General features: G+C 42.0%; 2 protein-coding genes across 3 annotated transcripts in view; one reads left to right on the forward strand and one right to left on the reverse strand.

The window, feature by feature from the left end:
* Positions 1-11,951: 11,951 nt before the first annotated feature.
* Positions 11,952-107,699, forward strand: PRKG2 (protein kinase cGMP-dependent 2). Of its 2 annotated transcripts, none has more exons than XM_032881874.1 (19): positions 11,952-12,067; positions 21,496-21,969; positions 43,487-43,653; positions 47,976-48,089; positions 49,502-49,607; positions 52,852-52,915; positions 60,121-60,198; positions 61,921-62,015; positions 65,049-65,117; positions 69,059-69,157; positions 70,517-70,670; positions 72,546-72,682; positions 74,770-74,859; positions 76,871-77,012; positions 90,883-91,046; positions 94,511-94,633; positions 95,553-95,615; positions 103,336-103,402; positions 105,725-107,699. In XM_032881874.1, exons 2-19 carry the CDS (start codon positions 21,509-21,511, stop codon positions 105,818-105,820), a joined length of 2,289 nt encoding a protein of 762 aa, XP_032737765.1. In that variant the 5' UTR covers positions 11,952-12,067; positions 21,496-21,508; the 3' UTR covers positions 105,821-107,699. The 2 variants fall into 2 exon arrangements, with proteins under 2 accessions (XP_032737765.1, XP_032737856.1); XM_032881965.1 differs by having other exon boundaries at positions 70,517-70,583.
* Positions 107,700-136,586: 28,887 nt separating this feature from the next.
* The window catches only part of BMP3 (bone morphogenetic protein 3), a 24,335-nt gene continuing 16,742 nt past the window's right edge, over positions 136,587-144,179 (reverse strand). The window contains exon 3 of the mRNA XM_032882078.1: positions 136,587-137,690. Coding sequence (XP_032737969.1) covers positions 137,499-137,690 — 192 coding nt within the window. The 3' untranslated portion in view covers positions 136,587-137,498. The remainder of the gene's footprint in view (positions 137,691-144,179) is intronic.

Consider the following 144,179-nt stretch of genomic DNA (forward strand, 5'->3'; position numbering starts at 1 on the left):
AAACAGTTATTATGACAATACTGAAACCTTATTTGCCTTTTTGTTCTCATTCAGTGGACTTCCCCCGACATTATGTGATATGTAACACAATAGCAGATAGAATGCAAAGGTCTATATGCAAATCCAGCTACCTTCAATGAAGCCAAACATTAAAAAGGTTAGCGAAAACATAAAATAATGCTTCTCTTCTACATCTTGGGGGAAAGAGTTATTTTTCATAAAGATGATATCTTTTGTGTTAAAATCTAATGGTTTTATAATAGTTATTTTCAAATAAATAAATACTTATAAAATTTCTCAGTTTTAATTTTGAATATGATACTGATAGATATAACCCACATAAACAAAAGTATGTTGGGGTCCTCAAGAATTTTAAGACTGTAAAAGTCTTCTGAGACAAAAAAAAAAGTGAGAACCACTAAATTAGCCAAACATGGGCTAACAAGCAGTTTCAAAACCCACGGCCCTCTCAGTTGGTGTGTAAGTTGGGTGTAGAGGGAGGAAGTGCATCCCTTACATGGTTTGGGACCTCCCCCCTCCTCCTTACCTTATTCCTGTGAACACACACCTTCCACCAGGCCAACTCTAGTCTGCTTCTCTCGGAATCTGCAATTGGAACTGGATATTTCTGGCCTGAGCCCAAACTCTGGTGTCCATTCTTCCTACTGCAAAGCTCTCAAAACATTCTTCTCCCAACACTGTGAAGCCTCAACTCCTACATAAAATCTGTTAAGGAAAACTAATTACAATCAGCTACTGGAGAGTGTGTTAATTATGTAGTTACTGAAATGTTCTCTCAATACAGAAGTCATTCACTGACGGGGAAAAATACAATAACTCAATTACTGTTGCAGAACCTCTAATATATTTTTATTAAATTTTATATTTTTATCAATAAAAAATTAGTCCTCATACATTTCCACTTTAATGAAATTTTCAGAAACAGTGTGATGTTCACCTCTTCTTATGGCGAAGTAGCCAGCAACATTTGTACATCTATCCAAGAAATATTTATCGATCACCACCTCTGTATTGGCTACACTCTGTGAATGTTTGTAAATACCCAGCCTACAACAGTTTGCATATCTTGTGGCCATCTCTGGTGAATAATCCTTGAACCTTGGCTTTTGTAACATGAACTGACTCGAGATCAGAACAAACATAAAATTTTGCATAAAATTTTTATTATACTTCGTTAACACAGGTGCCTGTTTTAAATGGGCCACCCGGACAATTAAAGTAGCAGCCTTTCCCAGTGAGATCTTCCAAGGGAAGCAGGACATGTAAACTGCAAAGTCGGTAACAGAGCAGTCAGAGAAAAGGGAGGACATGTAGTTTAGGTTAATGAATGGTTATCCCCACTGAAAAGATCATGATAGAGAAACAAAGAGGGACGTCCGACCATGCACTAAGATGGAAGACCATGTAGTTCTGTTTGGTTGGCTTCTTCCTGTGACATTCTGGCTCGCTAAAGGCCCAGATTTGGTTTATTATTATCAGTGTCTTTGAGCAGATGTCTCTGCGGGCATTGTGGCATTACATGGGCCCACTCAGTGGTACGCTGTTTACGCAGACTGAGCAAAGCCTGAAAAACAGTTTAGCCCCATTGAAGTACTGAAATGAAACTGGATTTTCAACTACTCTTGTTTCCGGGAAATATCATCACTGACTGATTAAACGAAATCTCCCGTATCTGGAGGACTTTCTGGGAGGAAAAATCTGTTATAGACAGTCTGGGTCTGGGATATAGACAAGCTCACGTCTCCAGAGAGGTCCTAATAGATTTGGTTTCCCTCGAATGCTTACGCGATGGACAAACGTACCATAGGTCAAGCCAGGTTTCTGCTGTTTAAATGCCAGGATACACACATAATAGCTCACATCTATGTGGCATAGCATTTGCAAAGCATCAAGTGAAAAAAAATAGCACTCAAGTTATTTTCATTTATCTTTCACTACTTTGGAGGCAAAGTTGTCCCTGCTTATAATACAAATTACCACACGACAACACTATAAACAACAAGCAAAACCAACCAATAAGCAAACACCAGCCACCATCAGCAAACAGCTTGTGTTACCCCAGCTGTTGCTACATAGGCACGGGTGTTCTTTCAAATCTTATAGCTAGGGCAGCCATTTATAGAGCTGTTGCTATGTGTTAGTTCCATTTGTTGGGTGTACGGCATCTGAGTGCCAAAGCAGCGAAGCCAACTCTGGTTACTGTACACAGGTTGTCCTGTGGGGTGGAATTATTTCCTGGCATTGCAGAACAACGTTGCCTTCTGGCTGGAAGTTACACCTGAATAGGTATTAACATCACTCTCTTCTTCATTGTTAGCCCCTGAATGGAGAAGAGGAGCTCATCTTGGCCACCTAGGAGTTTATAGTTTAATCCTAAAACAGGTACATGAGCCCATGGTTACAAACCTGCCCAATGAAAGCTGTTACAGGGAGAGTCTCAGCCCGATTCCGACATCAGGGAAAGAGGCCTGGGGGGCAGTCCGAGGCTGTGTGAGCATACGCCCCGAGTGCGAGCACATATAGAGGGAAGCGGATTCATTTGCCTCTCCTGCTCTCCTACCCCGTGTACTCAGTCTTGATACTGCATATATTAAGTCTCTCATCTTCTAATCCTCAAAATCGTCTTCTTCTCTCATAAAGATTTCCCGTCAGACTACAAGTACCTCCTAACCCTTGAACCTCTAAGTCAACTTAGACCCATGGAGCTCTTAGCAGTGCTCGAGAGCCAATGGCAAGAGGCAGGGCTGCCCTCTGGGGTCTTGCCACCAAATCTGTGGACCAGCAGCAGCACCAGCACCTGGGAGCTTGTGACAAACACATGGCAGCGTCTCAGTCCCTCCCAGGCCTGCTGGATCAGAACCTGCATTGTAACAAGCTTCCCAGGTGCCCAGGCGCACACTGCAATTTGAAAAGTACTGGTCTGGGGCCTCCTAGGAAGCCAGTGTATTCTTCCGACATGGATACATCCCAGGGCAAGCTATAAAATGTCGCCCTGACCTGCTAGAAAGCCCCATTAAAGACTTGGGACTTTATTGTAAAAGCAGCAAGAAGGTCTTGGGGGCCAAACTGTTTAAGGATTTTTATAGGCCCTACACACTCTGACTTTCAGAGGCTTCACTCCCACAACACAGGAAGAACATTCAAATGTATTGGCATTCAACATGCAGATGTAATTTTTTTAAAGAATCCATATTTTTTATAATTCAAAAATTTTTATATGATGAAATTATTCCTTTTGTTTTCTGATTTAAAAACGAGTGTGTGTATATATATGCATATATCACACATGAAATACACATGTACACTTGAGTTGCTAGTTGGAATATCATGCTTTATAGATACTCAGTTAAACATTTTTGACTTTTTCTTTTGTAGCATGGAGGCAATATTTTTTTCCAGGTCTCATGATAACAATGGCCCGAAGCACTGTGGCTGTACGCCTGTTAGATTAATGGCCTTTGAGCAGGCAAGCGGCAGAGTCAGCTTTCTGTTCTGACAAGATCACTCAGACAGCAGTGCAGAGGACACACGGGACTGGACGGAGGCAAGAGTAGCTGAGCGTAGAGACTCAGAGCAGCTCAGGCAAGAGATGAGGCTGGTGGTGATGGAGGGAGTCTCACGGAAAGCAGACGTACATGTGTGACAGAATTGGCAGGACTTTGGGAGGAAGCTTTTATGGACAGTGAGGGAGAGAAGGAGATAAGGATGACTCCTCGAATTCCAACCAGAAATCTAACTGGAAAATGGCTTATGCACACGAGTGACACTGAAGGAAGAGTTTGTTCTTGGGGAAAAAGATGTTCTTCTATTTTGGGCCATGTTGTTATTGATTGGCTTGCATCTTGGTCCCCAAGTGCAGATACTAAAAAGGCAGATGAGCAATCTGTTCTGGAATTCCAGAAGAGAAGCCTGACTTGGAAATGTCAGGTTGGGAGCCACCATCACGCAGATGGCTGTTGAAACAAGGACGTCTCTAAGCGCCGCCTTCTTTATTGTGGGACCAAAAGGGGCACTACTTTCCAGAGGACCATCAGTCTCAGGAAGGAAGAACAACCATGCCTTACGCAGCAAGGACTTTGGCCACTCATGGTTAGAGGCAGACCCAGCGGCAAAGGAGCTTGAGAAGGAGCAGCTAGTGGAGACGCAGAGAAGCTCTGGGGCACATGTGCTCATTGAGGACGTGAAGAGGCTGCATGTGGTACAGCTGGAGAGGTCAACTCAACCAGACAGATTCTAAGGAAACCAGAAAAATGGAGGTCGTTGGTGACCTCGGGGAAAGTGGTTTTGGTAGAATGGTGGGAAACCAGATTACTGAGTGTGGTAGACAGAACAACAGCCTCCCCAAATGGCCGTGTCCTAAATTCCAGGACCTGTGACATTGTTACCTAAGTGGCAAAAGGACTGTGCAGATGGATGAAGGTAAGGGTTCTGAGGAGACAAGATATCCACCACATCTGGGTGAGCCAAGTGTAGTCACAAGAGTCCTAACAAGCAAGAGAGGGAAGCAGGACAGTCAGAGTCAAAGAGTTTTGAAGATACTAAGCTGTTAGGTTTGAAGTCGGAGGGGGACCATGAGCCAAGAACTGTGGACAACCTCATGAAGCCGGAAACGACAAGGCAATAGATTTCCCCCGTAAAGCCTCCAGAAGGAACACAGCTCTGAGGACATTTTGCTTTTAGTTCGGCGAGGCTGGTCTTCGAGTTCTGATCTCAAAACGCTAAGAAAATAAGTGCATATTGTTAGTTCCTTTAACCCCTCAGTTTGTGGTAATTTGTTATAGCAGCACTAAGAAGCTGATACACTGAAAATCAAAGAAATGAGAGAGGAAATAAAAACAGGAAGCATAGATGTTGGGAAATTTGAGAAGTTTCTGTATAAGATATAATGGAAGAAGCCCTTGCTTAAGGTGGGAGAAACTTAAACATAAACATAAATGTGTATATATAGACATAAACCCAACTCTTCATTATTGCCTACGGGATCCCATGTAAGCTGACTGTTTTGTAATGTGATTTTTTTTTTTTTTGCTTTTGACTTGTATGAGTTCTTTATATATTTTGAATTTTAGCCCCTTATCACATATATGATTTGCAAACACTTCCTCCCATTAGGTAAGTGGCTTTTTCATTTTATTGGTGGTTTTCCTTCATTGTGCAGAAGGTTTTTAATATGATCTAGTTCCACTTACTTACTTTTGCTTTTGTGACTTTTGTTTTTGGTGTCTGATTCGAAAACCATTGTCAAGACCTATATCAAAGACCTTATTGCCTATGTTTTCTTCTAGGAGTTTTATGTTTTGGGACTAATATTCAAGCCTTTTGTTCATTTTGAGTTAATTTTTGTGTGTGGTACAAAATAGTGTTTGAGTTTCGTTCTTTCGTATGTTGTCATCCCATTTTCCCCAGCATCATTTACTGAAGAGAGTATCCTTTCCCCATTGTACATTCTTGGCTTCTCTGTTGTAAATGAACTGATCCTATAAGCATGGGCTTATTTCTGTGCTCTCTATTCGTTTCATTGATCTATGTATCTGTTTTATGTTAATACTGTTATAATTACTAGAACTTTATGTATAGTTTGAAATACTATAGTAATATTTAGCACATATTCAGTATATAGCACTGCATACTAAACAGAGTAAGAAGTTGGGTAAAGAGAGAGAGAAAGGAAATGGTCAAGGAATTAGAGGTCACTTTAAAGACAAAAATGAAGAGAAGTAATTGGGCAAACGAATTTGGAGGACAGAGGCTGTGGTCATAGACAGGAATATCTCTTCTTAGCCCAAACACAGCATTTGAAACAAATGATGTACCATAAGTTGGCTAATGGAATTTAAATTAAAAAAAAAAAAAAAAGAAAAAAGACAACAGAGCCTGAGGCAAAGCTCACATGCTAACTCTCAATTAGGGGTGCTATCCTAAGGAAGCAGGAGTAATGGAAGAAGGGAAATGAAAGAGAGAAGGAGAAAAAACAGACTCAAGGTGGTACATTACGAGTCTGTCCACAGGTTCTCCAGAAAACAAAGCTGGTTGCTGAGTCACACAGAGCAGCCAGAAGTGCAGAACCGCCTCCTGGGTGGGCAGGAAGGACGAGCAATTATTTGCCAGCTTCTTCTTGGCTCCTGTCCCTCAACGGTCAAAGTTGACTCCATAGGGAATTAACCCTACTATAATTTCCAGGCTATGTCTTGGGCCCCCTCCAGGTAGAAGCTAGGGAAGCTGGAGGTTCTGTGGATCCAGAGAGGTCAGACCCGGGAGCTGGAATAGCTTAGGCTGCCTCGATGGTGGACGGCAAGCCATGCTGCTGTGTTCCTCACCGTCGAGGAGGCCGAGGTCAGGGCAGTGCTAGCCTCAGCTTTGCTACTACAGCAGCAGCATGAGGCACTGTGATGACCATCGTGTCTGAGAGGCAAGGCAGAGGGCTGATGCCTCGGGGGCAGGCAGGGCTGAGCAGATCTGGGGAGCACATATATCATCTGAGCCAGAGATTTTAGAGGAGAGTCCAGATGTGACTGTGGGAGTCTGAAGCTGAGAAGGATGTTGGATATGGGGACTAGGGAGCTTCAAGGTCAAAGCATGGACGGATGGTCTACATTGACTTTGAAATAGCACAGGACGGCGGGATCCCAAACACTGAGAGTTTAGTGCATAGTTGATATACATTGGCTGTATTATTTAATGAGCGCCCATAACTAGAAAAAAAAGCACTATTTAGGAAAGTCAACACACTATGGACTGAAATTCAATATGTGCACAGAAAAGCAAAATGAAATGTATTTACGTGTTAGTTTTTTAGAGTAAAACTTTCTATTATCTGATTGTTAATGAGGCAGATTATGAATATGTTAATTAATTGTGTCATTTTCCAAACAATAGCTTTTATTTCAGAAGGAAAACCAAGAACATATTTCAAATTCTTTCTTTTTTTTTTTTAAGATTTTATTTATTCACTTGACAGACAGAGATCAAGAGTAGGCAGAGAGGCAGGCAGAGATAGAGGAAGAAGCAGGCTCCCCACTGAGCAGAGAGTCTGATGCGGGGCTCGATCCCAGGACCCCGGGATCACGACCTAAGCCGAAGGCAGAGGCTTTAACCCACTGAGACACCCAGGCGCCCCTTCAAATTCTTTCTAAAGAACGGTGGAAACACAGGTATAATTCTCCTGGGTAGTACGTCAGAGCTCACTCTGTCCCTAGGGTCGGGACCCGCTGCGGGTGCTTTAAGAGATTGAGCAAAGACGAATCAGATGAACTATGCCCTCCAGACAGTCACAGTGACTCCGGGGTGATGAGGACTGCCTGGAGATAATGATAATACAAAGCAGAGAGTCACAAACAGCATAAGAAGGGCTGAGGTAAAGTACAGTCTTGTGGGGGTGCTGACAGCATACCCCTAAGTAATGAGGGAGGCTATGAGGAGAAGGGGTGCGGGGAGAGAGGGAGGCGGGAAGCAGAGTCAGAATCCTGGGAAAACTGAGAATGAGTGAAAGTGGTGTGGAGGAGGGAGGACTTTCGACGAGAGCATGGGTAAGAGGTCAGTTCCAAGTGCGGGACACATGTAGGGTCTGGCCGCTGCCTGGTGAGCTGGGAACCACCCGAGTACACTCTGGGTTCATACCCACAGGCTTCACTCTCCTCTCGGTCAGCAATCATCAGGGAGGCATCTGGCAAATGAAAGGTCACTGTCCCGTTGAAGACACGAGAGTGGAATGGAGAATGGTGCTCCCAGAGCCGGGCCGGGAAGACTGTGTTGTTAGTAACGAGCGTCCGCCGAGGACGGAGAGACACTAGACGGGGAGCCTGCTCAAGTCTCTAGCATCTTGGGAAGCAATTAAAAAAAAAAGATAGATCGATTGATTGATTTTGAAAATCGAGGCAGTAGGTTGAAAGTGGAATGTTCTGATTGTTTTCTACGTATTAAAGATTTGAGCGACGTATGTTCTGAGGACATACGAAGTGATCCTGCAAAACCCCTGCTCTGACGTCCAGTAAGAGAGACCGGGAGTTAACAGGTACATGTGACGCGCTGCTGTGGGATCCCGGAGGGGAGAGCCACTGTCCTGCAGCATCCGTGAGAGGTCATGAAGAAATAAATGGCTTTGAGGTGAAGAGAGGGGTTATTGCTGCAGGGAGGTTGGAGACAAAGAAAGGGCAGTGGACTCAGCCGGCCCCATTCCATTACCATATTGAGGGATGCTGGTGCCCGGAGGGCCGGAGTATCAAAGGCAAATGGCAGTTCGGTCCAGGATCAGGGCTTGGCAAAGCTGACAAGATCGAAGGCCCCAGGACCTAAGGTTCCAGCCTTAGCAACAGAAATGGCTGTGCAGGGGGTCAGCGCAGTAAGAGAAACAAGCCAGTAGACAAATGACGGAGGAAAGAAGGGAGGGGGGCAAAGCCAAAGAGATGGTGAGAACCTGGATGGGGTTTGACCCTCCCACATCCTTGGGAGATCTTCTGGGGGGTTCACGGCGGAGGGCTCAGCTGGAGCCTGGGGCAGCCGGCTGCGAGCTGCGGCTTACACAGTGAGCACGGCTGCTCTGACCGGGCGGCCGGACAGGACGTCCCTGTGCCAGGACACCTACGGAGCCTCCCGTGAGGCCAAGGATCCCAAGAAAATGGGATTTTGGCTGGATGAGCTGGAACCGGAGCTCGGTTGCGCGGGGGCCTGGGAGCCTGTGTCGGGCACGGAGGCACTGCAGGGGGCTGTCTCCAGGGCAGTCCCTTGGAGACAGAAAAAAGAAAGAGAAAGAAGGAAAAACCGGGAGATGTTTGTAAAATTCAGGGCTGTTTGGATACTTCCCTGAGCTGTTCGTAGCGTGAGACCTGCATTTTACGTCCACATCTCTGCAGGCTCCCTCGGAGGGTTGACACTGGGACAACCCTCGGGCTCTGGTGACAGTGTTTGGCAGAGACCAGGCCACCCAGTGGAACAAAAGGCCGACCCAGTGGGGGAGGGGCTGTTCCCAAATCAGGTCCCTCACCACCGGTAGGCCTGGGGAAACCTTGCAGGGCGTCCTGGAGGAGGCTGTGTTGCTCAGCGGGTGACCAGGAGGCCAGGGGACTCTGGCTTCCTCCTCTCTCAGAAGGAGGAGTCAAGATTTAGGCTCTGCAATTTAGTAGTTCTGTGAACTTGATCCCGTTATCTAACTCTCTGAGCTGGCTTCCCGAGGTTGGCTCACTTCTTCCACATAGTAAATGAGAAATCGCATGTGTGTCTTTCAACACTTGGCGAGTCAACCACACCCGCAGTTCCTTCTGCCGGAAGGCTCTCCTCCTTGCTGACTCTTACTCATCCTACACTGAAATGTTATTTTTTTCAGAGGAGTCATCCCCAAGTCCCTCTAGCAGACTCTACGTTGCCTACCCAACATCCATGGCCACTTACTCCTTTCTGCTCGAGTATCAACTCCTCAAAGAATGCGATTCTGGAAAGTTCCAGGGCAAATTCTGAAGAGCGTAAGCCAATTTTGGTAATCCTCCTTCCACACCCAGAACTTAGGTGTGGGCACGGGACTCAGTCTGGACCACTGACAGGTGAGAAGAGGTCAGCGAGGAGCTTCCGTGAGCTCTGGAGGAGAGACACCTTCCCCTGCTCTCGGGCATTGCCAGGATTATCTGTGGTAACTGCGGCTGCTCCAGGCATCCTGGGACCACGGGGCGTGGGGGCACACCCAGGTGCAGAGCTGGCAGGGGGAATGCGGAAACAGCCCAGGCCTACCCTGACACCCCTGAGGTGCTGAATTTACCAGCAAGAGCCTCTCAACCTTGGGACTTCAAGCCGCAGGAAACCGTAAATTTCCTTATCATTTAAGACATTTTAAACTAGGTTAATTATTAATTGCAGCCTTCTGCATCTAGAGCATAACCCCATTTTTCCCCCTCCCATGTCCAATTATCTTTCACAGCACTTTTGACATATATGTTACTTCTGTGTTTATTGGTTTGATGTCTGTCTCCCCCCTCCGGATCGTAGAGTCTAATTTGCCAAGATCGTGTGTTGATTTCGCTCACCACCGAATTTCCGGATTGCAGCACTGTCCCTGAGACACAGGAGCTGCTTAAAGACATTTGTTGAAAGAGTGAATAAAGGCTCAAAAAAAGGTCACTTTTCTCCTCCTCCTCACCATCCTCCTTGTTTTTTAACAGCTCAGCATGGCATTGTTGCCAGAGGACAGGATCTTTGGAAAGGAGCTTATGTTCCCCTCAAAATGACTAGATGGGTGACCTCAGGCAGCAGGAGTACAGAAGCCTTTGCCTCAAGGAATAGTAAGAAAATACATATTACATGGTTGACCCTACAGACACATTTTTAAGTGAAACGAAAGATACACAGAGCATATTTATTCTTACTATGCATGATGTCTCTGATATTTTTATTCTACTTCATTTAAAAATGTGGACCCATTAATTAGCAATCCACTATCCACCACCCACCCCCAGCAACGTGGACGAAATGAATGAAAGGACTTTGAAGGACTTTGAAAATCTGATTTCCTTCTTGTTGTTGTTAAACTGTTCATAAAAATCCACTCTGTTGACTGAGAAGTCCATGATGACAGTGACTTAACAATGACTTAATTATTTTTCTTTTTCTTGTGGAATCCTTCCCCAGACCATCTTCTCCAGCTGGGCTATTTTAAAGGCCTGCATAAAATGGGAAGACTGTAGCATATGTTCATGAAAAAGTACTTTGTACTTTTGCTTAATTTTTTTTTTTTCAGTTGGCACAAAAACAAACAGGACTGCATTCTTCCTCCTCTGACATGTAGTGGCCCCATTCAACAGACCCTCCCTGGGCTCACTTCTCTATAAGTCTACGTATGTACCAGCTCTGACCAGTGCGACAGGAGCCACTGCCACCACGAGGTTTAACCCCCGGGGAAGGTGGGTTCCGACCTTCTCTAGAGGCTCAGAGAAGAATAAAACCTCACTGTACTTCCCGTTCCTCAGCACAGACACTGCCCTGTCCTCGGTGGATTTGCCAGTGAAATTCCTCTGGTGGCAGGAGGAAAGGGGAAAAGCCACACGGGGATCTCACAACTCCAGAGCACAGCAAATAACGCGGCGGGGCACGTATATATTTAGAAAACCGTAAAGCAAGCCTCAGGGGAAAAACAAAACAAGACAAACAACCGTGGAATCAGAAGGCGACTGGGCGAGCAACGGCGGCCTGGGCGACCAGGGAGGGTCCCTGCTCAGGGACCCACCGGTTCCGAAGGTCTAGTCTCTCCCCCTTAGGACTCGGTGCAAACCCCTGCCCCCGGGATCACGCGAGCGGCAAACTAGGCGCAAGCTGTGGCTCCAGAGTCCGGGGAGAGCGCGGCTCCGGGCTCCTGGGGTCACCCGTCCGCGGGCAGGGCAGCGAGTGACCCTGAGAGCGCGTCCGGCCCCGCGCCCCGCGTGCGCTCCGCGAGGGAAGGCGAGCTGGGAGGGGGCGCAGGGCAGACCGGGTGGGGGAGAGGATCACGCCCCCGAACTTTCCTGTCCCCTCGTCCCACACGCTCGAGGTGGAAATAACAGTAACATAAAACACGCTTTACACCCGACGTTACCTCCCTCCAGCGGCCTCGCTCCGGAGGGAAGCGCTGTAAAGCGCGGACCGGGCTCCGGCCGAGGCTCGTCGCGGAGCAAAGGTTCGGCCGCGGGGGATGCGCGCGGGGACCCACCTTCCGGGAGGCCGGATCCGCGCTCCGGCCCGCGGCCGCCCCGCTGACCCTCCCCCTCCTCCGCCTCCTCCCCTCCCTCCGCCCTCCCTCCCTCCCGGCGCGTCTGCTCCGCACCGGCCCCCGCGGAGGAGCCTGGCGGCAGCACCCGAGCCGCCGCAGCTCCGGCCCGCAGCGCGCCCGCCCGCGCCCCCGGATCCCACGCAGCCGGAGCCCCGGGCCCGCGCCGCGCGTCCCGCGCACGGCCGGGCTCGCCGAGGGCCCCGCGCTCCAGGCTCGGGCGCCGCGGGCGGCAGGGAAGGGCGGCGCGGGAGCGGACGCGGAGGCGCGGGGGCGGCGGCGCCAAGGTGACGAGCTGCGCACCTGGAAAGTTCCGGCGCTGCGGTGAGCTCGGCGGGCGGCAGGCTGGGGCGCGGGGGCCGCGCGGAGAGGCGCGGGGCCGGGGTGCGCCGGTGCGTGCGGGGCGCGCGGGGCGCGGGGCGCCGTTCCACACCCGCCGCTCCCGTGCGTGTGTGTGTGGACGCGGGCGCGCGCTGCTCGCGGGCTGTGGCCGTGCTCCCCGGCGCCGCGGGCGCGGACGGGCTGCGTGATCCTAAGATGCGGGCAGGGGCGGGAGCGGCGAGCTCGGCTCTGGGGGCGGGGGCCCTGGGGCCGACCCCACCGCGGCGGCGGCCTCCGGGGCTGGGGCTCGGCGGGGCTGGCCGCGTGCGCTCCGGCTCCTCCAGCCCTGCGGAGCGGCGACGAGGCGGGCCCGGGCGCGAGGACTTGGGAGTCCGCGCAAACTTGGGCGGGTGCTCGGGGCGCTCCCAGCTCCCGGAGGCGCTTTCGCGTTCCTGCATTTCTAAGTGATGCAGAGACAGGAGCGCGCGGACCCCGCAAATCGCCCTCTTAGAGGATGGGGGAGAAAGCAGGGGTCCTCGTGGGGAGGACTAGGGTGCGGATGGGCGGCGGTCGAGGCCGGAGATGAGGACAGAAACAACGGAGGCAGAATTGACAGGTAGAAAAGTCTGATTTCCACCTTGTTCCAGAGGTTCCGAGGGGCTTTCTTTGTTTGTTTGTTGTTTTTTTGTTTTCAAATAAGGGAAGGGAGCAACGTACAGCTCCCGACCCCGTCCCCAGTTCTTTAGAAATCATTGTCTCTTTTCTTGGCAAGTTTCTGTTTAACTCCCGGACAAGCAGTGTCTGTTGCCGCGCTCCTGTGTAGTGCACCGGAGAGCAGGACCTAATATGGTGGAGAATCCTCTTTGGAGAATGAGAGGCCATTGTGCCTGCGCTGAGACACTGTGTAACCGAAAATAAACGGCCTCAAACGATGTGGCAGAGATCTCTGTGCTCCGTGTGCAGACTGAACTACAGTCCTGTGCGGTCCTTACAGGTGAGGCTAACTCACCGCCCCGGGGAAGGCAGGTGCTGCCTGGATGTTGCCCAAATCTTCTGATCCTACATTGTCTTCCTCTAGGCCATTTCCCTATCAGTTATTCCCTCTTCTATGATTTCATTTTTCTGCATCTTCACTGGTTCATGATTCCAGGCTTACAAACACACTCAAGTTCCCACTGTTGTAAAAATCCACTTCATGAACCAAGTTATCATCGTGAACCCCCTGCTCTCAAGGTCAGCTCTTCCCACGGTCCTTTGGAATCAGATTTCTATCCCAACTCTTGTGTGAAAGGCTAAATTCCATGCTTTTTCCCTCTGATTTAATTTGCTTTGGTGTATCTGTGGGATGTAAACGGCAGCCTGCTCACTTCTTGGAAATCTTTCCTTCCTGGCCTCTAGGATACTTCTGCGAGTTCTCTTACTTGTACAACTGCGCCTTCCGTGTCTTCCTTATTTGCTTCTCTGCCTCTTCTCCTATCAACAGGATCTGTAGGTATCATCTAGATGTACATATGTAATGGCAAAGGCATTCCTTCTCTTTCTCAGAGTGATCTCATCTACTAATGGGACTTCCAAGTCTTCCCTCTGTAAAGCAGTCTCTTGCCTCGACCTTTCTTTTTTGCTCTATCTGCTTGACATTTCTACCGTGATGACACTCAGACACCTCATGCCCAACACAGATAAGGTCAGCTTCATTCCTGTCCCCATAAAGCACGCTCATTGCCCTGACTTGGGTCAATGTCACGGCACCCAGCCCATAGGTGGTGCTCTGTTCATCTTTGAATGAATGAATCAGGTAATAGTACTACCTTCCTCTAAGCCTTCTAAGATCAAAATATTGGGATCATTTTCTTTCTTTCTTTCTTTCTTTCTCTCTCTCTCTCTCTCTCTCTCTTTTTAACTTCCCTCTGTGTATACCCATTTACTCACCACATTGAGGGATTTAGTCCCTGCAGGATTCCTTCCACCAATCTTATTCTGACTATGAACCCATTCATACCCTCTCTCACTTTTACCAAAGCAATAGCTTCTTCTTTCCTTATCTCTAGTTTTTCTTTCACATGGGATGTGTGCCTAGATACTTTTCCTCTCCTTATTGCCAGTCTCCTGGGCATGTTAATCTACTACTTCAGCCTGTACTGAGGCTGTCAGACACATTTGCAACTCCCTGCTCCTGATTTTCCAGTCCTCACATCTTACGGCCTACTGAACTCCTCCATATTAGTTTCTACAGGTCCTTCAAATGGAGCATGTCTGGAATTGAACTCCCTGTCTCATCCCTCCAATCTGCTCCTCTTTTTGGTTAATGACATCCCCTCTTTCCCAGTTTGCCACAGTGGAAATTTCCAAATCTTTGTTCTCTTTCTTCTTATCACCACTCAAGTTCCATCAGCTATAATATCCTGACCTACACCTATAAAATTACATTTCTCTGTCTTGGCCTGTCTATCTGATACTGCAGCACCCAAAAATAGCTGAATGGAATGCCACCACATTGGACAGTGAAAACACAGGATATGTGTCATTTGTAAAATTCACTATGAACATCCTGTTGGGTTGAGAGGCCCTTCAAAGAGAGAGTCAACCTCTGGGGTAGCTGAAACTGAGCTCATATGACTGCCTGAGGAAAGAAGATTGCTCTCAAACTGACATGCTGTGGCTATAGAAAACACACAGTAGATTCAAAATTGAGTCCCAGGTCATCAGTCACAAGACGGGTGGATGGTTCTAACTGTAGCAGCGACAGGGAGCTGAGCTGTTCTCACAAGGGCAGCTCTGTCTGCTTCACCTCAGGGAGAAGAAGCAGGGGTTTATATATTTAGCGATGGTTAATTATTTTATAAAAGAAATTTGGTGAAACAAATTAAGGATAGCACCAAATGCATCAGTTTCACATAGACTTAAAAGACTATTTATAAAAACTTATGTAATTCACTTCTCTGATTTCAGGGCAAACTCTCTATATCATAAAAAAAAAAGAATTGATTCTACTTTTCATGGTCTATTGAAGGCCAGGAAATTGCAGAGTTACCTGTAGTCATAGCTTTTATCAAATCCCTGATGATCATGGTTTTCTCTTCTGGCTGCCATGGAGTTGGTCCATGTAAGCAGAGTTATCTTGAGTTCCAGAAGTTCAAGACATGAGAATGGGGTTGGGACTTTGGCCTTACCTGGTCCCCATCACCTTTTACTTGGATTGGTGCAATAACCTCTTACTTTGTTCCTCTCCCTCTAAGCTCTTTTCACTCCATTCCATATTTATGGCCAAGAAAATAGTCTTTTCTCAAGGACAAATCTGACCATATAACTTGAAAAAAACTTGACCTACACTAAAATGCAGATACCATAACATGGCCTATGAATTCTTCAGTGTCTTATTCCTGCCCTAGACTTTTCATGGCTCGTCACTCTCTTTCTCCCATCATGCATCTCAGTCTGTTTCCTGGATATGCTGCCAGCTTTTTTGCCTTCACTCTTTAATACATGGTTTTTTTTTAATTAATAGGCTTTAGTTTTTAGAGCAATTTTAGGTTTATAGAAAAATTAAGCAAAAATTACAGAGTTTCCATATGTTCCCCTGCCCCCTCCACCTATCCCCTATTCTTAACATCTTGTATCAATGTGATACATTGATACAATTGTATAATAATATATATTGTTATTATGTATATTATATATTATTATATATTATTTATAAATATAATGTATTATTATATATTATTATATTACATATTATTATTATATTATATATATTATATATATATATATAGTATGATAATAAATGTTACATTTGGTACAATTGATGAACCAGGATTGGCCCATGATTATTAACTCAAGTACCTAGTTAACAATAGGGTTCATTCTTTGTATTGTACATTCTGTGGGTTTGGACAAATGTGCAAGTTGCGTATCCACCATCACAGCATCACACAGTAGTTTCACGGCCCTGAAACCCCCCGGTGCTCCTCCTGTTCTTTCCTCTTTCCCTCTCCCCAAGTCTCTGCAACCACTGATCTTTTCAATGTTTCTAAATTTTGTCTTTTCCAGCATGTCGTATAGTTGGAATCATGCTGTACATAGATTTTTCCAGACTGACTTCTTTCACTTAGCAATATGTATTTAAAATGCCTCCATGTCTTGTCATGGCTTGATCATTATAACTTTTCAACCCTGAATAATATTTCGTAGTCTAGGTTTACCGCAGTTTGTTTACGTGTCTGTCCTATGAAGGACATCCCGATTGCTTCGATGTTGTGGCAGTTATGAATACAGCTACTGCAGATATCCATGTGCAGGTTTTGGTGTGGACGTACGTGTTCATATCAGTCAAATTAATACCAAGGAACACTACCGATAGATTATATAATTATGTAGCTTTATAAGCGACTCCCAAACTGTCTTCCAGAGTTACTGTATCACTTCACATTCCCATTAGCAATGAATGGGTGTTCCTGCTGCTCCACATTCTTTGCAGCATTTGGTGTTGTCGGTGTTTGGATTTTGGTCATTCTGATAGGTATATGGTGGTATCTCACGACTGATTTATTTGGAGATTCTCTAACGACATACAATGTTGAGCATATTTTCACATCCTTATTTTCCACATGTGTATCTTCTGTGGTGAGGTTTCTGTTTGGATTTTTGCCCATTTAAAAAAATATTTTATTAATTTATTTGACAGAGAGAGAGTGAGAGAGCACAGCAGGCAGAGCAGCAGGTAGAGGGAGAGGGAGAAGTGGACTCCCCACTGAGCAGAGAGCCCAGAGGTGGGGCTTGATCCCAGCACCCTGGGATCATGATCTGAGCTGAAGTCAGATGTTTAACTGATTGAGCCACACGTGCACCCCTTATTTTGCCCATTTTTTAACTGGGTTGTTTGTTTTCCTATTGTTGAATGTTAAGTGTTCTTTGTATATTTTGGATACTAGTCCTTTATTAAATATGTGCTTTGCAAGTGCTCTCTCCCAGTCTTTGGCTTGTTGTTGCATTCAGTCAATGGTGTCTTTGCAGAGCAGATGTTTTAAATGTTAATGAAGTCTACCTTATCGACTGTTTTCTTTTCATGGATTGTGCTTTTGATGTTTTATCTAAAAAGTCATCACCAAACTCAAGATCACTTAGAATTTTGCCTCTATTGTCTTACTAGCAATTTTATAGTTTTGTGTTTTATGTTTAGGTCTTCGATACATTTGAGGATAATTTTTGTGAAAGATATGAGATCTGTATCTAGATTAATGTGTGTGTGTCCAATTTGTTAAAAAACTATCCTTTCTCCACTGAACTGTTTTTGTTCCTTTGTCAAAGGTCAGTTAACCATATTTGTGTGAGTCTATTTCTGAGCTCTATTATGTACCGTTGATCTATTCATCTATCTTTCACTAATACCACTGTCTTGATTATTGCAGCTTTATAGTAAGTCTTTTTTTTTAATAGTAAGTTTTGAAGTCTGCTTGTATCACCACTGACTTTGTTCTCTGATAATATTGTGTTCATTTAGTGCATGTTTTTTGATCAGTACATTTTTCTACTAAGATGAGTTATTTTGTTGGGTAAATAATGGTAACAGTACTAATAATAATGTTAAATAACGGTAAAGTAAAAGTAATAATGTTTAATATGGCTTATCTTATTTGACCCTCTAACAACTTTACATGATGTGCATAGTGACTTTTATCTGCCCGTGGCTCTGTCTGTGGGTCTGTCCATCTATTCTGTTATTGACACCCAAGCCCAAAGTCATGCCCAAGGACAGATATATACTAAGGAAACTGCTTGGGTTGAGAGTCTGGCTCTGTCACCTTAGTCAGCACTATATCATCTCCCATATTTACAGATAAATGTATTTATGTCAGACTCCATATGGGGAGAGAGAGAAATAGATATCATCTACATCAGAGCCAAGATTGTGGTTTCAAACTAGTTTAGGGCTGGAGGAAAACACAGACAACAGAGCACAGCTGCCCCCACACTGGCCACCAGGTGTTCGACCACACGCAAGAGCCTTCGCGGGCAGTTTGGCTTCTCCTGCGTCTTCCAGGTACTTCTTGTTTGGGATATTTCCTAAGTGGTGATCATATTAATGTAATAATAATTTAAAATTGTATTTTCTTCTTTTCTTGCTCAATGCCACAACTCATTCCATTCCTCTTGCCTGTTTATGGAGACAGAAGAATCCCACCTTCACGGTGAGCCTTTTTTTTTTTTTTAATTAATTGTCTTCCCAGATAGTTCGGTGGGCCCCTTTGGTTGAAGGCTTACCCTAACTATGTGCAAACAGGTAGAGGCAGTGTGAGGGAATGACAACGCTTGTGGAGTCATTACAGTCCTGGATCCTGAGCTGGGTCATTCGTGAAGCTTTCTGGTCTCCATTCTTAGGTGGAGCTTCCCTTCTCAGGGGAGGTTGCCCAGGCTTTTCCAGAATCATTTCTTTCTTTAATGGAAGAGATAAGCCAGGCAGAGTAAGGTCCCCCTCACCCCCAGGGAATAACTGGCATCTTTAGAGACCTCTTGTCTGGAAGACATCCAATATGCTAGACTTTGTCCCAACCACCAATGATCTCTTCTGGGAGTTTCCTCCCACCAAGACACTCAGTGCCTGTCTCCAGCACTGTAAGAGCTACTTACAGTAGTGGTGCCTGTTGTGTGTCAAACATTGTACAGGATACCTTATAAACATAATCTTCATAATGACCTTATGAGCTAAATATAATTATACCCGCTTCCTAGATTGGAAAACAGGATTCTAAGTCATTTGTAGAAGGTCACACAACCGGAAAGAGCAGGTTGTCTTCCAAACCCTGGCTGGCCTGACTGCATGGCTCACCTTAAATTCTCATCTTCATCTCCAAGTTCATTTCTTATTACATCAAGTCTTGCCCTCTGATTCTAAGAATGACTCTAATAACCTGTAGTTGCTAGTTTGATGGAGCAACATCCTGTGTTTCTAGCAATATGTTCTCCTTGTGGCTAGCAATACATTTTTGAAAAAGAGCTTATCTATCTTAGTGACTGATATAGGAAACAGTGAATCTAATTAGATTTTGTGAAGCCAGGCACTTGAAGCTTTGGCTTGAGGGACAACAAAATTTAAATGAGTGAGCTAACTGAGAAATCAGACTCAGCATTGAGCCGTTCAGTAACTTACTTACGTATCTTAAATTTGTTACTTGAAAGATCAGTTAATTTCACTCCTCTTAAGAATTCTTGGCTTAAAGGATTTACACAGTTTCTAAAGCATCTGCATTAAAACAGGGGAAGAGATGGTGTTTTGGGAGGACTTAACACCTGTCTCATTGTGTTTCAAGTTTGTAAAATTATTGGATTGGAATAGGGTATTTTGAGTACCATACATAGAGCAAAAATGTTTCTAAGCCTTTTCATATTAAGAATGTTGGAACTCTTTTCTCTGTCCAATTGGATTCCAAATTCATGGAGTTATGCCCCTGATATAGTACATGGCACTGCCTTAGGTCTTAGTAAACAGTTGTTCTATGAATAAAGAGTAAGTTAGTTTAATGTTACTTTTCAAAGTTTTTATGCTCACTTCTCTTTATAAGGCAATCCCTTTTCCTCCAACCCGCCCCTTCCTCCAACCTGCCTTGGTTGGGAATGCTTGTCCATGGACCTAAAAAGCATGTCTAGGAAATGGGTTACTGCTGGATGTTAAAAACTTGTGCACTCATTAATTTAAGACACCCCTGGAAGCCCCATCTCATGCCTGCCGTGCAGAATCACATTCAGGTTTATTCCTAGGTCCCAGTCTCATGTCTTCTGAATTGCTTATTTGGATACAAGGGTGTCCACTTTGTTGAATTCTAGTCTCCTCAGCCTCTTTATATATTCTTAATATGTAAGAACAGTCAATACCACCAAGTCAAGAGAAACTTAAAGGTTACGCCTGCCACTTCTCTGCAGCATAGCACGGCGGTCTTTTGGAGGCTAATGTTTAATAATGCCCACTCTGAACCTGAGTTCTATGAGGAACATCTGGGCATCACGAGATTCCTTCTGTCAGTACGTTTATGTGCTGCGTGTGCCGCCTGTCTCAGGCAATGTGCATTGGCTGTTTGGTTGCATCTGCTTGAGGCTTAGAGGCTGTTTTACATCTGTCCGTCTTTACCTTTATTGCTGTAGAGGTCACGATTATTCTGGGGGAGCTAGTGAAATCAGTCTGAGCTTTCATTTCTCCTTGAGTGCGAAATTTAGAGGGAGAGAGGGCAAGAATGTGTGGCTTTTGTAACTACAAAGTGTCATCTAGATCTTTGGGTGTTACATCATGAGAGAGAATTTAAACTTAGTTTACAAGTGTTATAATGCGTCTTGAGCTATGGCTGTCAAAAAGTACACCTGTGGAAATATGACGTTTAGATAGGTAGCCTAAAAAGACCTACACCTAATGGGAATTAAAGCAGTATTTTTCCAAACTCACCTTTTCAAGTTCTCCTTACTGGTTTTGCTCATATGCACTTCTGATCTGCAGGCGATTTTTAAAAAAAATTTTCATTGAATTGATTCAGTAAGCCTGGTACCTAATTTATCTCCCACTTAAGCAATAATATCAACGAAATCACCAGTTTGTGGGGCCAGTTACTTGTATTTATAAGGAATGTTACAGTAAACACAGAGCTTTGAACAACGACAAAAGGATTCTGACAGAATTAAAACCACCCTGATAATCCTCATTCATGTTACCCCCACCTGAGATCTGCTGGTTAGGGACGCACGTTGGGGCCTACATTGAACATATTGTGAACTGGAAAGGAGTGGAGCCTTGCACTGCACATCATCGTTTTGGGATAAACCTTGGCTTAAGGATATTACATAAAGGATGTCAAGGACTCCTTATCCCTCTGCTCTCCTTTCTAGGAACTGTTGCCCAGAACTTTTTAACAGGGAAATACAGAACACAGGGGTGCACGCAGCAGGAGGAACGCATTAATAAGGCAGCAGCACGGCTTGGTCTAGTCCACAGGAGGAAGGCAGACGCGGTTTTCTAGATCTGGGAGTAGTTTCTTGCCGCGGCTGCACAGGGAGCTGGGAGAGCGGTGCCCAGTCCGAGCCTCTGCTCTTGTAGCTGCTCCTTCGTGTGGCCTCTTGGCTGCGCTGACGCCCAGTTTTGCTGTGGGGCCCTCGACGGCTGTCCGGGGAGAATGAGCGGAGAGAAGCGCAGGGAGCTCGGGCCGCTGGCGCACAGTGCTTCGGTGTGACACCTGTGCCGTCGTGGAAGGGACAGGGAACAGCAAAACCAAGTGCCAGCTCACGGGGAGGTGAAGGAAATCAGTGGCTCGCTCGCCGCCTGGAAGCAGGGGCACCACCGTCCATAGTGCTGACCCACGGGGTTCGCGCTTATGACCCAGATCGGGATGAGGCGGGCGGGCCGGGACGTGGGTCCCTCCCGCACTGGGTCACCCCGATTCTCTGCCTTCTCGCAGGTCCTGGAGCAAGATGGGCAATGGGTCGGTGAAACCCAAGCACGCCAAGCACCCCGACGGCCGCGCGGGGCCCCCGGGGGTGCAGGCGCTGCGGGCCAGGGTGGCCGAGCTGGAGAGCGAGCTGCGGCGGAGGGAGGCGGACGTCCAGGAGCGCGAGTACCAGCTGAAGGAGCTGCGGGAGCAGCTGGCCAAGCAGACGGCGGCCGTGGCGGAGCTCACGGAGCAGCTGCAGGCCAAGTGCGTCCAGCTCAACCAGCTGCAGGACGTGGTGCGCTCGCAGGGCGGTGGCGCGCCGCAGGCCTCGCCCGGGAAGGCGCCGCTGGACGTCCACCGCGAGGCCTCGGGCTTGGTCTCCCTGCACAGCAGGCGGGGGGCAAAGGCCGGGGTGTCTGCGGAGCCCACGAGCCGGACCTACGACCTCAACAAGCCCCCGGAGTTCTCCTTCGAGAAGGCGAGAGTGAGGAAGGACTCCAGGTGAGGGGCACGCGCTCCGGCGGGGCAGGGCGGGGGGTTCCTCCGGCCGCTTCGGGGAAAGGGGACACGACCCCTCTCAGATGTGGACGCAGGGGACCTCCAGCGTGGGTGGGTCCTGGAGAAGGGCCCCTCGAAGCTGAGCTCCCCTTTCCACGGGGGAGGCGCTCAGCCGGCCCTTGGGATGCGTGTACCCGGGAGCTGAGCTCGCGAAGGTCACGCCGGTCATCCTGAGCGCCCCGAGGGCTGCGCGGAGGGGGTCCCAGGAGGCCTGCCCGCAGGAGTAGGCTGGATGCGGGCACGGATCACCGTGCATGGTCAGTGTGCGGGCTCAACCCTGCTGCCCGCACCGACGGTAAGCGTCAGGGAAAGGAAGAAGTGGGATCCTCAGAGGGGAGCGAATTCGTGCCCACCCCACGGTGCGGGCGGAGCACCGCGGCCGGCCGCTGTGTTAGATGCCGGGCGGGTGTTAGGGCGCGGACAGGCGCAGAGCCTTCCTGGGGGAGACCGCCGTCCACACAAAGACCAGCGGACGCGGGGTAATTACTAACTGGGATAAATGGTATGATGGGACCAACGGGATCAGTATCGTGCTGGTGTCTGCAGTCCGGGGAGAGAAAGGCAAGAAACAGCACAACTGGGGTTGTCCTGGAGGCCTGGCTGACGAGGTGACCTTTACCTGAGGCCTGAAGGAGGAAAAAAGCCTGGATGGGGTGGAAAGGGCATTTCAGGTGGAGGGAACAATCAAAAGAATGAATTTTGAAAATAAAGATGTTTACAAGGAATTATAAATGTTGGTGATAGCGTTCTTGTACGTGCGTGCATGTGCACGTGTGTGTGTACATTTCTTTTCCAACTGAAGGTTGGGTTTCCCAAGCTGGGAAGACTGACTAGAAACAACCCAAGTTAGGGTCTCTTTTCTGTATTATTTTTAAGTGAATGAACATTTATTAGTTGAAATTAAATCTTTCACCTTGATAACATCTTGGCTGAGCCTGGAACTATTGAGCAAAATGCAAGATTTGTGAATCTAAAACAAATTTTAACTTATTCATAAACACAAGTCATATAAATCAACGTAAAACATCTGACTTAAACAAATAAATGATTAATTTTGACAACAGAATTACAAAGGGAGGTTTAATTCATCAATTTGTTGACAGTCACATAGTGCGTGATCAATAAATATTTGCTAAGGAAACAAGTCACACTGGGTTATTAATCATAATACTCTGTGGCTGAAAGAAATCTGATTAATATTAGAGTTCAGAAGAGTTTGCTGTTAAAAAAAAAGAAAAGGAAGAGTTTGTTGTAAGCCAAGGCTTTTATTATTAGTTGGTTTAGGAAGGTCGTATCTACTCCCTTTGCAAAACTAATATTTATTTTTAATGGTGTGGATTTGTGGATTTGTGCTGGAAATCATCTAATCTTCTCTTTTGATATAACAGATATTTGCATATATAGTAATATTACATATTACATATTACATATTACATATTACGTAGTATATTATTATATGTATGTAAGCACAGTATATTATTTGTCCCACCAAAAATCTTTCAAATAGGAATCTTTCAAATCTTTCAAATCTTTCAAATCTTTCAAATAGGAATCTTTCAAATAGGAACATTCTTGTATCTAAGAGAAGCATCAGAGAATTTAATAGCAGTTCATCTTCTTTGACCTGCCCCTACATATTCTACCAGATTTCTCTTGAGCAGAAGTTGTGTTCATTCTTTTGTTCCAAAGACTTGTCCATCTTGAGGCAGAACACCATTCTCCTGGTGTTAGGGAACTGGATCATCCAAGATAAACATACTCCTTTGTATAAAATTTCTTTCTTTGTATTTCTTTATTAACTCTTTTGTAATCAGGAAAAGAAATCAGTAGTTAGGTGCAGTCAGTTTCTGAGCCAAACCACCTGTCTATAGTGAGTGGGACACAGGAGGGAAAACATTAGAGCTCTAACATTAGAGGACTAAAAATGACTCTCCTCATCGTAAAGACAAGCCATGGGTACAAGTCTACGTCGAGGCCATGATGAAAAAGTAGGCTAATGGCTTTTTTTGTTTTTTTTGTTTTTTGTTTTTTTAATGAATAAGTCCTGAAGAGACCAAACTAGATCATCCCTGTCCTAATGTTCCCTCATACACTTCCATAAAATACTGTGGCTCTAAATTGAAAAAAAATAATTAGAATTCAGGGACCATCCATTCTTTTTTCATGGATTGGTTTGTGCCCCAGGTTCCCTTGCAGCAGTTTTTGCCTCAAGTTTTCTTGCAATCTCCCTTGCAGATGTCTTTCTTCTTAAGTTTGGAATAACTGCCTAAATATAGATGGCTAACATCATCAAGTCAGAGACTTTAAATTTTCCAGTTTTTTAAAAATCAGTCAGCATTACAAATCATTTCCCAGTTTCAAGTAGTTCTAGTTTTAGAGAAAAGCCTCAAATAAACTTTGGATATTATTATATATCTTTCACAGAGTCTACCAAAAATCTTGCGAGAAACAATTTTCTAGGAGTGAGAGCATTAGAAAAGAGGGGAGCGTCTTTAATTGATAAGAGGATGGCACTTGCTGGCTTAGCTACTTTTCCAAGCAGTTACTGGCGATATTAGAGAATTTAATGTATCCGTCAACATGTTTCCCTCATTTATTTTGAGGTTCTCATGACTTATTTGTTGAGCTCTATAAAGTTTCTTGGCTGATTTTATGACTGAATTTGTTCCTACTGATAAGTGGCAACAACATTTTGGAGTCCCTGCTTCCACACCGAGTCAGAAAGCCACTGAACGGCTTTTTGGTCTTTCTGCCAACAAGAATGTGTCCGATGAGTAGCGGACTTAACAGTGAGCAGGAAAGTGAGGGGAGATTCCCAGCCCTCTTGCCGTCAACAGCGCTAGGCTTGTATGATGTACCAGCGGAAACCGTGAAATAACACTGGGGGACGACAGATTTGTGACCTGAAGATTCAGATTCAGTAATTCATGAGAAACTGGAAAGCCCAGCCCCGGTACTCTGTGAGCTTGCTGGGCCCGTGCTCAAGATTATTGTAAACGACAAGTGAACTTCACTAACGACCAGACAGCCCACTTATGCCAGCTTTGCTGTCCCGTACCCATCAAGTGTTCCCGTGGGGCTTGAAGGGGGAACTTAAACTGTATAGAGGGACCTCCCTGGTTTCTATGGAACAACGTATGTACTGTAGTGGTGCTGGGAAACTCTTAACTCAGTGCTATTCGATAGGACTTTCTGCAGTGGCGGATGTGTTCTATAATCTGTGCTGCTCAGTGTGGTAGCCAAGAGCAAAATGGGGCTGTGAGCACTGGAACTATGGCTAGTGCCACAGAGGAATGGAATATTTGTTTTAATTAACTTTATTTTATTTTTTAAAAAAGATTTCATTTATTTATTTGCAGAGAGAGAGCAAGAGAGTAAGAGCAGTATTACAAGCGGGACGAGTGGGAGAGGGAGAAGCAGGCTTCCCAATGAGCAGGGAGCCCAATGTGGGCCTCGATCCCAGGACCCTGATCATGACCTGAGCCAAAAGCAGAGTCTTAAACACTGAGCCACCCAGGCGCCCTGTTTTAATTAACTTTAAAATGGAATAGCCACGTGTCTGGTGGTTACTGTATTGGATGTTGCAGTTCTGGATTACGTAGTATGCTTTAACCGAAGTAGAGCTGACGCACAATGTTATGCTAGTTTTAGGCGTACAACGTCGTGATTCGACCACTCTAAGGAATGCCGTGCTCGCCTGAAGCCTAGCTTCCATCTGTTGGGTCTATAGGACTATTACAATACCAGTGACTATGTCCCTACGCTGTGCCTTTCATCCCTGTGGCTTCCTGTTTCCAGAACTGGAAGCCTACACTCCACACCCCCCTTCATCCAGCCCCCATTGTCCTCCTTTTCGGCAATTTCCAGTTTGTTCTTTGTCTTTATGGGTGTGTTTCTGTTGCTTTGTTCTGCTTTGTTTTTTAGAGTCTGCGTATAAGTGGAATTATATGGTATTTGTCTTTCTCTGTTAACTTATTTTACTTGCACAATACCCTCTAGTTCCATCCATGTTGTCACAAATGACAAAATCTCATTCTTTCTATGGCTGAGTAATATTCCGCTGCATACAGACACACCACAGCTTCTTGATCCATTCATCTGCTGATGGACACTTGGGTTGCTTCCATGCATTGGCTATAAATAAGGCCGCAATAAACATAGGGATGTACGTATCTCTTAAAACCAGTGTTTTCATTTTCTTTGGGTAACTACCCAGGAGTGCGATTACTGGATTGTGTGCTGTTTCTGTTTTAATGATTTGAGGAACCTCCACACCGTTTTCCATAATGGTTGCACCAACTTACATTCCCACCAACAGTGCACTAGAGTTCCTTTTTCTCCGCATCTTGGCCCACATTTGTCATTTCCTATCTTTTTGATACTAGCCATTCTGACGCATGTAAGGTATGATCCCTCATTGTGGCTTTGATTTGCATTTCTCTGACGATTGGTGATTTTGAACATCTTCTCTTGCGTCTGTTCGCCACCTGCAAGTCTTCTTTAGAAATCGATTGTGTGTTTTTGACTGGAACTGCTATTTCCTGAGATGGGAATTATGATCTAGAGAAGTTTGACAAAAGTATGTAGACAACATAGGACTCGTATTTGGTTCCAGGACAAAGCCACAGCAAATGAGAATGTGCTTGTCAGACAGAGGTGAGCACAATGTGGGATCACTCTTAAATGGCACTGAACCTGCGGTGTATCATGGCCTTTTGTAGCGACTTGGCTTTGTATCCACTGACCATTTTTGACTTCAGAGGCATACAACTATGTGGGCACAGAGCCCGTTTCTATTACAGGTACTTAGCCTTACTGAAGTATCATAAATTATGATGAGTCAGAGCACTACAGTGTATCAAGAGCTCTGATTTCTGACTTAAATTTATCATGGCAAACAGCTGGGGATTTAGAGCTGGAAGAACCTTTACCGCAGAAGAGGGGAGACAGGCAGGGGAGTTGCAGAGTATGTCACGGTAAGCGGCTAAGTTTAGGACCCAAGATTCTTGACCTTGAAAGCAGTTCGTTTCCTCTACAATCCTGATTTTCTTAGAACTCCCCACAAAAATCAAAGCCCTCACGTCAGACAGTGTGGGCACCTTTTCACCTGCTTTATTGGTGGATAGGAAGAGCATGGGTGCTTCCTGGCTCCTTCCAAGCAGAGCTGAGTAGAGCTTACTCACTCTCTCAGTGCTTACCAAGTGCTGGATCCTCAGGGCTCAGGCCTGTGCACTCCGATATCTATGGAGGGGCACAAACGGGTTCCCAAATGAGCCCAGTGCTCTTCAGGGCTGACAACTGAATATTAGTGGCAGAGGAGGGCAAGGAAGCATTCAGATAGCATTTCTGGTCATGTCTGACCTGCCTTGAACACCAAGACAACCATGGACTCAGAGGTCAAACCTTTCACTGAAATTAAATTTTCCGTTTATGTAGACATTGTTTAGCAAACTTCAGCATCGGCAGAGCAAAATTACAAGCTCATGCTGCATGTCTGGCGGAACACAGGCACATTAATCAGAGACATCTGGCAAGTTGCTAGTATGACTGCCTTTCGCTAAGAACGCAAAAACTATCATTTGAAACTATTGTTCTTCCCTGAAAAGGAAGGATAAAACAAAGACTTGCCATCTGACTTCAGATGTTGACTCTAGTCTTAGGAAGGACAATTAGTTTCCTTTGTCACTCCCACCACGGGAGCAAAATAGGTGAAAGTAGAAAATGTTGGTGAGTTATCCATGGAAACAAGATCTACATGAAGGGATCGAGAAGGAGTGTGGTTGTTATCATCTGGGTTTCCTTCCTGAAGCGGGGCCGAGCATTTGAGTGTGTGTTACGGAAATGTGGCTTCTTTACTAGACAAAACTGCTTGTATGGAATGACCAGTAGTGGTAATAACAATAGCTTTTATATGTCACAAAGTATGTGCCAGCCACCATTCTGGATGCTTCACAAATACTGAATTATTTAATTCTCACAACAAACCTATACTACAGATAGTATTATTATACCGCCATTCTACGGATGAGGAAACTGAGGCGTGCAAAATTAAGTATGTTGTCCAAGATTACACAGCTCTTAATCTCAGAGCCAGGATTCAACACCAGAAACTCCGCTGTCTCAAGTCTGTTCCAATGGCTCCAGTATACCACTTTTCCAGGATGAAAATTACATTTTGGTTGGGAAACCCTGTAAAAAATTAAATATGTAATTAGAAATGGATGCATTTCTAGTGCTTTGGTTTTGTATGATTCCACACAGCTCCCAGCTACTGTATCTCCCTGAAAATGATGCTTCCAGAAAGTGTCGTCCTGCACTCAGTTTGCGGTAGAGGAGCATGTGCTGGGATAGGAGAGAAAGAAACTTCTTTTTTTTTTACTTCCGTGAAATCATGACTTAGATGTTGCTGCTTGAGAGGTTCTATACCCAGATTTCACGTAATCGATTATTAAAGATTTGAAGGAGTATATGTACAGACTTTTGTTAATCAGTTGGACAGTTAAAAATTTGTATTTAACTGTCTTCGCTTGCATCTTCCAAAAAGCAGAAAATGAAAGTCTCTATATAAGGAAAGAAAGAAGACAAAGTCCAGTTGTGCGGTGATCTGATAGCCAGAGGCTACAGGTGAAGGCAGAGGGTGCTGTGTCTGGCGTAAGTGGCCAGAACGTTTGAGGACAGTGGTTACGTTTTCCCGCGGTGGCCTGCAATGAGACACCCCGATCAGACCCGGCTACGCAGGAATGCCTGAGAGAACGTTACTGGTTAACTGCTGGGAGTCTGTTCCTTTCTCGTGGAGACAGGAGACTTCCCTGATGAGGTGGGAGTTGCTTTTCATGGCACCAGAGAAAGAGAAGTGGAAGCTCAGAGTAGTTCAACAATTTTCTGAATTTGCTCAAGGTCGTGGGATCGGTAGTTCCCTGAACCAGGGTTCACGTCTGTGTCTGCCTGATGCACAGCCTGCCGTGGGAATGGCTCCCCCTGGAGGTGTGCATGCAGGGGAGGAGTGGAAAGGGTGGTGCTGCTTAAAAAAAAAAAAAGGTAGGGGAGAGGTAGGGAGCACAGACAAGTTGAGGAACCTCCTAGAATTAGGTAGCGGCTACCTGGACATCTTGGTGACCTTAAGGAGGCTTAGGCGGACGTTCTGATTCCTGGCCCCAGTCCCTCTCACTTCTGGCCTCTGACCCGTCGTCTTTCTCTCCAGCAGCCGAAGGCCCTGGGCCCCCCTCACCGCGAACCGCAGCCGGGTGGCCTCTCGGCTTCTCAGATGGTCTTCTGCTCGGTTTATGGCCGCCCTTTGCCCCTGCTCGCGTTATCCTCAAATCTTCTGGTCTGCCAGTTGCCAGGTGTTGGGGAAAATGTCTCATTAAGCCTCAGAAAACACTCGACACCCGAGGCCTCACTGCTGGGAACAGTCCAGAGTCCAGGCGCAGGTGGGCGCGTCCAGCTGCCTCGGAGCGGCGCCCGCGCTGGCGGTCTCCTGGGTCCTGCCACGTGCCCTGCTGTCCTCAGACCCCACGAGAGCCAGCAGCCGTGGCTAGCGGCTGGGTAATGGCCAAGGTCTCCTTCAGTCCTTCGGGTCAACGGCTTCAGTTCAGTAACTAGAACCTCTTACTCAGCCAAGCTCATTTTTAATTTCGTTTTCTCCTTCTTTTGCTTCCCCGTTCTGTACGCCTGTCCCGTCTCTCCCGTTTCTATCGTGTACTTTTCGTCGGTTCCCCCTCATCTTCCTTCATCCCCAGCCAGTGGCCGCCAGTGCCGATTTCAAGTACCTGCTCCAGGCCAGGCACACCGCAGTGTGACCCCGGTTGGAATTCTCTCTGCAGGTTCACAGCCGCCTGCTGGCTAAGTATGATTGTCCGAGGCTCGGCAGGCAGAAGTCACCGGCCCGGGCTCACCGTGCAGTGCCGTGAGCCTTGTGACGTCCCCTGGATGTCAAGACAGCTGCCACCTAACCAGAGCCTCCCTGAAGCCTATACTCATTCTATTGTACTTGCTGCGATCTCACTTCTACGATGTTGACCACAGTCTGTGGGGCTGCTGGACTGCGGATAGGTTCCTGCAGATGAACCCAGCGGGTCTGGCTTTGAACCACCGTCCTGCAGGTCTGAGAGGAGCCTCCAGCTGCCCTCACTTACATCTTCTAAGTGTCTTCTGAAATGCGCTACTCTGTTCTGACCCAGTTTTTTCTTATAGACATTGCATGTCTTTCTGGACACTGCCCGTTTTCTGGTTAGATTCACAAGAAAGAGTACAATAGAAGCAGTACAGTCCGGAAAACAGTGACCTTGGATCAGAGGGAAGCATCTCCACTGAACTTTGCCCTGAGAAGCAGCACAGTCTGCTTCCCGAGAAGCCTCCCTTTTCTCTCTGGAAGCCTGAGCAGCTCTGCTCCTGTCCCCTGACTTTTTCTAGGGTTTACATTGCAATGGAATTCTCAAGAAAGGGAACATATCTGAAGCCAAGGGCAAAGCTTTTCAGTTTTTAGACTCTTTTTTAAATTTTATTTTTTTAAATTTACTTGACAGAGAGATCACAAGCAGGCAGAGAGGCAGGCAGAGAGAGAGGGGGGGAAGCAGCCTCCCCGCTGAGCAGAGAGCCTGATGAGGGGCTCGATCCCACGACCCTGAGATCATGACCTGAGCCGAAGGCAGATGCTCAACCCACTGAGCCACTGGGCACCCGTCGGTTTTTAGACTCTTTCTAGAAGTACCTTGTCTGTGAAAGATATGTTCCTTATGTTTCTTGTATTTATTCTTTGATTAAAGCTGTTTCCTTCTCTTAAAATCTCATATTAAAATAATTTACCTCCTTCCCTCCATGTTGACTCTCCTTCAGATTAGTTGCTAGTCATAGGTATTTTAGTGTAGCCTTGTTTAACAGGTTCTTGTTAAGTTTTTTGTTTTGTTGTTGTTGGTTTGTTTTGTTTGAGATATACAGCCAGGAATGACCAGAGGGTGTCTTGTATATAATTCAGACTAAAATGTGAGCAGTTGGGAACTCTCAGTGTCCATTTAATGCTTCCTGGAATGTATGTTTATCATGTCCATTAATTTTAACTGGTAACTTTCAAGCCACAGGGGTTTGAGCATCCCTTTGGGGATGATAGATCAAGCTCTCAGAAATATGAAGGAAAGAAAGACCTGTAGCTTCCAGTCCCTTCTTTCCAGGTCAGATGAGGAAGAGGGAGGTAAAAGGCGAGAAAGATGTTGCCTGAAATTTCTTGGAATAGAAACACTGGGAAAGCCAGGTGTATTAGTTTCCCTTGCTGAGTGATGAGCCAACACGAACCTAGCAGCTTAGCAACACATATTTGTTATCTAGAGTTTCCATGGGTCAGGAGTTGAGGCACAACAATTAGGTCATCTGCTCAGGGTTTCACACTGTGAAACTTTTGACTGTTTCACTCTGACTGTTGTCAAAGAGTCGGCTGGCTGTGTCCCTTCCTTGAGCTTTCTAGTGGAAGAAGGCCTCCTCCAAGCTCACGTGATTGTTGGCAGAATTCAGTTGCTTGTGGTTGTAGGACTGACATCCCCATTTTCTTGCTGGCTGTCAGCAGTGGCAGCTCTCAGCTCCTAGTGGCTGCCCGGAGTTCCTAGCTGCATCCTTGCTCCCAGACCCTTTCACAACATGGCAGCTTACTTCTTCAAGGCCAGTTGGAGAATCCCTTTATAGTTGATTAAGATGAAATCTTATGTTACACACATGGGGTGACCCTCCCTTCACTGTTGGTGTATTCTGTTGGCAAGGAGGAGATCGCAGGTTCTACCTCTCTCAAGGGTTGGGGATTATACAAGAGTTTGACACAAGGGATTGGAGATCATGGAGCCATCTTAGAACCAGGCCCTTCTGTTTTTCTGTTGTGAGAGTCCCCGAGTAAGAACGCCGGCCATGCTGGAGATGCAACGCTGTACGTAAAAATCCAGAGGCTTGTAGACGTGTGTCTGTGGCAGCATGCTGTGAGCTATGTACCGTAGCCGAGACGTGAAAACAACCCAGATGTCCACTGATGATGGGATCAATGGGTAAATGAAATACAGTATATACATATAATGAGATATTATTCAGCCTTAAGAAGGGAAGGAAACTCCTTCCTTTTTTCATGCTATTAATATGAACGAACCTTGAGGACATCATGCCAAGTGAGTAAGTCAGACCCAGAAGGACAAATATTGTATTAGTCCACTTACATGGCATAGCTAATCACATTTGTAGAGACATAAAGCAGAATTGGAGGTTGCCAGGGGCTGGGAGCAGAGAATGGGAGTTATTGTTTAATGGGTAGACTTTTAGTTTGGGAAGATGAAAAAGGTTCTGCAGATGAATGGTGGTGATGGTTGAAAAACAATGAGAATATCCTTAATGTGACTATACTGTATTCTTAAAAATGGTTAAAATGGTATAGTTTGCAAATGTGTGTTTTACCATAATTAAAAAATAATTCCAAAGTCCTGGGGCTGACTTGACAGCATTGGCCCCAATGTGCTAACCCACATTGCGGGTTCTATATGGTTTCCTGGGAGGAGGGAGAGAGGAGTAAAGACTTTCTTATTTCTGTGTTTATTTGTAATATTGCAGAGGAGAATAAGATATGGAAAACTCCTACAACAGACATTAATTTGTTATTAATTAATCAGCCACTGTTAATTACTTGATAGTAATTGACTGATTGCTTCACCAGCCTGCAGTGGAGTCTTGTTTCCAGTGCAGTGGGAATCAAGAGGAAAAGGACAACTTTAAGCTCCCTTGCCTTTTCTTGTTTACAGCCATAATTCGTAGCCTTAAGCGTGCATTGTAATCACCTGGGGAGGATTTAAAAATACTGATCCTTGAGGTTTAACCGCCAGGGGGTCTTATTAAATTGGTTCGAGGTGAGCACCCTGGGCACCAGGATTTATACAGCCTCCTGAGGATCGTGATGTGCAGCGATGATTGGGAGCCAGTGTTTTGTTACAGGAACAAGCTTCCTACCGCCGACTCCAGAGATGTTCAGTTTGACGACTGAAGAGCAGGGCTCATCGCAGACTTACGATGATTGTGCATATCGTTGAGTGTGTCAGGTTAACTCCCTTGTAAATTTTGGTTGTTTTTAATGTTTCATTATTAAACTCTGTTCTTGGATGCTCGTGGGAATAGGCTCCTGGGCACACATTTAAGAGAGAGAGAAGTCTTTGCCGTGAGCATGAAGGAACAGTAAACGTGATTAAATCACAACCGTATTCAATTACATGGCAATAGAGTGAGGGAGCGGACAGGAGAAAGTCATGCTCATTTTCTGATTATGCACGGAGTGATCTCATCGTTCTCAGGCTAGTTTCTCCAAATCATAAACTTGTGCCTTTATTAGTTTTTTTTTTTCTCGTTGGTTTATTGCTCGAAGCATATTTGGGGGAAGGAAGTGAAGAGATGCTTAATTTGCTTATCGTCTGCGGCTTGTTTACGAAATAGCGACACCTCTCATCTCCATTCTTGTCTCTGTACCCGTAATTTGTAAACTTGGGGAAGGAGTAGGAACGTTCGTAGCCCGTTAGCATTCTTAATCTTTTGAGTTCCTCTGGGCTCCATGTGCACTCGTAGGTTTTGACTCCTAAGAGGATGAAGAAGGCATGGCCACGCAGTTGGAGATCACAGTCTCCTTGGGGAAGCTAATATGTTTGCAGTCTTGTGCAGTTTGTATTCTAAGAGGAGGTGTGTAGAGGAAGGAGGGAGCACACTTTGCTTGGTGGGATCGGGGAGGGCTCCATGGAAAAGATGAATCCAAGCTGGGTTTTTTGAAGGAGGAATGGCCGGCAGAGAGACAAGGTATCTGGCACATTTGGGGACTTGTAAGCAGTTCAGCGGCCCGTGGGTGCTCTGAGCACCGGGAGGCTGAACAGGCAGCGAGGCTGGATTGTCAAGAGTTTTACCACCATTGGGAGGGGAGCTCCCTAAATAAAATCAAGGTAGGTCTTAAGTATAGTTTTTAGGGCTGTTTGAGGTTTTTAAGTTGCTGGTTACTTGCCAGCTTATAAGAATAACAGCTATCCCTTAGGTAACGTATTTTACGTGCAGGGCACTGTTCTTAGAGGTTTATACTGTGAACTCATTAAATTGTCATAGAAATCCTATGACCTGTGGACTGTGTTTATTGTAATTTTACAGCTGAGGAAACTCGAGATTAAGTAACTTGCCCAGGGTTCCACAGTTCATAACGGGCAGAATTAGGACTCAAACCCTGGCACTGTGGCTCCAGATCCCGTGCCCTTGGCAAATGTGCGTTACAGTACGCTTTCTCTCTCTGTGTGTAATTGAGCTATGACGTGCAGTGCGAGTTGCATGGCCTCAGCCTCTCTGCTCACAAGAAGCCCTTGGTAGATAAGAAAGAAGGCAGCAGGCAGAGGCCACTGGCCCCTACTTTGCCCTGAGCTTATGCAAAGAAGGTTGCGGGATACGCTGTTGCAGAACAGAAGCAAACAATGAGAACACAGGCCTCTAACATCAGAACTGGAGAAAAGATGGGGGACCCTAACGTAACAGAACTGTTGGTGGACTTTGACCAACTAAACTTCCTGAAGCAAATTAAAGGACAGAAATTTATTGCTTTCAAGAATGTTGATTACATAGGTAGAGGATGTAAAAGGATTATAGGAGGTTCTCGGTGTGCATTCTGAGATCCAGCCTGGTGGGAGGAGCTTGGAAGTGAGCTGGGTGTCTCAGGAGCGTCTCTTTGTGCATCCCTGGTTTCTAGAACTTTTCCCGCTCCGCTCTCCCACCCCCAAAACACATGCCGTTGCCGCCCCCATTGCCAGCTACTACAACTGTCATTATCTTACTAACGCGCGTGATACTCCTGTGAAGCAGATACAATTCCTGTGCTTTCTCCGCAGCGGAGTCTGGGATTTGGAAAGTTCAGTGACGTGTCCAAGGGGGCACCGTGAGCAAGGGGCAGAACAGATTCGAACGAAGGATTTTCTGACTCCAAATTCGTTTACACATTTTTTTCCACATTTTTTTTGATTAACTTTTCACTGAAGTACGCAAATCATAAAGGGAACAAGCCCATGTTACCCCCAGACAGACCAGACAACAGCACATTCCCCATTCCTCAGTCCCTCTTTCTCTCTTCTAACCTCTACCATTATCCATCTCACAGGTAGGCAGGGTCAGTGCTGGGATTATCACAGATTACTTTGTGACTATCTTTTGTATTCTTTGAAGATTTGATTTACTTATTCGAGAGAGCATGCATGGGTGGGGTGAGGGGCAGAGGCAGAGGGAGAAGCAGCTCCCCCACTGAGCAGGGAGCCCAACATGGGGCCTGATCCCAAGACCCCGACACCATGACCTGAGTCCAAGGCACATGCTTAATTGAGCCACCCAGCTCCCCAGTTTATTTCTGAATTTCATCTTAATGGGCTTATAGACTAATTTGTTTGTTTTATATAGTGAGAGTCACTTATGTTATTGTGTGTGGCAGTAATTAATTAATTATTAATTAATAATAATGACCTATTAATTATCAGTGTTTATTGGATGTTATGCCACAGCTTGTCAATTCTACTATCGTCGGGCATTTGATTGATTTAGCAGTTTTGAGCAAGGCTGCCGTGAACATTTCTGCATATCTCTCTCCCTCTGTATATCTGTCTGTATCCGTGTGTGTCTATACATACGCACTATGTCGTACGCATGTGATTTATGATGGTTATGTGCCTAGGAGAGGAATTGCTGGGTAGTATTTTCTCTAAGCTCACGTGTAATACAGACTGCCACATAGTCTTCCGACGTAGTTGAACACAGGCTCCGTCCAGTAACCTGTAAGCATGAAGCTACTCTGCGCGCTTGGTGCCTTTGGCATTGTCAGTTGTTTCTTGTTTTTTTGTGTGTTTCTTTCTGTTTTAGCCATTCTGGTGTGTACGTTGTGGTATCTGGTTACGGCTTTGGTTAACTCTTCCTTGATCTTTAACAAGGGTGAGCTGCTTTAGGAATACGTACTTTCCATTGATGTCTGGTTTCCCCTAAAGCTCTGTAGTACAACTACTGTCCTACGTGAAGGCTCTTCGTTCGTGTAGGTGGATTTTTGAACTTTCTCCTCTGTTCCAAAGGTCTTCTTGTTCCTTCTTGTGCCATGAGTTTATTTTTCTAATTACTTTGATGTCTAGTGAATATTGACATCCTTTACTTTAAGTCTCCCAACTGTGTTACTGCTCTCCCGTGTTGCGATGGCTTTTCTTGGGCCTTTTGACGACCAAGAATTTTAGAATCAGCTTGTTAATTTTCATAAAATTTTTCAGACTGTTGACTGAGATTTCATCAAACCTGATCTGAGTAGCACTGACATCATTAAAAAACTTAGTCTTCTCATCCACAACTATGGTGTATGTTTCCATTTCTTTCATTTCTCTTAATTAAAATTCGGTACTTCTCTCTGTAGAGGTCTTACACAGTTTTGTTAGATATAATCCTGTATATTTGATGTTTGTTATCTTTTTAAAGTGATGTGATTTAAATTTTTTCATTTTTAATTATTTGATGCTGGGATATAGAAATAAAATTGAATTTGTTTGGGGACCTTGTATCCAGTTGTTGGAATCACTTGTTAATTTTGATAGTTCACCTATACATTCCTTTGAATCTTTCACTTACACAACGTGTCTTTAGAAAGAAGGATAGGTTTATTTCTTCTTTTCCTACATTTACATCTTTGGTATTTTTTCTTTTTTTCTCTTTGTGTATGTGTGTGTGTGTGTGTGTGTGTGTGTTTCTTTCTTTCTTTTTTTCTCACATTATTACATTTGCTCAGACTCCTGGTTCAGGGTCAAATTGAAATGTCTCATTTCTGATACCTGGAGGAAGGCTTTCAATATTTTACCATGTGATATAATGCTTTCTGTTTTTGTTTTGTTCTATACATAATCTTTTATCAGATTAATGAAATTCCATTCCACTCTATTCCTAATTTGCTAAGAGCTTTTTTAAAATTTAGAAATAATATACAGGTGTTTAATTTTATCAAATGCTTTTTCTGCATCCAATAAGATTTTACTAAATTTTTTAAAAAGATTTTATTTATTTATTTGACAGACAGAGATCACAAGTAGGCAGAGAGGCAGGCAGAGAGGGGTGGGGGGAAGCAGGCTCCCCGCTGAGCAGAGAGCCCGATGCGGGGCTCGATCCCGGACCCTGAGACCATGACCTGAGCCGAAGGCAGAGGCTTAACCCACTGAGCCACCCAGATGCCCCTTTACTAATTTTTTTTTATCTTTATTCTTTCTACGTCGTTAATCACATTAATTTTTCTTTCTTGTGATGTGAACTTTGTTATCAGCCTATTCTCGTATTCTAAAATAAGGTGGGAAGAATTCTTCTTTTTTATTTTCTGAAAGAGATTATGTAAGGTTAATGTTATTTTTTCCTTCAGTGTCTGAAAAACAGTGGTTGGATTTAGAATTCCTTTTGTGAGACCGTTTTTATTTTTGGTTCAATTTTTCTAATTGCTAAACACTTTTTTGCTTCTTCTTTTGTCATGCATGGTTTACTATATTTTTCCCAAGGTTTTTCATTTCACTTAATTTTCAGGAGTTGATTATACTATATATCCAATCATTTCTTTTTATATCTGTAATATCTATAGTGATGGATATTTATTGATAATTATTCTCTCTGTCTCCTTGCCTTGCCGTGAATTCCTCAGTTTTGTGTCTTTCTAAAGAAACCATTGAAGACTGTGTTGATTCTCTTCATTGTACTTTTTTTTTCTATTTTACTATTTTCTGCTTTCATTTTATTGTTTATTTCCTTCTCCCTTTTTTTGAGCTCACTCTGCTTTTCCTTTTCTAGCATTTATTTGATTTTATCTTCTTCTTTCCTAATATATCTATTTAATACTATAAGTTTCCTTCTTGGCATGACTTATGTACATCTCACAAGTTTTGGTATGTCACACTTTTATCATTTATTTCAAAATACTCTTTGATTTTCTTTATGATTTGATCACTGATCGGTGGACAATTTAGAAATGTATTGCTTGGGGCACCTGGGTGGCTGAGTTGGTTAAATGTCTAACTCTTGTTTCAGCTCAGGTCACGATCGAGGGTTGTGAGATCAAGCCTTGCGTTCTACTCTATGCTGAGTGTGGAACCTGCTTGAGATTCTCTTTCCCTCTCCCTCTGCCCACTACCTTCCCCCGTGTATCCACTCAAGCATGCACTCTGTCTCTTAAAAAATAAATAAATAAATAAATAAATAAATAAAATAAAAAAAGAAATATATAGGGGCACCTGGATGGCTCAGTGGGTTAAACCTCTGCCTTCGCCTCAGGTCATGATCTCAGGGTCCTGGGATTGAGCCCTGCATCGGGCTCTCTGCTCAGTGGGGAGCCTGCTTCCTCCTCTCTCTCTGCCTGCCTCTCCACCTACTTGAGATCTCTGTCTGTCAAATAAATAAATAATATCTTTTAAAAAAAGAAATATATTGCTCAAAAAAATGTGTTAGTCAATTCTCAAACATTTGAGAATTTTTTGATTATTTTTTGTTGCTGATTTCTAGCTTCATTCTGCTGTTCAAAGAACATACTCTATTGCTGAGACATGCATTATGGCTTACCATATCGTCAATATTCATTAAGGTTTTCATGCATTGAGAAGAGTGTGTATTCTGAATTTGCTGAATGCAATCATTTACCTTATTTTATTTTATTTTTGGAGAGGAAGCTGGGGAGGGTCAGAAGGAGAGGGAGAGAGAGAATCTAAAGCAGGCTCCATGCCCACTACGGAACCTGATGCCAGGCTTGTTCTCACAGTCCTGAGATCATGACCTAAGCCAAAAGCAAGAGTGGACCCTTAACCAGCTGAGCCACCCAGTGCCCCAAATGCAATCGTCTAAGTGAAATATCAGTGAGGTCAAGAAATTGAGTTTGATAGTCACCTGTTTAAAACCGTGTTCTGACTGATTTTTGTCTCTTGTCCTGTTGGTTACTTAAAGGGATGTATTAAAATCTCCCAAGACAATTGTGGATTAGTTTATTCTTTTATTTTTGCCAATTTTGTTTTTCGTATTGTGATGCTATCTAATTAGTTGCATACAGATTTAGAATACCTGTATTTCCTGATCATATCAATATGAAATATCCATCTTTATTTCTAGAAATGTGTTTTTCTAGTTACCTATATCAAGAAACATTTTCTTTATAATTGGTGTTTATATAATATAAATATCTCTTTCTACCTTCTTACTTCCAACCTTTCTGTATCCTTATCTTTAAGGAATGCTTCTTAAAAGTAACACACATTTCATATTTCCCTTTTATTTTATTTTTCAATCTGACAGTCTTTTCTTTAAATTGCAGTATTTAGTATATGTATCTTTAATGTAAATACAAATATTTACTTATTACCATAGTACTATTTGTTTCTTATTTGTTACACTTCTTTAGTTTCTTTTTCTTTACTTTCTTGACATTTTCTAGGGTTGATTAGATGCATATTATTATTCTGTTTTCTTTTCTGTTAGCTTTCTAGTTAAACATTATTTGGCTCATCTTATAAGGATTACCCTAAAGTATAACATGCTTCCTTAATTTAATAAATTTCTAATAATAGATTAGTGCTTTTATCACTTCCTGGACCTTAAATTATGTTTACTGCCATCTCACCCACCCCACGCACAGCTTCACTGTTGTTCTCAAACATTTTAAAATCCTCGAGGTGTTGCTGTTACTTTTGTAAAGATGAGCTTCCTTTGGTCATTGATGCCTCTTTTGTCCATTGCTCTTTCTTCCTTCTAGCATCTAGTAGTTTCCATCTGGGGTCGTTTCTGTTTGTCTGGAGCTCTCCAACATTATGAGTCTGTTGTCAATGGAATGCCATTTTGAAATGTATTCGTTTTGCTTTTACGTTTGAAGGCATTTTCACTGGGTTAAGATAGTGGAAATAGGCATTGTGAAGCTCTTTGGAGAAATCCCATTGTCTTCTGGCTTCTTTTATTTCAGTCGAGGAGTAAGTCACCTAACTCCTTAACTTATTTACTAGTTGTTTGAGGTAATTGTCGCTTCTCCAGTTGCATCCCAGGTTTCCCCTTTCTGTTTGGTTTTCATTAATTTGACTATGATGGTCTTAGATATGGTTTTCTTTGGATAAGATTATTTGAAATTCTGTATCTGATACCTACAATATGTTGATCTGTTAGGTCTCTTTCTATTGTTCTTTTGTTTGTTTGTTTTTTTTCTCTTGGTCTTCACTCATTTGGTCTTTTCTCTTGGTATGCCGGATGTTTTACCACATACTCTTTAGGGGAAAGCTCTAGAGAAAATTTGAGTCTCTAGATTTTGTGAATATCCTGGAGAAAACATGTACCTTTGCTTGTGGCAGGCAGTCAGGCTAGGAACAAATCATTTGAACGAAAATGGGATTTGTCACTTTGAAGTTAGTGATCAGTCTTTTCCAGAGCTAGCCTCTTTTGGGCTGGTGCTTACTCTAGGTACCGCTCTATGGATGTCTCCTCTGAAATCCTGGGTGTTTACCAGGATTCTTCCTTCACGGTGTACTTTGAACATTAACTTTGGTCTTCCTAGTCCTTTGAGACTGCCAAAACTCTGCTCAGTGCTGGGTACAAATCAACAAATGCCTTGAAGGGAAAAGCAGAGGTGAATGTCAAGCTCATATTTTCTTGTCAATGACAGCTTTTCAAGCTGTGGTTATGTTGATAGGTGTCCAGTGCTTTCAAACGAATTTGTGAATATCTACTTTAGCTTTGGGAGTTGTACTGTGTGAGCAGGGACAGTTGGTTTTGGTAACAGCTGGTCTATCATCATTGGAGAAGGACTGGCCAAGTTCATACTCTTAGTCACTGCTGTATGCTGCCTCTTAGACATTTCAAGAGAAGACCCAGTCCTTCAAGAATTTATAATTTGGGGCACCTGGGTGACTCATTTGGTTAAGCTACTGTCTTTGGCTCAGGTCATGATCCGAGGGTCCTGTGATTGAGTCCTACATTGGGCTCCTTACTCAACGGGGAGCCTGCTTCTCTCTCTGCCTGCTGCTCCCCCTGCTTGTGTTTGCTCCCCTCCCCCTCTCTATGTCAAATAAATAAATAAAATCTTTCTAAAAATAAAAAAAAAATTTAATCTTGTTTGGAGAAAAAGTTATAGAGAGAACCCTTTTCTAATAGTGGGATGTTATAATAGGGTTATACACTCAATTAAGTTAAAAGGATTTGGAAACTCTTTGAGATCATGGGCCATGCTTAGTTAATTTTTACTCCCCAAGTAAATGTTTGATAAAGTTTGTTGAATTGAATAGACATGGATACAATACTCTAGGAGTTTAGAATAGACTTAAAGGATTGTGTGAGCTACAGCACCTGGGCAGGTCGGCTAGATCATAAAGGGAGAATTATAAAGCTTGAGCTGATTGAGGGAAGAAGAAATTAAGTTAGAGGAGAAAACAGAGACTCAGCCTAATGATAAAACTGGCAGGCATATGAGGCCATGAGGATACCAGCCTATTGAAGCAAAGGTTTTTTTTTTTTTTTTGGCAAGTAAATACTGGATGGATGGAGTGGAGTCATGTGGTGTGAAATGGTGAATACCAGATTGTGGGATGTTGCTTTTCTTCTATGAGCAAAAGGGTTTTCAGACTGCTTCCATGGAATGTTCATAGAAGTTAAGCCAAAAGAAGAAATAAATAAAAAAGACACTGAGGTTTGGAAACATTGGTTTAAGAGATTCGTTTACTGGAAGATTTCTTTGAACTCTGAAAGTATGCATTGTGAATTCCAAAATTGTTCAACTCAGCACACTTTTGCTCATAAAGGAAAAGCACTTCTTGGAACATATTTTGGGAAATTAGGCCATGTGGGCATTGATGAAACACTGGCTGGAATGTTAGGAGAGCATTAAAGGCCTGTGAAAGCTGGGGCCTTTTTGGCATTGTTTAGATGCTTGCTCTGAGAAGAACATGTTGTCAACGTATTTTCTCGATATATATCAGCTGAATGAATTATTGGCTTTAGCAGATGAGGGGAAAATGAGATCAGGATGAAGTCAGTTTCTAGCAAGAATAATCTGATAATAAAGTATAGAATCGACTACAGGGAAAGAGGCTAGAAGCTGAAACTCTTTTTAAAAAGAAGCTATTAACATTGTACAGACCCAAGTTTTTTTCTTGGGCCGTGGTGATATCCTTGAAAATGGAAACTGAAATGAGTAACTGATATTTTTGTAAAGAGACATGACAGGTTTGGTGATAGGTTAGTTGCGGGAAGAGGTAAGTTCTCTGGGTACTCAAAGAGTTTCTGTGGCTCCGAGGGTGATGGAGTCACTGGAGGGCAGAAGGAATTTCTTTGTTCTGTCTTCTTCCCTTAACCTCATGATCTGGTGGGTGGGGTCATCCAGGAAGGAGCCAATCCATGAAATTTTACTTATGTTTGAGAACTTTCTGTGTAGAAAAATACGACAAGTTTTGAAACAGGAAAGCTAGTGTCAGGAAAGAGTTTGAAGGAAAGATGCAGAAAAGAAACCCCTATTTTTAGAAATCACACTGAGTTTGACTGAAAGCAAGTGTGTTGTGCAGGGATTCTAACTTAGCCCACGAGGTCGCTTTCCTGCCAGCTCATTAGTTCTATGATAACTCTGGAAAAAGTATGTTAATTAAAACTTTTTAAATTTACAGTAAGGAAGATTGGGTAATTATTTTGAGCTACTTCTTTTCCAAAAGAAAACAGAATGTCAAGGACTATCAGCAAGAGGGCCTTGGATTTGGGAAATGACTAGGTTATGAGATTGGAAATGTATGTTCTGTCTAGTCTAGACATACTGAGGGTCAAAACCTAGGTGAACCCAGCCTGCCACAATCACCCTCTGTTTCTGATGAAACCTAGCAAGTCCCAAAGGGGCTGACTTCTTTAGCTCAGAAGAGGCAATAGTCTTCCAACCCTCGGACTTAGATTGAAATCCTAGGGGTATTAAGTTGCTTCTTACTTTTTAGTCCATTTTTCCAGAAAGTAGGAACAGTAATTATCTCACAGGAAGATTAAATAAAATATAAAATAACTTCTACTATAGGCACTATGCATGCAAGTGTACATGAATAAATGCATCCTTTGTGGTAGTCTCTTAAATGACCTTCGACCAGCCAGATTTTCTCTCCATCTAAAAAAATCATCTATCCATTATTATTACGAATATTATTAAAAATGTTAACCTAGAGATCTTGAGAGATGCTGCATTTGTGACGATGACAGCTAGGAGTGATAAAACTGATGTAATGCCAATTACAGAAAACTATTCAAAATATTTTTAAAGGTTTTATATGTGAAGTATGGTAGTTATAAGTGTGTGTGTGGGTGAGGCCAGAAGAAAATTTGTCCCTCCTGGAAAAGTGGTAAGTACATAGGTGGTAATATTAGAAATCTAAATAAAGTAAATCTAAACAACGAAACATCGTTTTCATCAATGTCACTTTTCATCTCTTTCCAATTACACCAGTGAGAAGAAGCTCATTACAGATGCCCTTAATAAAAACCAGTTTCTAAAGAGACTGGATCCTCAGCAGATCAAAGACATGGTGGAATGCATGTACGGGAGGAACTACCAGCAAGGCAGTTACATTATTAAGCAAGGAGAACCAGGAAACCACATCTTTGTGCTAGCAGGTGGGTTTCACGGGTTTTTCCAGGTACCATACAACAAATACTTTGCCTACTGTCTTATGATTTTTTACAAACATTTATTAAAGTGCAAAACTGGTTGCTCTGTGTATACACAACATCACAGATCTGAGTTCATGAAATAGTAACATGGTCGATCTAATCATTCTGGTGATGGTGATGTTTACTGAATGCTTTTTCTATGTCAGGCCCCTGTTAAGCGTTAATAGAGGGATCTCATTTTACCATCTCACCAACTCTGTTAGGCATGTGCTGTTATCTCCATATTCCGGACTTGGACTCTGTCACAGAGAAGTTAAGTGACTTTAGAAAGGCCACAGAGCTCCCACGTGCAGGTGGAGTGCAGATGTAGGCAGTCTGACTTGAGCCGGTACTCTCGGTCACAGGACAACTTGCTCAACTACAAAAAGGCACTTCTATTCAAAATATTGCTGCTCATGTGGACATTTTTAGGTTGTTGCAACAGGATAAGGCAAACAGTTATTTTTGTGGTTCTGTGAAGTACTTTGGTTATATACAAATGACTTTAAAAGATAATTTAGGTACACGTAAGCACACATGACTCAAACGGAATGCCTGAAGATTAACACTGATGTTTTAAGAACCATTTAAATGGTTTTCTACATATATCCTATAGGAACATGTTTACATGCTGGATAGATTTTAAAAATCAGATAAGCAAAGGATTTCTTAAATGCATATCAAATGCATGCCTTATATGGTACTTAAAAGATAATTTAGATACAAAAGCAAGACATGATCTGAACAGGGTATATGCTTATTGAACACCTTATCAAATTCCGAATCACCCACTTTTTGAGTTTTAGGGAGAAAGTTAAAGCAGCTTAACTAAATGGAGTGGTAAACTGAGATTTCCTGTGGCCTTTTATTTTCTACTGCTGGTTCCTGGCAATCTAAGAATGCTTTTATGATCCTTGTTTCCTTAGGGCCTTAGGGATGGGACAGAAGTTGCCTATTCAAACAAGTTAATAAACATGTAATATTCTATTTATAACCGTTTGAAAGATTATTTTCATATACTTTGATTCTTTAGACACTCTAGTTCCATAAATATGGGTGTTTATTTGCTGTAAACATCTTTGTAGACACCCTTAAAATTATACAGTCATTCTCAAGTAATTATTCTACCCAGGAAGTGAATTATGGTCTGAATTTAGCCAGCCTTCAAGTTTTTAGGGACAGAGATCCAGAGCAATTTCCCCCTCTTTCAGCTTTTTTCTTGGCCATTTCACTTCTACTTTAGCAACACCAGAAATTCTGACAAGAAGAGATAGATCATTAACTCAACAATGTTCATGGAACCTGCTAAGAAAGGATGAAAAACTCATGTCAGCCCATCAGGTTCTTTGCCAGTGACTCCAGTGAAAGGCGAGGGCAGAGGAGTTAGGACAGAAACCGGTTTCAACACAGTCATAGATATCAGGGCTAGATCACACACAACAATGAAAATTGGACCGTTTCTTATTTTGAATTGATTACGGTATTATCTAAGGACTGACTTGCCTGATGTAATTGATTGAGCAAATTAATTAAAAATCTCCCCTTTATAACATATGGCATGAATAGTCCATAATAAAAGCATATTTGGCTTAAACTTCTGATATTCCATATAATTCTTCAGTATTGCTCAAGTACCATGAGTCATCACCAATTAGAAAAAAAAACTTGAAATGCATGACAGTCCATGATCTCAACTCAACGGTACCACTAAGTGCTTTCAATGGAGTAGAATTTAGTTGTAATGAGAAATTATTAAATTTTGTATCATGTCTGTAGGATTTGGAGCCAAAACAGAGTTTATTTCTTACTACAATTTAAGTTCTATCAGAGTAAGTATCTTTTGTGTTTTGTCCACACTGTCTCGAAGGCTGTTGGACCAACCCCTGGTACAACACAGGTACTCAAATCCGATTTGGGGAATGGATGGTTGGAGGGAGGTGACCCAGAGCTGCTTGGTGGTGAATTAGGAGAAGGAAAGAGTAATTCTTCAAGGGAAAGAGAGTGACCCCACCGTTTTTCTTCCTTTAAGAATGTCGGTCTTTTTAGCACATGACTGTTTGTTAGGCAAGGTTTTATTCACACTTGTTCAAGGGGAAAGGAGGAGAGAATCACCAGGCAAAGGAATTGTGAGGAGTTTGCTGTCTTCCCCTTCCCCCAGCTGTTGCCTAGATAAAGATTGGTGTCAGACCAGTTCTCATTTTTCTAAGACAGAACTTTTTTTTAGAGCTATTTTAGGTTTGCAACAAAGTTGAGAGGGAGATACAGAGATTTTCCGTACTCTTCTCTCCCCACACATGCATAGCTTACACCATTATCGAATCACTGACCAGAATGGTCCTTTTATTTATTTTTTTTATTTTTTATTTTTTTTAACCAAGGATGAACCTATATTGATACATCATCAGACTCATCTTAGGGTTCGCTCTTGGTGTTGCGCCTTCTGTGGGTTTAGGCAAATGTCTAGTGACATGGAACCTAACAGTGTAATTCCACGCAGAGCATTTCTCACTGCCCTAAAAGTTCTCTGGTCTCCACCTGTTCATCTCAGCCAACCCCATGCCTGGCAACCACTAATCTCTGTTTTTCTGCATCATTTCCCTTTTCCAGAATATCTTATTGCTGGAATCATGGACTGTGTAGTCCTTTCGGATTCACTTCTTTCAGGTAGTCGTGTGCACTTAAGTTTCCTCCTGGTCTTTTCCTGGCTTGATCGCTCCTTTCATTCTAAGCACTGAGTAATATCCCACTGTCCGGATGGACCACAGTGTGTCTGCTCATCCGTTGAAGGACATCTTGGCCATTTCTCAGTGCTGGCAGTTACAAATAAAGCTGCAATAAACATCCGCGTTCAGGTCTTTATGTGGACCTGAGTTTTGAACTTCTTCGGGTAAATACTAAAGAGGGCAGCTGCTGCATTATATGGCAAACTCTTATGTTTAATTTTATAGGAAATTACCACACGGTCTTCCAAAGTGACTGTCCCACTTTGTGTTTCCTTCACCAGTGGAGGACCATTCCTCTTGCTCCACATCTGCACTAACATTTGGTGTCCTCCGTGCTCCAGGTTTTGTCATTGTACCGGGCGTGTGGTAGCATTTTACTGTTGTTTTAATTTGCGTTTCTCTGATGACATAGGATGTGGACCATCGTTTCATATGTCGATTTGCCATCTGTGTCTCTTCCTTTGAGAATGTCTGTTAAACTCTTTGGCCCATTTTCGAATGAGACTGTTTGTTTTCCTTTTGTTGAGTTGTAAGAACTCTTTGTATATTTTGCAAAACATTCTTTGATCAGATGTGTCTTTTGCAAAAATATTTTCTCCCAGTCTGTGGCTTGTCTTCGAATTCCCCTGATACTGTTTTTCTCAAGCATTTTTCTTATCAACTTCCGTTTGTTAATTCATTTCAGTGATTGAGGGGAAGACCACGGTGGAGGTAAGGTGAAGTTACTTACCCAGGGTTACAGCCAATGATCAGTCAGTGCCAGACGGTCAGACTCCAGGGCCGGTGCGTTGCTCAGGGAGGACTAGTTAGTCCTTCTGTTAATGTGAGCTGCTCTGCTGTGTTTTCAAGACATACAGGGATTGTTGTGTTCCTTGCACAAGAGAAATAGTTTTATGTGCTACGTTTTCATGGGGTAGAAGGTATTTTATTTTTATTTTATTTTATTTTTTAAAATTTTTTAAATTTATTTTCAGCGTAACAGTATTCATTGTTTTTGCACCATACCCAGTGCTCCATGCAATCCGTGCCCTCCCCAATACCCACCACCTGGTTCCCCCAACCTCCCACCCCCCGCCCCTTCAAAACCCTCAGATTGTTTTTCAGAGTCCATAGTCTCTCATGGTTCACCTCCCCTTCCAAAAGTATTTGAAATACAACACTTGCCATCTACTGCTTCAGAGAAAGAACTTTGTAACAATGATAATAATATTAACAACAGCAGACACTAATACAGCATTTACTATGTATTAGCCTTTATTCTAAGTTCCCCACCTATATTAATGTATTTAATTCTCACAACCACTGTGTGAAGTAAATACTGGTTCTAGTATTCCCTTTACGGACAAAAAGCCTCAGACAAGGTAGATAACTCTTTCTTTCAGGGTGATCAGCTTACATGGCCAAGTTGCTGTCAGTCTACACTCTCGACCACAATATTGTAACGAGAATCATAAAATATCTTGCTGATGTGCTTTGTGTACTTCCTGATTGTCTTACTTTTGCAAGTTATGGAATCCAGATGGGTTTTGATCATTTGTGGTTTTCTTTAATTCTGACGGACAGAGGGCCAACTAGAGGTGTTCCAAGGGGAGAAGTTTCTATCATCCATCCCTATGTGGACCACGTTTGGGGAACTAGCCATTTTATACAACTGTACAAGAACTGCCTCCGTGAAAGGTAACAGGGGATAACATGTTGCATTTTTGAATCGTTACCCAATGCTTATGACAATGTGAGTCACTATGGCCTGCTGAGTATTTTGTCTTTCGTGGTGCCTCACGTGCTCTTGTTAATAGAAATGCAGTGCTCACAGGATTTATATTGAAAGTGCTCATCTAAACAATTCAAATTAAGAGAACCTTTCCATCAGGTGCCTGCATATAAAAATGAAAATAGCTTCATATTATTGAATTATTCCAATATTTGCTTTAATTGCCACTTCACTTTTTTTTTTTTAACTGTGTAAACATCTGCCTTTGGTTCGTCTAGAATATTTGCTTTTCATTCTCCATGATGTTCTGATCATATTATAAACCCAAAAAATTAAAGAAACCAAGGAAAATATATAAATATCAAAAGGGATGAGAATTAATTGGTGAGAGTTTCATGAGTGACTTCTGGGATTAATTTAAGTGTTCCTGTTTTTATTGATTTTATTCACGGTAATCTTGGGCAGAATTAATTAGGTGTGTTTCTCAGTGTTTAGGACTGGCTGGGGCACCTCAGAATTGCTGCAGGATTTGATAACAATGAGATTCTGGGACTTTACTCCAAACCTCAGTCAGGATCTTTGACAATGGAGCTTAGGCACCTGTATTTTTGACAAGAATGCCAAGATAAACCTAAGTTGCTCCAAAGTTTGGGAAACCAAAGCTTTGGGTCTTGATTTGCTTTATAGGCTCTCATTACTTCTTTTTAAAAAAAAGTGCAAATATAATTTAATCTAGATCTCTTAGAGCTGCAACTTCTGCTCTTCTTCCTTTTTAGATTTTATTCTTGCTTTCCATGTCTTTCCTATAAAAAAATCGTCTCAAAAACTGTCTTGCATAATCTCTATGAAAATGATTTGTATGCACTTTATACAAAAGTAACCATAGAGATCCTTAAAATATATTGGCTCTCATTAGCTACAATGTCTGAACAACATAAAAAGATATAAAAACATACTCATACACTGAGAGATCTTAAACTTCCAATTATCGACTTGTGAATTCTTCGCTCTCTGATCTAGCTACAAGCTGGCTGGTTTTCTCTTGTATCGCAGCACAAATCTGAACTACATCCTGATGATGTAGTATGTAATTAGGAATTGCAAACTAATTTTGATATCATCCTAAGCAAAACATAATTAGAGAGGAAATCTTTTGCTACTCACTTCCAAATCATGGTTCATTTCAAAGCCAAAGATGATTTTATGAAATTGCCCACGATTTATGTCACTACTTCCTTCCATTTGCATGTTAAATAATGCATTTTCCAAGAAATATCATTTTATGAGAATACATGGGAAATGTATTGATTAACATTTTGGAATGTTTTCTTAATGTGGGACTAAACAGTATTTTATTATTTTCTTGATTTTTCGAAAGCTATTACCAACGTTAAAACATGGGCACTAGATCGAGAGGTGTTCCAGAACATAATGAGAAGGACGGCTCAAGCTAGAGACGAACAGTACAGAAACTTCCTCAGGAGGTAAGAGCAGCGCATGGGTGCAAAGAGCAGAAGGTGGGGTGGCCTTGTTGTGGACATGTTGATTTTATCATAATAATCATTTTACTGTAGCCTTTCTCATTTAAACATTTTCTACATGACTAAACCACTGGAGCAAAAGTATTCCCTTGCAGTAAATGCCACTAGGTAAAAAAATTGTATTGAATCCCAGTTGGCCCTGCACACTGATTTTTTCTTTTCACTGAATTTGCCTTTGTGTTGACAGAGTCGTCGTATACAGTGTAGAAGAATGGGCAAAAAATTCCAAAATATTCACACCAATTGCTCAGTTGACTTTGAAACACATTCTGTAATTTGGAAGTGGATCGCAAAAGACAGTTTTCCTAGTAATGCCTTGGTTAGAATAATATTAAAATTAACTTATTTTACTGTCTTTAATTGCTTTCCCTGAGACATTTTTTCTCATTTGTATAACCACCCCATCTTCCAAATTATTATTATTTGTAGCAAATTACCTTGCCAGAAATGTTACTATGTTTGTCATAATGACACAGATCCTTGGAACATATTTTGTGAGCTATTCTGTAACCCTCCCCAAAACTCGGATGCATTAATTCATAGAGAAACAAATACCTATCTCACTGTAAAAGCCAGTTATGACTATAAACAGATATTTTTTGGAGAATATAAGTTCTTTATTTAAACTATTTCCATGTTTCTTTGTGGGAGATTTGACAGTCTCTATAGCTGTAGTACATACTGTAATGAAATGTTACCTATGATAAGTGATGGTGATAATAATTATAATAATAATAATTGTGAGCTCTTTTTAATTACAGTAATTTTATCTTGCATAACTAGCCTGCAAAGCCAATGATTTTAGAGCTGGCATAGTGCCTAGTATATAGTAAGGTCTCAATAAATAGTGAATAAATGCATTGTTAATCAATGGAACATTGTAGGTGTGAAGGGTTTTCCTATAGAATCTTGCTGATTTATCCTCCCACAGTTAACACTGCCTCCTGGCAAAGACCTTCAGCAGCAGTAAGCAGGCACCTTACTGAGTTGCCAGCCAACATCCCGGCTGACGTGTAGTGGGGTCTGCCCGAGTACAGGTGACCTAAAAGTCCAACAACTGAGCAACACAGGTCAGCACTAAAAGCGAATGAACTACAGTCACGCAAGGGCTGAGAAGGGGGTAAATAAATCAACCAATGCTTGTGAATTGCCTTTGAACAGGTGAATTAAAGCTTGAGCCACTGGGTACTGCATGTCGTTCCCTTGGCGTCGAGAGTCTTCTGTCTTAGTGGAAGGAGCTCAGAGAATTTACTAGCACATAAACCTTCTTTCCTTTTTTCTTCCTTTTGTTATCTTGTTCATGCACTCATTTAACACATCCTTATTGCCAGGCCCTAAACACTGTGGTTCAGTGGGGACCCAGATAAACCTTCTCTCTTTCTTTATAGAAGGAAAACAGACTAGAGATTTTCCTCATACCAGTCTCCTCACTAATCCCCAAGGGTAGCAGGTTTACAGGAGAGAATTTTCACCCACATGATAGATCCCAGTCTGGACCAGAGGCAGAACGTTCACGATGAGCGTGTGTCAGCCAGTGAAGAGTCTGGTTACCCTTTCTTTACCTTTTCATTCATAGGAGGGGAGTTTAGAGAAAGACATTTCACTTGGTTTCATAACACACAGTGAGCTCCTTTTCCATTTGTATCTTTTTATTATGAAGTGTGTAATGTGTAAAAGGTATATAGTAGTTATGTGAATTATGAAACACAACAAAATGAGCGTCATGGAGCTCCTCACAGCCCAGCCCAAGAACTGGGACGTTGACAACTTTGTTTGTTGCTCTCACGTGCTCCCCATTCATCTCCCAGCCTCCACCTGCCTCTGCGTGGGAGTGGTCTATATTCTGAAGCTTAGTAATCATTCTTTGGTTTTCCTTATTACTTTGCCTATAGCTTGATTTAACCTAATTTTGAACTTAAAAAAAAAAAGTCTTACTTTTGTGACTCAATTTTTTATTCAGTATTTTTTTCTACGTCACCCAGTTAGTTAGGCCGTCCCCCTGTGGTAGTGTGCGGTTACCTGACTCTACTGCAGTGTGGTCAGCTCTTGTCCAGCGGGGGCACGCTCTAGTGTTTTCCAGCTACAAAGGATTCTGTACACTCGTATCTCCATCTGCTGACGATGTGCCTCCCTGTGTGCACATGCAAGGGTCAGTCTAGAGCTAGCTCTCTTTTCAAAAATAGATCCAATCATGCATTTTTGGAGTAGCATCATTTTTTTCCCGAGAGATGTCAAATTTTAGATGGTACAAAAGAAGAATTTATCTTATATCAACTGTCCTGAGTAAAAGTGGGTAAGGTAAGGTAGAAGAGATATTTCTCTAAAAGGATAATTTAATCGTTTGACTGGTTAATCATGCTGTGTGGAATTTCTGATTTTTTTAGAGATTTTATTTATTTGAGAGAGCATGAACATAACTAGGGGTGAGAGCAGAGGTTAGAGGGAGAAGCAGACTCCCCACTGAGGAGGGAGCCTGGCGACGACTTAGGGCTCAATGCAAGGACACTGGGGTCATGGCCTGAGCTGAAGCCAGACACTTAATGGACTGAGCCACCCAGGCACCCCTGATATTTTTTTTTCCAAATAATAATTTCCAATATCCTATTTCATCCTCTGCATATCATTATTACTTGTAAAAATGTTCCAATTCCTTGTCCCTGGCTACCTTTAATTTTAAAAGACAGTACAGTATGACTAATAATCAAGGGTCGTTTCCATGCTAATTCCTACATTCCCCTCTGGATTCAGCCTTTACTTAATTACAAGGATTTAGATGAAAATCGGATCCTCTTCTGGAAGCCGAGCTCCTTACTCGTGCTAAAAAAGGAGATACTGAGATGTGGAGGGAAGCACATTTCTGGATGTGATTCACTCTGAAAACCAACAACAAATATAAAGTGTTGTTTTTTCCCCAAACAGAAAAAAATTGATTTTTTTCTCTTTATGGCATCTTAACTATCTTTATGTATTCGCCTATGATAAATATCTATAATCACATGTGGTCTTATAATTTCAGTTTCTTTGAAATTCAGTTATTTATGTGTGATATATTTTGGAGGTTTACTTTGGAAAAATTAAGTGCATTAAATTTTTTTAGATGCAGGTAAAATTTATTTGAACTACACGTAGGTGTGTGTTTATGGTTTAATTCAGGAAGATAACTAAAGTTTTCTTTTTAATTTTGAAGTGTATCCTTGCTGAAGAATTTACCTGAAGATAAACTAACCAAGATCATTGACTGCTTGGAAGTGGTAAGAAATTACAAGGGAAAGAATACATTTCATTAAAAGACTATGGAATCTAGCTGTTATTAGTACTGTAAAGGCATAACAAGGAAAAGATGGTAAGTTGCCAGTTTACAGAGACCAGGAGCCTTTTTCTGTTGTGAAAAACCTTAGACCACCTCACAGGGAGTTCAGGGGCTGGGATGGGTTTAGGTGACTCTTCTGGATTGTATAAAATTGGATTTGCGTGTGTAAAGTGACCTTTGATTTACATACTTTAATCTTTTTCATGTATTTTACAGTACTAATGTGCCTTACTCAAGGGCATTTGATTTTCTGCAGTTAATATCACAATCCCATGTAGAGTTTTCCCAATATAAAGCAGTCAGAGAAGCTTAATTAGGTAATGAAGTAGAGAAGGATATATTGGAGCTTTCAGGAACAGCCTTCTGAGTCAGGTTATGAAACAACTCCGTACTTGAAATCTCGACACCATGAAAAGACATTTAAAAACCCTTGCATTTAAGGAGCACTTTACGTATTTTAACATGTAGGGGGAAACAGCGTATTGAAATGTGTTCAAAAACTCATACAAGGCATCGCCCAAATGGTTGGTTCTAGTCCAAGACTAGTCAAGTCTTTTTGTGAATAAAGCGTTTATAACATGTACCTTAGATTCTAATGATACACATTAGATGAGAATCCCTTCAGATGTCAGAGATTAAAATGCAACGCAAGTCATTTCTCTCTGATTTTGCGGGGGGGGGGGTCAATTTCACTGGAGCCAAAATGGCTTTTACAGAATTTAAAGGAAGTAAGGAATAGTAAAGAAGTCACATGCTGACTTTAAGCTTTTATAAAGCTGTTCTCAGTGGGAGATATAAAAATCCCAACAAGACTGACTGTTGACAGATTCATGCCTCTGTCAGTCATGATATACAGTGTAAACTAATGTCTGTTGAGAAGGAGCATGACGGTTTATCCTTAAGTGTAAGTGACACCAGTGATGTTTCCATTCACAATTCATGGAACCTGTCCAGCAGTTTATCAAGGACAGGCCATGATGACACAGTGCCTGGCCTTGTGTCCCCAGAGTGTTCAGATATGAAGTCATTTTCAAGAGGATGGCTTGCCCTGCCTCTCTTGGGATTTTCCCAATGTAACATAACCCATTCACAGATGTTACAAATTAATAATTCATCCTAATTTCTGAGTGTGTGTGTATGTGTTTTAAAGCTGGAGTAGCCCTATATATTTTTTGTTAACTGAGGAAATCTGTTTTAAATATAATACTAATAGAGTATATTCACCAGAGGGGAATTCCATGCTGACAGCAAATATTAAAATTTACTATCATTAAAAATAAATGGTAAATTGGACATATTTATTGCAGCCACAGGCACTAGCTACAGAATATATAGATGGGAGTGCAAATCCAGTATTAATTAACACACAATTTGAGTTTGAAAGTTCTCATCTTTCAAAACACCCCAGAAAGGCTTTATTATATCTCAGCATTTGCAGACAGCAGCACAGTTTATAAAGGGCCCTTTATTCATACCTGGCAGAGAAATGTGTCTGTGTAGCACGTGAAAAGTTTCAAGTGCAAAAGTGATTAGCAAGGGAGTGATGGGGTCTGTTTAGCACTAAGAAAAGCACATAACTTACCAGCATAGCTTGGACTAATGACCCATCAGCAGGGTCCTGACAGCAGCCGACCACCGAGGCCCAGGAGTTCTAACGGAGCGCCCGCGGAGTTCCGGGACCAGCTGCCCACAAACCGGCTCCGTAGTCTTCGAGACAAAACAGGCCGAATCTGGCATGCTGTTCAGGAATTGATTTGGGAGGTTTTTAATTTTTCTGTGGGGGCAGGGAAGGGATACCGGAATTCCTCGTCACCACGCCGTTGGTCTGGGGTGATGTGAAGACTTTGCCTCCTGAGCGCCCGGACTGACGGCTCCGATGGTCTGGTCACCCAGCAGCGCTTCTTGCTTCAGCTTAAACCCCCGCACAGTCAGCTCTAGGGCGAGGCATCACCTTTAACCCTCTTCTTGTGTCCTGATGGGAAAGCAGCACCGACACCTGCGAGGGTTAACTGGTGAGCCTCACGCAGCAGGACGCAGGTTCCGAGCGCGGGGCAAGCGTGAGTGGTCACGAAGATGACCGTGTGAACTCTGCTGTTGCGCTGCGTGGAGCGCAGGAGTGGGACGAGTTTCTGTTCCCGCACGCAGAGGCGTGGGATCTGACAGTGGTTGACCCAATGTCACTTCGTGCTTTGTTACAGAGCTTTGCTACTTGACCCAGTGACCCTCTGCACTAGGACTCTGACACGCCACCTTTCGTGAAGCTGAACGTATAGCAGGAATGGGGCCGGGGGGTGCTCCTGTGGAGGGTTGTTGCCCTTGACCCACATCACCTGTGGTGCTGCTCGAAAGGCAGATTCCCAGGTACCACCTTGTACCTACTGAATTAGAAACTCTGGGGTATCGGCCCAGAAATTCACACTTCAACACTTGATATGCAATTCTTACACATATTAGAGTTTGGGAGGCACTAGTTTAAAGTTATGACTAGAACACATATATTTAGAGTTTACCACAGTCTATCTCTTTATTCAGGAATTTTCCATTTTTCATAACTTTTTAAAAAAGTCTAGTTTTCTTTCTTATAGTTCTTGCATAACACCTGCATAAACCAGGGTTTTTTCTCATTTTAATGATTACATCCGGAGTCCTAAGACAGTTGAGATAATTGTGCATTTTGCCTGTTCATGGACCGATTAGCTACAGGCAGGGCTGCCGAGTGTCCCAGAAAGTTCACTAGTCCAAAGTGTGGAGATTGGTGCTTATGGTCGAGCTTCTGTCACTCACAGCTGTCCATCAGTTATGGTGGAACTAGGGTCTCCTCACCTACAAAATAAGGGCGTGTTGGTCAGATCTCTAAGGCTCCTTCAACGCCATTTCAGTTACAGGCTTCTAGACGGTTGGCTCACCCAAGATAGAGGAATTCCTGTTGGTTTTCGTTTTGTAGCTAGTTCCTTGGAAATGAGCATTCGGGTACTAAATTTTACTGGACTGGTTGGAAGAGCAGCCTGATCCAGATGCGTTTGCTTTGAGATTTCTGAGGTGTTTTAACCATCCTGCTAGGAAAAACAAAAGAATTGTTGGTAACAACCCAAATAACTGTATACAGTTTTTAAAACAACCAACGTGGGTACAGAGTCGCATGATTCCAGGAGTGTGTGTGGTGTGTGTGCGTGTGTGTATCATACGTCTGATTGTGTAACATCAGTACTTTGTAATGAAGATTTCTAGCCACACACTAATGACTTTAAGGAAGCTATGGGCTTGCTTCTTAGTCTTTTTTCTCCATCACCTTGAGATTTTCTTCTGTTTTATATATATTATTTATAGACATTCAGTCTCTAGCATTTTCTAGATATCACACAAGGAGCATTTTCTTTACAGCAAAAACTCTTTTTAGCTTTAACTACTGCTGTTTGTATAGTTTTCTTCTGACCTCTACCTCTTAGTCTGCCCTTGGATTGATTCCCTTAGTTTTCCCTCTTGTTGTACACCAAGTAACTACTCTCAGGGTTTCCATTACAGCTTCTTTTAAAATATCTTTTTCAGACTCAGGGTCACAAGTCATTAGTAGATCAGGAAATTAATTTGGAGGAACATTTTTAAAAATATCAGAGTAGTAAGTGTAAGTGTTATTTAAATATACTTCAATTTTATAAAATGTCTGTATGTGTGTATGCTTACATAGGTGTATTTGGTTGTACATGAAAATGTATTTTTTGCTCTGAGTCAGAGTGAAAATGCCTGAAAATCATTGCTTCAGAGGATGGGGTCCATGGCTTTTTGGTCCTATAAGGGACCCCTTTGCAATGTAACCACAGGACAATAACCACACTGTTTGCATTTCTCTTTTTGGTCTTGGTGACCACCCTGGCTGGACTGGCTACGCTCCCCGGTTGACAAACACTGGCCAGTCTAGCATCATAACCTGTACTTACCACTATATATTTTTGGTCTGACCTACATCCACAGCCTTTTCTGATCTGTGAAGGTACTGTCAACACACTGGGAGGTATTATTTATCTTCCTCCCATGGTTTTGGGTGACAAAGAACCATCCCTAGGAAAAATACCGCTAGGAAGTTTGCCCCTTAAGAAACAATAAAGCTCTTTCTCAGTGTTCCCTTTCAAGCTTCCTTTTAGCCTCCCTGACTGACAGGAATTAAAGCTGCACATCTGCACACACCAAAGCTTTATAATAACCGAAGGACAGCCTACCAGCACTTTGGAAATGCTCCATGTTCTTTCTGTTCCATGTGGGTAGTGGAACCTGAGATTGGGGTGGGCACTGGAGAGACTACAGAGCAGACAGTCTGTAACAGGGACATCTAACAGGACGCCAGCAGTCCGGTGAAAGAGAATTGAACAGTAGCTGCATAAGGAAAATGCTGAACTGTGTAGTGGGGTCACTCATTAAACACCAAAGCTCAACTGTACAGTTGAGCTTGTATGTGGCAAAGGTTTGTGATAAAGCTAGAATGAGAGAGAATAGAGAGTTGGAGTAAGTAAACTCGGATATAAGAAACTCCAATATCATTTTGCAAATAAAGTGGAGGTTTGTCTCTTGCTTGCGTAACAGCCCAGGGAGGATACAAGGAGTCATTCAGGCATTCAAGCTAAGGGCTAGATGACCCCTCTGCCAAGATCTCTCAGTGAAGACACATGCCTGAAACAGCTCACGGACCTCGCCCAGAGTGGCTCCCATCACTCCAGCCCAGGTTCTTTTAACTGGAATTTAATCACATGCTACAGCTAACAGGGAGCTTGGGGAGTACAGCTGATCTGGGCAAGCCAAGTATACCAAGGAAGGCTTTGGTGACCAACTCACAGGCTCTTTCCTAGGAATTCAGAGTCACCCAGTTCCTAGTGTTTATCAAATGCGCTATCACATGCTTTAGATATACTGTCTCAACACTAGGTGTGGCAGGTCATGCCATTTTAATTTCACAGAAAAGCAAACTGAGGCTCCCAAAATTTAAATAACAGTTAAGCAAATCATAAACATCTTCTTCCTCAATATGACAGCCATTAATTATTTACTATGTTTCAGATGCTTTTAATGCACCAAAACATGGTCTTTAATTGGTTTATTGTGGTAGGCAGCATGGACCAGCCCACAAAGATGTCCCAGATCCGAATGCCTGGGATGTGTGAATATGTTATGTTACATGGCCAAAGAGAATGGGCAGATGTAATTAAGATTCAGGACCTTAAAATAAGGAGGTTATTCTGGATTATCTAGGTGGGATGAATATAATTGCATGATCCCTTAAAAGCTGAGAATTTTCTCTGGCTGGAGTCAGAGAGAGGTAGTGGAAGTGGAAGTCAGGGATCTTTCAGGTCTGAGCAGGAGTTGATGAGCCATTGTTGGTCATAAAGCACAGGGGCTCTGGGCGAGGACCTCAGAGGGGTCTCTAAGAACTAAGAGGCTGACAGCCAGCATGGAAATGAGGCCTTGTCCTAGAAGCTGAATTCTGCCAGCAATCTGACAGAGTTTGAAAGTGGCTTTTCCCCCAGAACTTCCAGAAGGAAACGGTCTGCTTGACGCTTTGAGTTCAGTCTTGGGAGACTCTGACAGAAAAATCCAGGTCACCCTGGACTCTTTGACACACAGAAACTGTGAGATAATAAATGGTGGTTGTTCGAAGCCACTAAGAAGTGTGTGGGTATTTGGTACAGCAGCAGTAGAGAACTAATGTGCTTCTCTAAATCTTTGAAGGTAAATATTCTTATTTGAACTTTATGGGTTGATGGATGTGAAATTCAAAGCTGAACTAGGATTTGAATCGACATGTGTTTGGCTTCAAAGTACTTCCTCCCCAAGGTGCTATGCTCCTTTCCATGAGATGTTGAATTGTCTTATAAAATGTACATAGTGCTCTGTAAATAAAGGGTATGTTTATTCATATTAGGAATCATATTTATTTCAAAAATGTAAATAGGTTTTAAGCGTAAATGACCAAAAAGAATATTGAAATACAGCAGACACAGAAGTAGTTATGTTTGGATTTTATTTTCAAATCTAAAAGAAAAATAAGAGAGAGCTATTTTGTTGTTAATTACGCCTTTTTAAAGAAATTAAACAGGCTCATTTTTATTTGTATGAATAATTAAGAGATCCATTTTGGTTCTCTGACTTTGAGACAATGTTAAAATGAAGCAGAGGTAGAGGGTTTTATCCATCTTTTGTTTTATTTCTTTTTTTTTAAAATATTTATTTATTTATTTGACAGACAGAGATCACAAGTAGGCAGAGAGGCAGGCAGAGAGAGGAGGAAGCAGGCTCCTCACTGAGCAGAGAGCCCGATGTGGGGCTCGATCCCAGGACCCTGAGATCATGACCCGAGCCAAAGGCAGAGACTCAACCCCCTGAACCACCCCCCGCTGGATGCCCCCAAATCTTTTGTGTCTGAGACTGAGTTGCTCTTTCAGTGACAAATGGATTAATTACTTTTCCCTTCCCAAGAATTCTCTGCTTACAGACTCATATATGAGGGAAACAAAGAACTAAGTGACAAATTGAGATTTCATGAGGATAAACCTACACAGAAGAACAGAATTTACATGTGGAAAGTTCTAATGTTGATCTTCTATGATGATAAATTTTTTGAAGAATCCATATTAAAGGGCTACTTATTCTGTAGGTAGAATTTTCCCAGCCTTTGCTCTTCAAGGAGTTAGAAAGTGAGGCTGATATTCCTACAGTCCACTGAGGCTAATATTTTCAGCGTTTTCGGTCATCTTTTCCTAAGCTTTAGTCCCAGTTTCAGACTGTGACTGATCACTGGACCACTTGAATTTAGATTACTTATGCAGAAGGTCCCTGTATACCGGTGATCATTGCTTTTCTCTCATTGCTCTTCATGCTCTTTAGTCTTCATGCCTGAAAGTTGGTCTTTTAGGTGAATTTTCTCTGGAAAAGATAACTATAAGTGCACATAATAAAGGAAAAGTCTCCTTACTTTTTCTACAGCTTATGACTACAATGTTCAAGAAGATTGTAGTGTGACAGTAAAGTGACAGTAAACAACAAATAAAAGAAACGGGCATGGAATGCTCATTGCCAGACACGAGGAGTTCAGTTTCATTTATGCCTTCATCTCTGTATCTCCACTGGACTGAACATTTTCTTTCTCTCTCGTCCCAATAGGAATACTATGACAAAGGAGATTACATTATCAGAGAGGGCGAGGAAGGAAGTACCTTCTTCATCTTAGCAAAAGGAAAGGTAAATATTAATTAAAGCTTTCTTAAAGCAAATTTAAAAAGTTGATCCCCATCAGTCTGGGAGCTACTGCTATGGAAAGCCTCTGCACTGAACAGGTGAAGGAACTTCTGTTCGGGAGAGTTCCGTGAGGTTTGGTCTGAGCACTGGGCCGGGGGTGCAGGAGACCTGTGATGGTTCTAGCTCTAGTTCTTAGTGATCCTGGTCATGTCACTTGATTTTCTTTGGACCACGTCTCATAGTGCATAAAATAACTGGTTTCTTTCTAGGATCCCTTTTATCTCTCCTTCTCAATCTGCCCAAGAGTCCAAGATTAGGGCTGGAAATTTTTTCATCCAACAGATGTGACAAGCAGCAGGTGTGGGGAAAATGAACTTGGCAGTTGAGGACAGCAGTGGCCAGCCATGAAGCTATAGATGGATACGGCTCCAGACATCACTTCATATACCATTGGTTCAGATGCCAATGAAAATTTACGCTGGTGTATATGCAGGAGGCCTTTTCCTTTACTTAGATATTGAGTGATAACATGATACCAATTGTTCCCATGCTGACTCTCTACAATGTTCCTGAGATACAGAGCGTTAGCGAAGTATTGAATGGTAGAGAGAAGCTTGAGCACCCATGTGTGTAACCTGTTGGATTTTACGACGTCCTTTCTTCCACGGAAGGGTTTGTCATCAGAGTCAGGCACTGCCCTTTGCAAACCGACTTGTGGTTGAACTTAACCTGGGCACCCGGTGAAGGAAAACAAGATTAACAAAATAATTTCAAACCTCAGAAACTCTTCAACACTTAGAAACACTTTTTATCATTTCTCCCAAACCTGGACCCCATGCTTTGAAAGCATTCTGACTAATAAACAAATAACATTTATTGTTTTTTTTAATTTTAATTCATTGTGGCTTTCATAAATGCTAATCAGAATCTCTAATCAACATGAAGCAACCCTTGTTATCCTGTTGATTTGGCATAATTTTAGCCACAAACAAGGAATATTGAAGTTTTTGTTTGGTTCTGCCGTGGGAATGGATCACACTAAGACTCCCATGAACGTTATGACCCTTCTCCAGATCCACATTTTGCAACCAGTTTTAGAGGGTATGCAGGATTCAGAAAGTCAGTTGAGGCCACCAGATTCAAAACTTCTGACACTTAGCCTTATTCTTGATTACTTTGTCCACTGTCTTCGGATTTTTGAAATTATTATTATTTTTTTACTAACATATAACATATTATTCGTTTCAGGGGTACAGGTCTGTGGTTCATCAGTCTTACACAATTCACAGCACTCCCCATAGCCCATACCCTCCTCAGCATCTGTAACCCAGCCACCCCATATCTCCCCCACCACACCCCCCAGAAACCCTCCGTTTGTTTCCTGAGATTAAGAGTCTCTTATGGTTTGAAATTACTTTCATTGAGTATCCCTCAGAAGGAATCGCTGGATTCGCATAAAAAATTCTAGCTTTGAGAGGAAGGATTTGAACGGAGGATCTTCCGCTTACAGGCTGGTTGTCAGTCACAGGTTCTCTCAGTCCCTCCAAACGAGTTGGCTGTAGCAAGACTGTTCTGACTACCACAGAGTCAAAGCAAAGGCTTGTCTAGTTCCTTATTTCAGTCAAAGGTTCATAGACCCAAACGGTCTGATTGAATGGATATGTGTCCAGATTCTCATTTTTTTTCTTTCTCTCTCTCTCTTTTTAATTGTTTTACATCATTTAGGTAAAAGTCACCCAGAGCACAGAGGGCCATGATCAGCCACAACTGATAAAAACACTGCAGAAAGGAGAATACTTTGGGGAAAAAGCTCTTATCAGGTAAATCCATGAATTCCTGTGCCATACTTAAATAATTCTTTGATTGCCTTACATGTGCAACTACTCCGTTAGAGATGTCAAATTGAGCTACCAAATTACTGTCAGCAAATATTCAGGGATTAAACCAAAAATTTAAACTGGATGCTAGAAATTTCATTGTTATGCACAAAATAAGTGGACTAATTTTGCACAGAAAAGAAATGGGGAAGGCTTAAATTTGCTAGTGAAAATAAAATCAGTGTTTTATTAGACTCTTTAGTTGAAAAGAGTGTGAGAGAAAGAGACGAAAGACGTGAGAATTACAATTTCCCTTTGAGAACAAGTTTTTATATTTCCAAAGTTTGAAATATTGTCTTTTCCCCCTTCTTAAAAAATGATCAAATAATGACTTTACATATTTTGTGTGCTTTAAAATTATTATGCCAAAAGCAATATTAAGAATTTTTATTGCCTCATTTTGCAAGTTTTAAGAAACAACTCATAATAGTGTGTATGGAACTTCTACCCGAACCTTAGGTCTTTTGAGGGATGAATTTATCTACTCTTGATCCGACCTATGGAAGAAATGTTTATAAAGATCAATCAAATGTCTCAGGAGACACTGTGTACTTCCTGGGACTCAGAAAACAACCTCAAGTCTAAAAAACCCCACATTTTCTTAACTATAAATAACTTTATAAAAGATGAAATTAGAGTTTTGAATCACCTCTTGGCCTTTTGGGTCAGATCAAGTGTAGAGTTTCAAGCAATACTTTTTTTGGAGTTACATATATTTTAAAATTTTGAAATTAGTTAAGACATTACTTAAAGTTTTACTGTTATTACTAAATGGTTTTTATTTCAAATCTATGCTTATAGAAACAAGTATTATTTCTGTTCATTTTCTTCCTTTTTAATTTTTGTCATGAATTCCCAGTTCTGCTGATTTGTATGTGATGATAATATTAAGTGTAGAGCAAAGAAAGGGTGTTCATAAGTTACTAGAGACAAATCTGATTACTTAAAAATTAGATAGTTCTTATTTTTAAAGGAAAAACTAAACTTAGGAAGTTAGATTGTGGTTATTTTGTAAACAGTTTAAAAATGGAATGTAAAGACAAGCTGAACTGTTCTTTCTCATTTTCTAGCTCATAATTAACTTGTTTCAGTAACAGGGAAATTGTGCTTTTTAATGTTTTTGGTTGTGGTGGTGTGAATAGCTTCATGTGATATAATTATGTAATATTGTTATTCAAAACTTCAGTGTGTTTGTTCTTAACATTACTAGGTTATTTTTCTCATACCCGCAAACAAAACAACTCAGTTTGAAAGTACAGAGAACTTTATAAATGCACCGGAGAGTCAAAATAGCTCTTGAAAGGAAATACACTGTCTGATTTTGCTGGATCTGAAATAATTTATGCTCTGTGTCACAGCTAGCCAATCACAGTGTTTTCCCATGAGAAACAAGGGAATTTATATTTAATATATATACCCAACTCCCCAACGTTTGGAAGCACAAAGCTAAAATGAAGGAAAAGGAGCCCTGGATACAAATACTTGTAGATTTTTGTGCACTTATTTGCTATCGTGTTTTAGGGCCACTGATAGGGACTCGGTATTCCTTACGGTCTATGTATTTCTGGGACTTGACATTAATTAGTCCCAGGAGTTCTTACAACATTTTATGTGCAAAGATGGACTCACGGCACTTACACAGTTATTATAAAAGAAGCGTACGTGTACTTATAAACCCTAATATTTATGAAGTGTTTGCCAGAGAATATTCCCAGTCAGTCTTGACATTGACAAGTGCAAGGGATGCCACACCTTTGTTTTTCTGAACTTGGAAATCAGATTGGCTCACATCTAAGATCATAGGTCTGTGTGCATGCATGGGTGTGTGGACATCCATCCGTACATATAGATATCAATGTCTACACACACACAGGTTGAGTACAGACTACCCAGCTCCCAGCTCAGAAGCTCATCAAGCTGTAATGTTTTCGTTAATGTCTTCCAGCAGGGACCCTGCAAATTTGGGAGGAGCTCTGGGTTATATCAGAAGGACTCTGAATGTTAGCTGTGTGGATAAGGGACTTCTTTGCAATAAGAAATGGGTCACCAAGTTTTTCCTATCTCAACACTGAGGGAAGAAGAAGGAACTATATATACTTTGTGTGATACCATTTTTGATGAAGTTGCTTAGAGCTGTCTCGACATACTTGTTCCTCCCGGTTACCTTAAATGAGTCTCACAGCACTGGGTACCATCTGGGTGTACCATTTTTCAGTGTCTTTAGTTTGTAACTAATGGAGGGAGGAAACTAGTACAAATAAATACTTTACCCAATGCTTGGCCCATTGGTATTCTTTGGTCGTTAAATTTGCCATCATTAGACCGCATGCCATAATTCATTGTATCTAGGTTCGCAGCAGTGAGATGCACCAGTTACATTATATGCCCTTGAGGAAGAAAGACGGTGCTATTAATTACACTGTGATTCATCACCATTTGTAGGGCATGTTCTGATTTCAGAGATTTTAGTGGAAAACATACATCTTAGACTTTATGAAATTGAAGTATTTTAATGTTTATTTAAATCGTTGGATGATATGGTACTCAAAACACTTTCTTTGGGCTTTATTCTTGATTTTTTTTTTTTAATTCTATGTTAACTACTTGAATGTTTTCCCAGTGAATTTTTTTGATCCATTAATTTCAGTTTGGGCTGCTTATTAATGAGCAGTTCCCACCTGGTCACCGGAGAGGTTATTTTATTCTGGCTGACACAAAGCCCAGAAGGCGATTCTGTAGAAAGTCACAGTCACTGATCTCTCTCTGCTCCCGGCGCAATTGTCTTCTTGTCCGAATTCCTTGCATACATAACCTTCATTGGGTGCATTTCAAATTCTTTTTTGGAAAGGGATGGAGTGTAAGTTGTGATATTTTAAGAACAGCAGCCTTTGGAAGGTTTAAGGGATGGTGTTTCATAAAAAAGCAGATTCTTTAATAAAAATGGATGTTTAATTTCTTCCCTATTTTTGTCCGCAGTGAGGACGTCAGATCAGCTAACATTATTGCTGAAGAAAATGGTGTGGCCTGCCTGGTTATAGACCGAGAGTGAGTATGCCGGTGTCAGAGAAGGCGGGCTGCGGCCACCTGTGGAGACTTGGCCTTCTGTTCTCCAAGGGCCCATCTGTCTTCTCATTCATCACCACTCAGAAGTGCTGGGCGAGTACATTCCGTTAAAATTCATGGGCAGGAGCTGGGCCTTTGGGTCTGAATCTGTCTGTGGCAGCGGCAGATGCCAGCGGGCTAAATATTTTGTGTGCAAAGTTTGTACATAAACATCAGCGATAGACTGATTTAACTTCTTCATCTTCCAGAGAAATAAGCTTATTAGTGCCCTTTTGGATTTTTCTCCCCTGCACAGTATAGAGCACAGTTCCGTAATTTATTTCTAAAATGCTCTAAGCAGTCAAAAAACTTTGAATAAATCCTATTTCTCTTGGACATAATATACAATACCCCTGAGTTATATGTATTTCCAGAGAAGGTTTGATTTAACATTTGTAATAATTGGCAAGCGATGTGTGTTAATATTAATCTCTAAGTGTCTCAGGTTGCTTTCAGGAAAAAGTCTTACCTTGTGTCCTTCACTCATTTCAAATTGTATTGAATCTGGCCCCTTGGGTCTCTCATTAGTGAGTTGTTTGTTTATTGATTTTCTATAATAAAGGAAATTCAAATATACAAATCTAGGCCATTGTCTAGGAAATGCCTTAGTGTAGTCAAAAACATAGGGCATACGCACATGAAATATTAACAAAAAACAGTAAAATGACAAGAAATATTACAAAGGAGTATGTAGTGGGTTGCAGTTGAACATAACATTCATACTGAATATCAAATTATAGAGATTTAGAATTGGAAAGAACTGTAGAACATTCAAAAGTCTTTTATTTTGGAAAATTTCACATATAGTAAAGAGCAGACAGGATACTATTATGGACCCCATAATGCAAGTTCAAAAATGACCAATTAATGCCTTATCTCTATCACTTTGCCACCCCCTCCCCATCTTCTCCATACTACTTTCAAGCAAATTCCAAACATAAAATTATTTCATCTATAAATTTTAGTAGCATATCTAGAAGGTAAATGTTACTTAAAATACATGACCACAGTAACATTAACATACACAAACAGCACTAATTCTTTTTTATTTATTACTTGTGATTAAGAGATGATTGACACATAACTTTAAATTGCTTTCAGGTATACAACATAACAATTTGAAATACGTATATATCACAAAAGGACCATGGCAATCAGTCTAGTTAGCATCCATCACCACGCACAGAACAATAATTCTTAATATCACTTCAAATTATTTCAGTCTCTCTCTGGATAAGAAATGGAAGTCCCACATTAGTAGAGCTGTCCCAGCAAAGCCATCTGTGACAGAGCCCAGATTTCTTTCAGAGTTCTTTCCGCTGTGCCATTTGGCTCCCATAGCGTGTGTTCAGAAAGAGGAGCAATTACAATGCAATAAAGTGGGCAAGGTTTTATTTTTTTTAGATGTGGAAATGGGGCTTAAAAATTAATAGGAATTTTTCAGGCCAATAGGAAATGTAGAAGTCACTTGAGGTGAAGTAGAACTTAAAGGCATGGGGACTAGAAAGTGCAAAATATGTTCAGATATAGGTAATCTTTGGATGCCAGCTCACAAAGGGAAAATATATTGGTACAGTGTTGTCCTGATAGTGCATTGTTTTGTGTATGAGTTCATTAAAAATAAATGCATGCCCTGAATAGCATTAGCTGTTCAGTAGAATCTTATCAATTGCTCTGAAATGCTGGGACTAAAAATATGACACAAAGGAAGAACTCCTTTCGTTTTTCTTCATTGTAATCACACAAGCAAGTGTTTATACAATACCTCATGCACTCATCATCCCTGAAAAGGATGCAAGGATTTTGTAGAGTTTATATATTATTTGGAAGTTTATCATTTTAAAATGTTCCATTTGCATGTGTACAGGTGAGATTTGGTAATGTATGGAGTATTGTGTTAGGCTCAATGAGACTCAAAATGTTACATGAATTTATTCTGTGGGTGAGAGGAGCTGGATATCTGGTGTGACCAGGCTGACCTACATCCTGGATTTCTGGATGGTTCTTCTTGTCCCAGCATGTTTGTTATTGACACCAACTTTCACTCTGAAAAGTGTTGAGTTTGAGTGATAAATTATATCATCATCATAGTAATGACGAATAGACTAGGTAAAGACCCCAAGATAATTCTCCCACTTTACCCTATATAGCCTCATATCATTATTTACATTTTACTTAACTGCTTCATGTAACATCTGTCTTCCCTCTCTTCTGTAAGCTTCACGGGGACAGAAACCCTTCCTTGGTCACTGCTGTTGCAGGGCCGGCGAGCGTCATAGTTCTCGGTAGACGGGAAGGGCTCCGCGTGTTGGCTGAATAAAGGCACCGTCCTTGCAGTGAAGCGGGGCGACTTCGTTTCCTCCTTCTTAATGCGTTGTTTTCAAAATGCGTAGAATGAATCCACTGCACGGAGGAGAGTTCAAGTTTCCCTATTTTTAGGATGTAATAAAATGTGCAAAATGGCAATAGCTCTACATGCGTGGGAAGTGTGATTTGTGACATCTCTGTCACTGGTTGTTGGGCTGCGTCTCAGAGGAAGTGACTCCACCTCATGTTACACCACCAGAGTGGTTACAGGCTGTTTGTTCCAGCCAGAATGTTGTAGCTGTTTAAATCTGCACTAACTCGAGTTGGCGAAGAATTTCTAGGGAACGGGGACAGCAGTGTGAGCCTACATCTGAAACATGAGATTTATTTACAGTGCTCGAATTAGTTTAACAGCAGGCCAATAGTGGTGACATATAGAATAAGTAAGAGTGAAGTGAAGTCCAAGTATTTTCCTTTCACTTGAAAAGTTCAGCCATTGGAAATTTGAAATTTCATGGCAATACTCTTGTTTCTCACTGTTCTATAGTTGATGAAGGACGGTCGACAGAGGAGGGTAGAAAAGAGTGGAGGGTGGATTTGAAGGGGAAAATGGGAAATACCCAGCACAGCATGTAAGATCTGCATAATAATGGGAATGTGGATTGGTGGCCAGTTCAGTGTGGGTAGAGGTCTTCGGGGCTAGGCAGGCAGCAGATGGCAACTGTACAGTAATGAGACGGGTCTGGTTTCTTAGCTGGAGGTGTCTGGGGGTCAGTTTTCATTCCTTCCATTTTGCTCTGCTCAGGTGCTTCAGATTTAGCCAGAAGATTAAAGCACAGTTTCTAGAAGGATCCTGTTTGGCAGTAGGGAAGAAAACTACTCTAAAAATCACAAATTGAGGTAGATTGTCCAGTGTAGGGGTGGGGAAGCATTGAAAAGAAATCAAGAAAATGTATTTCGCTTGGTGAGGAAGGGGATACCTTATTTCTTGTGGGCAAGGCTGTGTATAAGAATTCCCGCAAACAATGTCGTAAATAAAGTTAGATGGCACCACCCACGTCTGATTTGTGGAGGGCGAGATTGGTCAAGGGAAGACGTCGGCTGAGCCTCTGGGAACTACTGCGATAAAGTAAAAAAAAAAAAAATTGGATTTAATCATGAAGCAATGTAAAACGAGGGGCATTATCAAGGGAAAAGAAACATTTTATCCTTGGTTTTTAAAATAAATAGCTTAATTTGATGAAGCAAAGTTAGGAAAATCTGCAACCTGTCTAACCTGTTGATTCAGTAAAGAGATGATACAGACTATTTTCTTTCCAATATCTTCTTGAAAAAATTGTTAGTAAACCTGAACCACAAGGCAGAAAACTATTGAAAGGTTTTCTCTTCTTTGTTTTCATAAACGTGAAGAATTCATTATATAACTTCTAATACCTATTCTACATTTTGTGACAACTTTACCGTCACCTAAATTATTGAAAAACCATTTACAAAGCCATCTATAATCATAACTAAGTTTTCTAAGAGCTGGAGGAAATGTCGAATTACAAAGGTACCTATGTATTTTATTCACTTAGAACATTCAACCAGACAGTGGGGACTTTTGAAGAACTCCAGAAATACCTTGAAGGGTATGTGGCCAACCTGACCCGGGATGATGAGAAAAGACATGCGAAGTAAGTGCGGCGGGGTCTTCTCCGCGGCGCATGCCTTCTGGCAAGTGTGTGTGGTTCGCTCGGTGGTGACTGCTGCTGTGCCGCCACTAGAAACCGGGGGCAGTTCTTTTAAATTGTTCTTCCACAAAGAGATGCCACTTACCAGTAGTATGGATGTGATTTTAGTCTGTAAGTGGCCAGCTTCTTATTTTGGGTTGACAAGTAGTGATGTGAGGGAGACATTTCCTGAGAGGGGGCCTTGGGAAGGGGATGCTTGACACTGTCTTTCAGTGTCAAAAGGATGTTATTCAGAAATGACGCGTATCTTGCCCCTGGAGATCAAGCAAGAATGCCAAGGCAGTAGAGTAACCCATTCATCCTGATTCCGGGTAAAGAGCTATGGGGAGAGGCAGAAGTATTTCAGAATATAAGGGAGCTATTACCCAGGGCTCTGTGTGTGTGTGTGTGTGTGTGTGTGTGTGCTCACGCGCGCGTGCGTGTGTGTAGGAAGGAGTTGGGTTGGGCTAAATATAGTGATATTTATGAATAATTTTGTGCTTCATAGAAAAACTATGTTGTAAAATTAAAAATATTTGAAAATCCCTTACAGTTTGTAGAGTAAATACTTCAGCATATATTCACCAGGTAGGACTAACGAAGCTGGAGTCGAAGGTTCTAGAAAACTGACATTTGAGTTAAATTAGAACATTCAGTGAGGACCTCCTAAGTTTTTTGCTTTTGTCTTTTTATGCAAGGGCTATATTTGCAGTTTTTATGTCTTTAAAGGCCTTTTGTAGTAAGAACACTTCATGAATATATGTATAATACAGAAGTCAGAGCAGTCTACCTTAATTAAAAGAGAAAAATGAGTATTTTCAAACAATGATATTTAGACATAAAATAAGAAATATCTCTTTCATGCTTCACTAAGCAGTCATTCTGGTTCAGCCATGGAAAACTTCAAAATCTGACAAAAATAGCAAAACACAGCAAAGATTCTCAGTGTGGCATTCCCCTGTATGTACAGCCAAGGGAGTGACTCACCGGTTTTACTTCCTCTCATTGACTCCTAAAAAACACCACGTGCACATTTGTTGAAGTATGCTTTAAACACTACACAGTCCGGCTCTTCTTACCTCGCATTGATTCGGTTTGACATTTATTCATCATTGTGTGCGTCACTTTCTTTGTTTGTATATCCTGCTGTCCTCCTTCCCAGATGAAAATGAAGCGGATTGTGTAAAAGTTAAGGTAGCCTTCGTAGCCACTGTGGGCAGCAACCCTGGCAGAACTAAGACTGTTGCGTGAGTGGAATTTATGTGTGCCATGACCCTGGCTTGACTAAGGGGGTGTGTGCCAAGTTTCACTTTTCTCACACAGGAGATCCATGTCTAGCTGGAAGCTGTCCAAAGCACTCTCGCTGGAGATGATTCAGCTGAAGGAGAAGGTGGCCAGATTCTCCTCCTCATCCCCATTCCAGAACCTTGAGATTATTGCAACACTGGGCGTTGGTGGGTTCGGAAGAGTTGAGCTTGTAAGGGGTTTACGTTTCAAGCATCTGAGAGAAGCCTTTTGACTTTTTCTTGTTTTATATTCCAGTGTATCTTGGACGAACATGTGAATTGTTATTGGTATCTTAAGTGTTGCTTTGAGCTGAAGTTAAGAAAGCATGTTTTTCACTGTGCGTGTTGTATGGTAGCAGGTCTGTGCTAATAAGTCACTTGTAGTAACGGAGCTGCTATTTCAGCTGCTGTGTCACATCCTTTTGTGAATTCTCGTCTTGGTTATAATTATCGGAGATGTACCAAGTAAGCGTTCCCAGAGACTCTAACTCATCAAAACTGTGTTTTTTAACAGGAAAATGTGTGCACACATACACTCATGGCACGTGAACTATTACTAAAGAAAAGAGTGTGTCCAGTGGAAGCGTCCTAGAAATAAAATCTTACTATAGTTGACACAACTCCACTGCCATGTCTGTATTTGGCTGCCATTATCCTGTCTTGGGTTGCTCAAGATTTTCTTTCTGGAAAAAAAGAGAAGATGACTGTAAGGGAATATTTGAAGAGCAGCCTTCTGTAGTGTTGATCAGGACAGCTGGGAACTTAGGGCCTGATTTCGGCTGTCTTCCACATCACCACCTCTCGGAGCTTTACCACTAGCTTCCAACGAGTAACAGAGCGGTCCTGTCAGATCCAGAGCTCCGGGGAAATGGGGGGATGGAGATCTGTGGCCTTACTGGGGACAGGTGACTCTGAACCTTTGGCTGTTCCCAAGCCCTTCTTCACCCAGCAGATTTTTAACGATTCACTGTACCTTAACCTCGGGGAAGTGCGCGGACACCTTCGTCTGCTGGATGGCCTCGGACATGAGCAGATCGGAAGTGCCTCCGGGAGACTCTGGATGACACACTTCACCCCAGTCAAGACTCCCCTCTGAGGGGTGAGGGGGAGGGGAAGAAACAATTTCTTCATAAGCCAAAGAGTATTTGTCACCGTTTTTATGCCATATAGAGAGACAAGGGCAATACACATCTGCAGTGGTATTTTTCACCAAACATCCTGGAAAAAGGATTGAATTAGCAATGCTGAGATGTGGGGGGTTTTGTACAGTTAGATAATAATTGAAACAATAATTCCACCTTAATTTAAAAATCCTGCATAGTACTAATGGCAATTGTGAGAAAATGTGGGGCGCAGCCAAATCTACAGGTTCATTACTTGCCATATATCATGTGCTTATGGAGTTGTAAACCTATCTGAGTATGTATCTATTAAAATGTTTTATTTCCTTTCAAGGGAAAATTTTATTTGTCCATCTAAAGCAACAGGTTCCAAAAGAACTTTCTGTACCTCGGGAAATGTCCTAACCGTCTGCTATCCAGAAGGGTAGCTAGGGCTAGATGTGGCTGGCGAGCTTTTGAAACGTGACTAATGCAGCTGAATTTCTTATCTTAATTAACTTAAAATTAAATAACCTCATGTGACTAGTTGCTGTCATATTGGATAGTATAGCTATGGATTTTGATTTAATATGTTTTGTTTTGAAAATCAAAGAAGTGCATATTAGGAAAGAACCATTTTTGGCAATTCTGGTCAAAGTTCTTCATATCACACACTCAAAAGTGAATAGATTTCTAAACATTAAACCTAACCCGAGTTTGTTTTTCTTGTTCTAATGCAAACGTATTAAGACCATGTTCCAGATATGTGAACTTTTTTGGAAATTGCAATGCAAGGGAAGGATGTACACTTGAATAAAAGTTAGTTCCCAGAGGCATACGTGGTTAAAAGGGTACATACTGTTTAATGTGAAAGAAGTTCAACTCCTCATTGGTTAACATGTTTTATGTAGATATTGTGAATCTTTTTAGTAAGTTAATTTTGAGGGATTTTCTCTTCTGGCGCAGGTTAAGGTGAAGAATGAGAATGTGGCTTTTGCTATGAAGTGTATACGGAAGAAGCACATAGTGGACACGAAGCAGCAGGAGCACGTCTACTCAGAGAAGAGGATTCTGGAAGAGCTGTGTTCTCCCTTCATCGTGAAGTAAGTGAGCATCTGGCTCCACAATTTAGGACTGTAGACCCTTTTGAATGTTTCCATGCGAGAGCACAGAACAGTAAAAGAGGCCCCACTCTGAGTTCTCCACCCCTGTCACAGCAACGGTTCATAAAATGTGAGAAGTCTCAAGTCTGGAGTCCAGAGTGCAGGTTTTTTATCCTTGAGAATATCTGAGGAGACTCTGTGTGTGTAGGGGTGTGTGTGGGAAAGAATATGAAATTGTTGTGGAATAACTTGAACTGATTATTTAATCCATACCTACTGCAGAATTTGGGAAGAAAAGAATTCATTTGAAACTATCAAGGGACACACTGCTGTTAAATTTCTGCAAGAAGAGACCTTTGGGTTCATGTAGTCTTCCGGGGGCCCCGAGGCATGATCCTAGCAGAGCCGAGATGCTGGGAGATCTGGCTCCCCATAGTCGCTACTCCTCCTTCCCCAGAGTCGGGACGAGAATTTGGTTGTTCGAGGCCACAGTTCTCCTTACTTGTGAATTCATGAGTCTGTGGTGTAGGCCAGTGGAGACCTGTATTTTCATGCAGGTCATAGCCCTAGAATATAGTTTCGGTGGTTTCCAGGCGAGGCAGAGCGCCCTTACGGCGGATAGAATTTGTGTTTTGGATCAAATGCCTTGAGAGAAACTTCCTGCCTATCCATAGTCCCACACCCACTTTTTTTCAACATTAAGAGAGCTGAACCCAGACAATGCTGGGTTATCTAATTATTTTTATATTAATGCGTTCCCAGAATGCCCCCCCTTTTATCAATAATTCTTTAACAAGCTATCATAAGCAGCTTCAGGACATGGCTTAGCTTTTATTCCTATTCTCATTTCCAGCTCTCTGCAAAGTGCCTGGCATAGAAGGAAATGACAGTATAATAATAAATATTAATGACAACATCTATTGAGAAATTAACGTGTGCCAGACACTGCTGTAAGCACAATATATATGTGGTATATCATATGTAGTATGTTTAATATATATTTAAATATGTTATATTTATTCTACCTACTATATATGCAGACATGCAACATATATTGAATTAATATGTAACTAACATAGAATCCAGTAAATGCATGTACTCGTCTGACCTTTATGAGGTAACAGCGAGGTAAGTGTGATGATTGAGCTCGAGAGCAGTAGTTAGCAGCTGGGCTGCCAGCTCGTGAGCGGCTGGTCGGAGCTTCAAGCCTTAGTAGTCTGGACTCAGAGCCCACTCTGAGCTGCTCTGCTAGATTGCTTCTGCTGTCGGCACACGGTCTGGGTGCTCGGCTGGCACCCAGTGTTGCAATATGGTACCCGGCCCAGGTCCACCTCGGGACTGAAGCTGTCATTCCCGTAGCTTCTGAGAGTGTTTCAGCTGAGGACTCTAGCTCGGTCCTTTCCTGGTCATTGCTGTCAGGTGATCAGAGCCCCCTTGCCCAGGATCATACTCTGCTTCCAGGTGCAGCCCACATCCCATGAGGGCAGAGCTCCTTGAGGCTGAGGCTTTCATTGAAACTAGAGACTCCGTCAGAGATGAACTCTCCTGCCACCCAAGCATGTCTGTGCCTTACTCCTCCCCTAGGGGATGGGGGTTGTTCCTAGATACACTCCCTACTGAACTCACTGCTTATAGGTCTCTGTCTCACAGTCTTATTTTTGAGACCAACCAGAGGATATAAGACATGGGTGTGAAGGGAGCTCATAAAGGAGACGCATCGTAAAGGAGATGCAGGCAGAGGTCTCCGGGCTTGTGGAGGGAAGAGAAGCCGTGTTGGGGAAGGAGGCAAATGAGCTGCCGTAGCGGGCTCCTGGGCTTGGTCTTGAGGAATGGATAACACTGTTACAGCGAAACTGAGATGAAGAAGGTCGGTGTGTGTGTAGAGGGAGGCCAGTAAGGGAAGGGGCTCCCGTGTGCAGAAGCCAGGCAGGACGAGCACTCGGTGAGGGGTCCCGTGTGGCTGGAGGGTGTCATGAACGAGAGGAGCACGAGTGTCCCAAGTGATACCGATGATGTTCTTAAGCAACTTTAAAAAGCTTTTGAAATGAGATTTTTAATAACAACCATGTTTTTATGTGTCTTTGCAGATTGTATCGCACTTTCAAGGACACTAAGTATGTGTACATGCTTCTGGAGGCCTGCTTAGGTGGGGAGCTGTGGAGTATATTAAGGGACAGGTAATTGAAAAGCATTAACATCAGGCCGTGTTCTCACGTTTGATCTCAAGGATGCTTTATTCACGATCCTTTAAGAGACATAAAGAAAGTCATTAAGAAGTTGTCCTAAGAAAATATTATCATCTGATAACAGAGCAACGGTGGTATTTCTTCTCTAACATTGGATCCATGCAATAGACACCGTAAAATGTCGTCCATCATTTCCATATTCGGGGTCAAAGAATCGTAGCCCTCAAAAGAGAGCGAATGCTCCACAGTCCTGTGGTTAATGTGAGGCAGGGTCGCTGGAAACCCGGAATCTCTGCGGAGGAGATGAAGAAGGGGCGGGGCGTGGCGAGGCAGGGAGCGTGCTGCAAAGATTCAGATTTACAGAAGGGCCGGTTTCTGCCGAATTGCAGCCTCCCGTGTTTACTGAGCGCCAGCAGCGTGCAGGCCTCCCTGGTAGACAGTGTGGGAGCTTTCCAGAGGGGGTGAATTTTCCTAACCGAAAGAGTAAAAGGTATAAATTTTCCCCCAGTGAGTTTAGATCTTATTTGGGGAGGTAAGTTTTAAAACATTGCATTATTAGGTGTATGAGCTAAATATGACAGAGAAGTTGCTGATTTGTAACTAAATGCCAAGTGAGAGTTGCAGATGGTGAGTTCAGAGGAGAGGAGACATATAAAAATGTGATGAAAGAGGGAAGACTGGACCTAACTTCTAGAGATGACCAGTACTTTGGAAAGGCAGAGAGAAAGGGAAATGGATGTAATACGCAACAGGAAAATTGAGATAGGATTATGTGTTCTTGGGGGTGTTTCACAGCAGAATTTGAGTAGAAGACAAGGTCAGCAAAAGAGGGGGTGGGAAGGTGGGTTTGCACAAGGTTATGGAGGTTAATGCCAGGCCAAATATTTGGGGAGTGTCACCTGGGTCTGGGTGTCTCAACCTTGGCTTCTCATCACAATCATGTGGAGAGCTCTGCAAAGTAACAGTGCTGAGCCCTGATGCCAGAATTATGATTTGGTTCACCTTGGATGGGGTCTAGTGAATGACCTCCCCAACAGTTCTAATGTGCATCCATGGTGGCGAATCCCAGACCTAGGGAAGGGGAGACCTCTGAGCATTTGAGAAGAGATGGATGTGTCATTTTAGAAATGTGCTGTTGGGTGGATCTGGGTGGGGAAGACCAGGCAGGGTGCGGAGACTCGCGTGGAACCTACAGAAACATTTGCTCCCTCCACCTTTGCTTCAGCATGTGGGTCTGTGTAGGAACGGGAGTCGGTACTGTCTGTTGGGCACTGTGTCTCACTCTCGAAACAACACTGTTCAGGAAGTAGTAAACCCATTTTGCAGTCAGGGATCTGAGGCTCAGAACAGCCACACCACTTGGCTGAGGACATAGTGATGGAAGAAGCAGGAGTCAAAGCCAGTAGAAACTCACCCCAAAGCCATACCCTTCCACAACTCCCTGCCACAAATCACCACCATGTTTTAATGCTGCAGTATGGAAACGCGCATGTGGTGCTGACACAGGGCCAGTCTAATATCAAGGTGCACCTAACAGGAAAGAGTTATGACCCCATTTCTGCATGGGTTCTTGTTACATGCTATGCCAACAGGAAATGAAAACGATCACTTGAGTCATTGTTGAGTCAAGCAATAAATTACAGAAGTCTGCTTTAAGCTCTCCGTTAAAATAGCTGCGTTTTCTCTAGAGTTTGCCACAAATATCTTAAAAAGTCTTGTTTTCTTATGGTTGTATTTTACGTACCCATACATGATGACGAGAAACAATTGTTGGGATGGGGACGTTCTAACTGTAGTGAGGTACTTTGCGTTCGCCTCAAGCATCCCCTAAATCTCTTTACCATCATCAGGCTCATTCGTGGGTGGCACGGAGTCCTTCTTAGTGTTGGTGCCCTACAAAACGCTTACGTGGTGTAAAATTACCAATGCGATAACTGACACCTGGAATAGACAACGAATATGTGTGTCCAGAGCATTAAGAGGGAAAATGATCTCGTTGCAGGGGCAGCTTCGATGAAGCCACCTCCAAGTTCTGCGTCGCTTGCGTGACTGAAGCGTTTGACTACCTGCACCGACTAGGTATCATCTACAGAGACCTGAAGCCAGAAAACCTAATTCTAGATGCTGAGGGTTATCTGAAGTTGGTAAGCCAAGTTCTGTCACTTAGAGTGTCGTAAGAGACATTTCTAAATACTGAAGTCGTGTCACGGTTGCAAGTTACTTTTAATTTTGGGACACCTGTTATTTTCATCATGGGGAGGGTGTATGGCCTGGGACATTGGCACCTTAATCCGGGGGGAAGTGTTACAAGCACATTCTTTTTGGCCTAGGAATTTAATATTTCAGCCATATTTGTGACTGCTTGTAAGGATGCATGTAATTGAATGCCTTTAACATTGGATTTGGTTAATATTTTTGTATAATATATTTAAAGAGATTAATATATTCTTACTACATAGAGGGACTGGATCTAAGGAATAAGGAAAGAAGGTGATAGTCTGTCTCCTGTCCCAAGATAGCCACTGTCTGTATAGGGAGGAAAGATACACTTATGAATGTTAGTATGCTTTTTTTTTTTTTTAAATCTTTCTAGGTGAGAATCCAGGGCTGCGAATCACAACACTAGACCAGAGGCTCCTTGAGGACAGACACTTTCCGTGTTTCCCATCTTTGTAGTCCTCTGAAGCCCAACACACATCCCCTGGCAGTCACACAAACTGCTTCCAGGGTGAATCTAGGAGAAACTGGGCAGTCATGAGGGGAGAAGCCCAGGCACTTTGGATGTCAGGAGGGAACCCAGGCAGACGGGAGCTCACGCTGAGTTTTCCTGAGTTTGTCTTGTCAGTATGTCAAGGACATGAAAACGTCTCTGAATGTAACATTTACAAAGAGATTAAATGTTCCTCACATCAGGACTTTCATACATGGAAATAACACTAGCTGTCACCTCGTAAGTCGTGTAGTATGTTACGTGTCAAGACTGCGCTAAGCATTTTGCAAGTAATGCAGTTAACAATAGAGATAGGCTTTATCATCCACACGTTACACTGGGTAATGTAGCTTTAGGAACTAAACTCATTATGTGTAATTGCTAAGCGATTTCTCTCCACAGAAAGGAGTAAAATAAGTCCTTTCATGTGTAATCTGGTGAACTTCCAAGAAACAATTTGATCCATTCAAGCTTTATTTTGTCTGTGAAAGGCAGCTTTGCGAACTGGGGAGGCACTAACACAGGCCTCAGTCGTCCCTCTTCTTCACAATTCCTTCACTGGCTGTGCCTCTTGCAGCTATTTATGGATAGCTTCGGAATATTCTAGAACCAAAGCCATCACCACTGAGGCATTTCCATTAGATTCATTTCTTTTTTTTCAGAGCTGTTTTTTAAAAATTGGATAGCATATTTATTATACATAGCCATGGGGGGTCCATGAATATCTCTCCTGTCAGCCAGTGTTATCCATCCAGCTGACTCATTTGCCAACTACCTAAACGAAGAATGACAATAAAGCCTTTAGAGATTAAAACGTAAATGTTGAATATTTCCATTTCTAGCTATATGTCAAACTAGATAGGCTGAAATCCTCTCACTACTAAATGTCTAAAAATACTGAATGAAACATGAAAAGCAGTATTACGTGGCTGACTTTGTAAGACAGCACTGGGGCTCCCCTGAGGTTGGGAACCACGCTTGGACAGGAGTATAGCCTAGAACTCAGACATGAAGCTGCGGTCTTGTGGGCACCCAGTGATCTGAGATGGCCCAGGGGTCTGATTTTAGTAGCTGCACCTTGTAAGAACAGCGGACCAAGTTTTGGACCTGGGCAGTGTGGGAAGTTGAATCAGAGAACATTTCCCAAAACCAGGAATCACACAGATTACACTGTCAGAAAAATGGAAAGCAAGAAAAAAGATCTAATTTATAAAGACAGAGTACATGCAAGAAAACATGCTTTTCTCATTATTGGGCTCTTGGTAGAGAAGCAAAAGAGTCTCCTTTAAGAATTCTTGGCCATAGGCTCTTCTTCATGGAGGTTGGCTGCTTAGTCTTCTAAGATGGAAAACCCCATGCAAGGATTTGAGAATGGGTTCATGTTGGTAGGATGCCCAACTTTTCGAGAATCAATGTATATCTGTCTGGATGAAAGTACTCTTAACTCAGGATACGAAGAACTCCCAGGGTTAAAGTTCCAGAGAACATGACCTCACATTTAAAAACATAAGACAAAAAATATATAGGAGGGGGGAAAAAGGTACCATGAGCATTATTTGGCAGGCAAATAAGTGCTTCATTATTGGAGTAATCAGATACAAAATGTAAAATAAATCCACCTAACACATCTTTTAAAAATGAGAGGAAATGACAAATGAGTAAGGAACAGAGGGAAAAAATCTAATAGGTTTAGAAAAAGCTAATGAAGAAAACTTCTATTAAGGAATTTAGAATATAATAATTGAAATTACAGATTTAAGGAAGTTTCATTAATGTGGGAGCAGCTTCCATTGGACTAATCTTCTTGATGAGATTAATTATAATATGTATGTGAAAATATGTGGAGAGCAACAGAAAGTGGATATCTAAACTTTGAAAAAAGGGCATCATGCTGTGACAAATCCACATCACTATAGCTCTTTAAACCATTCATTTCAGGACACACCTTACTGTATAAGGCATGGGGATAAATCTTTAGTTGACATCATACCTAGCAGTGAAATATTGAACATTTTCCCATTAGATTGTGAACAAGGTAAGAATATTTTCTTTCCACTGTTTTTCAACATTTTCATAGAGGTCTTAGCCAATGAAATAAACCAAGAAAAAGAAATGAAAGCTCAGAGATGAGAAGGGGAGAAGTTACCTGTCTTTATTTTCAGACAACATGACTGTTTATGTAGAAAAGCCTAAAGCATCTATCAAAGAAGTACTAGAAGGAAGAAGCATGATAATCAGTACAATGTCAATGTATAAATAAAATTATAAGTCACTTAAGTCAACATATAAATTAAGTCAATATATAGATAAGAACTATTTTTCTATACTAGCAGGAAACATTTATAAATTTAATAAAAATACTATTTATAATAACATCAAAAATTATAAAATAAATTTGAATATATTTAATGTGTAAAATATATAAGACCTCCATACTGAAAACTACAAAATATTACTGAGAAAAAATATACAACTAAATGGTAACGTATACTATGGTTATGTATTGTATAATTCAATATTTGATACAGTGTCCATTCTCCTCAGATTAATTACAGATTTAAGGTCATTGTAATATAAATTAGAGCAGGTGCATTTTTAGAAACTGAGACATTTACTCTAAGATTTACCCAGAAACACAATTTCTAAACCACGGTTTAGAAAAGTTAATAACCACTTTGAAAAACGAAAAACAGAACTGAGGAATTTACAATATCGGACACTGTAAACTATAGTAATCTAGGCAGTGTCATAACACAGGGTAGAAAAATAGCTTCATCTAATGGAATAAAGTCCAAAGATAGACATAGAATCAACTATTTTAGCAAAAAGCGAAAAGCCAGTCTTCCCAATAGATGATGCTGAAACAGCCGGGCATGCATATGTGGGGAAACAAACCTGCTCCCACCTCACACAAGATAGAAAAACTAATTCAAGAAGGTAATATGGTAATATTTTTACAGCATGGGGTAGGTATCGATTTCATAGAATACAAATAGTATTAATTTGTATTAATTGTATTAATTATAAAACTTTCAGTTACTATAATAAAAATATCATCGACTGGGTGACTTAAACCATAAACACTTATTTCTCACAATTTTAAAGCCGAGGAAGTCCAAGATCAAGGTGCTGGCAGATCTGGTACCTGTCTGGTCAGGACCCACTGCTGGGTTGGCAGAGAGCTGCCTTCTCATTCCTTCATGTGGGAGAGAAAGACACACACACACACATGCAGAGTTTGGAGGGAGCTTTCTTCTTCTAAGAGTTCCTAATCACATTATGAGGGCTTGACCCCATGGCTTGGTTACCTCCTAAAGGCCCTACCTCCATATCCCATCACATCAGGGTTTAGGGTTAAACATACCAATTTTGGGGAGACACAAACATGCAGTCCATGATAATTGGACTTCATCAAAATTAAAAACTTATGGTAATTAAAATACTTTAGGGAAATGAGTTGTCATGCCACAGACTGGGAGAAAATATTTGCAATACACATTTATATGACAAAAGAATTGACTGTATTGGGAAATAGATAAATAACTCCTACAGTTCAATAAAAAGAAAACCCAATTTAAAAAAATGGTCAAAGGTCTTGAAAAATCACTTCCCAAAAGAAGGCATAGGAATGATTATTAAGTCCTACCAGACATCATCAAGGAAAGGCAGAGTAAAACCACAAAGGGGAACCATTTTATAGCCACTGAAATGACAATTTAAAAGACTGGCAATACCCAGGGTTGGTGAGGACTTTCTCCTAAATTCCTAGGGGAGAAAGAAAACTGTTTAAAGAACAGTCTGTCCGTTTTATATTGAGCCAAACATACGGCTAATCTGTGACAAAAATTCAACTTCCAGGGAGAAACTTCACTCCTTAGTATTTGTTTAGGAAAACTGAAATCATGTCTTCCAAAATCTTGGGCAAGAATGTTCATTACGGGGACGCCTGGGTGGCTCAGTCAGTTAAGTGTCTGCCTTCGGCTCAGGTCATGATCCCAAGGTCCTGGGATCGAGTCCTGCATCAGGCTCCCGGCTCAGCGGAGCACCTGCTTCTCTCTCTGCCTCCCCTGCTTGTGCTCTCTCGCTCTCTCCCTGTCAAATAAAATTCTCAAACAAACAAACAAAAAAGAATGTTCATCACAGCTTTATTGCTAAAAGTCCCCAAATCAGAAACAGCCAAAATATCCGTCAGATCCAATGTCTGAGTGCGGTGGCAGTACGTCAGCAACGGATTGCTGCTCTGCGGCAGAAAGGCGTGGATTGCTGCGAGCGAGTGTGCATGGACTTTGAAAACTGTGTGGAGCGGAAGCAGCCGGATACAAGAGTGTCTGCTGCATGATCACGTCTGTCGCCATTCTAGAAGCCACAGCAGAAATCAAAACAGTGGTTGCTTGTGGGAGAGCCGTTCGACTGGAAGGGGGACCAGGGGACTTGCTGAGGGAATGAGTGTGTCTCCGTCTTGACTCTGTGGTAATTTGGTCACGTGTATAATCTGCATCAAAACTCAGTGAACTGTATGCCAAAATCGATGCGTATCATTGTGTATAAATGACACATCAATCTGAAAAGGTTCAATGTCAGAGGAGTCGCAAGTAAAATCAGTTCACCAAATGATAAATTTAATTTACACAGAATGTCACATAGAGACACACCAAAAAAAGATGAAAAAATAAGAGAACGGAGTGAGAAGTTCTTAAAATTATGCACTGGAGTCCAAGATAAAAATAATAATAGAAAATCAGGGAAAAGTAGTATTTAAAGAAACAGTGGCTGAAAATGGGGGAATTACAAGAAACAGCAACCATCAGGTAAAGGAACCCAAACAAATCCCATCTGGGACAAATTGTATTTGCTGTGGCTCCTATCTTTGGGTAACAAATCACTCTGAAATGTAACGTCTAGAACAACAAGAGTCATTCGTCATCTCTCGCAGTCTCTGTGGGCCAGAATTTGGGGAGTGGTTCAGCCGGGTCGTTCTGACCTGAGGTGTCCCATGAATTTTCGGTCCGATGTCGGCTAGGGCTTGTTTGGGGTTTGGCCAGGGCATCCACATCCAGAGTCCCTTACTCGTAAGGCTGGGAAATTGATGCTGGCGTTATCTGGGGGCACCGTGGCCTCTTTAGAGGTCGAACATTGTCGTGTCGTGACAGCTGCTTCCCTCAGAAGGCGTCATCGGAGAAGACGCTACGGTGCTGTTTAAGACCTACTCACAGAGTCGCATCTCAGCGCTTCCACTATGTCCCGTTGGTCCCATAGGGCCAGCCCTGGTTTACTGTGAGATTTATTGTGGGAGGGGGCAACAAAAACAGAGTATTAAAAGCCATCAAGGACAAAAGACAGTTTACGTGGAAAGGAGGAAAACTTAGGCTTTCAGTTGACGTCACAATAGCAACCAGAGAATCCAGTGCAGCGGAGGAGTAGTTTTAAAATTCTGACAGAAAATAACTACGAAACTTGAATTGTACATCCAGGGAAACTATCCTCCAACAGAGTGGAAATAAGGGTGTTTTCAAACCAGGATGAAGGGTGTTGACCACCTTCACAGGGGGGATGTCCTTAAGGGAGTTGAAAAGTGATTCCTGGTGACGGATCCGAGATGCAACCTTAGGAAGATGGAAAACAGGTTAGATGTGTTCGCACGACGGAGGAGAGGACTCACGCTCACTCTGCTCTCGGGTGGGGAGAACGAGGAAACGCTGAGTAACAGCAGCACGAAAACCAGGAGTCGGTACAATTGGAATTAAAGTAGGAGAAAATGCCTGTCATCCTCAAAGGAGGCAGCAAGAGGGAAAGAGAAAACCCAGGAGCCAGAGCGAGAGAGCAGGCACCGGGAGCAGAAAGACATCCAACGTGCGTAGACAGCTCTCCAGATCACAACCGAGGACTGTCAAGCAGATTTAGAAAACGAAGTCAGCCGTGTGGTGTTTATAAGAGACAGACCTGAGGCACAAGGCTGCAGGAAGCTGGAAGTGGAAAGGACAGAAGAAAATACGCCAGGAAATAGTCAACCGGTTGAAATGCAGGTTTCATTATGAGGGAAGGGGGTTGCTGGGTATCAAAAAGGATTATCCTTTGAGGGCGAAAGATTCATTTTGCCAAGATATAAAAATCTTGATCTTTTATTTACCTACTAAAATGTTTCAAAAAATAAGCAGAATTCGAAAGAATAAGGAGAAATGAACCACTATAGGGAATTTTAATACTCCGCTTTTGGAAACCGATGGCGCATTCAGACCGAGAAGCACGACGGCTTTCGGAGATGTGCACAACACAATTAATAAACTTGATCTAATGAGCTTTTAGAATATTGTTCCCAGGAGTTGAAGAATACAAATTAACGAAATGTGGTCATCCATTAGGGCCATTAAGCAAGTTTCAGCAAATAAGAGAAACAGGAGTTGGGTTGCCGGCCAGCAGCCCGGCCGACTGGCTCCCCGCAAAGTCCCTGAGGGGATTGCGTAAGGATGGGGGCGGCGGAGGTGCCTGGTGACAGCACAGCGAGAATGCACACCTGGATGATGACACCAGGCTGTCCAGCCTCGGACGTTAAGTCCTCAAGGATGAAAGGCTCCGTGTAAGGCTGAACTTGGCCTCCTTCCCCAGTTTTGATTAAATGGTGTTTTTCATCTTCCTACATCACTTCTTAGAGTATCTGTGAGGGATCAGATATCTAAGGACAGAAAGAAAGGAACAGTGTTTGTTTGTTTGTTTACCAGCAAAGCATGGCCTGTGAAAGCTTGGGGGAAAAAACCCAAGTTAGAGAAAGGTCTGGGTTTTGGAAGTGTCCCTCTAGAGGCTGTAAGGGTGTGCCTTTCTGTGATAATACAGAGGATGAGTTTGTAGTGTGCAGTGAAGACCTCATTCTACTCTTCTTCCCCAGTTCACAATTGAGATGGCCAGCCAGATTTGTTTCCAGGTGAGTCCTCGCTGGTCCAAGCTGTCTCTATCAGTAAAAACACTGAAAGGAGTTCAAGGATTAGCAGATATTACTAAAAGAACATCACATCGCCATCTCTCATCTGCCCATCCAATAATTTCCTGACTCTTTCTCCACTTTCAAGGCCAAGAAAAGCTGATGTAGGCAATAATGATTAAAAGTCTTTCTCTTGGTTATCATGAATGAATCAAGGACAATAATAAGGTGTAGGGCAGTAAGGAGTTTAAAGAAAAATCCTTCTTGCTCTCAGCCCGAGCAGAATTCGTGTTGTAGTTTCCCATCTTGGGTTTGCTCAGCAGAAAACTTAGTAGCAATCCAAGAAATCAATAAACATTCTATATGGTCATGCTCTTAACTCATCACTCATCAATAAATGTTCTGTATGGTTGTGCTATGAACTCACATGAGTAATCTTCTCATGTGGTCATAGAGGAACTTAACCCTATAGTGAGTATTATATAAGAAAATACAATGTAGGACACGTTAAAAGTTGATACTGTTGCCTGCTTCTTTATGACCAATCTTCCCCTCTACGCTAATAGCCCCATGATAGCAGAAACCATGCTATGGTGTTTACTGCCAGACTTAGAACTTTGCTTTGCATGTAAGAATGAATCAAAGGTCAGAGGAGCAACTTCCAGCTCGCTCTCCTTGGGATTCATCTCTAGTTCTCATTCTTCCTCTTCCTCTCCCCTACTCATGCACTTTTTCCTTCTCTCTCTCCCTCAGTCTCTGAAATAAATCTTTAAGGAAAGAAAATGGAAGGATCCTGTGTCCCTGACCTACTGCTTAGAGATCCCCCTACTGCTCAAGAAAATTCATTTTGAGAAATTAATGTAGGACTTAAGCATTTATACTTCCTTAGATATGTTTGTTCAACAGTAGCTCTAGCATAACCCTAAATCAGAAAGATGTACGAGGTTTCAAAATAGCAAGACTCAACATCACAAAGATATGAAGAGTCTCCAAAATCACATACTGATTAGATATACTTCGGTGGAATTCCAGCAAAGCTTTTCATGAAGTTTGGCAAACTGATCCTAAAGTTTGTATAGACTAACCAAGGGCCAAGAATAGCCAAGACATTTCTGAAGGCAAACAAGAAGAGGGTGGGGGGGAACTTCTCGTGCATATCAGAATTATAATGCTGTCGTTCAAACTAATGACTAATGCAGAGGGAATGCAAATTAAAACCGCAGTGATTTAATACTTGCAAATGTCAAAAATGAAAGTTGCTCTCCCTAGAGGATCGCGAGGACATAGGGCCACCAACCGGAACTCTGCACTGTTGCTGGGGAAGGGTGGGGTGGGCGGTAGGGCAGTATGATCCCTAATGAAAGTAATTTGACGACGTGTGGTAAAATTGAAGACATCACATCTTTGATCTTGTAATTCTACCATCTTACATGGACCTCTGCTACGTAACGTGGAAAGCAATATTAGTAGAAGCATTTTTGTGGTAGAACACTCTCTGATTCAAGGTGAATGTCCATCAATAGCAGAATGAACCAGAAAATCATTGCATGTTAATTCAGTGCTGTATGATACAGCGGTGAAAACAAATGTGCTCCAATATCAGTTAAATTCACAAAGGTAATTTTAAACGAAATTAGGCAGTTTGCCCAAGAATAGATGTAAGATGTATCTAAAGTTTTTAAAAACAAGAACTTATTTTACTTAAGGATCTGAAGTATGTGGTAAAATTAGAAAGGAATGCGAGTACCCAACGAACACCAGCATCAGGGTAGTGGTGACCTCTTGGCAATGGGCAGTGGGTCTCCAGGGAAGGAACCCACCGGGCTTCTGCACCAACTGCTCATTAACCTGGTGGTGGCTATGGGGTTCTGATTTTTTGCTCAGGCTTTATAACCTGCATACAGGTCTCGTTATGTTTCAAGCTTTTTCTCACTTGACCAATGAAATTATCAGCTCCCACTATATCCTTTCTGCCAGACCCTTATTGGTTGTACTTATTAAGTAGCGATTAAGCTTTTCCCACCAATGTGCTGAATGTTGCTGCTTTCCTCTTAAAAATCTTCTACTTCCTTGTCAATTTATGTATAATGGGAAGGTTCCCTTCGGAGCCTGGTTCGAGCCTCACCTCAAGTATCCACGGCCTTCCGAGAGTTTCATTTTCTGCTCTAACATCGGGATGACCGTCCCTCGCCCCCGGAGCTGTTGTGAAGATCGCACACATACATGTACATGTGCATTTACATATCTTATCGAAACTGGTGTGAACAGTCATCTTTTTTTTATTATTTTTTTAAATTTATTTTCAGCATTACAGTATTCATTGTTTTTGTACCACACCCATTGCTCCATGCAATCCGTGCCCTCTCTAATACCCACCACCTGGTTCCCTAACCTCCCACCCCCCCACCTCTTCAAACCCTTCAGATTGTTTTTCAGAGTCCATAGTCTCTCATGGTTCACCTCCCCTTCCAATTTCCCCCAACTCCCTTCTCCTAACCCCCCATGTCCTCCATGCTATTAGATTATGCTGAGTGAAATAAGTCAAGCAGAGAGAGTCAATTATCATATGGTTTCACTTATTTGTGGAGCATAACAAATAGCATGGGGGACAGTTATCTCTTCATTCAGATTTTTTTCACCACACAGGTGTTGGACATCTGCTGTGTCACAGATGCTCTCAGGGTTACAAAGTGAGTAGGATATACTGCGGCTTCTCCTCAAGGAGCTAGAGTTCCTCACACACGACTGCAGGATTTTGCCCCAAGGACGTAACTGTGGAGGAGAAACAGTGTTAAAGCACCTCGGAGGAGAAAGGAACTGGTTCTGTAAATTCAAGGAGGGCTTCAAAGAGGAGGTGGCCTAGGAGATGAGCCTGCAGAGATTTTTGGGTCTGAGCTCCCCTTCAGCTTGCTCCCTTTCTAGTAAACGCACTGAGAATTCGGGGTGAGTCACCACTCCCCCATGCAGAGTGGGTTGTTGCCGTGAAAGACAAGACGCATGCCTTAGCCTCCCTCCCTCCGCTCCCGCCCCGTGGAAGCCGTCGGCCGCTGCCTGTGTGGGTGGACGGACTCAACATCGCAAGGACGTGAAATTGTCTTTGGTTGCTGCACAGGGGACACACAGACTCCACTGTACCCTTGTCTAGACTTGGGTAAAGTGGGTGCCCTGAAAATCCCACATAAATATTGTTTTGGAAAGTTATGTCCCCATGAATCATTTGGCTTAATTAGACTGGTCATTTTGTATCCATTTTTTATGTGACCAAAAGAACCAATGGCTGAGAAATTTCCTGGCCCAGAGAGAAACTTCTGGGAAAAAGCTAATACTGACCGGACATAGGCTCCAGCAAGCCACAATGCTAATTTTTCTATTTCTGAATGACGCGACCACCACTGCAGATTTAGAATCCCTCTTCAAACCTTCTAGTTCATGAAGATTCTTGGAGATTTAATGTTTTTAAGCTCTCAGCATCATGTAAGCCGACTTTCATAATGGAAATTTGGTAGAGGCAAGAGAAAGCCTGTGTATAGCTTCTCTGGATATTCTTGAAAGATCCGTTTTGTGAGTAGAATTAAAAAAAAAAAAGTGTGGGTCTGTTTTCTTGCCTTCTAGAAGGATCCTTTAAAACTAGTCAGGACATGTATAACCTTCTCTCAATCCTCTAGTGGCCTCTTAGACAAAAAAAAAAAAAAAAAAAAAAAAAAAAATCTCTGCAGTTCTTTCTGGGGTTTACCAGGCCAATGCAAAACAAACTCTGCCCTCACTTCCCGTCTGTCTTCCCCACACACGCAGTGGCCCAGCCACACTGGCCTTCGTGCCGATCCTTGAACTTACCACGCACGTTCCCGAAGGCGAGGGCCTTTGCGCTGCTCTTTCTCTGTCAGAATCATTCTTGCTCAGATTTTTATGAGCCTTTTTCTCATTTCAGGCAAATTCCTGCTCAAATCTTCTCAAATGCTACCTCCTCAGAGAGCCTTTTCCCGGCCACCCTATTTAAAGTAAAATTCCTATTGATCTCCATACCTCACTCTGCCATATGTTTCTTCGTAACGTAGGTCACTATCTGGCATTACTATATATGATCTTCTATTTTCATGCTTTTTCTCCTCTTTCTCTCAGATGCCATCTCTGAGAGGACTGGGGCTCTGTCTGTATCCTGGTGCTTGGTACATACTGGTCTTCTGTAGATACTTAGCGAGTGAAGGAAGGAAGGAAGGAACTTACATCTCTGTTGCCTAGAGAGAGAGGTTTAAAAAGACTTGAGCTTTGTGGTGGAATCCATGGTTATAAGACGGAGGTGGTGGGAATGGTTATAGAAAATACACAGAACTTGATATCAGAAGATCTGAGGCCTTCTTGATTAAGCATGTGACTTTAAATCGGTCTGAGTGTCAATTTCCTAACCAGTCTAACCAGATGGGTTAGACTAAAGTTGGTAAGATCAAAGAAATGTGCTAAGTTCCCATAAATCTTAAAATCTTAATATAATTATGGCCATCTCTGTGGGTCAGTATTCAAATACTACAAAAGCAAAACCAGCTATTCAAATTAAAATTCACCATTTTCAGAGCTAGAAAAATTCTTAAACGTCTAATGAACACACAGTCATTTTTAAAAGGAAAACTTAAATGTTCTCAAAAAATGTATTGAAGGGCCATTATAAAACAACAAACTATAATATCTCCATATGTGCATACACACAAAAGCAATTATAAACATTGCTTTCTTGTCTCTTAAATTTCAGTCTTTATAAAATTAGCTAGGATTTTCATATTGGTTCCTTCTCTGAGGAATAAGTAGATAAGCTAATCTCAGCTGGTTGCAAATTTTAATTTCATAGTATCCCCAGCCATCCCTTAGATAAAATCTTTATGAGTCATTCTGTATAGATAGAAGAAAATGGAAAATCCCACTTCAAATTAGGCTGTTTAAATTTCCTTTTTCTAATAAGGAAATCCTTGCTGTTACATGATAAATACTAAAAGGTATTACTGAAATGCTAAATTTCTAAGACATTTATTTAAGGTAACTTTAAATATTAGTGTTTGAATAAATAAAGGAGGGCTGGATTTTATAGTTCATTGACATACTCTTTCAGATGAGGGCCTATTTTGATATGTTAACCTTATTTGTTGTTTTTTTACTCAATATTATTGTCATTTTATTGCGATAGTCCATGTGCGTAATGAAACCATTAACACGTGCATGTTGAGGCTCAGGTATAATTTGTGTGTTTTTACTCCGGGGAGGAGAGGGGGTCCTATGAGAATTCCTGCATGTACTGGAGATGAAAAAAGCACCAGCCGAACAGCGTCTGCGGACAGAATGCGGCTGTCTGTCTTGCGGGCGAACGTCAGTCGCGCTCACGGCCTCCACCCAGTGAGCGCGTCTTCCTGTCGCTCCGGACTTCTTGCCTATTTCTAGTCTGGGCACGAGGCTGTTCATTGAATGGAGCCTCAGAGAAGCGGAGGGACCTACTGTGCAGAGACGGGGGAGGGTAGCGCCGATTCAGTACCGGGAGAGTTCCTCATCCTGAGTCAGGGCCGAGCTCAGGTATCATCTCCTAATGACATCTTCCACCGTGGTCTTCTCCCTCGTGTTCCAGAAGGGTATGTGTTTTGGCCCCTGCGTCATCTTCCACGCTATCATGTGTCCCTTGAAGCGGTATTAATCGCATATGTGTCAGTGTTCCCCACACTCTGCGTTTCTCCCAGGCAGCTCTGTCTCCATAAGCCCAGCACAGAGCCTGGCGGGTGGTGGAGGCCGGCGGTCTTTCAGGACAAGTAAGTTCATGCAGGGCTATCTGCCGCTGACTTGCCTGAGAAGGACTCCAAGTGTCCACGGTCTGGCCCACGTTGAGAAGAGGTGATTCTGACTTTTTCTTGGGAAAGCCAGAATGTCAAGGGTGCGGACGTGGTGCATCGTGGTTTTTAAAGATGGATCTGACTTTTAAGACTCCCTTTTTCTCAACAATGGTCTCTTTCCCAGACTCTCAGATTTGCTATTGCTTTTCTTTTATGACGGAGCCTCAAGTGCACCAGGGTCGATCTCCTCCCCTTTCTCTCCTCTCCCTGATGAGTGCCACCATTGATTAGAAAATTGTCTGCTTGCTCTGAGCTGTACATATGTTGTAATGGCCTACACCTGCTAGCCATTCCTCTCCTCTTTTAGGGGTCATGGGCATAGAAGTGTGTATGTGGAACTTGCTCCAGTATAACTAGATTTGTACCTGGTCCTGCAAAAGAATAGATGAGAGGGTCAGTGGTGTGTGTGTCTATGTGTGTGAAGGGGAGGGTGGAGGTGTAGACAGCAGGTGGGAGAAATTAGAGGGAGATGTAAAGAAGAACATGAGTTTATAGTCTCTGAAAATGTCTTTGACATCCTTTTCCAGGTTGACTTTGGATTTGCTAAGAAAATAGGATCTGGACAGAAGACGTGGACATTCTGTGGAACTCCAGAGTATGTAGCTCCTGAAGTCATTCTCAACAAAGGACATGACTTCAGTGTGGATTTTTGGTCTCTGGGGATTCTAGTGTATGAGCTCCTAACGGGCAAGTAAGTCACCTTCAAGTTCACAGAAGTGCCAAAATAATTTACTGATGATAAAAAAGTATATAATTTAACATTTTAGAATGTTTTTGATTACATGTGATGCCTTTTCCCCTTTGTCTATTCCGCATATAACATGCTTGCTGGTTTGTAACATGGAGAAAACATGTGGGAATGTACAGGAAAGATGTACAGAATAGCTCTGGTTTACCTAAAATGTCAGGACCTGTTGGTATAGATGACCTGTTAACTGTGGGAAGGTTTGGTAATTATGTTGTGAGAATTAGGAGAGGAATTGAGGCTGTAGGCTGTTTTTATTTCCCCTTGTATATATTTTTGGTAATCGAGAAAATTGTAATCATGTTTCAATTAAATCCATTAAACAAAGAAACTAAATTTAGCCCCGTTCTTCCATCTTCCCAATAAATCATTAACCAGAAAAGCTAAGAAAAGGAACATTGCTGGATCTAAATTTTAATCTCCTTGTCAGCTGCTTTCCAGAGGTGCTAATGAACACAGACCAGACACGGCACGAGGCTTAGCAGTCCAAACTGAATTTTCGCTCCTGGAGGGATTAAAGGGCTGTATTAGTGAATCCAGGACCCCAAATATTCAACATGAGTGCACGCATACACACACATGTACAAGCATTTACACCCACACGTGCACACACACATACACAGGCCCCATGCGATCCTACCTCAGACGGTGAAGCGCTTTACACATTATAAAGCTCTCACATGTGTATTCTCTAGTTTCGTTTTCACGGATCTGTGTGGAAGTTAAAGAAGAATTGTTATTATTTTATGACTTCAGTGTTATGGATTAGACATCAGGACAGAGAGCTACCGGCTTAAGATCAGGGATTTGATCCCAGATCTTCTAACCCTAAATATGACCCACTTTCCACTGTATGCTGACGCCTTACAATGTGCGTTTTTAATGTAACGCGTGGACACCCCCGTGGGATACAGTTCAGTTTTCTCCTCTGTTTCTCATCAGCTGATTTGATCATCCTTAAAAATCCTTATAAGCAGATATTCTCAGATTTTCAGAGGATTTGCACATGGACTGGCATACCAAATACTGGCACGAGCCCTTCGGTGGGCTTCAAGTCTCAACACATACTTACAAAGAATTTCATAAAATCTTGAACTTTTACACTACAAATTTCTTTTTTTAAAGATTTTATTTATTTATTTGACAGAGAGAGAGAGATCACAAGTAGGCAGAGCGGCAGGCAGAGAGAGAGGAGGAGGAGGCTCCCCGCTGAGCAGAGAGCCCGATGTGGGCCTCGATCCCAGGACCCTGAGATCATGACCTGAGCTGAAGGCAGAGGCTTAACCCACTGAGCCACCCAGACGCCCCTACACTACAAATTTCTAATGTGAGATTTCGTGTAGCTATAGTGGACCTCCTTGTCCACATGCATTGAGCAAACAGATATGAAAGAGTATTTTATATTATCTGTATTCATTTTCAAATAGTCATTGCGTAAGATTTTGAAGGAAAGAAGAGGAAATTTTCCAGAATGTCATTCAGAGAGAAAATTGCTTATGGTTTTGGGACACAAGGAGTTCTATTTCAAGAACTTGTTCCTTCATCCCTGCAAAATTTGTCAGCTGCATTTCTAAGAAATATATGGTGGTTCTTGTAGGTTGCTAGGGAATATACAACTCAGTCTTTATCAGCTGGGATATGTTTCTACAAGGAATAAGGAAATAAAGTGAGGGAATAGGAAGAAAGAATCCCCAATAACTTGGGGTTTGTTAAAGTGGCTTTGAACTGTCAAGACGTTAAGGAATTGTTCTTGTAAAGGTTTTCAGGGTAGGGCATGAGAAAAGTTAATTTTAAATGCCCTGAACTCTAGAGAGTCAGGAGGTATATGCAAATGAGGAAAAGAACTAAAACACAACACAACGTAATTGTAAATATAGATGTATGGAAAATAGAGCAGTGTTTTTTGTTTCATACCTCATTTTCTTATTTTCCCCCCATATCTTATTTTCTTTACAAGCAAGACAGAGATTGTTGCAAAGTTTTCACACCAACCTTATTTCAAGTTTATTCCTGAGTGGGAACTCAGTAGCAAAGCGTCTCATGCACGGCCAGGATATAGCAGAGTAGTTCATGAAAGTCATCTTCAATTTTCAAAAATTAAATGACACAATAGAATAAAGTATTTTTAATAGCAAAGCGTGTGGGTTAAAACATTATCCAAATTCAGTGGTCAACTCCCAACGCTTTCTGACTCACCTTAGCAACGCTTCCCCTGAAGTACTCTCTTCACATGCCTTCTAGGACCTCCCTTTCTCTCATTTTTTTTTCCCACACTAATGGCTCCATCTCTGTTTTCACTGCCAGATCCTCTTTATCCTCCTGACGTCTCCACATTGGCCCACTTCAGTCCTTGATCTCTTTTCCCTCTACTTTCTCCTTGGCTGATACCATCAAGTCCATTGCCAGAAATCCCATCTCATGATGCCCCACAATCATACCTCCAGCTCTGACGTCTTTCCTGAATGCCAGGTTAACAAATTCAGAGGTCTGCGTGGACATTTGAAACCCAACTCTATTTGGACATTTCATAACCTGCTCTGTACCTCAGGACTCCCACTCTCAGCCCCATGCCGGCCTTCTTCTCTTGAAAAGTTGTAGCTCCATTCCAGAAGTCGAAACACTTCCACATTGTTCTCAAATCCTTTCTTTCTCCTACATATCACCTTCGCCCCACTGACAACTCCTATTAGCTTTACCATCTAAACAGATCCAGGAGCCAACCCCATCTCACCACCTTCCCTTCTACCATCCTCGTTCAGGCCACCAGGACTTCCTACCCCCCTGCTAGCACCGTCATGGGTCACTTTTGAGACATTTTTAAAAAATGCTTACTCTGACTGCTGTCAACGCCATCACCTGACTCAGAGCACTTTCCTAGGCCCTTAGCGTCACCTCTAGCTTCACACGATATGGCCCTCATTGCTTCTACCTCTCTCCTGCTTCCTTACTTTCCCCCCAGCAACCCAGACCTCCTCACTTTTTCTAGAATACTGGCGCCATCCCCGACTCACGGCCTTGGTACTTGCTGTCCTTGCGTCATTTGCTGGTAGATGACTGCGTGGCTCATTCCTCACGTCTCTTCATTGATGTCGCCGCTCAGTTGTCAGCTTATGACAGAGGCTTTTCCCCTCATCCGGGTTTCAGAAAACCACACCTCCCTCTGTCACTCCGTCCGCTCCTTTATTTTTCTTTTTAGTGATTATCACCAACTGACAACTTACTTGTATGTGTATGTGTGTCATTTGTTAGGTGATATGAAATCAATGCAGCTATTTTCTAGCATATATCCAGATTTTTTAATACAACGACTAATGAGAATGGAGGAGGAGGAAGGGGAAAAAAGGTAAGAAAGTCACTTGTAAATGTGTCTGACACGTTGGTCCTAGTGTCCTGTTTTGGCTTTCCTCCAGCCCTCCCTTTTCTGGGATCGACCAGATGATGACCTACAATTTGATTCTCAAAGGAATTGAAAAAATGGATTTTCCCAGAAAGATCACAAGAAGACCTGAGGATTTGATTCGGAGGCTTTGCAGGTGAGAACAAAAATTAAAAACCCTAGTTCTTAGGGAATGTGTGAAGTCTTCTCATTTCTGTGTCCACACAATTTAAAATTAGGCATGCATTTACTTTTTGTACTTTTCGTGCAACTAAATTATATTCAAAGAAAATCATTTCTTCATTAGGAGTTTGAGTTTACTTCATGTTACAGAGCCATAATACCTACTTACAGTTTAAAAGAGATCTACAGTTATCAGCTTCTATTTGGGAATCATCTTTATGTGTATTAGGGCAAAAAGAACATTAGTTTAATAAAGGAGTAATTAATTTACAACCTTGTTATTTTGAGAGAAAACCAATGGTGGTGATAAAGTGTCACTACTTGCCTTCTGTCAGTCTTCATTTTAAAAAGCAGTACATCTCTGGCCTTATTTTAAATTACTCCTAATTTCTATTTACCCTTCAAAATAATATATTAGAGAATGGAAGACTTTTGGAATTTGTGTTTAAACTTTACTTTGTCACTGTTTTCTTTTTGCACATTTGAACTTTTTTTTTTAAGAAAACATTAGCATTTAGTAAATTTAGAACATGAAACCTAGTTGTGGGTTGCCAGCAGAAATCTCTGCATGTTTCTAAGATTCCAGCTCAGATGTAAATGATTCTCTAAAGCTTTCTCTATTTTCCTCAGCAAAGTTGATAAGATAGCATCCTGCTTCATAGCTCATTTAAAACACCGGTGTGTGTGTGTGTGTGTGTGTGTGTGTGTGTGTGTACACATACATGCACACACACTGGAGAGAGCCATGTGATTTTCATTTCCCTATACTCAGCCTCTGAATCTATGAATATTGTTGAATAAATGAATACATAAAGAAAAAATGTTAAATTTTAATTTAAAATTCACTGAAGCATAATTATTATGAATTGCCTGTCAAAAAATTTTTATTTTAGGCAAAATCCAACAGAAAGACTTGGAAATCTGAAGAATGGAATCAATGACATTAAGAAACACAGGTACGTAGCCCAGAAAAAGATAGAAATTTATAGAAAAACGTACTTGACGCTTACCTTGTAAATCACAAGGGCCCCTTTACAGATATTCAGTGTTTCCTTTTTGTTGTTATTTTTAATTTGTTTTTACTAGGTGTGGTTATAATAATCAGTCTCAAGGTGATTTCTCTAATGCTGAAAATTCCATCAAGAATGGATGAAATTCTAAAACAAGTGACAAAATCACATCTTTAAGTTATAGAGACTTAGCTTTTTATATTTTGCTATTTTTAGTTTTTATTTTTATGTTTACTTTTTAAGTAGGTTCCATACTGGGTGTGGAGCTCAACACAGGGCTCAGACTCACAACCCTGAGATCAAGACCTGACTGAGATCAAGGGTTGGACGCTCAACCAGCTGAGCCACCCAGGAACCCCTTATTATGTTTAAAAATATCAACTTGGATTCTTTGAGGAATTAAGTTCTAATTTTGACGTTTTTTGGCGCTTAAAGTACAATATAGTTGCCGTTGTCAATGCTAAAGAGAAATTAACTGTTAAATAGTATTCTGTTTCAGTTCTAGCTAGTAATACATATTTATTTTAAGTGTAATATTCTTTTGACTAGCTTTCTCAATTTTGAAGCCTAGTGTTGTATTTTAAATTTGGGGTAAAGTACGTTGATTTCCACAAAGTCTCTCAAACGAAGTGTAGGTTTATACAACCATCTAACATGCACCTTTGCAGTTCTGTGAGGTTCTAAAGCTGGCCCTTAGAGCCAGTGATATCTTCCGTGAATTATCCTCTTTGATTTGGTTTACATACGTGGACTTCAAGCCTTTCAGGTTTTCTTTTTAATTATTTATTTACTTAACCCAGGGAGAGATGGAGAGAGGGAAAGACAGAAAGGGCACAAGCACGGGGAGGGATCAGCAGGCAGAGGGAGAGGGGGAAGCAGGCTCCCCAGTGAGCAGGAGCTTGATGCGGGGCTGGATCCCAGGACCCTGGATCATGACCTGAGCTGAGGCAGACACTTGGTGGACTGAGCCACCCAGGCGCCCCCAAACCTTTCAGATGACTGATGACTGATGCCTAGCTAAATCCAGCAGTCCTCAAAATGTTTTAATTTTGCTCAGGATATACAAAAACTATCACTGACTGATAGTACTATTGGTAATAGAAAAACTAAATTGGAGAATTTCATCCTTGACAACCCGTGAACACACTGAATTATTTATGTTCAGAAATGAAAACACCTTTCAGTATTTCACTCCTATCTGGATATTTTCTACAGAAGAATCTGAGACACAGAACATGTGGACATAAAGGGAGAGAAGCTTCTGAATAGAAACTATTCATTTTGCTTCACATAGTGCTGCAGCTTCAAAAAAAAAAAAAAATCCCCAGGCTGCCTGCCCTGCTCTATTGATGAACTTCCTTGAGATAAAGCCATGAACTCAGCATTGTAAATTCATATTGGGCTTTGCCATAGGGTGTGTCAGGAGAGAGGGAGGACGATACAGACAGATGCATCTGCGTTTTGTAGACATCGAAATGCTTGCAGTATTTCTGTTTCCCTTCAGTGTGACGCTCGTTATTTGTCTTAGATTCCAGTTTATCTCTCTTTCTCCACGTTGTTACCACAATTTCTTTTCCTCTTATAAAAATGACACATAAACACACTATTCACAATGATACTGAGCAAACAAGTGTCCCGTCTGCTAAAGTCCTTCCTCCGATGCATTTTCCTCTTCTCGCTCATTAAGGAAGCATCTGCACATTTTGCTCTGGGATGGTTGGATTAACACGCTCTGGTTTTATCTTTTCTTTCCTATTTACCTGAGACTCATTTAAATGTAGCTGTCAAATTGTGATTGGGTGCGCTGCGAATTGGTGCTAAAGGATTTTCTCATCTCAGCATGGTAATGAAGAATTTTGAATTTCCTTCCCTGCAGGGATTAATTTGCCCACTCTTCTTTTTTTCTCTCCATTTTATTTTTTTTTCAGTGTTCCAGAATTCATTGTTTATGCACCACACCCAATGCTCCATGCAATCCGTGCCTCCTTGATACCCACCACCAGCTCTTCCAACCCCCCAACCCCCTCCCTGCCAAAACCCTCAGTTTGTTTCTCAGAGTCCACAGTCTCTCATGGTTTGTCTCCCCCTCCAGTTTCCCACAACTCACTTCTCTCCATCTCCCCATGTCCTCCATGTTATTCCTTATGCTCCACAAGTGAGTGAAGCCATATCATAATTGAGTGTTTCTGCCTGGCTTATTTCACTCAGCATAATCTCTTCCAGTCCCGTCCATGTTGATACAAAAGTTGGGTACTCATCCTTTCTGATGGAGGCATCATACTCCATAGTGTATATGGACCACATCTTCCTTATCCATTCGTCCGTTGAAGGGCATCTTGGTTCTTTCCACAGTTTGGGGAATGTGGCCGTTGATGCTGTGAACATTGGGGTACAGATGGCCCCTCTTTTCACTACATCTGTATCTTTGGGGTAAATATCCAGTAGTGCAATTGCAGGGTCATAGGGGAGCTCTATTTTTAAATTCTTAAGGAATCTCCACACTGTTCTCCAAAGTGGCTGCACCAACTTGCGTTCCCACCAACAGTGTAAGAGGGATCCCCTTTCTCCAACCCTCTCCAACACACGTTGTTTACTGTCTTGTTAATTTTGGCCATTCTAACTGGTGTAAGGTGGTATCTCAATGTGGTTTTAATTTGAATCTCCCTGATGGCTAGTGATGATGAACATTTTTTCATGTGTCTGATAGCCATTTGTATGTCTTCATTGGAGAAGTGTGTGTTCATGTCTTCTGCCCATTTTTTGATGTGATTATCAGTTTTGTGGGTGTTGAGTTTGAGGAGTTCTTTATAGATCTTGGATATCAGCCCTTTGTCTGTACTGTCATTTGCAACACTACAACCCATTCCATGGGTTGCCTCTTTGTTTTGTTGACTGTTTCCTTTGCTGTGCAGAAGCTTTTGATCTTGATGAAGTCCCAAAAGTTCATTTTCACTTTTGTTTCCTCTGCCTTTGGAGACATATCTTGAAAGAAGTTGCTGTGGCTGATGTCAAAGAGGTTACTGCCCATGTTGCCCACTCTTCTTAACAGTAAGGGAAGATTTGGAGTGCGGTGCATGGGGTAGAGTTCAAAAGTAGGATGGACCGAATTTACACAGTGCCTTTCAGTGAGCTCAGGGAGCTCACACATTATTTCATCTGATTTTCCTAGTGTTTCTTAAGATAGAAAGCTGAGGTAGGGGGGCTGGGGGGTGTGTGGGCAGGGAGGGACCTGAAAAATAGATTTCTCCCTGTCTTTAAGTAGGAGTTCTCTAAAACCTTCCGTAAGTCTTCAAGGCTTATAGCTTCTCTGCTCTGTATACTGTTGGAAGTAAAAAGAAAATCTTTCTGAAATTTGACATCAGATTTTATCACTCTTCTCTAAAGTAAAATGTATGCTTTTTTCTCAGAGAACAATTCATTTTAACTTTGTACTTAAAAACAATGCAATTTAACATGGCATGTTATGTTTGTACATTCTGAGTTAAATCATTTTAACTAAACATAATCAGACAGAGCTCTCCCCTCCCCTGTTTTTCAGCTGATGGATAAACTAGGCACCAGTCATGTCTCCCAACACCTATCTGAACAGAGGGATAATATATTTGTAGGGTGCAATTAAATCTTTCCTGCTAGATAGAGGAATAATTTGTTTCAACTGCCTTAATGTTACCTTCAATATTTCTAGCCACTGCATTTTCTTTCTTTTTTTTAAAAAAGATTTTATTTATTTATTTGACACAGAGAGAGAGAGATCACAAGTAGGTGGAGAGGCAGGCAGAGAGGGAGGGGGAAGCAGGCTGCCCGAGGAACAGAGAGCCCGATGCGGGGCTTGATACCAAGACCCTGAGATCATGACCTGAGTCAGAGGCAGAGGCTTAACCCACTTGAGCCACCCAGGCACCCTAAAATTACTTTCAAGAATAGCTTCTACCAGTCTTCTAAAAATGAAGAAGCAATTTATGTGCCATTGCTGCTAATATTTCTTTGGTGAATATTTTTTACACATGAAAGCATGCTGGCACTTGTGTTACTTAAAATGTGGTTAGTGTTAAAAGGCCAAGTGTTAAGTGAATGGCCACTCATGTTAAGTAAATATTGCCATAAGTCAAATTGTAACAAGTACTCAGCCAGAGATGTATAAGCTCTTTGATTCAGTAGGGTAACAGTAATGATTTTTATTAATATTTATGGAGTCGCTTCTGGGCAGAGAGCACTGTAAAATATGTCAAAAGAAATTGCGGCAGTATTTGGTGACAAAAGGAAAGAATCCACATGACTGTGCACCTAGAAATCCCTAAAAATGAAGGTTCAGTCTATGCAGAGAAGCCGATGGGTGCATCAAGGAGAGCAATCTGTGGTTTTGTAGCAGCACAGGGGACGCCTTACAGCTAGAGCTGCTGTCCGACTTTCTGTCTTTGATCAGTGTTTCAGCAGCTCCTCCTAAAATGGCCCCTTGGGTTAAGAAAGGCATCTGAAATGGAATGTACTAGAGCCTTCCCTCTGTTTATAGTGCTTTTTCTCTTGCTAAGCTTAGACCTGGAACGGGGAATCAGTCAAAGACTGAACAGAAACCAACTCCAGGGGTGAGAAGAGATTAGAAAAGATGGAAGGGCAACATTTTCAGCATGGCTGACAGGAGTGGGAGAGCCACCCACATTCCCCGGTGCTTGGCCTCACACCCCTGCCACTATGCTGCCCTCACGGCGCCTGTGGTCAAATGCTTCACATCGCAGCCAGAATCATCTTTTGGAAATGTGCTTAGATCCCACCATTTCCTTAGAACCTTCTAATGGCTTCCCATTAAGTGTAAAATCCTGATTCCATACTGTGTTCCACAAGGACTGCATGGACTGGCCTCTGGCCAGTTCTCAGATACCTTATTATTTTTTTTTCTAGTTTCTGCTCCATTCACCACACTTCAGCTCATTTCTGTCACTTCCTTCCATTTATGAGGCCCCGGGATAAAGAATATGGAGATATATCTATACCTATATCTAGCCTTAAGGGTGATAGATAGATAGATAAATATCTCACAAGTCTTCCCATGGCTATCCCTTTGTCTTCATTCTAGCCACTCTCAACCCGTCCCATCCCAGTCATCAGCCACCACTTTATTCTCCCTTATCTTTCTAGTACTTACTAGTATCTGAAATTAATTTTGTTCACTAGTTTTTGTTTGTTTGTTTGTTTGTCACCTCCTGCCAAAATAAGAATATCTTAAAAGTAGGATTTTGTTTTTTCCAGTGCCTGGGACCGAACTGACTTTCTGTAAATTTTGTTAGCTAGCAGACTTGACCTCAGTGTCCCAGTAGAAAATATCAGTGGGTATAGAACAGTACTATTCCATGTTCCTTCTAAGATCCTGAGAGACAGAATACATTTTTTACGTCCACTTCTGCTGTTAGATTTCCAGCCCACCAAGTTTGAAGTGTGTCCTAAAGACCAGATCATTTCTTTTAGATTAATGATGTGGAAGCAAATAAATGAAAGAAACTTCATCTGATTATCAGCTTAACCTCCTTACAGATTACTGTAAGACACCTTTTTATCTTGGAGCTTTTTGCGTACGGATCAGTAGGAGCATCACCGTTAAGGTCGTGTGATGTTCTAGGATGTGAGAGTAAGAGATTCTGCACAGTGTGTTCTCCTGCAGGGTCATTCAGGTATTCAAAAGACATTTATTGAGCCTGGTTTGATGACGAGTCCTGCTCCACATGTGAGGGACACAGAAGGAAAGGAAACAGATGAAGATCCTCCCCTCGTGGAGCTACCATTCTAGTGGGGCAGCAGAATCAACAGCATAACTAAGTACAGAATATGGCAGACACATCCGAGAGCAGTAAGAGCTAAAGAGAAAACTAGAGCAGGGAGGGGGTTAGGAAGTGGGGGGCCGGTGAAATAGTACTCTGGATAGTCAAAGAAGGTCTCATTAAGAAAATGACCTTTGAGAAAAGACCTGAAGGTGTTGGGGGGAACAAACCCTGTGACAATCTGGGGAAAGAACCATCTAACTTTGAGTGCAAGTTATGAATGTGAGAGCACCTCTAGCTTGTTGGAGGAATGGTGAGGAGGGAGGGAGGAAAGAAAGTAGGACAGTGGTGAGCTGGGGGTGCCATGGTGGTGGAAAGGGTGATGTACAAGGCCTTAGGGTTTCTAGTAAAGGCTTTGCCTTTCATACTGAGCAAAATGCACTGGGGGGTTTTTGAACAAAGGCTTGATGTGACCTGACTTGTGTTTTAAATGTTCACACTTGCTGCTTGGTTATTTCTCATGGACAAAAGCAGGAGGACCCATTAGGTGGTTATTACAGTAACACAAGGGAGGAATAGTAGTGGCTTGGCCCATGCTGGTAGAGTGAGGGTGATGAGAATTTTTCCAATCCTGAATTCAGATTTTGAAGGTAACATTGACAAGATTTGAGTATGGACTGAGTTAGGGAGTGAGAGAAAGGATAACTTCAACGTCCTTGGTTTGAACAAGTGCAAGAGTGAAGGCCAGTGCCTCGGGGAACACTTGGAGCTCCAGTGTGGGCCAGATACATGCTGGATGCAGGATAGACACCCACTTGGGAGATGAGGAATAACAGCTGTAGCTATTAGCTTGGGAAGCAATGGGGAGGTCTTTATTGGAAATAGAAATAGTAACCACCAGATATATAAATGCTGTCTAAAGTCACGAGACTGATTGAGATGACCCAGGAAGTGAGAGCAGTTGAGAAAAGAAGATCCAAGGACTGAGCCTTGGAGCACACCAGCTTCCTGTGGAAAAGGCAGTGGGAAATAGAGGGAAAGCACCCAAGAAGGCAGAATAACGTGTCTGGAAGCCAAGTGAGAAAAGTGCTCCAGGACGTGTAGACAGTGAACGGCGGCCAGTGCTCCTAGCTGAGGCAAGGCAAAAACTGAGAATTGAGGGGCTCCACGGGAGTGGAGGGTGGATGCTGATGGCAGTGTGGTCAGAGAAACGGGTAAGTAGAGTGACTGGATAACCTCCAAGGGTTTTCCTCCTGTGGGAGGAGAGAAACAAAGTGAAAGTTGGATAGGAGCTCAGGTCAAGAGAGGTTACTTTGTGGTTGGAAGAAATAAAATGTCTTCATACTGATGGGAAGGATCTAGCGGGTGGACCTCGAGGAGTCAAGAGAGAGGAGAACAGCAGGAGCATGCCCTTGGCGAGGAGTCCACAGGATCAAGTATGGAGAGCTGAGCCGACCTTCCCCAGAAGCAAAGACTTCTTTGCTCCCAAAGAAGGGAGCACACGGATGTGGACAGGCCGACGGAGAGACTGGTAGAAGATTGTGCCAGCCCAGTTTTCTCAGTGAAATAAGAAGTTGGGTCATCATTTGGGAGTGAGGATGGGGGGTAGTTTCTGGAAGTCTAAGGAGAGAGGACAAAGTATGAATATGAGTCTAAGGGAGTGTGACAGTGAGTGGGACAACAGGGAAATCTAGACCTATTGCTGGGCAGTATTGCGGCTAGTGGGCATGGGTTTAACGTGAGACCAGACAACTAGCATGGTTATGCATTTTCCCCTCTCCTCCTCCCCTCCCCCACCATTTGCACCTGCACTGTTGAGGTCAGGGAGAGGGCAGCAAAACAGACTAACAGGTAAGTTGGCACCCTGACAGTTTATCAGGCAAGTAATATTCTTCTGTACTGTTTTTACTTCTCAGGTGGTTAAATGGTTTTAATTGGGAGGGACTGAAAGCACGGAACCTTCCATCACCTTTGCAGAGAGAGGTATGGTATCTGCTATATTACTTTCTTAACTTTTTCTAGTTTTTATTTTCATAAACAGAATACGGATGTGTTTTTATGTACCACATTTTAGATTTTTAATTTTTTTTTAAATTAAGTGAAAATGTCTTAGCAATTGTGATTATAGGAACTAAACAGTATCTCTTATTTGACGGAGATCAGTTCAGTTCTCAGGAACTAATTACAGGAAAATCTGAGTCTGCAGACAGTCCGTGTTGCTCCGGTACACACTGGGCTCTAGAAATAGAATATGAATTGTGCCATGATTTGAAATTTTCTAGTTAGCCACAGGTGAATTGAAAGGTGAAATTAATTTTAATTATTACAATATATCGGAAAATTGTCATTTTGTTATACAATCAACATAAAATATTAATGAGATGTCACATTCATTTTTCTGTACTGTTTTCAAAATCCCAAGTGAATTTTACAGCAGTCTCAATTTGGGGTGGCCACTTTTGGGGTGCTCGCCACCTGTTGCTGGTTGGACAGCTTGAGAGAAAACAGAACATCCGCTAACTTGGGGTGGCGGGCGACAAAGGACTCAGTGGTGATCTCAGTCAGCACCCTATAGACTCTTAAAGGAATTTTAAAACCATTTTTAGGTTGACATCTCAATTTTTCATCATATCTTTTAATTGTTGCGAAGGATGTGATTTTTAGTACATTGTAAATATTGATATTTTATCATTTATTTATTTATTTATTTATGTTTTAGAGATTTTATTTATTTATTTGACAGAGATCACAAGGGGCAGAGAGGCAGGCAGAGAGAGAGAGGGGAAGAAGGCTCCCCGCTGAGCAGAGAGCCTGATGTGGGGCTGGATCCCAGGACCCTAAGATCATAACCTGAGCCAAAGGCAGAGGCATTAACCCACTGAGCCACCCAGGTGCCCCGAATATTGACATTTTAAAGTAAAATGTTATTCCTTTCAATATATGTAGTGTAATCTAAACACTGGTGAGATCGGATGCCCATTAGCCATTTAAAATATACAGACAGTAAAATTACATAATTTCTTTTCCTCTCTGAATTTATATTTTTGTATTTCCATCCCATTTTCCCAAAAGAGTTTCATCTTACATAAAAATATTTTTATGGATGCTAGTATTTGATTATTCTTTAAATGGGTTTCAATTATAGTTTTCTAAATTTTAAAATTCTCTGACAATAGGAATTCTGTGACAACACACATATTTCTTCTGGATTCAGTTGTAATTACATTTTTATAACATGGAATATGAAACAACAGAAATACGTTGCAAAGTTTTAAAGCAAGTATTCAACAATTATTTCTTGAAAAGAAATTATTTATGTACCAGGAGAGAAATGTTACTTATTAAAAAATGGGATCAGGTTCCACGTCAATTTTATTCCTTTTTAAAATTATATGGCCATTTAGTGCTGAAAGTTGTGTTCACATAAATAACTGGGAGTGGAGGGTTTTATAAAAGCAATGCCACTTTGAATGCCTTCTGAGTGATCTCCCCACTCTCTGAAAAAACACATTATGATTTGTCATAAGTAGTATTTTCACTATCTATCAGATGAAAATTCAATCAGATACTTTTAAAATTTGTTTGAAAGCAAAGAATTGAAAATCACCTGATTTGCAAAATAGTTTAATTTCAGAATCATTTCACTCTTTGAACAGGGTCAATAATATTTTGAACTGACCCTTTGGCATCCTGGAAAATTTATATGGGTCAATTAACCATATAGAAATTCAAGGTCAGTGAGAAACTTTTATAAAGTAGAAAAAAGATTTAAAAGTGGCAGACTCCAATTTTTTTCAAAGATTTTATTTATCTGAGAAAGAGAGAGCACAGAGCATGCACAGGAGCAGAGGCAGAGGGAGAAGCAGACTCCTCGATGAGCAGAGAGCCTGGTGCGGAGCTCGGTCCCAGGACCCTGAGATCATGACCTGAGCTGAAGGCAGATGCTTAACCGACTGAACCACCCAGGCGCTCTAAATTTTAATTTTTTAAAAATACTTGCTTTTAAAGTGTTTTTCAATCTGGAAAAAAAAAAAACTAGATACCATTTCTGTCTCCTTTTCTTTTGGATTTACCTCCTCAAGCCAGGTAACCTCTGTGGAATGTAATGCAGTGACTGGATCCATGTGGTCTAAAGGGGGAACCTCAGAGACTGAGAGTGTGACTCAGAAATGATAGTTGGTCATCTTGTCTCCTTACTTGTGACTTTCCAGTGGTTACCGTATATAAACAGTGTTCAGATATAAAAATCATGACCTGTATATAATAACATTATCCTCACCTTTGGCTTAATTCCTACTCTGTTAGCTCAGTGGACCCACAGACCACAGCTACTTCGACAAGTATCCTCCTGAAAAAGGAGTGCCTCCGGATGAGCTGTCAGGCTGGGATAAAGACTTTTGACCGAAGAAAAGATGATTATTGTCTCTACATCCGGAAGAGGACTCTAAGGACCAATAATCCAGCAGTGATCGCTTCTCTCTTTGGAGTATTATGATGTCTCTGGGGAGACCATTAGGGAAGAAAATTCCCTGCCCCTGAGCTGGGTGGACAGTGTGGATATAAAGGTGGTTCCAAGCTATAATGTCTCATTTAGATGCTCTGAATTATTCATGTATTCTATTCTTTGCTCTTCTCAAATGTTGGAGGCCATTCTCTTCCCCTCTCAACAGTCAGAACCATTTTTGTTGATGGGGCATCATTTTCTCTGCATTCTATTGCTCCATCCCAATCATACTTGTCTCCTTTGAGTCCTAATAAGGTTTAAAAAGTGTCTTGCCTTTGAGCAACTAAGTCACGCAAATGGAAAGAAGAACAAGGTTGAACTTTGGAAGACTTCTCCTGCTCTCAACAATTCCATGTAAGCATTGCGGCATCTTAAAGCCGTGGTCTGCAGAAACTTGCATAGTCGATATAAGCTCTTGATTTTGCCCTGCATTCCTAGAAACATATTAACATGCATCTAATACTAGTCTGGGGAAAGGTAAGTTTAAGTATTAGTCAATGGTGCCACTTCCAAGAATAAATGAGTTATCTCACCCAGCCAGTAATCATATTCCAATGGGGAACTTTGAAAAAATAAAGCAAAAAATATTTTTCATTCTCCTGTGCCAGCTGTGATACATCAGAGACTTTCTGAAAGCCTTGCTAAAGGTAGTTATAATGTGGGGTCAAGTGATAGGCCTTTGGTAGGGTTTTGTCTCATATATTAAATATTTTCACAATCAAAGTAGAAAACACGCAGGCACAAAATTGTGAAGGCTTCTCTTTCCCATTAAATATGGAGGAGAATAACTTCTCATAGGTAAGGTTGCTGACTCTTCAAAACTGAGATATTTTGGCCAGTTCTGTGTTTGTTGCCATTAATAATTCAAGAATACAGAATAACCACAGTTAATTTTTAATGAAAATTTCATTGGCTCATGTTGATGCCCTGTAATCACTGTTGCATCAATAACTCTTTTTAAAGAGATTTGAGTCACAAATGTGTTTATAATTTTAGATTTGTAAGGTAGGCAAGCCTCGGGGAAGTGATGGGACTTTGGTAAAAGGGACATCCAGCCCATGCCCTCCTGTCTCCTCACAATCTTCCAGATGATGAATAGACTAGTTTCAATGGCACTGGGTACCAGCGCCGAAGAACTTCACTAGAGAATGTTGTCAGGCATCGACCGTGAACCCACCAAATGGATGGAAGTAGACTTTCTTTGTATCTTTTTGATCTGGCAGAGTAAAAATAACATCGAAGTTCCTGCATTATTCAAGCTTCTGGTTATATTTTCACATACGAATGTTCTACGGGAAAAGCAACTTCTACCCACTCTCCACCCATATTTTCAGCATTCCAAAACAGTCAGCTGTATGCTTCCTGAAGAGTCAAAGCAGTTAAGTGAGGCCCAACCCAAGAGGGTGCATCCTTAACAAATTGAATTTCCACATTTAGAGAATCCTTTTGCTGAACCAAAGAATTTTTGTTTCCTGGAGTAGTATTTTTAAAAGATTATGTACTGTACATAGATGAACCATTTTTAATAGGATCAACACAACCTGCTTAATGAATTTCTAAGATTTTTAAAGATTTTTATTTGCATTTGGTTTGTAAGCATTGTATGTTTTTCCATGTATATATTTTTAAATTACCCACCTATAAATGTAGAAAACTTATGCATTGGATGGATATTAGAACTCTACAGTTATAACAGCAATGATATTCTCAGAGGAGGTCAAGAATTATAATTCAAAAAAGACTTACAGATATACAAATAAAAACCAACATTGAGTACTACAGTTTTATTTTGCCTGTGATTGGCCATATCAGTATGTCATCTCCACATGTGATTTTATTTTGTTTCCTTTAGAGTACTTCATAAAGATGAAGAACTGAGAAATTGAACCATCCTGTAATTCCAATTCCACTCTTTCCTAGCTGAGTGAGTTTGGGAAACTGAGTTCACTTCTTTGAGTAGACTACTAACTAGCTTTCTCACCTGCAGAAGAAGACGTAGTAAAGTAGCACCTGCTTTAGAGGTCTGTCTCAGGGATTCAGAGAGATACCTGGTCCTTTGTGGACATCTGTGAGATAATAAGTGCTGCAAAGGAGGGAGCTACTGTTACTGTCTCTATTAGAATTAAAAGGGTCTTAATAACCATTTAACCCTGGACCTATGTGTTGTTGATATCTATATGTATTGTTATTCCAATTAAATCCAGTATTTATCTTTTTCTTTTAAATCATGAAGATTAAACTTTAGTATGTACAATGAAGGGTTAATACTTACCAAAATGAAGTGCTTTATTAAGAGCTCACCTATTTTCTAAATTCTAATTTTTTTATGAAATAAGGATATATGTATGTAAATATATTCTTCAAAAATACAGGACCTATCATATTCCTAGTCCCCCAATATGCAAACGCATCATATTCCTAATCATCAAATCATTCCTGTTCTCTTTTCCAAGTACAAAATTATGTTTTCAGTCTTGAGTCTCTTCTCTGTGGGGGCAACTTTTCATAATTCTAGTTTCTTAATCTTTTCTCTAAATATGAAAGTGGAAGGAGAGGAATATAAAAAAAAAAAACCTAAGAGATTTCGAGTTAAAGAGACCTGGGTTTGAATTCTAGCTCTGCCCAGATTTGTGTAAATGATAAACCACATCTTCATCCATCTGTAAACTGGAGATATACATGTAAAGCTTTGGGGCATTGGGCCAGAGTATTATTACTTGTAGGCCATTGACAATAACCATTTGGAAATAAATACATACATATATTTCTTTCGGCATGATAAAAAACCCTTGTTCTTTATTGCTAGGCATTGTGCTAGGAGTATTTACGTCCATCATGTCATTCACACAAATTGTAAAATAATTATAAACATACTCACTGTCAATTGCCCTCAAAGCTAAACATTGGCTTCAAATATGCATTTCCTTCATGATTTTGCCATTGTGGTTTTTTCATGGCTTAGTCCCAGCTCTAAGCAACTGAAACTTTGTTGCTTTGAACAACCATTTTATGATTACCATAAATTCTATGGGTCAGGAATTCAGACACGTGGTGAAGATGGCTTGTCTCTACACCACAATATCGGGGATATCATGTGAAAAGACTCAGAGCCTGGGGTGAATCCATAGCTGGGAGCTAGAGTCACCTAAAGCCTTGTCATCCACTCTCTGCAGCCCAGGCTGAGACCACTCGAAGAAGAGGACGCCTGACCAGAGCGCCTGCATATGTCCTCTCCACAGCTTGGAATCCTCACATGCTGGTGTTCTTAAACTAGTCAGACTCCTTTCATAGAAGCTTAGGATTCCAAGAACAGATATTCTAGGAAACAAGGGAGAAGCTTTTAATCCTTTACAGACCAGCCTTGAATCACATAACATCACTTCCGCCATATTCTATTGATGGAAGCGAAGCCCACCCAGCTTTGAGGAACAGGAACATAGACTTAATGAAGAGAGATTCATAGAGCTTGCAAGCAATTTTAAAAACTGCCACAGTCCACTTTCTGGTCACAGATGAATCATATTACTGCATGGGCAACAAAACATTCCCTCCCAAGAGCCTCCCTAAAAATACAATTTAATTACAGTATCAGGTTCAAGCTTAAGACCTAGATTCTGTCCATCCAAATCCATTCAGGTGTGGATAAGAATCCTCAGTTATAATTCTGTGGATATATTCTTTTAGTCCTGGAAGCCTGTGAACTGAGTGACGAAGTCATCTATTAGCACACTTCCAACCTTAAGTGGTGAAACCATCCAAGGATAACCACGACGGATACTCGCATTCAGAGAGGGAAAAGATGGGAGGCAGGAAGCGGTCACGAGTCCATTGAATTCTGAAATCTGGTCTGACACATAGTACCTTTCCTCTGCTTTGGGCTGAGTCACACTCCCCACAAGTTGTTCTCCGTGACTCTTGACCTCATTGTGTAGAGTCCTGGTTCTGCCTTTTGAGTCATCCTTCCCTTTCTGTGAGATATGGCTGCTGTTTGCAGCTGCACAGACTTCCTAGTCTGTTTCCTGCTGTTTGGTGGTTGAAACGACTTTTTCCATTTGTCTGTCTCTAGATCTTCATTCTAAGCTGCCATGTTTTCCTTAAAAACTTTGTGAGTTTCCTATTTTTAAATCTGTGATCACTCTATTAGACAAAGGCTGTACCCCACATCTTCCTGTGAAGGTGCGATAGAGAAAGTGATTCTTAAGAGTTGTTGTTTTGGGGCAGCAGGGTGGCTCAGTGGGTTAAAGCCTCTGTCTTCAGTTCAGGTCATGATCCCAGGGTCCTGGGATAAAGCCCTGCATCGGGCTCTCTGCTCGGTGGGGAGCCTGCTTCCCCCTCTCTCTCTGCCTGCCTCTCGGCCAACATGTGATCTCTGTCTGTCAAATAAATCAATAAATCTTTTTTCTTTAAGTTGTTTTTCTTTGTAAAGAGTGGGTGTGCACAACACATACTTAACATGCTCAGAAGGCCTTTTGATCTGAAAAGGTATGATAGCTCCAAAGATGGCTTTCAGTGATCCCTGTTTACAGCATTCATGGCCTTTTATAATCCTCTTCTCTGAGTGTGGACTGAGCCTAGTGACTTCCTTCTAACAAACATTGTAATCCAGATGATGGGGTGTCAGTTCTAAGAGTAGGTTACAAAGTGACTCTGCTTCTCCCCTGTCACCCCCTTGCCCTCTCATTTGCTTGCGCTGATGGAAACCAGCCACCATGATATGAGCGTCTCTGGAAAGGCCCATGTGGAGAGTAACTGAAGGAGCCACTGGCCAGCATCTGGGGACAAAGTGAGGCCCTCAGTCCCACATCTGCGATGAGCTGAGTCGTGCCAGTGACCACGGAGATGAGATTGGAAGCAGGTGCTCCTCCAGATGAGACTGAAACCATGGCCTACATTTTGATTGTCCCTAGTGACTGTGCATGAGCAGAGTAGCCGCATAAACAACTCCCCAGACTTGGGAGGACAAACTGGAACCGGCCTCTCTCTTTCACGGTTGCCAGCTTGATCATATGGGGGGCCTGTGGGATGAGCTGGTACTCTTCCAGTCCACCTCGCTTGGGATTTGCAGATGCTGACGGGCCGATCTGGCTGGAGCTGGAGGAACCACAGACCTGGCTGCTCAGTGACCAGCAACAAGCAAGACTTCGTAAGCCGCCACAGTAGCTTGGTCTTGCATGACGGCAACATTTTCGGCATTTCAGATCTTATGCAGATTTCTTCTGCGTCCAAAGCCTAACTCAGAACCATACAGAGGAGGGAATCCTGGGAAACATTCTATTTCTGGCTTAGCTAAATCGACAAAGTGTAAAGTTACTCAATCTCAAAACTAGTAAAATATATAAATGTAGTATATAATTATTCTTCTATGATTTATTTAGTTTGGATTTTTAAGTAATGAGATTTTCTTCCTTTCTACCCAGTAGTTATCAAAGTGGACATAGAGAAAAGCCACACGACTCAGGTGAAACCAGCAATAACGACTTTTCTCTGGTGATTTATAGGCAAGTTCTAACCTGAGTAAGAGCTGGAGCTTTTTCAACTTTGAAAGATACAAAACCAAGATATTTTTGTTTATTTAATTGTCAGTTACTACGTTAAAAACGGTATAATAAAAAGTAACATGAAATTTGTTTCAATACATAGAAACTTTCTCAGTGAGGAAGGAGATGTGCCTTGAGAAAGGGGGAAAGAAAGGCAGAAGAAAATCTGATGTGATAAAGGAAAAACACCAGCGATGCATCCATCCCGGAAACCGAGTAGAGCTCGTGGAGCTTCTCTCCGGGGGGTGGGAGAAAGCCAGGTGTCCCAGCAGAACTCAAGCTGACTGAGAGTCAATCTTCAGCCCTGCTATTTAAAATTCAGGCGGATGCTCAGATTGCTAAATGGATCATAAAATGCGAGATCTGGAAAGTTGCCCTCTTCTGCATTCTGCTTGGCCTGTCTCTTGTAAAGTCTGTGCTCAGTTTTGCATTTAGGAAGAAGAGTCAGAGATTTTAAAGTGTGCCTGGAAATATTGAAAAACTCAATCCATGAGTCAAAGCCAAAGACAGTGAAGAAGGGCTAATAAAAACGTACAAACACACATTTTTCTTTCTGAGGACCCGTAAAGATCAAAGGGAGGAGGGGGAATCCTCTTATTCTAGTGGGTAACAACAGTGCAGAGAACTAGTTAATGCGTGTCTTAATGAACGCACTGCCCCAGGCACGCGTAGGTCTGAGGACACAGCAGAGGGACAAAAATCACAGTCCTAATGAACACTCCTTTTTATGAGATCACTTGGTTAACGGTGATGATAGTAGCCAGGTAATATAATCGTGGGTCTTTTTCTTCTGTATTTTATAAGATTTATACATTAGACTTATATCTCATAATAAGGAACAAGACTTACTTAAAAAAAAAATAAATTGAACCAGAGAAGCTGGGTTTCAGAAAGGTCAATGCACATAAGGACTGTCGAAAGCCAACGACACACGTCACCCGGTCACACTGCTCCCCAGGCAGCCTCTCCAGTATTCAGCCCCTACTTACTTAAATCTTCGAGTCAAATTTTTAAAGACTCTATTCCTTACCTCTCGATTCTGATGTATTTCCACATACAGGAATGCAAAGCAACCCTCTCACTTGATAGGGACAGGTAATTTACTTCTTTAAAGGTTTCTTAGCTGTTTTGGAAAAATAGTTGGTTCTACTTCTGCCAGAATTTCAATGCCTTGTTTCTCTACTTCTTCCTTACCCGTAGATAGAGTGTCTCCTGGCACCAGATTCTCTCTGCTAAGTGCCTATGTGTGAATGATTTAGTTAATCAACTGACTGATTGATTCCCTCCACAAATATTTGAGTGACTCCTCTGTGCCAGACACTGGCAGGCAGCAGTAAACAACAGAGACAGGATCCCTCCCATGATGAAGCATCTACTCTAATTGTAAGAGGATAATGGTAAATTAGTAAACAAATGGTGCACATTACGTAACTGAGCCCCACGTAAAAGTTGGATGTACAGGGAAAAAATGGAAATTAAAAATTTTTGTAAATTCAATGTAAATATTATAAAATATAGTTTTCTATTTTTATAAAATTTTGTTATTTTTATATAAATATATATTTGTATATAAATATTATTTTAACTTATTCATATTGTAAAATGTAAATTAAGAAACATCCATAGTATATCCCATCTCCTTTGCGCTTCCACCTACTGGTTAGTGGGAGGGACTAGTCTCCTCTAGTTGAAAGTTAATCCAAACAAATCACGAGAAACAGTCCCTCCAAGGCAGTGGTTCTCAAATTTTGGTGGGTATCAGATTGTGACGGGGAATGAAATGGGTATCAAGGCCTAGGCCCACCCCACTTCTAGAAGCCGGGGCCTCCAGGGGCTTTACGAGCTCCCCAGGTGGTTCTGATAACCCAGCCATGAACTGTGAGAGCCGTTATCTGGACAATGCCCAGTCTCTCTCGGACAACGTGCTCAGGTGCTCGTCTGGCCTCTCTTCCAGTAATTTCCCTGACCAAAAGGGAGGATGAGTCAAAGCTCTAGGCCAGAAAATTCCTTGCTAGTTGTCTGATGTTTGCAGCAGAAGTTTATGGTGGGGAACGATCATCATCTGCCTTCTCTGGGCTGAGACAGGGCCCAAGGCATCCCTCGATGTCTTGAGTTCCTCTCGGTTACTGCTGCCCCTAAAGGCTTTTGGGGTTTGACTGTGGTTCCTTCTAGTTCTAGCTAAGACCTGCTTTTCAGAACTCACTACAAAGCCACCTGCTTCTTACGAAGATAACTCCGTCTGATAAGCTTCCCTAGCCGGACCTTCAGAGTTCGAGGTCCTGTCTTTACATTGTAGAAGGCAAGGGAATTCAGGGTAACTCTAGCTCTGGGCCTCATACTGCGGGCTATGCTGTGCCCCCAAGCTAACTATCTGTGCTTTGCTTAAAGGCAGCTTGTGATGAGACCCAAATGCGGGAAGGAGGGGCTTCCTCTCCTCCTTCTTCCTTCCACAGTTCCCGGGGTTAGAAAGGAAACAGGCTTCCTGGTCTTTCTTTTCTGTCTGGATTTCCCTTATATACATAAAGCTCTCTGATCTCTTCCACAAAACCCTGATCTTTTATAAGCTAAAGGAGATAGAGGAATTTAGAGGATAGAGGAATTCAAAGCATGGCTTTTGAATTTCAACAGCTTGCTGTTACCTAAGACTTTCTCAGTACAACCCTCCTGGAATTAATTTAAATCAGCAGGCAAATTATTCTAGAAAAAAAAAAAAAGATTTATTCTCAGGAAGACAAAACAAAATCGCATTAATAATTTAAAAGGAGAATTCTTTTCGCTTTGTGAAAGTAAATGGTAAACTTTCAACACAGTGATAAACTCTATTAATATAATTAAACAGGCTAATGTGGCAGAGGGTCTGAGAAGAGGAAAGAGTGATTTGAGTAAGTGGTAAGGAAATGCTTTCCTGAGTCGGTGACATTTGAGCTGAGACTCAAACGGTGCATGGAAACAGGCTTGAGACTGTCTAGGAAAAAGTGTTCCAGGCAGAAAAATCAAACGCAAAAGCCGTGGGGCTATTCATGAATTTGGCATGTTGGAGAAAAGAAAGAGGTCTTGTAGTTTCCTGTAGAGCGAGCACTCAGGGAGGTAGGCAGGACCAGGCTGTGAGAGCCTCAAAGGCCACAGGAAAGAGTTTGATTTTTCTCCCAAACGAAATATGAAGCCGTTTGATTTTTTTTCCTTCCTTTTGGAGCAGGGGAGTGACTTGATCTGATTTATGTTTTCAAAAGATCAGTATGTTGGCCGCGCCATGAGGAAGTGTAGATTGGGGAATAAAGAAAGCAGGCAGACCCAGACAGTGGGCAGTTGAATTATTTAATTTGGGAAACTAATGGAAGCTGGCTCAGACAAGAATGTCGAATGGGTCACGTACAAGGAGCCAGGGGTGGGACAGTGTCTGGAGAGAGGTGACAGGATTGGATGTGAGGAACAAGAGGAAGAAGACGCGAGCCAGGATGGTTCTCGGGGTTTCCCCTGTTCTAGGTGAGTAAATGTGCGGATGCAGGTAAACGTGTGTGTGCGTGTGTGTACGTGAAAATGCAAGGTTGTGTGTGTGTGTCTAGATACATAACGTCATTTAAAAAAAAAAAAACACTTTCTTTTAAAACCATTGTGCAGACTGTGGTCTCGGTTATTTTTTAAGTAGGGTTGCTACATGTCGCTAATCACACTGTCCAAGGTAGAAAAAAAAGTGATTAACATTTTAATCACTTACATGAAAGGTGGTTTGCTAAATACTTTACACATGTCATCTCACTTGAAATGTATGCCTCAGCTTTATGAAATTACTGTTTCTACTATTTTATAGGTGAGGAAACTTTATTCTGGAGGGAAAAGAACAGACTAACAGACTTGAAACATGTATTCAACCCACCTTTTTAAAGGAACTACTATGTGTGTTTTATTCATAGTTGAGTCTAAGAATGGGTGCCTTCATCACCATAGAGACGGCACGCTGACCACTCACTGGGAAAAGAAGTTTGAAATCCTCCTTGTTGGGTGGTATATTTTCTGGGTGCCAAATTAGTAAAAACAAAAGACTTTGCCTTCCACTCACTAACTTGAACCAGACAGAGCACTTGTGGTCAAACTATTCTTAAACATGTACCGTACCAGGGTGTCAGCTGAAATATATAATGTCTTATACAAAACAACGTTGTTATGGTTTTAGATGGTGGAGTGTGACCAGGGTGGGAGTGTTTAAACTTGGTTGTGTTGTTTTCTTGCGTGTTATTTTTTCTGTTTTGTTTTTATCTTTTTTCATGCCAGATTCAACTTCTGCTACCTTAGTTGTTTTCCCCATAACAAAACAGCAGTGGGGACACTGGCTTCCACCCAGCTGCTCTAATAATCCTGGACAGTTGCTTGTACGTGGTGTCCTTCTTCTGCAGGAGTCCAAAACACCTCCCTCCCATGGGGTAGACCCAACCCACAGACGCCAACGCAGTTTCCATAGCGCTCCTCCGTTCGCTTTACTGCACTTTTTTCAAACTTAAACCTACTTCTGATTATCCCCAGCAGGATTAGGTCATCAAATTTATCTCTTATTTTCATGTAGAACTTTTTGGCTCTTTTTTAGTTTTGTGTGTTTTTTTATTCTTGTTTTTGTTTTTGCTTTGCTTCTATGCCTTGCATTCACAGTGTGCAAGGATGAAAACGAACGAACAAGGTTACTTTTAAATAGTACAAAGCTATATTCGGAAGACTGTTGACCATTCAGGGAAGTTGCCTACAGAATCAGGTGCATCCTTTACTCCAACCTCTCTCCCAATGGAAAGGGCAACCTACAGATTTATGGAAACAACTTGGAAATAGGCACAAGGCAATCCTGAAACTACAGACCAGAAAGAATGATAAGCAATACCATTTTGTTCAACATAATGTGCTGCTATCAGGAGAAGAAATTTACTTTCTGATAAACGAGGAGGGGGGTAGGATGCCAGAAATTTTGGAATAAGTGTACAGCCTCCCACAGAAATTGCTTCAGGCACTGAGGACAGCACAGAGGAGAGTAAATTCTAGTATGCCTCTAGATACAGGGTCATACTACCCTCGCACCATCTTCTTCTATTTGCCAGATTTTATTTATCTATTGTTTTTTTACTGCCTGATTAAGGCTCAATACTACTACAACTCTTGAATCAAACTCTGGGCATTTATATTTTCTTTTTTATTTTTTTAAGATTTATTTATTTATTTTGGAGAGATTGAGAGAGACAAGAACACAGGGGAGCAGCGGGGAGAGCAGAGGGAGAGGAAGACTATCCAGCAGACCCCCCGCTGAGTGTCAAGTCTGAGGCGGGGAGAGAGGCTCAGTCTCAGGACCCTGAGATCATGATCCAAGCCAGAATTAAGCATCATGTCGGACACCGGACTGGCTGAGCCACCCAGGCAGCCCTGGGCACTCAGATTTTCAGCTTCTCCTGTATTAGAAGATCTGGTACCTTGTGCTAAACATGTCTACAACACCAGTCCTCATCTCTCGTCTTCCAGATCTTGCTTCTCTTGTCATTTCTCCGTGGAAGGAGCTGAAGAGCTATTAAACTCAACCTCCACGCAACACAGGCCAACCAGCCGATACAAAGATTCAACTATAAATTCAACACTTCCAAGTTAACACTCTGCTCGGGACTCCGGTGCCCCCTCTCTTCGTCTTTCCCAGCTGCTGTATGATCAGGCTCTCACCACTCACCTCATGCCTCTGACCCACCACTCCTTACAGACGGCCGTGCCTCTTACCTATTTTTCATATCACCTGAGTAACTGTGACTTCAAGTCCCTACCCTCAGGCTGACCTGACTGCCGAGCTCCCGACCAGCAGTCCTCTGATCGTGTTCACATAAATTTTCTAGAAACTACCAACTCAGTCCTAAACTGAACTTGCCCTCTGTGTCTCCATTTCTGTTCAGGCTAACACCATCTCTTGCCAGGATTCTTTGGACTCTTTAGGATTTCTCTCCTTGCATTCAGCCTAGATTCCTCTCAGTTAGCATGTGCATTTCTGTTTTGTCTAAATTTGTCTAATTTCATTTTGCTTAAAAGCACTTCATCCAAATTAAAACTAACTTTTATGTTAAATTAAATTCTGGATAAAGGGTCTTGATTCTTCAAAGTAGTGCTTATTGTGTTCATAAAGAGATTAGAAAAAAAAAAATCCAGCACTCAATGCAATAAAGCTGGAACCAAAAGTCAGGTAACCCCCAAACAACTATTCAGTAGGAAATGAGATATTTTGTTTTTTAAAATGACTCTGAGTTTTAAAGATGACTTTAAAATATAAGATTTCATGGTAGAAATTAATAAGAACATGAGCAATACATTTCAAACACCTGTGGGATATAGTGAAATAGTACCCAGAGGAAAACGGTTATTCTTCCATGAACTTATTAAAACACTGTAAGAATTGAAAATAAGGGAACTCCATAGTCACCTCAAGAGGGTAGAAAAATAAAAAAAAATTAATCTTAGGGAATTATAAGAAACTATTTTACTGATAAAGTATTACTTGACAAAGGAAAAAAAAAAACTTAGATCTTTATTACAGACAAAAGCTGATTTTTTTTTAAAAGATCATCATAACAGAAAAGAAAATATGTATGTTTCACCCAGGAGAGAAAGCATAAATAATGTTGCCAGGACTAAGAAAAGGAAGAACAACAGATTTGAGTTAATGGAAATGAGAAAATAAATTACAAAGGTAGATAAAAAAGTAATTTCCAAGAGCATGTAAATTGCTAAAAGTCAATTTATTAGAGGAGGAGTATCCGTATAGTCCAAAATGAAATGATAACCACTTCTTTCCACAAGGCAATCAGCTCAGATAATTTAATAGTGTTCATTAGGGAATTCCTATGATAGTTAAACTCTGTACAAAGAAAGAGAAGTACCTCCCAATTCATTCCCTATAGCTACTATAACCATGACATCCAACTATCCAGCTGTGTGGTTTTTTTTTTTTTTTAGCAACAGAAACATGCACCAATCTTATCTGTAAAAATACATGTGAAGTCTTAAATGAGATATCACAAATCAGATCCAAAAACAGCATTACAAGACTCACTGTACCAGGTAGAGTTTAGTCCTAACTATTTGGAAATATATTAATGTAATCTGTAAAATAAATGGATTAATGGAAAAATACATCATCAAATTGACAGGTAATCTTTAAGAGATAAGATTTAAGATCCAATTGGGACAAGTCTCTTCATAGAAATTTTTGTTTCCTAAAATAGGAACCACAGAATTTAGAGTATAGCTTGAAGCTGTTCATTTCTCAAATATCTTCTTTTAGAATTTGACAGCTTTTTATTTTTTCAAATGAAACTCACAACTTGTTTCTAAAGTTGCTCTGGAATAGCATATGCAGAAGAAAAGTCAAAAATTTTATAAATAAGAACATTATGACCATGTGAAGAACATACAACTTCCAAGTCATTCTCATGTGAATTATTAAATCTGATTTGAAATGTATACAGGATCCATACTGCTGTTCTCTAGATCAAGTCACCTGATCTTTTCACCTTGAGTATTGAAATCCCTGCCCTGCTGGTCTCATAGCTTCTGCTTCTGGCCCCATTTCATCTCTTCTCAAAACAGCAGCCACGTGATCTCTTAAATACAAGCCAGGAAATATTATGTCTCTCCACAAAACCCTATGATAACTTCCCATCTCTTTCAGAGAAAAAGCTGAAATCATCCCTTCCCTATAGCCAACCCACCCCACCTCCACCTCCATCCCTCTCTCACTTCCTGTCCCACTTCTTTCTCTCGCTCTCCTCCAACCACGTTAGCACCCTGACCCTTCCTCACATAGGAGGGTTATATTCCCACCTCAGGGTCTTTGCACTGACCCCTGATGCATGCTTTTCCTAATACATTTACTTCTTTAGACTTTGGCTCAAACTTCACCTTTTCAGTGTGGTTTTTCCTAATGACCCTTCTTAGAATGGCAAGTGCCTTGGTTCTCTTTATCCCCCTTCCCTTTGCTACTTGATTCCATAGCCTTTCCTGCTCCCTAAACAATACACATTTGACACATTTGACTTACGTACATTGCTTACCTTCTGTCTTTCTCCAGCACATTGTAACCTTGAGGAAGATAGGGTGTTCGTGCCCAGTGTCTAGAACAGTGCTAGGCAGGTGTGAGCTCTTGACAAGAATTTCTTGGATGAATGCATGAGTTACAGATGGAGCAACCGATCCCAAAATAGTTAAATAACCTGCCCTGTGCTAGCAAGACTTCATCGGGACCTCCATCTTCAGATTCTCTAATCCACTGTATTTTTCCAGCATACTCTTTTATCCCTACGATATCCGTATTGTAAGTTTGAATTTGCATTTGTTTTGGTCGCCTGTTACTTTTAAGTATTTTCAAATGAATAGATTTTGTTTCCTAACACAAGAACCAAGAATTCAGAGTATAGCTTTCATTTCTTCATTTCTCAAATACTATCTTTTTAGAATTTGACTGTTTTTTTTTTTTAAATCAGAGCTATACCCTGACAAAGACCCTAGAATGTTCAAATTAGCATGTTAAATAGAAGACCGTGTCAGATCAAGTCGTGTATAGATACACAAAATGCTATTTTTTATGAATACAATGGGATGGAGATAAATTCTCTAGAAATGTTATGATTTACAGCAAATTCAGAGGATGACAACTTTACATTTTTATATAAAACCATCAATATTATGCAACTATCTGACTTTCACATCAAGCTGTAAGACCCAATCTGTCCTTGTACATTTTTGCCTGAGACTCTTAGTATTTATCCGAGAACTAGACAGAAGAATAAAGGTGTTAGACTCTTTTTCAGCCTGAACTGTATACCTGAGAAGCACACCTACAGGAATAGGTGATAACATATGTTTTTTAAAGCATTGAAAATATACGAGGGGGTCTTTTGTTTTAACCTGAAAGTTTCCTCTGTCTTGGAGTTCACACATATGGCGCTCCTCTACTGTCCAATTAAATAATTGATTATTTTCTCAAGTTTGTCCTTTAAATGTCTCCATCATTCTCAAGCTTAATAATACGAAGGTTGATGCGGGGACCTCTGTCATAATCGCTACGGACTGGAGCCGTTTAGAGGGGGAAACAGTTAGACTTATTTGTATAAGTCTGTAAAGTGGTATATTCTCTATTCCTAAATGAGAGTGAAGTTAACTCGACCGGGTAGGCCTCCTGGGGAAGCTGGGGCGTTCATTTTTGTACGGGTGAAGCAAATGATCTTGAATTTTAAAAAGGGGGAGTGCTCGGGTTGTAACTGCCGTCCCTTATTCTGTGTGTCTTATCTCACCGTGTCTCATTTGTAGCTTGTATTTGATGGGTCAGGGACAGGCAGGTGACCACTAAAAACCGGGAATTTAAGAAATAAAGCACAGAATAGGATGGCAATTACAAAATGTGCCATTTTCTCTGTGAAAACTGACAGAGAAATAGGACGTGACAAAAGCATTCCTGAATATCATTTCCTGACAAGGTTTTGATGGAGCACCCGCGACCAGGAGGCATTCCGCTCTGGGTCCGTCTGGCATTTCATCCTTTAGACAAAATTAAGAGATCAACCTATTTCTTGATTTTTTTTTCCTATTTCAGCGCAGCAACCTTTCCTTACCAAGTGAATCTAAGAGCTCAGAATACTTCGGGGCAGACATTTCTGACTGAGGACAGAGATGCAGAGAACACTCGTTGTCTTTAAAGAAAACAGAGGTTAAGGAGAGAGAGAGGGAACCGGAGGGGGGCGGAAAGGGGTCCAGGAACACCTAAAGTGCAATTTCAAATCTTCCCGAGAAGCTTCACAAATGGATAATTAGTTCACGACCGGAAGACAGACAAAGCCCTTTGATCTCCAGCTTTACCTAGAATTGCCCCCGAGGGTAGCAAGGGCCACCGGAGACCGTTCTGCGCAGTGGCGGGGTCACATTCTGGTTACCCCAGGGCCACTGGGTCCACCCGGAGGTGGGGTTCGCCTCAGCATCTTGTCCCTTCAGGCTAATGGCCAGACTCCATCTAGTGGCCGCAACGACAAACTGGGGCTCAGCTGCCTCCAGAGACGCCGAAGCAGGGACGGGGCTGCTGAGAGCGCAGAGGGCCTGCGGGGACCGAATGGGACAGCAGCAAAGCGCGGGGCCCATCAGGTACCTCCCTCCTGTCACAGCTGGGACCCTACTGTGGGGGAAGCCCTGGAGGCAGCGCAGTCCCGTGGCTCTGTGAGGGGCCTCTCGTTGCTACGGGACCCGAGGGAAGATGCTGGAGAGAGGAGTGGGGGGCTGTCGGGACAAGGTCTCTGCTCCGTGACTTGGGGCAGATCCCTGAGGCTAAACGTCTGTGGGACAATGTCCTCGTGCCTGAGAAGAGGTGAGACACGAAGCTTCCTCCACTCCCCTATTTAATACCCACCGGGCACTCGGCTGGGTGCTTTGTGGAGCTCAAGGAGCTTCCAGCTGAAGAGAATAGAGAAAAGTTTACTGTGGGCACCAAAAAGCCATCACAGAAGGGGCAGAGTTCCACACCAGAAGACCAGGGAACCTTCCGTGTGGAAACGTGAGGGTCAGGTAAGCACTGGAGGTCACAGCAGTGAGCGGTGACAGGGAACGTGGAATGCCTGCGCCCGTCTGTGGCTACATCCATGTCCACACCTGTTCTCTGTGTGTGCATGCATACAAAGATAGACACACACAAGTACATCTGTACGTACGCACTTGCAAAAGCCAATTTTAAAATTTCACAATCAACAAAAAGACAGAAGACCACCTGGGGAAAACACTTGGAACATGAACAACAGATCAAAATGTTATATTGCTCACATACAAAGAATTCACGTATAAAGAAATGAATAATAATAATGACAACAACAATAATAAAAACTCCTTTTAGTGACTAAACGAGCAAAGGATATGAACAGAGCACTCTCAAAAAAAGAACTACACATGTTTAAAAATCCATGAAAACTATATTAAGCTCACCAGCAGTTAGATAGATCAGTCTCTTAATTAAATTAGTGTGAATTCCTGATTATTCAATTAACTCAAGTTAATTATTAATAACAATAAAATTTCTTGTTAGAGCAGCAAAGTTTAAAAGGGTCAAGAGCCCTAATATTGAATGTGCTGTGCAGACGACAGGCTTTTGGGCACTGAAGATGGGAATGTGATGTATCTAAGTCTGGTGACGTGAGTCAACAAAGAAAAGATGTCATTGTTAAGAGTGAATCTAAAAGAAGCAACTGAGTGGACAATTATACAGAAATATATTTGTAATAATCATTGTAGGATTTTATATAATAGCAAAAAAAAAACCCACAAAAAGCCCTAAAAACAGAACACAGCAAACAACAACCAACCGATCCAAATATTTTGCTATTTGGGAATGATAAAAATAATTGGGGCATAGACACATAGTACACTATTACAATGCAATGAAAATTTAGGTAGATCTACATTTATGCCATAAAAATATTCATAACGTGCTACAGAGAACATAACTTAGAAAAGTATACCACAATTTTATTTGAAATAATAAATTGCATATGTACATGAATTAGCATGGAAAAATATCCAGGAACATATACATTAAAACGTTACTAATAGTTATTTCTCGGTGGTGAGATTACAATTTCCACTTTATTTTTATACTTTTCTCTGTTGTCTGTATCGCCCACAATTATGATAGATTACTTTTATTATCACATAAACCAATTAAGCAATTTTTATTGAAGATGGAAATAAAGCCTAAGCAACTGGGACAAATTTCCATGAAATGCTCTAACTGTGCCTTCTACAATGTTTCCTAATCTGAAAGTATAATTTCCTGCTTCGGTTTATAGTACTGCAGAGGTAAATAAAGAGACTAACAAAAGAGATGTATCTTTCACAGGCCATAAAAGTTCCATTTCACTGGTGAAAAATTCTCTCTTCTCACATCCCCGAGGCATTATATTAAGTCTTCATATGGAAGGAGGGAAAAAGGAAACTTGCAAAGACACAAAGGCTGTCTCTGAGGGAGGCAGCCCAACAGAGAGCTTGTGTGGTGGGGACACATTCCCACCCCCACCAGCTTCCTCAGTCAGCCACCCCTGCGCCGGTACCTGTGCTGTGGTCAGAATCTAGCCGTCTGAGATGAAGAAATGGTGGTGGAGAGCTAAGCCTAGACAAGGAGAGGGTGGGGATGGGGGAGGATGGGCCTTTCACAGGCACAGTGATGTCCATAGACCTCCTGTCTCTACAGTGAAGGTCCAGGTCCTGAGTGTCTCGCACCTGATCAACTACTTTGTTTTCCATAGCCTCTCTGAGAATCGTTCTTCTCTGGTCCTTATCGTAGTTGTCAAACTTACCCCATCTGTGGCTATAAGGAGTGAGACACACTTGTGTTTGAATCCCAGTATTACCCTTTAATATCTTTGTGACTCCTGGGAAGTAACTGAACTCTCTAAAATTTCACATCCTCATCAGTAGAGCAGGTATAAAACCTTGCCTCTGGCTCTCTGGAAGGGTGGGGGGCCATAGCACCTAGCACTAGGCTCCACACCTAGTCAGGGTTCCAGAAATGAACAGGAAACCATTTCCTGTGTGCTAGAGCCAAGCAGGTATCAACCTTCATGAGACCTCAGTTGGTTGACTGTATCGTTCATCAAACAAGCAGGATCATTTTTGAGAGTGAAAGGGGGGTGCTTTAGTTACACCAGTGCAAGATGGGATCTGGGGACTGACCTGGGCGAATTAGGACAGATGGCCATTCTGGTTCTTAATGTGATTCTCTCAAACTGTGCAACATTCGTGGTGGTTGGTGCGTGATCAACGGCGCTGACTCTGAAGGACTGCCTTATGGCGGTGGGGCAGGGGACTCTGAGGATGCCCTGCGGTGCACTTACGGGGCATTACGGTTACTCACTTGCATGTCAGTGTCCCCATGGTGTGTTGTGTGACTTTACATCAATAGTGCCTAGCATATTGTACATGCTCAATAAATGTTTATTGAACTTATGACCAGATGCTCTGGAACCATTAGTCTCAGGTGCCAGGAAATGGCTCCTGCAGTATCTGGATGGTTCCTGGCTGGAAGCCCAGCTTCCTAGCAGTCTGAAAATTGCACCCCGATGGTCCGCCACAGACAGCAGCAATCGTCTGTACTACCTGTTAGGTCAAGAAGAGAGTTGCTGGCTGTTGCTCTCCAGACGAGGTAGTGGGACTTTCTGATGGGGTTCAGACCCTACCTGGCTTTCTTGGCATCTTGTTGGGTCACTGTGCTTTGCCTGCAGAATCATCTCTTGAATCCGTAAGACTGAGCCCTTGGAGAGCAAGCAGCGGGGTGGTTTTGTTCACAAGTGTATTCCCAGCCCTTACAGAGTCTCCACACAGATATCAATAAATATTCGTGGGATTGAAACATAAGAAATTATGATAATTAAGTGGTTATGAAATAAAGATCCAAAGATAAAAACTGAAAGGAGTATTGTAACTTGCCATATAAATGTGGAAAGTTCACTTATCTTTGGGCCTCGTTTCCAATATCTGTAGAAGGGAGATAGAAAACCTCACAGTGTGAAAAAAAAATATCTCATAGTGTGGGATCAGGTACGCCAGTTGTCACCAAAATGTATTAGGTATAAGTACTATTAAGACAATAAGTCTGTAAGTCGTAGTGGCAATGCTAATAGCTTTGGGTTCAGATCAGTCTGAGTTCCCATGGAATCTATCCACTTTTTATTAATGGTTAGAATTTGAACATTAACTTAGTTCATCCAAGTCTCAGTTTCCTGCAAAGACTAAGCGAGGGGCCACTCTGGAAAACAGTTTAGAGGTTCAAACTAGAGGGTATTTGGTAAGGGAAATAAGTCAATCAGACAAAGACAGTTATCATAAGATTTCACTCATACGTGGAATTTAAGAAACAAAACAGAGAAGCACAGAGGAAGGGACGGAAAAATAAAACAAGAGCAAATTAGAAAGGGGGCAAACCAAAAGAGATACTTAATCATAGGAAACCAACTGAGGGTTGCTGGAGTGGAGGTGGGTGGGAGTTTGGGGTAACCGGGGGATGGACATTAAGGAGGATAAGTGATGTAATGAGCACTGGGTATTATATAAGACTGGTGAATCACTGAACTCTATCTCTGAAACTAATAATACACTGTCATGTTAATTAATCAAATGTAAATTAAATTAAATTAAAAGAATAAAGACTTCCCATATCAAAATTTTTAAAAATTAAAAAAAAAAAAGAAGACTAAGATGGGGCACCTGGGTGGCTCAGTCAGTTAAGTGTCCAACTCTTAATTTTGGCTCAAGTCATGATCTCAGCGTTGTGAGATCAAGCCCTACATAGGGGTGTACCCTGGATGTGGGCCCTGCCTAAGATTCTCCTTCTGCCCCTCCCCACCTCCTCCTCTCTCCCTCTAAAAAAAAAAAAAAAAAAAAAAAAAAAAGTACACTTATCAAATACAGATCTTTAAAAGAAAAGAGTAAATCAGACATTGTGAAAGGAAATGAATATTTAACAAATGAAAGATACTATTATCAATATCATGACTCATATCAAAGGTTACTGTAAGGTCTTAGAATTTTATGCATTTGTTTCTATTATCTATATTTCTATCATATGTAAAATAAAAGTGTCTTTTTTTGTTTATAAAAAAAATATTAACACTCTTCTTCACAATTAGAAAGCCAGGAAGGTTTATTAGGCTTGGATTATTGGGACTTGAGGATGAAGGGAATAGATACAATGCACAGAAACCAATTAATACTGAAAGTTTTTTACAGCATCATAAGGTACACAAAGCATTTCTACAAGATCCACAGCGTTGGAACAAGCTACGAAGCGGTGGGCAGGTTTCACGCATTACTGCGGCTCGCCTTTACTCAGCACGTTACCTGGGAGCTCCCACGGACACGGAGGACCGCACGTAACTCATGTTCCTGGCTGATTGAAGAGGAGCTTGAGAGCTTCCAAAATTTTCCACTCTCTCTTTCCCAGCCAGAAAACCAAAATGCAGATGCGTCAGAGGGACTGGAAGGAGTTTAATGTGATTTGTTAGGTGGGGGAGAACACCGGAGAAACCCTCTCTGTAAATGCGTGTGTATGTGTGTGGGTGCGTGAACACACGAGCATCTCTGTTTACACAGCCTGTGTGAGGTAGAGGTAGAAGAGTGGAGAGAGCTCCTTCTGCATTCAGGGACGGAGACAAAGAAACTTGACAACGTGTTCTGAGCCCGGGAGGAGTAAGAGTTTCAAGCAGACGCTCAGGACTCTGGACTCTCTGGTCTTCAGGGTCTCTCGCTGGCTAAGACGCTCACTCACTAACGTCTCAGGCAGAACTTAGGACACTCTATAGTTCCACACGGTATGATATTATCATCTTGATTACTCAGCACTGCTCAGTTTCCATTTAAAAACATCCTGCTTCAGATATGAATTTTTTCCTCAAAACTGGCTTGTAAGCAAGGATGACAGTTCAGTACTTATTTTGCTTATCCATTCATCTCTGTAGACAGGATACTGAGGGAAAAAACCTTAGAGCGACACACACACATTCTGAAAACATAACTAAGATGTATTTCACAGATAGAATCCCGTCCAAGGCTAGAAACATTAACACGTTCAGTGAGTTGACACAAACTCTTGTACGCTGGAGAGTTAAAAAACACTTTTTTAAAAAGGGTCTTAGAGGAGCTTAACTCCTCCAGAAAACAGAAAGCAAGTGTGTTCTCTAGATTATAGAGACTGAAGTGTCCCCCCCAAAATGAAGGCTTCTCTAGGCAAACACCCAATATTACATGGAGAGGCAACAAGAGAGTTTGAAACCGACTGCTTTTGTCTAGTTTATCCCCACAACTTTCTATTTTAGCCTTGAAAATGGCTGCCTTTATGAGATAATTACTTTTAACTGTTTATGACTTATTTTGATAGCAGTCTATCTCAAAGGAGGGAGGTCTGGTGGTATACTTGGAGAACTCTTCAACTTTTTATAAGATACAAATAAATAATATAATTTTAATAATACTGTGATTTTTTTCTGTAACATTTACGTGTTTTAGTTGATGCCTTTTATTTGTCAAGTCATTTGCTTGTAGAAAACTTATTGAACAGAGTCGTTATCAAGAAGGGATTGAAATAACTGCTGATGAGAAACAGGATAAAATGCTTTATCGGTATTTAACTTCATCCACTATCAACCTGTCTACCATTGTCTACCATGACATGTCCCGAATGCTCAGAAAGGGCAAAGGGGCAGCGGCATGTGAACGTGAACTTAATAAATGCGGAACAACCGTGGGCAGGTGTAACGTTATCACACGCAGTTGTCCCGAGTCAATGGAAGGCGAGCTGGGGGCACTCCGCCACGTGGAACCCAAGGTCAGGGTGGGAGTCGCCCAGCTGGGCCTGAACGGTAATTAACGCCTGTGTTTTAAAGAGCAGGTGAGCAAAAACTGGATCTTGTGCCGGGACAAATGTCCTGAGGCAGCTTTTAGGTCAGACAGTGATTAACATATAATCTTAAATAAGTATGCATTAAATTACATTTTATAACAAATTTTCAACTTTAATGAGCTGTGAGGGCACTCACATCTTCTGTCAGTTTTCAGAGGCTTGAATCTCGGACAAGAACCTCCCTATTTAGTAATGTGCTTGTTCAGACGAGGGCCTAAAATAGACCACATTTTGTTGAAGGGCCCAGGTGAAACTACTCATGGTTATTCCTTAGATCAGCACTGTCGGGAAGCTTCTGTAATGATGACAATGTCCTACATCTGTGTTGTCCAGTCAGAGAGCCACTAGCCACGTGTGGCTATTAAGCATTTGAAATGTGGTCTTTTCGACTGAGGAAAAGAATTTTTATCTTTATCCCATTTTAGTTAATTTGAAGTTAAATAAAGCTAAACATCTGGTTAATGGCTACAGTATTCATACAACTTTAGACTCAAGCTCTCCTACCTCTCTTGATGGTGAGGGAATTGCTCTGGATGGTTCAGTGTTGTCAGACTTGAGACCTTTAAAACCTCGGCCCAAACTGCAACTCAAGCTGCCTGTCATCTAAGAACCTAAAGAATCTCTTATTTAGGGTCCTTCCACCTTTAGCCCCGGGTTTATGTCGATGAAAGAATAAATTACTGTCTAGGACCTTGTGTCTCCATCTGTGGTCATGGTAACCGTCTTCAGATTCCCAGGGATTCAAAAGATCCCTTCCCATCCCTTCCTTTCCCCCTCCTCTCCCCCTCCCCTCCCCTCCTCTCTCCTCTTCTCTTCTCTTCTCTTCTCTTTTCTTTTTCTTTTCTTTTCTTTTTTTTTCTCTTCTATTCTCTTCTCTTCATTCTCTTCCCTTTCCTCCTTTCTTTTGTCTTTCCTTTTTTGAGTAAGTGGCTTTACAGTCAAGATAACGATCTCTCATCAGTTATAAATATCCAGGAATTGGCTCTGGCATTTCCATAAAATCAATAAACTTAAGAGAAGACCCTTTCAGTAAGTAAATATTCAATGTGTAGATTCAGTCATTTCATTCTTCTTTGTGCTCTAGTTCAAGTATGTTGTCCATCATCTATGTGTGCCTGATAACCATGATAGACACTATTGGTCCTTCTCACAAATTCAAACTTTATTCCAGAAAGCTAGTAGAGACTTGAGGAAGAATAATAATGAAGTCTAAGTTTCATTAAGATTTTTGACTTTAAAATATGACATTTTCATTGAGCTCAAAATACTCATGTTTCTGTGCTTTCTTCCTTGTTCTCAAAGCATTGAGTCATTTTCTTATGTGTCTCACGGGTGATTCAAAGCAGAAGGCACTAGAGAGTCTGCCTGCTACAAGACAGAAATATCTCATCTTGATGATGAACTCTAGATCTCCATTTCATAACTAGAGAGAGTGGAGTAAAATTTTAATATAACTTCTAGAATGTTCTGCTAGGGGAAATGGGAACTCCTAAGGACATTATAGGCAAATACAACTTCAGAATGCTCTCGGCCCAACCTATCACAGCTGAAATTTCTCTTTGCAACATGCTGCTCTCCATGGACGTAATACAAAGTGAGCTTCAAATTAAAGGCAGTAGAAAGCACAGCTCCAAAGGGCTCCGTTATCTCTCGAAGCACACCCCTAGCCAGGCAGGCCATCTAATCCTGCATTATAAAATCATCCAAACCTTACTAACAGCTCTGGGCTTTCTAATCCACGTTATTGACACCGGAATATGGGCTCCAGATTCCACACAGCATTTGTCTGACTGTTTCGACTGGCAAAACTTTTAGATTGTGTCATTGATTTCTCCCATTTCTAACAAGATTATTTAATGAAACGACATATGTTGGACTCAGCTTCAAGTCTGCTCGTCTGTATGTATACTCGTGTTTATAGTGATGGAAAATCTCCAGAAAGCAGGACTGAGGTCCTGAAAACACCAGAATGTTTCTCTTAAGTCAGTCCATTTTGGGAAAAGCTCTGTCACATGGTTCTTGCACATAATCGCCTCACCTCTGGACTGCTGTGTTCACATCTGGCCCAAGCCCTCATGAGGCGGGGGTGGGTTTTCACTGTAACTTGATGGCAGTTTGCCCATGCTTCGAGTTCGAAAATGTAGTTGGCTGATAATTTGAGCTCAGGGGTTGGAACATAACCATACCTCACTCTCTGCTTCAGTGACACCACTGTGGAGCCAGCGTGTGTGTGCGTGTGTGAGTGTGTGTGAGATATGGCATACGGGGCTGAGATGAAGGCAATGTGGAGGAGGAAAACACCTGCTACTCTCTGATTTTAACTTCTTCTAGGACTGGATTTCTCATTGCCCTCAGAGCAGCAGTTCAGTGTCCCAGAAGGAAATGAGGACAAAATGAAAACCAAGTTGTTGCAAACTAAAATGGACAACATTAAGGGCAGGAGGAAGAGTGTGATTCAGGCTCTAACCTCGTTAATGAGAGCAGCTCCCGACTGTTTCACAGAGACTTCTCTCTCCTGCAGGCTACAGCTCAAACACCCAGGCCACTCTGGCCTTGGACTCAAGGCAACCAAAGTTGGATTATTTTTTCCATGTCTTTTGATTGTCCTGGAGAAAATAGGAATAATAAACAGGGAAGAGGAATTCTTACAAAACCACATCCCAATCACTAACTGAAATGATTACTGTATACCACGTTTGCTCCTTTTAGATTCATAATAAATGTTCAGTATAATTTAAAAAGGTGATAGGAGACAGTTCATAACATAGTTTATGTTGGGGGGGTCAGTTTGCCCATTCCTCATCTTTCCATAAATGGGGTTCAATTTTACCCCTGCTGGCTAAAAGGACACAGTGGTAGAAGACACGTCCTACTTCTCTCTCCTCTCCTGGCTCTTCCTCATGGGAAGGCAGTGGTTGATCCAAATAGTGAAGGAGTGAGAATTGGCCATGTACCCATTGGTCCATATATCTCAGTGGGGACAGGTGAAGATTTAAGATTACAGTCAAACATCATAAACTTGTTCTTTCGGGTTCTTCATGCTTAATGGGATATGGGGAAGGGTGTAACTTCCCATTGTGACGGCACTACAGGAGTTGGAAGAGGAGGTTTCTCGTAATACCGGACTTCCAGTTTCCCATACAGGGAAAAGAGTCCTGTGTGCTCTCTTCCAGGAGAGTAGTGAAGTAACATTTTCAGTTCCTGTCTCCACTCTTTCTTTTTAAGGGGTCAACTTGTCTGACTGATCATGGGGAAAAATGGCAACCAGAAGTTCAGCCCCTCTTTGACTTTTTCCCTTTTAGGATCATCTACTCAAAACACACCTTTTCCATCTTTCAGGACCTTAGCTCAACGGACAGTCTCCATACCCGCTGGGGTTGACCTACAATCAGGCAGGAAATTCAATTCAGGCAAACAGCCTCAGATTCAAACACTAATCAAACGTTGCCCTTACTAAAGACTGAAGCTTATTTTTTGCTCCCTGTCAGATGCCTTGGTCCATTTTCTCCATATTTCTCTGAACTCTGAGGGAATATTTACTCTGACAGCTTTCTTTGGGAAGAGGCATGGGAAGCAAAGTGGAGAACGGGACTATCAGAACAAGTCCACTGCTATGTGACTCCCTGCTCTGCCACCAACATGGCTCCAACCTCGGGGGAGGCAATTACTGTCCTTGATGAATAAACTGGGAATAATACCTGAGATCCCACTTCTCAGGTCAAAGGAGGACTCATTCACAGAAACACACAAAATACATCTAATCCATCAAAAAGCTAATATTATAGAACCTTGATGCTGTAAAGCTTCATAGGTAACAACTCATGTAATCCTTCCAACTCTGCAAGGGAGGGTCTGTGTTTCATTCTTATTTTACACACGAGGACATGGAAGTGGACAGAGGGTTTGCAACTTGCACAAGTCATGTGGTAAGTAAGTGACAGACAGTCGAGATTCTGATGCGATAGTCTGACTTCAAGCCTCAGCTCCTAACTCCCACGCTGTGCTCTCTTTACAAATCTAGTTGTGTATGTTCTGTTAATGTGAGTGTGGTTGACACACAACGTTACGTTACTTTCAGGTATACAATGTATACCTGAAATGTTATATTTGTTACTTCAGGTATACAATGTATACCTGAAGTAACAAATGTTACTTTCAGGTATACCATTCAAGAAGTCTACTCATGAGGCTGTGCTCACCACCACTGCAGACACCATCTGTCCCCATACAAGGCTATTACAATACCACTGACTAGATTCCCTATGCTGTAAGATGCCCTAAGAGAAAGTAGGTAAAGGAACATAGCAAAGTGCACAAGCCCAGAGCTTAACAATGCCAGGGCTGGACTCCAGGATTACAGCAAATGCGACTGAAAAAGACAAATACTAGAACAAAAAAAATTGAATTTAAAAACTCAAGCTATGAGAACATCCGTTTGTGAGCAAAAGACCATGAAGAAAAGTTTCATGGATTCTTAATTTTGTGTGTTGCAGATCTAAATGTATAAAACCTTGTGGCATGATGCTTTTTCCTATGGTATGTTTTAGTTTTACTGGTCGATAGTCACTTGATAATAGTGACATAGAACTTATCTGCGGTTCTGAGACTGAACAATTTAGACATTGCATGCCTGATGTAAGAGAATTACAACCCTCCCGGGCAGCGGTGCCGCTGTATCTCCTCCCAGATTTACCAGCACTGGTCCAGCTTTTGTCCAATGCCCATGTTTGTCATGTCAAGGAAACCATCCCTTGTTGGTGGGAGTGAGTTTTTAGTGGAGGGCATAATCAGTAGACATTCCAGTAGGTGTAAACTATAACATGTCTACAGGTCCTTATTTGGAAAATGGGAAGACTGAATTAGATAATAATAAATAACTGACAATAACTAAGTATTCTGTTTCAAACACTTGGTAAAATAATTTGCATGTGTTGTCTTATTAAACCTTACAACAAGCTTATGAGGCAGGAAATGTATTGCCTCATCTTATAGATGAGTAAATTGAGACCCAAAGAGGTGAAGAAAGTTGTTCAAGATGATCTCTAAAGTGCCTAAAAATTCCAAAATGCTATAGATTTTAATTAAACTTCACAGTCCGAATAAATCTGATATAGATTAAATGAGTGCAATAATAGGAAATTATGATTTACTTCTTAACATCAGGTCATTCTTTTTCTTCAAGGGAAGGCAAGAACTTAAACAAAAATAAAGCAATCTACCCCGATGATCAGATTTAGATTATCATCTAAAATGTACCTAGAATACTCTAACAATATGTGGTGAAGTCATATTATTGTCAAAACAGGGAGTCAGGCTCCCAGAGGGGGGGAAAAAAATCTCCAATTAAGAAATGGGGGCTTTGTGGTTAAAAAAAATATCTCCAAATAAGAAAATGGGGACTTTGTGGTTAAAACCAAACAAACACAAAAGAATTCAAGTGGAGTTTCTCTAGTTCGGAAGACAAGTTTCCTCCTTCTGGGTGTGTTTCAGTTTTTTTCCACGATGTAACCATACTTTGTTGATAGTGGGTGACAACGCCCCACTCATAACACCATGTGAAAATGTTCAACTCTGTGCCCAACCTCTATAACCTCTTTTCAAACGCAGCACAGTATAATAGAAAAGAATGGGGAAGCGTTCAATTAAGCAATTTTTATTTTCATACTGTATAATGAAAAGCTCTCCATTACTGGAGGAAAATGATACAAAGTTAGCAAAGCTTATCCAACAGTAGTGACGTGTCTTGCACAGTCTCACTGTGACATGTCCCATTAGACGATTTGACTAAAGAACCAAATTTCACTTCGCATGTAATAACTATAGTAAAAAGAATTTCTTCTCGCCATCTAAGGATGAAAATTACCATTATAGAAAAGCAACAGTCATTAAATAAATTAAAAGCATCTTTAAAGTTTTCCCATATATATATATGTATATATATATATATATATATAATATATATTTTAAATTGCCATCAACTGTACAAGCATTAAATTCTGGACTAACACATTTACAGAAACTAGTGTGAAAAGCTGAGGGAAGGTTTGGTTTTGAGAAAAGGGGGATCATTTAATCACCTATAAACTACATTAAAATATGATTCTCCAGGGGAAAAAAAAGCTATACAGAGAAGTCAGATTTATCCAAGCTTTCTTATTTAATTTCGTATCTAATCTTACACATCACATGTGCATAGCTATTCTTTAACCCAACCTTGATTCAAAAAGAAATCAATAACCAGATGTTAGTTACTTGTTAGCACAGAGAAAAGTGAAAGCAGAAAGACTCAACCAAATAATGTAAGTATAGAAAAAAAATTTGTGCAGGGTGGTAATAGTACTATACACATATGATTGTCTATAAAAATATTAAGCAGGTGACAAGAGTTGTTCCAGAAATATTAAAGTAAAAAATCTTCTTTCAATGAATAAATGATCATCAGTTAATATATAGCTAGGTGAATGTAAAAATGTATCTGGAGTATTGTATTCCTGAGATCTGGGGAATCCAATCTTCCAGTTTAAATTCCACAATCCCAAATCCTGTAAATTATATATTATCTACACTGTTTATAGTAAGATATTTTGAAAATACTATATTGACATCAGCATCCCCTGAATATGAATTTAAGAAGAGTTATTGAAAAAAATTTCACTTTTTAAGTGACTGTGTGCACGTGTCACATCTAGCAATGGGGGTGACTGGTGGTTGGGAAAGAAAAGGGGGGAACGGGAGATAGAGAGAAGAAGGAGAGACAGACAGATGCATGATCTAAGAAATGTCATTTCTAAACATAATTTCTCTTCTCACACCATTGCCATTTTTATACCAGGAGATTTGTAAAAAGCCTATGTAAAAATTACACATATACTAGTACCTAAGAAATTGTGAAATAGTCACTCAATTTTCCAACTATTTCAAGGAAACTTTTACTAGTTAAAATATCATTTATTTCAACCCCTTTGACTAAAAAGAAATCTTCCTTTATTTTGGAGGGAATAAAACTTTTCCTGTTTATAGCGTAACATGTCTTCAATGTGGTTGTCAAATAATGGTCACAAGGCCACCCAGAAATAGCTAACTAGTAGTCCAAAAAAATATTTTGATTACTGAAAGACTACCATGCACTTTAATTGTGTTGTAATTTTGTTATATAAACTGCTACTTAAAATAAAATCTTAGTTCATACTCCTAAGTTTTTATTATCTAGAGGCTTTTCTGGCCATTGTGGCATTTAATCTGTAAAAGGGGTCATCGATTAAAATGAAGAAAGGCAACAAACAGACATCAGGGAAGATGGCTGTGAAGTAATGCTGGGAACTGCTAGAGGAAAAAACTAAATGTAGAATTTCATCGTTTCTACCAATGAAAAAGAAATCTTTACTGAAAGATGGGATGCCCAGAATTGGGTAGCCACATACCGGCTCGCTTCTATTATATACTTTTGCTTTCAACCTTCTGATAAAGTTTATTAAAAGTAATTCTATCACCTGTCTCACCTCAAATATCTAACATAGCGCAGCCAGAATAAAAACCGAACTCGGAGAAATCACAGTAACTCAGGCCCCAGAGCTTAACTTACTACTCAGAACGGGTGTTGACAGGAGTTAACGGAGTTAATAGAAACTCACGCCGACCTCTGTGTGTTCCAAAAGTGTCAAAGAGCTTCTGTTCGTGGTAATCTTTGAATGGATTTCTAATAAGTTAGAAAGTTAGAAATACGACTGAAACCACAGAGATTTCCATACTCACTCCCAAACACTGAAGACGAGCACGTTCTTGCCTTTGGTTTATGAGCAGAGCCCGGCAGTGTTGTATCGGCCGGTACCATCCATTCGAGGAAGACGTGTGTGAAACAGCCGGTGTCACACGCCCCAACGCGGAGTATCAGAAAGGGCTTCTAGCTCAACTCGTCAACCTCTTTATTGCACTGTGAGGATGCTGAGGACACACAGTTAACACAGTGCCTCTTACAAAATAAATGCTCAGTAAATATTCATTAAATGATAAACCAAGATCGGGAGCTACAGGTAGAGAGCGTTCATGGTCTCGGAGACGGCTTAGTTGTCTCTAATCAGGTGAGCCTCGACTGAGAGGACGGTGAACCACAGGCATGACATCCTCACCAGCCCAGGGTCTGAAAACGTTTCTGTCACACACGGAATGTAGCGGGAGAGATTTTTGAAACAAGTTTTCAATGGCAAAGTATGAGAGGATATTTATGACAAACAGAAGTGGGGAGAAAAACAAAGTGTCTGTATTTGACTTCCTTCTTTTTGGTGAATAATTTTTAGTGAGTCTGCTAACCTACTGACTTCAAGGCTGAGCCTTGATCCACCTGAAAAGGTGCCTCGACCTGGGTGTGGCTGAAGAACGACTTCCCACATGTGACTGTGATTCATTCATTTAAGGAAATCTCCAATGTTCCATCTGTTCTCAAGCCTTGGTATCTATGGATTACTTCACAGGAAGTCAAGGCGTATCCAGAGAACTACAATTTTAATCAAATTTTAAAATTCAGTTGAATTTTTGTTTTTTAAAGATTTTATTTTTTTACCTGACAGAGAGAGAGTGAGAGAAGGAACACAAGCAGGGGGAGTGGGAGAGGGATAAGCAGGCTTCACACCGAGCAGGGAGCCGGACTCGGGGCTCAATCCCAGGACCCCGGGATCACGACCTGAGCCGAAGGCAGACGCTCAAAAATTGAGCCACCCGGGCGCCCCTCAGTTGAATTTTTGAATTCAGTTTAAAAGAACAAATGAAGGTACTTGTGACAAAGGAGTACAGAAGGGGAACTCCCCTGGGTTTCTGAAAATTGGGTTGCTGCTTCCCTTTTCTCGGAGACAATGAAATGAAAATAAGTGCATTTCAAACTGAAGGGCTGGGCCAAGGGGTAACATGCTGCTTATGCTCTTGGATCACTCTCTCCTTCTTGGTAAAGTTCTCATAATTGAATGGTGCTTGCCAGAACGTGAAAGGAAAAAAACAAAGAATCCCGTGTAGACCGAATTATAAAACCATGCGAAGCAAACCTTCCTACAGAAGGGCCAGGGCAGCTGGAATGCACCCGCATCCTTACACCCAGACTCAGCACACACTCTCCGTCATCCCTTCACACAAGGACACATGGAGGACAAACACCGGCAAACAGGAGTCTTAAACATTTCTAAGATAAACATAAATGTTGATTGGATAATTCAGCACTCGCTGAATCACTCAGGAATCTAGGGCAGTAAGCCTACTTAGAGATAAGTGAAAAGCTACTGGTGTTTTCCCAACCTATTTTCAAAGCCCATTACAAAAATAAATCAGTGTGTCCTCTAATAGCTCTAAAAACAGTTTGAGTGATCTTTTTTTGTGATTTTTTTTAAAAAAGAAGTATATGTCCATATTTACTAAAATCTTGTGTTGAGTTACATTCAGAAACAAGCACAGTCCGTTCTCCTTGGTGGGAATCATCAGTCTATTTGCTCATTCTCTTTGACTATAAAAAGATCTTTTGGGATGAAATGCATTGGCAGTGCAAAAAAAAAAAAAAAAAGGAGGGGGGAGTCCATTAAATAAAGTACTGATAGAATTAAGCATTCGTACGCGTTCTCTGCCAGGTTATCTGCAAGCACAAGACTCTACCGTCATGTTAGGATACACTTTAAGTACCACGTTCTTATTTTCATCAAAGAATAAGATGCTGAGCGAGGACATCTTCTCAGGCACACAGCAAGGCTCGGGGATTCCGGGCACGACCCCCACCGCTCGCACTATGCTCTGGATGGTGGCGTGATTTGATGGCTTCAAAGACTGGAAAAGAAATGGGAGAAGAACATGGAGGTTAGCGGGAGCTGCTTTTCCACCGTTCACTGCTCATCACTGAGCTCACCGGCACCGGCAGCGGACGCGCGTCAACACGTCCGTGATGCTCTGGCACTGTCACCCGTTCAGTACAAGCTCGGATCCCGCCCCCACCACGACGGTTGTCGTACACCGATACACACATCCATCACGCCGGCTATGTGTGTATATATACGCGCCAGCTGTGTGTGACCTGCTATCTCACGCCCTTACAACCACAACTACCAGTGTTTATATTTTTCAAGTAAAGAAATAGTCTCGAAAACTCAAATGACATGTCCAAAGTCGACTAGCTCGGAAGTGAGAGAGTGAGGATTTGAATCCAGTTACCTAAACCAGAGTCACTTAGTTAAACACAACCTGGTCCCCATACGGGGTTTTTTTTTTCGGATGTCTTCAACAACAGGGTTGCAAAACACCCCATTCGCTCTAGAGTCTACGCTTCCCGTAGACATATGATCGCCCCTGCTATAGGGTTTGACACTCCGCTGTTAAAATAAAACCAAGCATCAAGGAACATTGATCGGTTTGCCAGGATGGACTGGATGGTAATCGCTCTGTGCTGTGATGATTGACCTGGCAGAAGCACAGAGGTGAAGACGACTGCCCCGCTGGCCACTGGGGGTCACTGTCGCTCCATGGGTTCCAACTCCAGGCGGCCGTGTGGAAATGAGTTTCATGGGGGGCCAAATCCTCTGGGAACAGGGGGCCCGAGGTTATTCCATGGGTATCGGAAGTTGGACCAAAGGTGCCTGGTGAAGTCCTCTCCTGGGAAGATGCCGAGTGGAACCCCTGACACCCACGTGACACAGGTGACTGTCACTCGGCTCCATCAGGCTCTGCTATGCCCTAAAGGACAGCCCCTGTCCAAGCCCAGGACATGCAGATGTTGTCAGAGCGCTGCAGACCACAGGATGGACGCCCGCCGCACCGCATCCGTGTTCCCCAATGTCTCTTTTAGGCAGGTGAACCCAGTGTCGTCTTACATACATTTAGAAACAGAAATTGGGCAACTTGCCAGAGATCACATGTCAATTCAGAAGTGGGATTTCGGCCAAAACTCTGGGTTTTTAATTTCAAGACTTCGAGCCATATTTCTCATGGCTGAGAGGGACCTCTGAGTTGGTGTTTTAATTTCAACCTCCTAAAAACTCCCATATGACAACTTCAATAGGTTAAGGCACATAGAAACCAAGGGAGAAGGAAATAACACAGAAAGCTGGCATACTACTAAAAAAAGAAGAAGAAGAAAAGAAAAGAAAAAGGATTATTTTTGGCAGGGAAAGGGCAAGTCCGATTTGTCTCACCCCATCTTTCAACTTTAATGAAAGAAATTATCCATATATGAGACTTTAACTTTACTGTGAATGGGCATAAATTATTTACAATATGGTCTGAATGGTGGGCAACTGGTTTTTGTTTTCCTCTTTCTTCCTAGAAACTTTAAGTATGTGTTGGAAAGGATTATTAACTTTCAATTCGCTTTGCAAAGCAAAGTATGCTCCCTTTGAGGAAAGGAAGTCTATGTCCGATATCGCATGTCATGTGTCTGGCACATCCGTAAACTGTGTAACTGGTACAAACTGTAACTATTGTACCAGAGAGACCCGTAGCCACTGTTTGTGATTTCATTGGTACTGGTAATTTCCAAAGAAAATTTTGCAGCCATCCACTTTTCTCTATTGATTTATTCTTAAGACTCAGCGATCCAAACAGACTATGATAACGCCCCAAAGAGTTTCTTTAAACCACTTTCTGACATCATTATTCTGTTATTCTTAGTGTTTTAACGACACTTGTAATATTTAAATTTCATAGGAAGTGGATCTATTTAAGCAGCAGGGGTCTCGACTGATCAAAACTGCTGTGTGTTTCTGGTCTCCGGGGCCTGGAACACAGCGTGCTCTGGACACTGAAAAAGTACTTGCTAAATGGACAAAATACTTACAAGAAATAACATGCTCTCCATTTTACCTATTACTGTGGAAATCGTTCCCATCAACAAAAATAAGAGGTTCTGTGCAAATGACCCAGAATAGATTCGGAAAATATTCATGGGTGTTTCCTAGGAAAATTCCTGTCTTTTTTTTTTTTTTTAAGCTCTAACTCACAAATGATAGATTCAGAAACTATGAGCAGTCTCTGGTGGGCTCTCTGGAATGTAGGCACGGGCCCTTGATTCCGGGTTGGCGTGTCTTATCAGGAACCTTCAATTTGCTAGGGAGTTTCCCCCATGTTTCTTCACTACAGAATCCTTTGATCAAGCTGCCTTTACTGGGAATCATTATGTCATGCACAAAAGATCCATGCAGTAATTGTTTATCTGAAACAGGTTGCCAGTCTATAACATTTGTTTTTAGTTCAGATCATCCTTCTCATAACTCTTTTTGCATAGCTTAAGAAATCTGTCAATCTGTGTTCTCTCTCTCCCTAGTCTCTGCTTTTTTTTTTTTTTTTTAAGATTATTTTAGTTATTTATTTATTTGTCAGAGAAAGCAAGCAAGCACAAGCAGGGGGAGCGGCAGGCAGAGAGGGAGAAGCAGGCTCCCTGGGCAAGGAACCCCATGTGGGACTTGATCCCACAACCCTGGGATCATGACCTGAGCTGAAGGCAGACACTTACCTGAGCCCCCCCGGCGTCCCTCTCCCTTGTCTCTGTTTTTAATGAGAGTAAAACATGACTTTAACACCAGTCTAGGGAATTTGGGCTTGGATGCCTTGGTACATCAAGGTTGAGGATTGTTAGGTCATTTTTTTCAGGACCCAAGGTTGGAATTGGAAACTCAGGAAACTGATTGAGGGTGTATCATTCTGAACTCGTTAGATGTGAGTTTCTTCTTCAGAGAGGCTGTTCCGTCCCAAGTGTTTAGATCCTTCACTGCCCAGTTTTGTGTCTTGGCTATTGTCAGCGTTCATGCCGCTCCCTGCAAAACCAGCTCCGTTGCTCCAGCCCTGCCGGTTCTCCCGCGTCTCAGTCAGCAGCGGTGGCTCCGTCACACACGCCATCCGCAGGCTCGTGTCCCATCTCCGCTACGCTGGTGAGGGGGAAGCAAAGGCGTGCGACGTGGCTTGAGCTCTGCGGGTATTTTTCACGTCACGCAGAACTCCAGCGGTCTCGCCCCGGGAGCCCAGATTGGCTGTCGGGGCTGGAAATCCGAGAAATGCCCGCGGCCGTGCCTGGGAATGAGACCTGCCATGGTCTGGCCGGCACCTGCCGAGCCGCGCACAAGGGCCGCAGGTTCAATCTGATTACGAATGCGTTAGCGAGGGAGACTGTGTCCTCTGCCGAGAGCCCCTCATTCCTACCGGGGCCGTGGGGTTCTGCTCCACGCGCTTCCAGTCCAGGCCACATGGATGTGATCGCCCAGAAACTATCTAATTGGAATCAGTGAAAGGGCAAAGCCTGGAATTTGGGAAAGGCAGAACACAGCTGTTCTGAATTACAGAACAGGTTGTCGACTTTTGCAGACGAGGAGCCCGGCCGTGGAGAGCAAGCAGGCTTTTGCTCGGGAGGCCCAAGGGAAGGAGGGCCAGCAAAGGAGTGTGGCCTGGGAGAACTTCTCTCTGGGGCAAAATGTGCACCTGACATCTGAGAGTTCTTGGGCGCCTCCTGGATCCCACATGGGCTCCTCCAGGTCTGGTCAGAGACCTCGTTCTCCCCGGCTGTGCAGACCCCTTTTTTCCGAGATCGTTTGCTCCGGTGACCCTGCTGGAAGCTGGGCTGTGACAGAGACGTTTATCAATCACCCCCCATTGCAGCCGCTTCCTATGGGTCCCGCCTCCTGGCCTTCTGGTTACTGCAACACCTGAGAGCCACAGAGCCTGGAAGGCCGAAAGGGTCCCGCTAGGAAGCCTTAAAAGTGAAGCAGATCCGTACAAGGTGATGAGAGATGGAGAACGCCACGTAACAGCCAAACTTCCACTCTCTACTTGGCAAAGCGAATCCTGGAGCTTAGAGAGAGAGCTCCTCACTCATCCCTGTTGTGTCTCCCTGGAGTTCTGATGCCATTCCAAGTTTGGACAAATATTATGCTGCAACCAGTGCTGTCCTGAGTTCTATGACTCTCCAAAGGGCTGTTCCTGGAAGAGCTTACAAGCCGTCGAACCTGCAGGGAGAATCCTGTTTTAGGCTTTGTGGTGTTTGAAAAGGGGCTAGAAACGTTTAAGAAGCTTTTTCTTGTCTTAACATCTTTTATTCTCTTGATCGTTTTCCCTATTTGGTCTTTCTTCAGCCCCTGTATTTAATGTTCTGTTCTCCTCAGTCTCGGCAATGACCATTACCAATAATATCAACAGCAAATATCTACTGAGTGCCTACTATGTGCAAGGTGTTTCATTCCCCCACGGTTGTCATTACGTAGATAATACTGTTTTTATTATGTACCGCTGTACCCATTTCAAAGATGAGAAAACTAACACACAGTTGCCCCTTATACAACGTGAGTTTGAACTGCACAGGTCCACTTACATGTGAATTTTTTTTTTTTATAAATCCAGTGTTGTAAATGTGTTTTCTCATATTTAGTTTTTCTAAGCATTTTCATTTTTCTAGCTTACTTTATTGCTAAGAATCCAGTACAGAGTACATACAACATAGAAAATACATGTTGATCTACTGTTGGTGTTATTGATAAGGTCTCCAATCAACAGTAGGCTGTTAGTAGTTACGTTATGGATCAAAAGTTATCCGTGGATTTCCGACCACGCAGGGCATCAGAGCCCCTACCCCCCATGTTGTTCAAGGGTCAACTATGTAGAATATGAATAACTCCTCCCCAAAACCATAACTGGTAGGAGGTAGAGCCAAGATTTTAGGCAAAGGATTTAGTTCTCAATGTGGCTACTCAAAGAGGGCTGTGGCCCAGCGGCATCAGCAACTGTCAGGAACTCTACTAAAAATGCAGATTCTTAGGCTCTATGCTCAGAACCACTGGATCAGAACTGACACAGCCCCAGGCAAGCTGTAGCCACATTAAGGTTAAGCAACCCAGCGAGGAGCCTGTACATTTAGTCATTCCACTGCACTGACACACTCAAACTTATCTCTGTTACTCTTAACTTATCCCTCATAAGTTTTTAAATAATTATGCTTTGGATCATGGAGAACCATCAGGAAGATCTACTGAAGCAACAGCAGGATTCTGAACATCAAGGCAGGTGTAACCAACAGGAGAAGGCGGGCAAGTGGGGGTCACTGTTGTGGAGTGGCAACGGGACCAGGTCTCCGGAGGGAGGATCTGAAAACTCACTGAAGAGCTCCACATGGTCAGGGCTCCCTGGCTCAGGAAGGAAAATCTGGAGTCAGGAAGGAAAACTCCTTCCCCAGGCTACATAGAAGAAGTTACAGTGTACGAGTGTGAGAGATTATTTGGAAAACTCAGTCATCCTGAGTTTAGAGACGGATTTGAATTCGTTCCATCTCTCAATGCTGTGAAGCAACCCACACTGTAAAAATTCATCACTGTTACATTCTGCGTCCTTGTGGTGTGTTTTTAAATGCTTCCCTAGTTGGAACAAGTTTTATTTGATCAGTGATGCAGTCTTTATGAATATTTACAGAAAATAAGGCTGTTTATATCATAGTAAATGTACATAATCCTTACTTAGTGTTTAGATTTACGAAACACGGAATCAGCAAAAATCCTTGGGAAAGACAAGTCTTAGATGTAGAAAACTTGTCCTTCTGGGGTATTCTAATAAGAAAACAGGGATTTCAGTCAAGTTCCTTGCCCTGAGGCTGACACCTGGCCTTGTTCAGCCAGACCTTCTGCATGTGCTCCATTTAACAACCCAATGATCATGGGACTAGCAGCACGAGAGCAGGAAACGTTAAAGAACTGTAAGCATAAGCTCTTCCCTCTTGGAGGCAAAGAATTTTTTCCTCCGTTATTATATAGCAGCAAAAATTGAAAAACAACAACAACAACAACAAACCTAACTCTGTTCTTTCTCCGAATTCTGTTCCTACAGCCTCATTTCACTGTATGTCAGAGATTCATACTATTGGAAGCCAAGAATAGAATTTCGGCGATAAGCGTGACTGAAGGCCAGAGGGCACCACTGTCTCTTCCTAACTTTAGATCCAAAGACAGAAGAGTCGCTGGGATGTGCCGTGCAGGCCGAGGCGGGACTGGGGAAGCCTCTGAGAGTAAAGGTTTAGGATACTGAGGACTGGTGGGATAAAGTCGTCTCTGCTGACTTTGGAAGAGACACAGGTAAGCTCTGACTGGTTGCGGTAAGTTTTGAAAGAAACTTACAGGGTCAAAACACCCTCCTTTGCATTCCTTTCTCGATGTTTACTAAGGATGCCGACGAAACACACACCTGGTGGATTTCATGGGGTGAGTCCCTGGGCCCGGCCTTGATCCCGACCCTGGTGGGGTCGGCTCATCCCACAAGAGACCACTCGTCAAGAAATACCCTGCAGGGGCATCACTC

This window comes from Lontra canadensis, unplaced genomic scaffold (genome assembly GCF_010015895.1).
Source record: "Lontra canadensis isolate GAN:19392208 unplaced genomic scaffold, GSC_riverotter_1.0 scaffold1, whole genome shotgun sequence".
NCBI lineage: Eukaryota > Metazoa > Chordata > Mammalia > Carnivora > Mustelidae > Lontra > Lontra canadensis.

Bases quoted from the DNA above. Each gene is read 5' to 3' on its own strand.
- PRKG2 (XM_032881874.1), top strand. From the start codon at position 21,509: ATGGGCAATGGGTCGGTGAAACCCAAGCACGCCAAGCACCCCGACGGC. The intron at 48,090-49,501 runs GTAACAGGGGAT...ATTTTTCGAAAG, and splicing joins AAGAACTGCCTCCGTGAAAG to CTATTACCAACGTTAAAACA. The intron at 52,916-60,120 runs GTAAGAAATTAC...TCGTCCCAATAG, and splicing joins TCATTGACTGCTTGGAAGTG to GAATACTATGACAAAGGAGA.